This window comes from Narcine bancroftii, chromosome 2 (assembly GCF_036971445.1).
Source record: "Narcine bancroftii isolate sNarBan1 chromosome 2, sNarBan1.hap1, whole genome shotgun sequence".
Classification (NCBI taxonomy): domain Eukaryota; kingdom Metazoa; phylum Chordata; class Chondrichthyes; order Torpediniformes; family Narcinidae; genus Narcine; species Narcine bancroftii.
In genome coordinates, this window is record NC_091470.1 from 118,744,146 (window position 1) to 118,870,372 (window position 126,227).

Below are 126,227 nucleotides of genomic sequence, written 5' to 3' on the forward strand. Positions count from 1 at the left end.
GGGTTCAAATCCGGAGCTGTCTATAAGGAGTTTATACATTCTCTCCAGGCCCGTGTAGGTTTCCTCTGAGTCCTCTGGTTTCCTCCCACCCTTCAAAACATACCAGGGGTGTAGAGCTCGTCGAAAGAACCAAAGACTTGTTGATCCAAACCAAGGCTTTTATTAGCAAAAGACCGGAGCTCTTCACAGGTGGCCGACCAGTCCGGAATGATCCGACCTGGCTAGGGACACAACCCTTTAAGGCCCAAACAATAGGTGTGGCTTAGCTCTCAGCCAATCGCTGTAAGCACAGTCTAGATACAGTAACTATATACACTATGTACATTGGTGATAGATCTGTACTATCACATTCACCCCTTCTTGGAGAATTGACCCGGGAAAAAAAAAAAACAAAAACGAGGGAGAGAATGAAAAGGAAGGGGTAGGTCAAGGACTGTAGCGGTCAGGGGGTCTGACCATCCGGCGTGACCGCCGTGGTGCCGGGATTGGGGTCGCTGGAGTGGTGTCACCAGCGGGCTCATCGGGTGCGACTGCTCCGTCACTCAATTCCCCAGTCGTTTTGTCAGCAGGGTGGCCCGAGTCATTGGGGTGCTGTTGGTCCTTCTGTTGCGGCACGGGGCCTGGAGCATAAGGAGTTGGGGGGTTTGCTGGGTCTACCGCGTCCTGAGCTAGGTCCCGCACCGAAACAGTGTCCTCCCGCCCGTCTGGGAACTCCACGTATGCGTAATGTGGGTTCGCGTGGAGTAGAGTCACTCGGTCGACCAAGGGGTCGTTCTTTGAGTGCCGGACGTGGCGTCGCAAAAGGACGGGGCCAGGGACGGTGAGCCATGCCGGTACAGTGGTTCCCGATTCGGATTTCCTCGGGAAAAGGAACATCCTTTCGTGGGGGGTGGCATTTGTTGCAGTACATAGGAGGGAGCGGATGGAGTGTAAGGCACTAGTGAGAACCTCCTGCCAGTGAGAGGTGGGGAGACCTTTAGACCGGAGAGCCAGTGTAACCGCTCTCCATATGGTGGCATTCTCCCTCTCGACCTGGCCATTACCGCGTGGGTTATAGCTCGTGGTCCTGCTTGAAGCAATACCACACTCCAGAAGGTACTGTTGCAGCTCTGCACTCATGAATGAGGACCCCCTATCACTGTGGATGGAAATGGGGTACCCGAAGATGGTGAAAATACTGTGAAGGGCCTGTATCACTGAGGTGGCAGTGGTGTCTGGGCAGGCCACAGCGAATGGGAAGCGGGAGTATTCGTCGATGGCCGTAAGGATGTAGGTATTACGGTTGGTCGACGGTAGGGGTCCCTTAAAGTCTACGCTAAGACGCTCGAAGGGGCGGGTGGCTTTGATGACGTGGGAGTTATCCGGACGGAAGAAGTGGGGCTTGCATTCGGCGCACACCGAACAGGCTCGGGTCATGGAGCGGATCTCCTCAACTGTGTAGGGTAAGTTGCGCGCCTTGACAAAGTGAGCAAACCTAGTGACCCCTGGATGACAGAGCGCCTCATGGAGTTTCCGTAGTCTGTCCATCTGTATGCTGGCGCACGTCCCCCTGGAGAGCGCGTCAGGCGGGTCGTTGAGCTTACCAGGCCGGTACAGGATGTCATAGTTAAAGGTGGAGAGTTCGATTCTCCATCTGGCGATTTTGTCGTTTTTTATCTTACCACGCTGGGTGTTGCTGAACATGAAGGAGACCGCGCGTTGATCAGTCAACAGTGTAAAGCGCCTCCCAGCGAGGTAATGTCTCCAACGACGTACCGCTTCAACTATGGCCTGGGCCTCCTTCTCGATCGAGGAGTGTCTACTCTCCGGACCCTGGAGGGTTCTGGAGAAGAAGGCTACAGGCCGACCGGCCTGGTTCAAGGTGGCTGCCAGGGCGAAGTCGGATGCATCGCTCTCGACTTGAAACGGGACAGACTCATCGATCGCGTGCAGCGTCGCAGCAGCGATGTCAGATTTGATTCGATCGAAAGCCGCTGTGGCTTCGGTCGAGAGGGGAAAAGAGGTGGTCTTGATAAGAGGACGTGCCTTGTCGGCGTAGTTTGGAACCCATTGGGCGTAATAAGAGAAAAGGCCCAGGCAGCGTTTGAGAGCTTTCTGGGTATGTGGGGGGGGTAAGTCCATTAAGGGACGCATGCGGTCAGGATCTGGCATGACTATCCCGTTTTCCACCACACAACCTAGAATAGCGAGTCGTGTGGTCCGGAAAACACACTTGTCCAAATTGTAAGTCAGGTTTAGCTGACGGGCAGTTTGAAGAAATTTGTCTAGGTTGGCGTCATGGTCCTGCATGTCGTGGCCACAGATGGTGATATTGTCCAGATACGGGAAGGTAGCGGTTAGCCCGTTCTGGTCCACCATCCTGTCCATTTCCCGCTGGAAGACCGCGACACCATTTGTGACCCCGAATGGTACCCTGAGAAATTGATATAGCCGCCCATTCGCTTCAAAGGCCGTGAATGGTCGGTCCTCGCAGCGGATCGGGAGCTGGTGGTAGGCTGAACGTAGGTCAATAGTGGAGAAAATGCGGTACTGGGCGATCTGGTTCACCACATCCGTGATGCGTGGCAGGGGGTACGCATCCAGGAGTGTGAAGCGGTTAATGGTCTGGCTATAGTCGACCACCATCCGTAGTTTTTCCCCATTCTTGACAACCACCACCTGGGCTCTCCAGGGGCTTGAACTGGGTTCGATGATGCCCTCATCCAGCAATCTACGCACGTCACTCCTAATGAATTGCCTGTTTTCGTAACTATATTGCCGACTTTTGGTGGCCACAGGCTTCCAGCCAGGGGTGAGGTTTGCGAAGAGTGCTGGCGGGGCAATCCGGAGTGTGGAAAGGCCGCAGGATTGGCCCCGGGGCACGGGGGCGGGTTGCTCGGGTGCTTCGGGAGTGGGGCGATGGCAGACCGAGAGGGGGGCGTGGGGTCCCCCAAAGTGTAGGGACACCGTTTGGAACTGACACTGGAAGTCTAATCCCAGCAACACTGGGGCGCACAATTGGGGAAGGACGAATAATTTAAAGTGGGTGACCGTCACGCCCTGTACTTCCAGCGTGGCGATGCAATACCCCTTTATCCCAGTCGAGTGCGACCTCGTCGCTAATGAGATCCTCTGGGTAGTGGGGATAATGTCAAGTCCCCAACGGAGGGCCAGATCTGGCTGGATAAAACTGTCAGTTGACCCAGAGTCAAATAAGCAATTGGTGTAGTGTCCATGCACTTTAATCAGTTCCATTGCTCTGGTGAGGGGATGAGAGCATTGCTGGTTTAATGTTATTGAAGCAGTTGACAGGCGAGTTTTGCGCGATGACGTCACGCAACGGGATGACGTCACGCAACGGGATGACGTAGTCAACGCTCGAGGAGAAGGTTGGAGAACCTCCCGGAAGTGCTGTTGTGGCAGGTGAATGGTAAGTAGTGGGGTTTGTAGTTGCTCGTGATCGGTGGTCGGGCCCTGGCGGTCGTCAGCGATGGACGCTAGGGTGAGCACCTGGTTGGCCGCGGGGGTGGCTGCGGCGGCGGTAGCGTCGGCCCCGGGGGTGTCTGTGGCGGCAGCAGCAGCGGCGGTAGCGTCGGCCCCGGGGGTGTCCGTGGCGGCGGCAGCAGCGGCGGTAGCGTCGGCCCCGGGGGTGTCTGTGGCGGTGGCAGCAGCGGCGGTAGCGTCGGCCCCGGGGGTGTCCGTGGCGGCGGCAGCAGCGGCGGTAGCGTCGGCCCCGGGGGTGGCTGTGGCGGCGGCAGCAGCGGCTGTAGTGTCAAGTGTTCCGCACGGGGGCGAGAGGCAGGCCATCACCATGGTTGCGACGGTGGGCTGCCCCTTCCGGGTTCGGCGTCTCCGTGACGTCAGGCGTTGCCGTGCAGGGGAGCCCTCGCTCTCATTGGACGAGAGCTCTGGGGAAGAAGAGTTTGAATGGGAAAGCGGCGATTGGGCTTCACACGAGGCACTGTGTTTGCTGGCGGCCATTTTAGACCTACAGACTGCAGCAAAGTGGCCCTTTTTAAGGCACTTCTGGCACCTGGCTTTTCTTGCTGGGCACTGGGATCTGCTGTGCTTGTCCCTCCCGCAGAAATAACATTTCGGTTCCGCACGGGGGAGGGTAGCAGCAGCCGACAGGCCGTCAGGGGTAGGGTAGAAGGGCACTCTACTCACATCAGAACGAGGGGTCCAGTCCCAAGAGAGCTCGGTGGATTTTAAGGCTGCATCCTCCATTGTGATTGCAATCCGGGCCACGTCCTCTAGTTTTTCTACCCCTTGTTCGAGCAAGCGCAGCCTCACTTCATTCGATCTGAGCCCGGCCACATAGGCATCCAGGACGAGATCGTTTGTGATCTCGGCAGCAGTTTTGTCCACACAGTTACAGTCCTTGCCCAATGCCTTTAATACTTGTAAATATGCTCTGCTGGACTCACCGGGCTGTTGCTTCCTCGACGCAAGCACGAGCCGGGCATGAACTCTGTTCACCGGTTGATCATACAGTCCTTTCAGTACCTTTATGGCTGCGGTGTAAGTGGTCTCATCCTGGATGTTCTCGTAGACTCTCAAGGACACCATAGACAGCAATGCTGTTAGACGCTGGTTATCCTCCTCTACCTGAATGAATCTCAGGAAGTTTTCAAAGTTCAGCAGCCAGAAGTTAAAGGCTTTGAAGGCTGTAGCTGACTGTGGGTCGATATCAAGTTTTTCTGGCCGAGTTAAACGCTCCATCCCTTTCAAAAAAAATTCCTTTTGCTAATAAAATTGTAGAGCTCGTCGAAAGAACCAAAGACTTGTTGATCCAAACCAAGGCTTTTATTAGCAAAAGACCGGAGCTCTTCACAGGTGGCCGACCAGTCCGGAATGATCCGACCTGGCTAGGGACACAACCCTTTAAGGCCCAAACAATAGGTGTGGCTTAGCTCTCAGCCAATCGCTGTAAGCACAGTCTAGATACAGTAACTATATACACTATGTACATTGGTGATAGATCTGTACTATCACAAGGGGGTTGTAGGTTAATTGGAGTATTTTGGCAGCATGGGGTCAGGTAGGTAAGAAGGTGGGCTGAAGAGCTGTTTCCTTGCTGGGTTAGTGATGACTCTGCAACTCTCAGCAGAAAAAGCAATGGAAGAGATTGAATTAAATATCCAACCGTTATTGCAAACATTCTATCATGTCTAAATTATTTCTTCTTCTTATTTATTATCAAATATGTGTCAAGTTTGCATTCATGAAGCTGTTTCTTAGAAATATATTTGTTTGATTTCCTTTAGGTATACAGCTGGGGAACTGCACTCAATGCTATCGCTCATGTGCCAAATAATTGGGTGCACACTGGTGCCCAATCATCTGCCCAGCAAAGATTCATGAAATTGTGCAAAAAAAGTGGTAAAAGCAACATTTTGTGACACATATTCATGACAATAAACTTTGAGGAAATGAGAAAGGATCAGGAATGCATGGGTTGGGATGTTGTTTTCAGGCAAGGATGTGCGAGGTAAGTGGAGGACCTTCAGATGTGAAATTTTGAGAATACAGTGTACTGTCAGGACTAAAGGCAAGGTTGGCAGGCATAGGGAACCTCTGTTTTTGAGAGGTATTTAGGATCTAGTTCAGAAGAAGAGAGAGGGGTATAAAAGGTACAGGCAACATGGAGCAAATGAGATACTAGAGGAGAATAAAAAATGCAAGAAAAACCTCAATAAAGAAATCAGGAAAGCTGAAAGAAGACACGAGGTTGGTTTGGCAGATAATGTGAAGTAAAATCCTAAGGTTTTATACAGGTATATTAAGAGGAAAAAGATAGTAAGGGACAAAATTGGTCTCCTTGAAAATCAAAATGGCCGGATTAAAGAGGATGAAGTGTTTGCTGCCTTAAAGTAAATAAGGGTGGATAAATCCCCAGGGCCTAACAAGATATTCCCTCAGACCTTGAGAGAAGCTAGTGTAGAAATTACAGGGGCTCTGGCAGGAATATCTATAATGTCTTCAGCCATGGTATAGTGCCGGAGGATTGGAGGGTATCTCACGTTGTCCTGTTGTTTAAAAAATCTCCAAAAGTAACCCTGGAAATTATCCACCAGTGAGCCTGATGTCAGTAGTAGGTAAATTATTGGAAGGTGTTCCAAGAGATTGGATATGCAATTATTTGGATAACCATGGACTGATTGGGGATAGTCAACTTGGCTTTGTGTGTGGTAGGTCATGTTTAAACAATGTTACGGTTTTTCAAGGAGGTTACCAGGAAAGTTGACAAAGAAAAGGCTGTGGATGTTGTCTACATGGACTTTAGTAAGGCTTTTGTAAGGTCTTACATGGGAGGTTAGTCAGGAAAGTTCAGATGATAGGTATTCATGGTGAAGTAGTGAACTGGATTCTACAATGGCTGCACGGGAGAAGCCAGGCAGTGTTGGTGGATGGTTGCTTCTCAGACTGGAGGCCTGTGACTAGTGGTACACCTTAGGGATCAGTGCTGGGACCATTGTTGTTTGTCATATATAACAGATGTTATGTTAAAGTTGTATAAGACATTAGTGAGGCCAAATTTGGAATATTTGTGTATAGTTTTGGCCATCTAACTACTAAAGATATCAATAAGATAGAAAGAGTGCAGAGAAGATTTACTAGGATATTGCCTGAACTTCAGGAAATGAGTTACAGGGAAAGGTGGAAGAATGAGGGGAGATTTGATAGAGGTATTTAAAATTATGAGGGGGACAGACAGAGTAAATATAGAAAGGCTTTTTTCCACTGAGGGTAGGTGAGATACAAACCTGAAGACGGGTGAAGAAAGTGGTGGAGAGGTGGAACGTGCTGCCAGATGAAGTGGTGAATGTGGGCTCAATTTTAACATTTAGGAGGAATTTGGACAGGTACATGGATGGGAGAGGTTGGAGTGCTATGGGCTGGGTGTTGGTCAGTGGGACAAGACCAAATAAAATGATTCGATACTGACTAGAATGACCGAAGAGGCCTGTTTCTGTGCTGTAATGTTCTATGGTTCTACCATAAACCTGGTTATGCTGGAATAATCTGGTCTAACAGGTGGGAGGATGGAAGAGAAAGAACCTGGGAAGTTGTAGGGGAGAGAACAGAGGACTAAGAAAGGAAGCTGTCTGATAGGAGAAGGTAGGAAAGGGAGTGGGATCTGCCGGAAGGAAGACAGAAGGGTAGGGAAAGAGAGTGATGTGAGTGATGAACAGGAATTGGAGGTCAATATTGATGCCGTCTGGATGGAGACTCCTGAGAGGAATAAATGGTGCTTTTCAATGTAATACTGCATGGTAACAGGCCCTTCCAGCCACAAGCCTGCACTACTCAAGTACATCCATGTTGTTCCTCCATTTTGCAAGTGGCTTCAATTTGGTAGGACTCGAGGCCATAAACAGATATGGCCTCAGTGTGGTAATGGGGTGTGGAATTAAAGCGGTTGGCTACTGGGAGGTATGGAATGAAAGGCTCATAGCATGTAATTTTTTTAAATGTTCAATTTAGACATATGGTCCATGAGTCCATGCTGCCCACTTTACACCCAATTCACCTACCCCCACAGTACGTTTTGAATGGTGGGATGAATCTGCCCCCCCTCCAGGGACAGCCCAAGCAGACACGGGGATAATGTACAAACTCCTCACAGATAGTGTGGGAATTGAACTCCGATCCCAATCTCTGGTGCCGTAAAGGCATTGCACTCATTGTTATGCCAACCATGTTGCCCCTAATCTTGCTGTGAATTGTATGAAAAGGCTGCCAACCCAGTTAGCTTCCCACTGACACAAGTTCCGTAATTCTGACCATAGACAACATTCACTGACAAATGTGTGCAAGTCACCCATGTCAAAGTGGACATTTGTTCTCCTTTCCATTGGCAGCCCCTCATGGTTGAGGATGGTGCCAGTTCTGTGAATTCTGAGGTAGTTGCTGAGGACAATGTTGGTTGTCCAGACTGGTGGGACAGGGGTTCTTGACAGGAGAGGCAGATGGGTAATTTTGGAGATCATGTGTTCCATCTGGCATCTGCACTGGGCTCCCAACAAAGACTCGAGGTTCTCAATGCTGTCCTGGATTCCCCTTCTGCAATCCCAGCAGTGCAAGATTCCAATTATGTTACACTTATTTAAGGAGAACTTGAGAATATCCCTGAATCATTTCCTCCATGATAAAGATTAATGTGTTCCCATTCAGATTCTGGAGCTGGGCATACAATTGACCTGGCCTAGCCTGGTCTGCAGAGCTGCTTGAGTGTCATTTGGCCGGGTGAGGACTCTGTTGTTTGGTTATTCTCAGAAAGGAAATAATGAAGGCCATTGATTTGGACAGAATTGTTTTTTCCAATGCACATAATGTCAAGATTCTGACTTGACTTATTTACCCAGTGTTAACTATGGTTGTAACCATATCTTCCAATCATCTTTACCAATAAAATCCAGGAGCAAAGCAATAGTTGATTTATTCAGTGACCTTGAAGCAGAAGACCTAAAATTAATCATCTTAGTGCCGTGGTTCTCAACCTTTATCTTCCCACTCACATCCCACTTTAGGTAATCCCTGTGATTGCTCTGTGATGAGTAAGGGATTGCTTAAGGTGGGATGTGAGTGGGAAGGGAAGGTTGAGAACCACTGCTCTTGACCTAATTGTTACTGAAATATTTTGGATTAGCTTCACTGTAATTATAGAAAAGGATAGGTCTGGTCCAAAGATGGAGGTTTTTGAGTGGGGGAAAGCCAGATTTGAAGAGATGAGAAAGGATTTGTGAGGAGTGGATTGAGATCATTTGTTTTATGCGAAGGATGTAGAGGAGAATTGGAGATCTTTTAAAGGTGCAGATTCTTTATGTTCCTTTTAGGATAAAAGGCAGGGCCAAAAGTTCGAGAGAGCCGTGGTTTTCAAGGGATATTAGAAATTTGGTTCGAATAAAAAGGGAGGCCTACATTAAATCTAAGAAACAAGGTGTAAACGAGATGCTTGGAAAAGACATTGAATGTAAAAAGAATCTTAAATTAGGAAAGAGAAAAGAAGGTACGAGGTGGCTATAGCGAACAGGGTGGAAATAAATCCAAAGGGTTCTTACAAAAATGAAAATAGCAAAAAGAGAGTGAGGGGTAAAATTGGGCCCTTAGAGAAGAGAATCAGAGAGGAAAAATGTGTGTGGAGCCAAATGAGATGGGGGATATATTGAACAAGTTCTTTTCTTCAGTTTTCTCTAGGGAGAAAAATATTGAATTGTGCAGGCTAAGGGAAGCAAAAGGGGTAATTATAGAAAATGTAAGGATCAGGAATTAGGGGGTATTGGAGCTTTGAAGCATATAAATGTGGATAAGTCTCTGGGTCCCAACGGGATTTTCCCCAGGACCTTGAGGGAAGTCAGGGAAGAAATAACAGAGGCTCTGACAGTGACTTTTCAAATGTCATTAGAGAGGATTGGCGTATTGCACATGTGGTACCTTTGTTTAAAAAGGGTTCGAGAAGCAAGCCTAGCAATTATAGACCTGTAAGTTTGACGTTAGTGGTCGGTAAGCTAATGGAAAATATTCTTAGAGATGAAATATTTCAATATCTAGAGAGACACGGTCTGATCAGGAATACTCAGTTTGTGCGTGGAAGGTCATTCTTAACAAATCTTGTTGAATCTTTTGAGGAGGTGACTAGGAATGTTGATGAGGGTAGAGCAGTAGATGTTGTCTATATGGATTTCAGTAAGGCCTTCGATAAGGTTCCACTTGGATGGTTGGTAAGGAAAGTTCAGGTGTTAGGTATTAATTTTGGGATAGTCAAATGGGTTCAACAGTGGCTAGAAGGTAGATGCCAGAGAGTCATGGTGGATAACAGTCTGTCAGGATGGAGGCCGGTAACAAGTGGTGTACCTCAGGGATTGGTATTGGGTGATGGGGTGATAAACTAGATTAGTAAATATGCGGATGATACAAAGATAGGTCGAGTAGTGGTTAATGAAGAAGGTTTTCAGAGATTGCGGAGGGATTTGGATGGCTTAGAAGAGTCCGCTGAAAGATGGCAGACGGAGTTTAATGCTGAGAAGTGTGAAGTTCTTCATTTTGGAAGGAATAATCAAAATAAGACATACGTAGTAAATTGGAGGGCACTGAGAAATGCAGTGGAGCTGAAAGATCTAGGAATAACAGTTCATCATTCCCTGAAGGTAGAATCTCATGTGAATAGGGTGGTGAAGAAGGCTTTTAGTATGCTGGACTTTCTAAATCAAAGCATAGAATGCAGGAGTTGGGAAGTGATTTTGAGACTGTTCAAGGCATTGATGAGGCCAAATTTAGAGTACTGTGTACAGTTCTGGTCACTAAATTATAGGAAAGATATCAATAAGGTTGAGAGGGTGCAGAGAAGATTTACTAAAATGTTACCTGGATTGCAGTATCTCGAATACAAAGAAAAATTGAGTAGATTAGGTCTTTATTAATTGGAGTGAAGAAGGTTAAGGAGGGATTTAATAGAGGTATTTAAAATTATGAGGGGGATAGACAGAGTAGATGTGAATAGGCTCTTCCCCTTGAGGGTAGGAGAGATCCAAACAAGAGGTCAAGAGTTGAGAGTGAGGGGGAAAAAGTTTAGAAGTAACATGAGGGGGAACTTCTTCATTCAGAGAGTGAGTGGAATGACCTTCCAGAACAGGTGGTCACAGCGAAGTCAATCTTGACCTTTAAGGAAAATTTGGATAGGTATATGGATGAGAGGAGATTGGAGGGTTACGGGCGAAGTGCAGGTAGGTGAGACTAGAGGAGATCACCTAGATCGGTGCGGACTAGAGTGACTGAGATGGCCTGTTTCCGTACTGTAGTTATATGGTTATAATGGTGGCCACTTCAGTCTTTGACTCATCTGCAACTGGAACAGCCTCCCGGCCGATCCACTGGATCCCAGATCCAAACCCCTGAAACAGTCTGAAAACTGTCAGCTCCTTCCATGTGCAATGCCAAATCCAAAGTCATGCCTAATGTGAATGCTGTTTGAGTACATGCTACAGCTGAAAGGGTTTGCAATAAATTATGTTCCTGTTATGAAATTCAGTCAAATGTATGTAATTTATGGCGCAGACCATAAATTCAAGAGCATTCTCTTACTAAACCTTGGATCCTTGAACTGCTTGGAGCAGCAATAATTTCCATTAACTTTGGTATTCCCCAGGATGACCATCTTTTAGCTTGAGGTGGCTGACATCTATAACACCTGCCACAGGTTGCTGCCTTCAGCAGCACAAAGTCCTGTCCGGAGGAAGGTATGGCCTCCTCCATGAAGCCGACTCCACTTCCACCATAAGTGAGGGGGATCCCACTTAGCCCGACCCACCACTAATCTTTTAGTAATAGTCCGAATTCCCAGCACAACAGTAGCAGTTAATGGATACACTCGCCTGCATCTTTCAAGAAATAAAATGTTGAAGATCATGAGTCTGATAGTTTCGGACCTTGTCTCGTGCCATCAAGTGGGCAGTGGCTGGGACTTTTAATTTTTCCAAGGCCACAAGTGAGGCACCCAATTGACTGGAGAACAGCAAATGTAGTCTCCCTTTTCAAGAAAGGCATCAGGGAAAAGCCTTGGTAACCTTGTGGGCATCATGGTTGGAGTAGGAGTTAGCACAATGTCTTTACAATGCCAGCGAATCCTGTGCAGACTGTAAGGAGTTTGTACATTCTCCCTGTGTCAGCGTAGGTTTTCTCCGGGAGTTCCTTCCACCGTTTGAAACGTACTGGGGTTGTAGGTTAATTGGATGAAAATGGGGCACATGGGCTCCTGGGCTTAAATGGCCTGTTACCATGCTGTATGTCTACATTTTTTAATTAAAAATTAATCTAACATCAGTGGTAAATACTAGATTAATGATCAGTTGGAAGGACAGGGACGAAGCAGAAAAGGCAACATGGCTTAAGCAAAGGCCGACACTGTCTATCCAATTTGACTGAGGTAACAAAGTACCTTGATGAAGGAAGGACAGTTGCTGAGAGTTATGTGGATTTTAGCCAAGCCTTTGTCGAGGATCCACATCAGAGGCTATTTTGAGAGGTGAGGGATCCGAGGGAAGCTGGTAAACAGAATCCAAAACTGGCTTGGTAAAATTAGGGTGATGGCGAAGGTTTCATTGTGCAGTTGGATCTTGTGGCCAGTGGGGCCCTGCAAGGATAAAACCTGGGATCCTTGTTGTCTGTAGAATGAATTGAATGTGGCCCTGGGAGGCATGATCAGTTCAAAATTCAAATTTATTGTCAGAGAACATACATGACATACAGCCCTAAGATTCTTTTTCCTGTTGGCCCGGAAGATTTTCCACTTACTAACAGTGCAAACTGTACTCAAGAACTGTACTTTTACATATGCAAGATACATCTTGCATATGTAAAAGAGAAAAAAACTAAATAAATAAATAATGTTACCATTGGGGAAAAGGTACAGGGGTCTAAAGATGAGCATTCAGTGGCATAAGGGCAGCTTCTTCCCTGCTGCCATCAGATTTCTGAATGTCAATGAACCAAAGACATTGCCTTACTTTTCATGCAGTTATATTTATTTTTTATAGTAATGTTGTAAGATGGTTATAATATGAATATTTGTACTGTGATGCTGCCACAAAACACCAAATTTCATGATTTGTTCATGACAATAAATCCTGATTTTGATTTTGATTCTAAAAAACAAACCGACTGCAAATATAGAAAAAAGTAAATATTCAGTAAGTAATAATGTGTAATGTAAGAGTCCTTACAAAGGACCTCAGACCCACCTCCCTGGCGGCAACAACGGACCTTGGCCCCCCTCACCCCCAGCGGTGTCGGCAGTGGACATCGCCCCCCTCCACTGCTGGCGATAGCAGCAGTGGCGGACCTCGGGCTCCCAGGCAGGAGTAGGACTTTGGTGGGGAAGTGTCGGTGACCAGCATTTACTTTTGTTCTTTGTGTTTAAAAGGAGCACATAACTATCAGTAATTTGGAGAAGAGGCAGCGCAAACTACTCGGGCCTGAGGTTTTGGGCCTACTCCGGGCCTAGCACTGAGCCCAGCTGTTGATGTCTGTTCGCATCTCTCCCTCCTGGATTGCACCGAGTGGCTGTGCTTGCAGTCTGGGCTGCTGGAAGGAGAGCATCTCAGATCCGAGGAGCGGGACGAGGGCAGGAAGGAGTCAAACCAGGATTTGGTTACAGATGGAGCTCCCTCCTCCCAGGGATGGATCTGTGGGTTCAAACTACCTGCAGCCTTGCAGGTTTTCCCTCTTCAGGCAAAGGCTAGGAGAAGGTAAGACTTCAAATCCCTGGGCTTGGCTCACCCAGCCGAGCGTACCTGGAAAGGGCCCCAGCTATGGGCAAATATCTTCAGCCCAAAGGTAACAATGAGAAGAGGTTGTAACAACACCATCTATAAATTTTCCAACGATACCTCGGTAGTTGGTTGTATAAAGGAAAGGGATGAGGCAGCAAACAGGAGGGAGATTGAAAACTTGGCTGAATGATGTACCAACAACGACCTCACACTCAATGTCACCAGAACTCAGGAGCTGATTGTTGACTTCAGGAAGGGAAAGCCAGAGGTGTATGATCCAATGATCATTCGGGGATCAGAGGTGGAGAAGGTGAGCAAATTTAGGTTCTTGGGAGTCATTATCTCTGCATTGTGAAGAAAGCATGTCAGCGTCTCTACTTCCTCAGGAGCTTGCGGAGGTTTGGTATGACACCAGATACATCTTGCAAATTTCTACATATATGTGTGGAAAGTGTGCTGACTGGCTGCATCATGGTCTGGTATGGGAACACCAATACCCCTGAGTGAAAAGCCCTCCAGAAGGTAGTGGACACAGCCCAGGACATCAAAGGCAAAACCCTCACCACTATTGAGAACATCTACAGGGAACACTGTCGGAGAGCAGCAGCAATCATCAAGGATACACACCACATAGCACATGCTCTGTTCTTGCTGCTGCCATCAGGAAAGAGGTGTAGGTGCCACAAGGCTCACATCTCCAGGTTCAGGAACATCTGCTACCCCTCCACCATCAGACTCTTCAACAAACTCAATCAGGGGCTCATAATTGTGCACTTTATTGATTTTCTTTTGTTCTCTCTGTATTGGACAGTCAGTTTGTTCACATTTGTTATCTATTTACTGTTCTTTTCATTGTTTGCATGTTTACACTGTGTACAGTTTATTTTTTGCATTACCAATTAGTGGCAATTCTGCCTCACCCCCAGGTAAAGGAATCTTAGGGTTGTATGCAATGTCATGTATGTACTCCAACAATAAATCTGAAATCTGACCAGAGTAATGGGGTACCTTTATGATGTTGGCTGCCATCTTGAGGCAGGGCCACATATAGATGTCTGTAATGGAGGTTGGAGCCTGTGATGGATCTGGGTGTGTTTGCTACCTTCTGCATTCCTGAGCAGTTGAATTCAAAAATTAGGCTGTGATATAGTCAATACACTTTCCATAGTGCACCTGGATCCAATGACATGCCAAACCTCCTCAGGCTCTTTACAAGGTAAAGATGTTGGTGTGCCTTCTTCGTGGTTGCCTTGATGTGCTGGGTCCAGGAAAGGTCTTCTGAAATATGGACTCTGTTACAGAATGGATTAATAAAATTATGATAAAATATATCTTAAAAGGGGTAAGATTCTAAGGTTTAGATGGTAGATCACAAGCAAACATCTCAAGTGCCATACAGGGTAGACTTCATGTCTCCAATTGGCTTTGCTAAAACAATGGAAGTGAACTTGTGAGAATTTTTCAAGTAGGTGTTAATGGATCAGCATGTTTGTACAGTGCCCAGGCTCCAGAACTGAAAATCATTTGCTATTTAGATGGGTGCTAGAAGTTTAAATTGCTGGTTGAAGGTTTCTATTCCAAGAGGGGTCATGTGGTTTTGTAAACAGAGAGAAAACATTTTATGGGAGAGAGAGAGAGGCTGAGAGATTCAGCAGCAGTTGGTGTTGAAGACTGCAGGTTTGCAGACCCCATTTCAACATGGGTTTTGAGTGCCAAGTTCAGCCTATTATAAATCTCTGAAGTCAATTGCAGAGGCTGCGGCTGGTTATTGTGTTTCTCCTGAACTAGGGAAAAAAGAAGAAATCCTCGTCGTAACCTGGAAGAAGAGGTTATCTTTCAGAAAAACTCAAGAGGGGGCAAGTTTCTTTGTGAGACATTTCAGTGGCTGATTGAAGGAGATCAGTTTGTGTGGGTCCAACGAAGAATGAATATCTTTCTCTGAAACCACCAAAGGTCTTCCTCAGCAGTAATAATTTAAAGCACCAGAGTCTGGTGAAGATCATAAATGTTAAATTCTGTGGACAGTGTGGAAGATTGCATGATGCCAGTGAACTTGATGAAGACAAAGCGAATGATTGGACCTTGAAACAAAGAACTTTCCTGAACACATACTCATTACATACACGTGTGCTTAGAATTAGAAAGAGGTTAAGTTAAGTAAATAGTAACAAGTCAAATATTGATCTTATTATTCTGTATTAAGAAAATAAAATCAATGTTGTTTAAGTAGCCATTGTCTTGGTGAATTTATTTTGCTGCTGGTTTTTGAGTCCTTTGGGCTCATAATAACCTGCATGAACCTGGAGGCTCTAACTCTATCCCCCTCTTTCCCATTAATACAGATTAGATAAACATGGTGGAACCTGATATAAACAGCTAAGCAACATCAACATTCCTACAGGCTCCAAGAGGACATTTAAGGTGAACGGAGGAATATTTTGGAAAGATGTCAAGGGTTGGCAGGTGTTAGATTGACTGTGGAGTAGATGTTTGATAGGATAGCATGGCATTTTGGGCAGAAAGGCCTCTAATCTATTGTACCATTCTATATTCTATGTCTACTTCTCGTGAGAACAAGAGGAGGGAGAGAGAGAGAGAGAGAGAGAGAGAGGCAAGAGAGAGAAAGGGGTCTGGTGGTGGAAGATTAGTCATAAAGGCGGTGCAGGAAAGGTGTGGCGACAAAGGCGACCTGTGCTAGATGATAATGGTGGCTATTAAGGAGGGAGGCAAACTTTGCAGATGTAATGTGAGTAGAGGAGGATGGAACTAGAAGGGGAGGGCATAAGAATGGGGGCAACAGTGCTGACTGGGGTGTCGGGAAAGAGGATAAAAATGGTATTGCTCCTCTAGTTTATGTTGGGCTTCACTCTGGAAAATAATATCTAAAATTCAATGCACTTATAGTATTACTGATGTGAGTAGTGAAAGAAGACATTAGGCCATTGTTATCCATTCTCTTCTGTTCATGCTTGGCTGGCTTGTATGATGAGCATTGTCCGAAGTGCCTGGTCATATCTTTAGTACAAAATACTTGACAGGTCACAGCAGCCCAGGTCTGAATAGCAATGATCCTTGTGTATAAAGCATAAATACATTCAATTCAAAGCTAAGAGAATAATGAAAACGGATTCCTGTGACAGTTATACAGATTTCTTAAAGATAAAATCTCCAGTGTTTTAATACTGGCTTGTTGGATATTTGTATAATAGATCAAAATGATTGGATCAGCGCCCATTTTTATAAAATGTCAGATGAAAGTGAAGATATGAATCCCAAGGAAAATATTGATGGAAAGTGAGCAAAGAGATTGTTTTTGTTGGTAAATAAGCCATCGAGTGAGCCATCAAAATCCAGACCTTTCAAGATGGTAATGTGTATGACGTTGAAAAGGACACATTCCAGAGACACACAGATGCTGGAGGAACTCAGTGGAGCAAGTCGCATCAGTGAGAGCAAAAGAATTGTCGGTATTTCAGGTTCAAACCCTTCCTCAAGGCTGATGAAGAGCCTTGTAAAAGGGAGACAGGGTGGGAGGGATGAGAGAGGAACCAACAAAAGAGGGGTGAACTAGGGAGGGGTGGACCATGGCAGACAGATGGAGAGGCAGAGACAACTGTCACACAAGAGGAGAGGGAGAGAGGCAAGAGAGAGAAGGGGGTATGGTGGTGGAAGATTAGTCATAAAGGCGGGGCAGGAGTGTAGCACGGATAAAAGCTCTCATGACTGGATGGAGAACAAACTCTTTTATTAGCTTATAACTGAGGGTTGGGTTTCACAATAGCCTTCAGAAGGGTTCTGGGTTTAGGCGGGAAACCAGGGTTAAATGCGAGCAGATGGGGGCAGAGCCGGGAGGAGGGGCCAGCCATCAGCACCACACACTACCAGTGAATCTCAGTTCACTGCATTCACCCCTTCCTGTAGAATTTAGGATCTGTGAATGAAGACAGTGAACATGGGTTCAGAGAAGACAAAAGGTTAAAAATGTAGTTATTTACACATTTACAGATTTAAGTGGTCTGGGTGTCTTGGATCTCCTGGTCCCCTTGTGAGGGAGGAGATGCGGGCTGGGTCTCCGGCTCTACAGTGGATGGGGATGCACTTTTCTCCTGAACCGGATCCCCCAAGACCCTGACTGGGAGTGGCAAGAATGACCTCCATGGCTCGCAGGGCACTTGAAGCAATAGACCCTCTGTTCCGGTGGGTGCCAGGTTCCTGATGGAGTCTGTGTCCTCTCTACCATCTAGGTATTCCACATAGGCATTTGTGAGATTGGCATGGAGCAGTTTCATCTTTTCCACCAGGGCGTGGGTCTTGCTTCTCCTCATGTGCTTCCTGAGAAGGACTGGACCAGGAGCGGTGAGCCAGGTTGGGAGTGTAGACCCCGATGCCAACCTTACTGAAATATTTGGCTTGAGAAAAATTTGTCATTGCCCCATTTCCTTTGGAGTTATGAAACCGTGCACATAATGAGTCAATTAGGTACAATTTTCAAACTTTTTCTTTGCACCTTAAGTGATCCCTTCCTAATCATAGAGCACCTATGGCATAGGGATTACTTAAGGTGGGATGTGAGTGGAAAGAAAAAGTTTGAAAACCACTGTTTTAATCGTACCTCATTGACTCTTTATGTGCACAGTTTCAGAACTCCAAAGGAAATGGGCCAATGACAATTTTTCTCAAGCCAAATATTTCAGACACAGTTGGGTCTAGAGCAGTGGTTCTCAACCTTCCCTTCCCAATCACATCCCACCTTAAGCAATCCCTTACTCATCACAGAGCACCGATGAGATAGGGATTACTTAAAGTGGGATGTGAGTGGAAAGTAAAAGGTTGAGAACCATTGATTAGTGCTTGACATTACAAGACACCCATTTTGTGTCTCTGCTCATTTCATATACAGAGTAACCTCCTTGGCCCATTCATGTAATGAGGAGGGACACAAATTGGGTGTGACATATATAGAGACAGAGAGACGATATAGGAAATGGCAGGCATTTTGTCGGCTCCAGCACCCGAAAAATTAGCATTGCACCCAAGGTTAGCGCAGCGCTATTAAAGAACCAGCAGTTCGGGTTCAAATCTGATGCTGTCTGTAAGGAATTGCTCATTCTCCCCAGGACCATGTGTGTTTCCTTTGGGTTGTCCAGTTCCTCCCACATTCCAAACATTTATGGGGTCAGTAGATTAATTGGTCACATACTGTAGATGTAATTGCATGGTGATGGAATGTAAATGTAGACAGGCCATTTTGGCCCAAGATTCCACACTGATTAACCTAGACCCTCAGTACATTTTGAATGGTGGGAGGAAACCAGAGCTTCTGGGGGAAACCCATACAGACACGGGGAGAACATACAAACTCCTTACAGTGGGACAGATTATGTTATATTGTTTATAGATATGTTTTAAAGGAGGTAGATAGTGGCAGGTTTTTTAGTGTAGGTCACAAAAAGATACAAACACTTAAATACAGATCTCATTTAAAATGCCAGGGCTCTGCTCAAGCCAGACAGTCCAGGCTCCAAGTGCCTTTGCAAAAACTTTGAAGGATGCCTTTAAGGACTTGACAAGTAGGTGTTAATTGGACATGCAGTGGAGTAATGGATTATCATTTTGGAAATTTACAGATGAACAAACTCAGAAGATTGGGTCCGGAGCCGCAGTCTGACTGAGTGAAGTTTGCTGTTCTAGGAAGGTCATGCAAGCAGAGAGAGTCAAACAGGCTTTTCTCTGAGAGAGAGAGAGAGAGAGAGAGAGAGAGAGAGAGAGAGAGAGAGAGAGAGAGAATTCAGTTCTACAGTTCAGCAGCAGGAGCTGGGACTGGAACAGGACAAGCTGGAAAGCTTGTGGAAAAACCCTATTTTGAAGATGGGTTGTGAGTTCTTAGTTCAGCCTGGTCAAAGCCCTTGTGGTCCATACAAGAGGAGATGCGTGGCTGTATAATGTTTCACTTAAAATAAGGGAAGCAGAAAAGGAACTCTGTGATGACCTGAAATAAAGAGGTTATCATCTGGAAAACCCTGATGGGGAAAGTTTCTTCAGCAAGACAATGATGTGGCTGATCAGAAGGAATCTGTTTGTGTCCACTGAGCAACACATATCTCTCTGAAAACTGACAAGAACCTTCCTGAGCAGTAAGCATTTACCTTTCAAGCACCAAACCCAGGAGAAGATTCATAAATGTTAAATTCTGTGCACAGTGTAAGAATTGCCTGAAACCAGTGAACTTGGAGGAGTGAGAAGTGAGATTGGTCTGTGAATCAAAGAACTTTTCTGAACTTACACACACATTACATACCCGTGTGCTTAGAACTAGAAGGGGGTTAAGTTAATAGTTATAAGTTAGAGTTTGATCCTGTTTTCATGTTTAAATATAATTAAAATCAACTTTTGCTTAAATAACCATTTGTCTTGGTGAATTTCTATTGCTGCTGGGTTTTGGGGTCCTCTGGACTCATAACAACAGACAGCGCAGGATTCAAACCCCGGTCCCAATCGCTGGTGCTGTAACAGCGTTGTACTAACCACTACACGAACTGTGCTGCCCATAGATTGGGATAGTGTGTAACTTGGAGAGGAAAATGTCGTGCCCATGTACCTACTGCATGCCTTGGGTTAAGGAAGTACTGACAGGGTAGCTTGGTGAGCAACCCTAGTTTATTTTGTGCTCAGTAATCTCTGGAGATGCTGTGCTTCAGCCATGTCAGACCTGCCTACTCGGGATGATGAATGGGGTATCAGTAAAGCATGCTGCTTCACCCAGCACTGTGTCAAGCTTCTGGAGAATGGATGAAGCCTCGCTCATCCAGTGGAGATGGAGTAATCTGAATGAGGCTTTGCAGAAGGATGGAAGGCTATGGCATGTTAGGAGGTGAGGCACACAACTACAGGATGCCCAATCTCTCATCTGCAGCCATACATGATTGGACCATTTTAGCTTCTGATGAGGTCTGCAGCAACAGTAATGCCACTGAACGTTGGTGATTTGGCACTCTCATCTTGGGTATGGTCAAGTGACCGGCACTTTTGTGACACCCCTCATTTCTCTGTCCATGCCAAGAGTGATGCCTGGTTCTTACTGCCACCTGCACTGCCTGCTTCATTGGATGAGGAGCTGTGAATGGAATTGAACAACCAGCCGTCATTCCCACCTCTGGCCTCGTGATGGGAGGATGGGTGGAGGAACTCCTGCAGTAATGTCCTGCTCTCCCAGCCACCATCACCTTGCTTTGTTTGAGCTGCAAGTCTAACCACTGGAATATTTTCCATTTGATACACATTGAACATCGAACATAGAAAACCCACAGCACAGTATAGTCCCTTTACCCCACATAGTTATGCCAACCTAATAATCTACTTTAACACCTGCCTAGAATGTCCCTATTTCATAACCTTTCATGTGTCAATCTAATCGTCTCTTAAAAGATTTTATTGTTCCAGCCTCCACCACTATTGCCAACACTCTCCACTCTGCGTGAAAAACTTAGCTCCATATTTACTCCCAAGCACCTTAAAAGTATGCCGCCTGATGTTAACCATTTCAGCCCTTGGAAAAAGGATCTGGCCATCCACACAATCAATGTCTCTCATCACCTTACACACCTTTATCAGGTCACCCCTCATCACCTTACACACCTTTATCAGGTCACCCCTCATCATTTCGTATCTCCAAGGAGAAAAGACCAAGTTCACTCAACCTATCCTCAGAAAGCCTACTCTCCAATCCTTGTAAATCTCCTCTGCACCCTCTCTATCGCATCCACATCTTTTCTGTAATGAGGGGTGAACAGAATAGAACCCAACATTCCAGGTGGGATCTAACCAAGGCCTTTTTAGCTGCAACTTCACCTCACGACTCTTGAACTTGATCCCATGGTCGTGAAAGGCCAACAGTCACCTTCTAAGCAACACTATCAATCAGTGCACCTGTTGAATTCATTTTCATCCGGGATCTGTGATTGCATGAAGAGCCATCCCTCCCGCCTCTCGTCCAGAATTCAGTCCTTTGTGCCCATTTTGGACCAAAGCTCTGATGAGGTCAATGGTTTCAATGCTGCCATCAAATATTTATGTTGGTTTTAAAACCAGTGCTCATTCCACAAATTATCATGTAGTTGGTAAATAATCAAAAATATTGGAGAATAAATTGCATAGCCTTGAAAGCATACATGGGAATCAAGACTAACAATTAGTTCCTGACTCTTCAGCGTAAATCAGGCATGACGGTAACTTATTGGTGCCTGTTTTTTTATCATGATTTCTACTTGCAGTTAACTCTGTATAATGAGTTTGGCCCTCAATGTTGTGCCGACCCATATATTCCTTCCTAAAAAAAGTACTAAACCCTCCCTACCCCATAACACCCTATCTTTCTTTTATCCATGTGTCTCTTTTAAATCCCCCAACGTTTCAGCCTTAATCACCATCCCTGGCAAGTCATTCTTGGCACCCACAACCCTCTGTTTTTAAAAAAAACTAACCCCTGATGTCTCCCCTAAACTTCCCTCCTTTCACCTTGTAGATATGTCCTCTGGTGTTTGCTGATCCTGCCCTGGGAAACAGGTGCTGGCTGTCCACCCTATCTCTGTCCCCTTTCGCACTTGCCAGTGATCCCAGGAATCAAATGCTTTAAAGGGGTAAGCATGAAAGCAAAATCTGCTCAATGCCAGTGTCAGATGACATCACCTCATGTCGGGGATTGATTGCCTCGACCCCTAGTACAATCTTTGCCGTCTGTAGATGCAGGCATTGAGATTAGGCAGGTGCAAAACAGGCAATCACTTCTTTATTTTGCATGTCGTGTCATGCAATCACTTCCGATTAAAGGTAGAACAGACCAAATGCTGGGGATAGACCCTTGTAAGTGTGACACCACTCAGTGTCCCGGTTAGGAGTGGTCTAGTGCGAAAGGCCAAACCCCCCCATTCCTATGGCCAATTTAGTGAGATGCAAGTGTGAAAGGGACATAATCTTGTATACCTCTATCAAATCTCCTCTCATCCCTCTAAGCTCCAAACATGGGAAACAAGTCTTATGAAGCAAGATCTGTTGACCATGCCTCATAAGACTTATTGTCCAAGTTTGAGGTCTCGGAGGAGGAGATGAGAAGGGGACTTTGTCAATGCCTGCTGTGCCTGTTCAAATGGACCTTTCAAAGACTAAAACAACTGCAGCAACAGTTAGAAACAAACTGACTATTAAGCATCTCTCTAAGACTTTTTTGGAAGGTCTGGTCAAGTTTAAGGTGGAACTTGACCCGATGTTATTTGTACTTGGATCTAGTACAACATTGATTTTGGGTTTAAAATTGGAGAAGTCCAAACTTGCATTGATTCACCTGGCTTTAGCGGTGGTTAGGAAGTGTATTGCAATTACTTGGAAAAACGAAATTAAGTTGAATATTCAGAGATGGCGTGCTAAGTTGCGATCGTATATTCCATTTTTTCTCTTTCTTTTATTAAGGTATGGGATCCATATATGAAACATATGGGCTTAGTAATGTAATAAGGTTTTGTTTCTTCCTGGAAAGAGAGGGCACCCACCACAGCAATAAATAAATGTGTTAAATAAATAAATATGTTAACTCCATTATATTTTATTTGGGGTACTTTTTAGGGGGGGAATGGTATTAGGGATGTTTTGTATATCTGTACTTCTTTACATGCCTGTATACTTTATCTTTAATAAATAGAATATACAAAAAAAAGACTGCCTTATCTTTACGTGTGATCAGAAGAATGGGAGATGATCTCATTGCAATGTCTGAGGGCATAGCCATTTCCTCTCGCTCAGTGGTTCCCAACCTTTTACTTTCCACTCACATACCACTTTAAGTATTCCCTAGGCCATAAGTGCTCTGTGATTAATAAGGGATTGCTTAAGGTGGGATGTGGGTGGAAAGAAAAAGTTTGAAAACCACTGTTTTAATCATTCCAAATTGATTTGTTATGTGCACGGTTTCAGAACTCCAAAGGAAATGGGTCAATGACAATTTTTCTCAAGCAAAATATTTCAGTAATAATTGGGTCTAGAGCAGTGATTCTCAACCTTCCCTTCCTACTCACATCCCACCTTAAGCAGTCCCTTACTAATTACAGAGCACTTATGGCATAGGGAATACTTAAAGTGGGATGTGAGTGGAAAGTAAAAGGTTGGGAATCACTGCTCAAGCTGGATATCCTAAAAGAAGGGGCTGAAATGGGATAATGATTGACCATGTAAGACTGAAGTACTTCTTGAAATGTGACTTCACTGAATATATGAAATATTTATCAACTATTTCCCTACTTAAAAAGGACACCTGTAATTACTTTACCAGTAATATTGTAGTTCCATTCACCTTAGTATGATAAATCCAGTACAGTTAGGTAGCACAAAGTAAAAAAATGAAAAATCTCTCTACCTAATACCATCATGATAAGGATAGTCTATGGTCCCTGTCGGATTCCAAACATGACACTCAGTTGCCACAGCAACTCCTCACGTTCCCACATCTTTTTGTTGATTTATTTCTAAGATCCGCTTGCAGCTGATCTTCTGAATTATGTTCTGCTGCCATTAACCTTTGTGGGCAACAACCTTTCTTGACCAAGTGGAAGCCTCATTGTAGTCGGTGATGGAAGCCCCTCGATAAAATTGAGAATTGGAAGAATCTTCCCTTTTGGATGTCCTGTTAACAGCATTTTCTGTGCATGTCCCTTGGTCTCTGGGGGTGGGAGCGGGGAAGTGGAAATGGCTCGTCTTCTTGAACCCGGCCCACATAACTGATCGGTGGTGTGTACTGGGTTCTTAACCCAGTGATGATGAAGGGGGAGCAGGCATATTTGCACAAGGAAGAATGATGAAAAAACCTGGGAGATGCCGACAGAGAAAATCTAGGCACTTAAGGTAAAATATGTAAAAAAGTAACCATTTATCTCATTATGATCATGCAGGATCTCAAGAAGTATGGTTTTATGAATTCTTTTTTCTCTACCTAATCTCCAAAGAACACATTTTGCACGAACACTGTCTGATTTCCACACTTCATTACTAATAAAATTTAAAGAGCATTTGTCCATCTTTGTATCTCCACAATACAATCCTGGCTTCCTTTCTCTTGCTGCTATTAACCTCAGCAAAGACACAATCAAGAAATTCCTAACGGCATTTAATTCCTCAAGGGTCAGGGCAGTGGTTTTCCAAATGTCCCCCCTGAACTTACATCCCACCTTAAGCAAATCCTTTGCCATGAGATTAGTAAGGGATTGCTTAAGGTGGGATGTGAGTGGGGGAAAAAAGGTTGAGAATCATTGCTCTAGACCCAATGTCACTGAAATATTTTGCTTGAGAAAAATTGTCATTGGTCCATTTCCTTTGGAGATATGAGACCGTGCACATAACGAGGGACGATTAAGACAGTGGTTTTCAAACTTTTTCTTTTCGCCCACATCCCACCTTAAGCAATCCCTCACTAATCACAGAGCACCGATGGCATAGGGAATACTTAAAGTGGGATGTGAGTTTAGGGGGCAGTTTGAAAACAATTGTGTTAGAGTATGAAAAAAATTAAAAGACAATTTATGATTCATGGGTATGGCTTTTCCACATCATATTGTGAGTTATCTTTCATACTGTGTACAGTATTGAATGCACTGAATGTTATATTCTGATGTCCTTTGTCTGACTCAGGGTTGTTGAACCAATCAAAACTTCTCTGCCAATACTCAGAATCAGAATCAGGTTTATTGTCATAAAATGTGTTGCTTTGCAGTACCATTCTGGTAATACAACCACTACACTGACCTTACTCTTACTGGCCTACTGCAGGGGGGAACCTCTGTACCTGCAGGTAGGCGACGTGACCCGCTGTCAATTATTGGCCTGCATAAAGACTCGAGCCGGGCCCCTCTTTGGGAGTCAGTCGGGCATGTGGAACCAGGAAGGTACAGAGACCTGGTGTGTACAAGTTTAAGCTGATTAAAGCCTCTTGTACAGTCGATGAACTTTGTGTCTGAATTCTTCGCACAGCAAGGCTCACAAGCATTATTGGGCATTGCAGATGCAAAAATTGCTATGAATTAAATGCCTGTAAATACATTGTTTAAAAATAAATTAGTGCAAAAAAAAAGAGAAAAAAAAACATGAGGTATTGCCTGTGGTTCACTGTCCGTTTAGAAATCTGATGGCAGATGAGAACAAACTGTATTTGTAACGTCTTCAGGTTCCTGTATGTCCTTCCTGATGGCAGCAGTAAGCAGACAAGACTTGGGTGGTGAGGATCCTGGAGGATAGAGGCTACATTCTTGAGACACTCAAGGTAAGACTAAATAACCAAGAATGTTTTTTTACATAGAACTTGCATGACATTCCTTTCTGAAGTGTCTCCCGACCGTTAACACAGGAACGACCAAAACTCCAACTATCCGGGTCACGCCGTGCGTTTAGTCAGAACACAAGATGTGCAGTATTTAAGGAGGCTGGACGCCCTTTTCATTAGCCTGTTGTTCACGGATTGCCTGCGGTTCACTTTAGACTGCAGGCAATCGGTGAACATAACTAGGGGGTCAAGGAGGTAAAATGTCAGAACAGGAATGAGTCCCTTGATGCTCCTTCCGATCTTATTACACTAACTGAGTTTTGGGAAATTGGGAATAATTTTCTGGATATCAGCAGCTGTGTAAAATCCATAATTGACACACCAAAGGCAAAATATGGGATCTACCTAACAAAACGGGTCATCAGTCCTATTAATACCCACAAATGAATGCAGGAGCAATTAATTTGCAGATAATCATTCAGCAGGTAAGTTAAAACCTATGTTTGGCACGCAGGTCCCTTAAATGAATTAATTCTCATTGCAAAGTGACCAATGTAATTCCAACTCAAATGCTGTACAACACTTAAACCTTTTAAAAGCAGAGTAGGCAAATGGAAGAGGTTAAGTTAACTTCATGCTGTGAAGCCCTTTCAAACCTCACCTGGCTGGGGGAAGGATTTAGAGAGAAAACAGGCAAATCTCAGAATTCGAATGGATTGTGCTTTGAGTCTTGGTTTAGACTTACATTCTCTGGATTCAGGCACTTTCCATCTTCGTACTCCCACCTCCAAAGACATTTATAAATCTGGGCCTAATTTAACCAGCAAGGAATCAGGAGGTGGGCTATGAGGTCTCTGTTCGACTGGTTACTGCTGATTTAGTTTGATAGCTTCACTGACAGTGGAGCCAATTTACTCAAGAGCAGGATCCTTGGGGCACGCAAGGGAAGTATAAAGAAATCTATCACTACTGCCTGTGGCTGCTGTCCAATGACTCTCCCACTGGCATCAACTAGTGGGGCAGCCACTTGGATGCCATTCTTCAGGAGTGCAGTATTTGTCCACTGTCAGAGATTCTCTGAAGCAGGGCAACAAAATGCCTCACTCACCCACTTTAATTGACGTAACCCATCAGGAACAAAAATAACCCAAAGGACATTTTCAAACCTGCTACTGAGTTAAAGCTACTGTCACTGGTACATCTAATTAGAATTAGCACGCTAAATTCAGTTCACGTGGAGACAGTCAGACGAAGTATTCATCATTAGCGAATTTTGTGTCAATCGGATGTTCAAAACATTTCCTGTCAGTCCTTGAAATGAAGTCAAAGATCCAGTGATAATTCAGTTGCACAATATTACAGAATTCACCTTCCACCCTTACCACCGTCACATTGGAAGTTCAGCCAAAAAGTCAAGATGAGGGCAAAATAGGCATACGGGTACCTTGCCTTGGGAGCTGGGCACTGCAAACACACAAAGGAATTAACGGTTCAATAGCTTTTGTGCTTCTTTTGTAGTCCAACATGAGGTCTGCTGTATAACAGCCGTGACAGTGGATCCTAACTCCTGTTTCAAACAGGCATGAATCGTACCTATGCCTAGGATGAGTGAGTGACCTGCCTTAATGACCATCGACCAGGAGCACTTACATCAACGGTGATGAAGTGTTTTGAAAGGTTGGTATTGAAACATATCAGGCCCTGTGTGAGCGGCATCGTGGATATAGACAACACTTTCCAAGTTCTAGTATTTCCAAATTTCATTCAGCTTTAGACCATTTTTGACTTTCTTATAATAAAGAAGGATATTCTGTAACCTCCTCTATTTCAAAATAAATCCGCAATAAACTGCACTTGTTTCCATCTGCATCTTGCATGAATAGCTTCTTTCTGAAATTGACCTGGAAGCATTAAAGGTTTAGATTTAAGAAGTAAGAGATGATTCAGTGTAAGTGCCTCGATGTCATTTGAATCGACAGAAATTTTCATTATTGAACGACTATTTAAATAGCTTCGATTTCACACAATACTGTCTGAAGATTGTCATCATTCAGTATTTGATTATTCAAAGTAGAATTAAGAATTTTCTTGATTGATCTAATCATTCTTTCTCAATCACCCTCCATAATGTGATCCTGTGGGTGGGTTAAATATCTAATTAATATCTTTCTGAAGAAATGCATCATGAATTTATGTTGATTCCAATTTTGAATTGCTTTTTGTAATTCTAGTTGAGCTCCTGTAAAATTAGATCCATTATCAGAACATAATTTTTTTACTTGACCACGTCTGGCGATAAAATGTCAAAGAGCGTTAATAAAAGGGTTTGTATTAAGCAATGACTCTACTTCAATATGAATTGCTCTTATAGTCAAACAAGTAAAACTAGCTCCATATCATTTTTCCACACTTCTTCCTTGTTTTACTTGTAAAGGACCAAAATAATGAACTCCCACGTATGTAAATGGGGCTTCATCAGGTGAAACTCTGTCTTGTGGCAAATCTGTCATTTATTGTTGTCCAGGTTTAGCATTTATATGTTGAAAATTAACACATTTTGATATAATTCTTTTAATCAATGTTGAAGCACCAATTATCCAATATTTCTGGCGTAATTCTGACAACACATGATTACAACCTGTTTCCTCATGTTTATGTCAAACAATCAATTCAGAAATATGAAATTCCTTAGCTAACATAATAGGATGTTTCACTTCTGGTATTATTTCTTTTTCCAATCTTCCTCCCACTCTCAATACATCATTTACAAGAATAGGCTTCAGCTTGTAAACACAACTTGCTTTTGTAACATTCAGATTCTTCTTCAATTTTGATATCTCGTTATTAAATGCCTTTTTCTGACAAAAACAAATTATATCTAATTCGGCATTCATCAATTCATCAACTGTTTGGTAACAGCTCTTTCGTGACTTCAGATTCTCTTTTTTGATACAGAGTCCATTTTTGTCACCAGACTAGCGCAGTCATTTTCATGCATGGTATGGGACTGGCTTTAATGGAGCCACTCTGGCTTTTCCCATTACAAATCCACAATATACTCACTCTTGGTTATTTCACAGAACTAAATAACTGTAAGTACCAAAATCACCTTCGCTTGCATTAGCAAAGCGGTGCAACTGAGCAAATGAGGCAATTCTAAAGTCTGTAGGTTTAAACATCTGTTGACTTCAAAACTTTCTAACATTTCAAGACTTTCAATCCAATCGCTCCAATCTTGTGCGATGAAATCTGGTATAGTTTCATCCCAACGAAATTTTCTTCTGCACAATTCTTGCAGAATTTTTTGGCTATTAATACTATTAGTGCCAATTTCACAAAGGATCGTATATTGAGGATACGATCAGAAGAATACTTTGTCTCATCAATGGCCATTCTTTCAAAACAAATTTGAATTTGAAAACATCAGATTGTACACACCACTGCACCCCTAGAGTTCTTTCAACAGGTAGAACGTCACAATCCAAGTCAAGATGTTTCATCTCCTTTGCTCTTTCTACCTCAAGAATAACAGCCAACACATCTCGACTGTTGCTAATCCATTTCATAAGGAAGAAACCTCCTTTATTACAGATCTCTTTTTAACTTATGATAAAGATTTATTGCTTCTTTTTCTGAAACCACTGAAGTAAGACAATCATCAACATAGAAATTATTTCTAACGATGCCTATAGCTTGAGAACTAAATGTGTCTTCAGCACATTTCCTGAGAGCAAAATTTGCACAACTCGGTGACGAAGTTGCTCCAAATAAATGAACTGTCAATTCTGCAAGAATTGTGCAGAAGAAAATTTCGTTGGGATGAAACTATACCAGATTTCATCGCACAAGATTGGAGCGATTGGATTGAAAGTCTTGAAATGTTAGAAAGTTTTGAAGTCAACAGATGTTTTAAACCTACAGACTTTAGAATTGCCTCATTTGCTCAGTTGCACTGCTTTGCTAATGCAAACTGATTCTGTATTCAATCATATCTTTACTGTAATCGCCATTAGGCCACCATAACAATCGTAGAAAATCACGATCTTCTGATGGTACTTTCACTTGTTGAAACATTGCTTCAATATCTGCTGCAAACACAATAGGCTCTTTACAAAATATTATCAGAACACTTATTAAAGTACTGGTTCAGTCTGAAACCTGTAGAAGTTGAGAACTTCTTGAAATGATACCCCACAGTTAAATACTACATGCAGTTTCTGCTTTTGTGGATGTATAACTCCATGATGAGGTAAATACCATTTTCTACCATCTTTACGTTCCAAGGTATCTTCTGATAACTTTTCCACATAACCCTTGGTATCATGTCCAACATAATATTGGCATATTTCAAATGAAAGGAAGAATTTCTTTTTCATTCAAATTTGTGATTTTCTACAGTTGTTAATGGTGGCAGCACTGCATCCTGAAGGAATCACAGCTCACTAGGCAAGTGGAATCTTCAAGTACATAGCATATTTTGTTTAAATGCAGAAGCACAAAGTAGCATTAGGGGCTCGCGCTCATTATGATGACAGCCAAGCTCAAACACTTTATCCAAGTCATTTGACTCTGGGAGTGACTTGTCACTTTATGCACTCTCCAAACTCTGCCACCCTTTTTTAAAAAACATTTTCTATTGCTGATAGATTTATCTGACTTGCAATGCTTTAGTGGGGTAAACAGGAATAGGCAGTTATCAAGTTGGCATTGATAAGGACACATGCATTGTATAAGCCAGTGGTTAGCAACCTTTTTCTTCCCACTCACATCCCACTTTAAGTAACCCCTCTGCCATTAGTGCTCTGTGATGAGTAAGGGATTGCTTAAGGTGGGGTGTGGGTGGGGAGGGAAGGGTGAGAATCACTGCTCTAGGCCCAATTGTCCCTGAAATATTTGGCTTGGGGAAAATGGTCATTGGCCCATTTCCTTTGGAGTTCTGAAACCGTGCACACCACGAGTCGATGAAGGATGATTAAAGCAGGGGTCTTCAACTTTTTTCTTTCCACCCACGTCCCACCTTGAGCAATCCCCTACTCATCAAAGAGCATCAATGGCAGAGGGATCACTTGAAGTGGGAAGCGAGTGGGAAGCAAAAGGTTGAGAACCACTGGTCTAGGCAATCCCAGCTCAAGGACAAATCCACTAATTGAATTTTTGTTAACTAAATAAAGCAGGAGCGAAAAGCTGGTCATGTTGGTGGTGACCATGTGGTTACCAGGGCTGCGCTGGTTCACTATTTCCCTCAGGAAATGTAATCCACATCCTTTGAAAGTCAGACCTAAATTTGAATGCCAAAGCCCACAGGAATTCGATCGCCTTTAATTGCTCTTAATAATCTTCCAGAATGCCCACTTACTTTGAGGGAAATTGGAAATGAGTGATCAGCATGTTCATTGCCTGTGAGCCTTACAATCTGTGACAAAGCTGAAATAACAAAGGATTTGATGTCAATGCACATGGCATGTACTGCATTAATATCATGGTATAGGCTTGGGTGTAGTGATCTGTGTGATTATAACATCGCACTGTTATCCTTTGAGCAAGAATTATAAACCTACACTGCCCTCCGTAATGACCATAATGACAATCACCGTATGGAAACAGGCCATCTCGGCCATCTAGTCCGCACCGATTTAAGTGATCTCCTCTAGTCCCACTTACCTGCCCCCTGCCCATAATCCATCTCCACTTACCCAACCCTTTTTTTAAATGACAAAATTGACCTTGCTGCAATATTTGGAACAAGGACACTTTTTTTTCCTTTATTGACTCCTGTGCTCCACAGTTTTAAATTTGTTGTCAGACAATTCACATGTAATCAAAATGCCCATTCCAGATTTTATTCAAGGTTATTTGTGGACATTTTGGTTTGACCATGTAGAAATTACATTCTCCTTATGTCAGGGCATCATAATGTTTGGGACATTTGGCTTCACAAGTATTTGAGATGTCAAGGGTTGGCAGGTGTTAGGACTACTAAGGGGGCTTTAAGCTAGTCTGGTTGGGGGACGGAGTCCATATCAGGGAGGACAGCAAGGAGAAGGTTTGTCGGCAAAGAAAGAAGACTTGAAGACAAAATTTGAGGATGAAAGGGCAGTTGTTTGAGGGGTAAAGGGGGTGGTGCTATGATGGACAGGGGATAATTGTGATAAATAATAGAGTTGACCGTAAAGACAGGGATAAACAAAAAGTAGGTTGTGGGAAATGGATGTACATTAATGCTAGGAGTATTTTAAGTAAGGTGGACGAGCTGAGGGTGTGGACAGACACTTCGCAGTATGGTGTGGTGGTGATTAGTGAGACTTGGTGGCAGGAGGGATGTGACTGGCAGTTAAATATTTGGACATTTCGCTGCTTTAGGAATTGGAGGGGTAAGGGGAGGGGTTGTGACACTGCTTGTCAGGGAAAATATTACAGCTATGCTGCTGTGTGATAGATAGAAGGGCTCGTCAAGGGAGGTGGTGTGGGTGGAATTAAAAAATAGAAAATGTGAGGTGACAATTATAAGGATGTATTATAGACCACCTACTGGGGAGCGAGAACTAGAGGAGCAAATGAGCAAGGAAATAGCTGAGATGTGCAATAAGCACAGGGTTGTGTTAGTTGGGGATTTTAATTTTCCTAATATAGATTAGGAGACGCAGTCAGTGAAAGGGCTGGATGGTTTAGACTTTGTAAAATGTGTGCAGGATTGCTTTTTGTGGCAATATATTGAGGTGCCTACTAGAGAAGGGGTAGTGTTGGGTCTACTGCTGGGGAATGATATAGGGCAGGTGACGGAGGTGTGTGTTGGGGAGCACTTTGGATCCAGTGATCATTGTTACATTAGTTTCATCATAATTATGTAAAGGGATAGGTCTGGTCCGATGATGAAGGTTTTTGAGAGGGAAAAGCCAAACTTGATGAAGTGAGAAGGGATTTGCAGGGAGTGATGTGGGCTGATTTGTTATTTGGGAAAGAGGTAGAGGAGAATTGGAGGGCATTTAAAGGTAAGATTTTGAGGGTGCAGAATCTTTATGTTCCTGTTAGGATAAAAGGCAGGGCCAAATGTTCAAGAGAACCATAGTTTTCAAGGGAGATTAGGAAGTTGGTTCAGGGGAAAAAAGGAGGCCTACATTGAATACATGAAGCAAGGTTTGAACAAGATGCTAGGAAATTACATGGATTGTAGAAAGAAGCTTCAGAAGGAAATTAGGATAGCAAAAAGAAAGTGGCTATAGCGGACAGGGTGAAAGTAAATCCGAAGAGTTTTTACAAATATGTGAAGAGCAAGAGGAAGCTGAAGGATAGAATTGGTCCACTAGAGAATTGGAGTGGACAAATGTGTGAGGGGCCAAATGAGATGGGGGAGATATTTAATGAGTTCTTCTCATTGGTATTCACTAGGGAGAAGGATATGGAATTGTGTAGGATTAATGAGGCAAAGGGTAATTATGGAAAACATAGGGATTAGGAAAGAGGGGGTGTTGGAACTTCTGAGGTATATAAAGGTGGATAAGTCTCCAGGTTCTGATGGGATTTTCTATAGCACCTTGAGGGAAGTCAGGGATGAAATAGGAGGGACTCTGACAGTGATTTTCAACAGTCACTGGAGGAAGGTGTGGTTCTGTGGGGTTGGCGTGTTGCAAATGTTTAAAAAGGCCTCCAAGTGTAGGCCCAGCAATTATCGGCCAGTAAGTTTGACATCAGTGGTGGGTAAACTAATGGAAAGTATTCTTAGGGATAATATGTATAAGTACCTAGAGGGGCAGGGGTTGATCAGGGACACCCAATATGGGTTTGTGAGGGGAAGGTCATGCTTGATGAATCTTGTTGAATTTTTTGAGAAGGTGACTAGAAAGGTTAATGAAGGTAGAACAGTAGATGTGGTCTATCAGGATTTCAGTAAAGCTTTTGATAAGGTTCCACATGGAAGGTTGGTGAGGAAGGTTCAGGCACTAGGGATTAATGTTGAGATAGTCAGATGGGTTTAACGGTGTCTAGAAGATAGGCGACAGAGCGTTATGGTGGATACCCATCTATCAGGATGGAGGTCAGTGATGAGCAGTGTGCCTCAGGGATCAGTGTTAGGTCCCTTGTTATTAGTCATTTATATTAATGATTTGGATGATGGGGTGGTAAATTGGCTGAGTAAATATGCAGACGATACAAAGATAGGGGGAGTTGTGGATAGTGAGGATGGTTTTCAGGGACTGCAGAAAGATTTGGACTGCTTCAAAAAGAGTGGGCTGAAAGATGGCAGATGGAGTTTAATATCTATAAGTGTGAGGTGCTTCACTTTGGGAGGAATAATCAAAACAAGACATATACAGTGAAGGGAAGGGTATTGAGGAATGAAGAGGAACAGAGGGATCTTGGAATAACGGTTCATCGTTCTTTGAAAGTGGAATCTCATGTAGATAGGGTGGTGAAGAAGGGTTTTGGTATGCTGGCCTTTATAAATCAAAGCATAGAATATAGGAGCTAGGAGATGATGTAGCAACTGTTCAAGGCATTGATGAGGCCAAGTTTGGAATATTGTGTGCAGTTCTGGTCCCCAAATTATAGGAAGGATATGAATAAGGTAGAGAGGGTGCAGGGAAGATTTACTAAAATGCTTCTTGAATTGCAGTATTTAGAATACAAAGAAAGATTGAGTAGTCTGGGCCTTTATTCATTGGAGTGTAGAAGGTTGAAGGTGGGGGGGGGGGTTGATAGAGGTTTATAAAATTATGAGGGGGAGTAGATGTGAAAAGGCTCTTTCCCTTAAGGGTAGGTGAGATTGGAATGAGGGGTCATAAGTTAAGGGTTAAGGAGCAGAACTTTTGAAGTAACATAAGAGGAAGCTTCAGAGAGTGGTGGCTGAGTGGAATGACCTTCCAGAAGAGGTGGTTGTCAATTTTGTCATTTAAGAGAGGGTTGGATGAGTACATGGATGTGAGGGGATTGGTGGGTTATGGGCAGGGAGCAGGTAGGTGACACTAGTGGAGTTCACTTAAATCGGTGCCGACTAGGGGCTGAGATGGCCTGTTCCGTACTGTAATTGTTATATAGTTATACGGTTAAGTATGTTCAATTGCTTCATTGGTGGAGGTATAAGAGAGCTAGGCTTGCTTCAAAGCTTTTCATCATCTTTAGAGTCTGTAGTTGTCATTTTTCAACGTGAGGACCAGAGTTGTGCCAATGAAAGTCAAAGAAGCCATTATGAGGCTGAAAAACAAGAATAAAAGAGTAAGAGACATCGCCCAATCCCTAGGATTCCAAAATCAAAAGTTTGGAACATCATTAAGAAGTAAGAGCGTACTGGTGAGCTCAGTAATTGCAAGGGGACTGCAATTGCAAGGAAGACCTCCACCGCCGATGGCAGAAGAATTCTCATCATAATGAAGAAAAATCCCCCAATGCCTGTCAGACAGATCAGAAACACTCTTCAGGAAGCAGGTGTGGATGAGTCAATGACCACTGTCCACAGAAGACTTCATGAACAGAAATACAGAGGCTACACTGCAAGATGGAAACTACCAGTTGGCCACAGAAACAGGATGGCCAGATTACAGTTTGCCAACTATTTAAAAGAGCCTGCAGAATTCTGGAAAAAGGTCTTGTGTGCAGATGAGACCAAGATTAACCTGTATCAGAGTGATGGCAAGAGCAAAGTGAGAAGGCGTGAAGGAACTGCCCAAGATCCAAAATATATCACCTTTGCTGTGGTTTGCATGTATTTTAACACGTCCATAATGTCTGTAACAGACTATTTCTATGTTCCTTGCTGGATTATTCATATTCTACTTTCCTTTACCTTTCAAATTTTCAGTTCTTCTTTGCTGAATTTATGTAAGTTGCCGCAATCCTCAGGCGCACTGATATTTTTGCAACATGTTAAGGTCTTTTCTTTGATATTAATTTCACATTTTTTTCTCGACCACAGCTGGGCCACTTTTCCTGTAGGGCGTAAATTAAAGGTGAGCTTGGATGTTAAGGATGAGGATAAACTTGATCAGTACAGTGAGCAATGCAGGCATCCAGATGAGTGTGCACTTGACATTTTATGAAGTCACCAATATAACTTTCTTTCTCTGTACAGTTCTCTCTTTATTTCTCCCTTTCTCTTATTTTCTTTCTCTCTTTCTCTCTCTCTCATTTGCAAAATATAATATGGATCTCTTACAGATTGAGAATGGAGAGATTACATTGGGACTCAAGAATGGTAGAGAAAATAAAATTACTGCAGGTGTCCTCACAGAAGAAGGCACCAAAAACTTCTCAGAAATGGTGAAGAATGAGAGTGGTAAAGAAAATGAGAAGCTGAGAAAGCAACATTAGTTAAATGAGACGAATCAATGGGACTGAAAGCCTCTAAACCCAGAAAGTTTTATGATCTGCATCACAAGCCCTATGGAGAAGCTCATCTTCCAAAATTCCAGTTTCTAGATGGATTTTGACAGATGCATGGTAGGAAAAGGAACCCTGACATTTGAGAAAGGATGAAGAGAGAAAACAGGGAACAAAAAAAAGTGGATGAGCTCATATTTTTCCACATTGTCTGCTAGTTGTCATATCTTTTTTCATTTTGAATATTTTATTTAAAATATTCAAATAAACAAATATTGATTGAATTTAAAATGACAATGAGCACCTGCTGGTTTTACCCCTCCCTTGCCCTCCCCTCCCTCCCTTCTTCTACCCCTGCCCACTCAGAAATAATACAAAGAGAAAAAAATATGTGATATATAATTATATGAAATTAGAAAAGAGAGAAAAATAGTTTCCTGAATTGCACGAAGTGTTCGTTCACTCATTGGGATCCTGCCGTGTTTCTACAACCATTTTAGAGAAGAAGATCATAACAGATATCAAGTGGCTGGATGTACATTTTACATATTTACCCCTAAACCTTGCCTATATGAGCTCCAAATCTGTAAAAAGGCAGCACATTTATTTTTTAAATTATATGTAATTATCTCCAACGGAATACAACTGAATTTCTGCAAGCCATCTCTCCATACCTAAATATTACATCTGACTTCCAAGTCACTGCAATACACCTCCTTGCCACCGCTAATGGTATTTTAATAAATATATCTGACAGCACCGGAGATTTCTTTACATCTAAATCTGGAAGAATATGGTGAGATTTCAGGTTATAAAAGAAATTGGTACAAAAGTGAAATTATACCCCTTACACAAGGAGATTATAGGCTTTGAAGAAGAAATACTCGATTTAACTGGCCAAAGGAGGTGACCCGGATAGATAATAATTTAAACAATTTATATCAACTAAATCACTTACCATTACTTTAAAAAGTTGAAGAGGATTTTAAAAAATGAACGACAAGTTGCCACATCTTCAAATCATTAATGTGGCCTGGTTGATCACCATGAAACCCTGCTGAATTCTCCTGACAATCTGCACCGCAACCAATTTGTCTCCAGCACTCTTCTGGGGACTCTGGACCCCAGTACAATCCCTGCAACAGCTAATAATCACAGGCCTCTCAACCTGAAAATAACCTATTAATCTGTGCTTTATTTTCATGATATCAAACTAACTTTTTTTCCTGACAGAGAGAGGCAACAAAAGGGGATTTGCTGTACCAGGGGAAACTAGGCAGATTAGGACAATACTCCCTTGAGTTTCAAAGAACGAGTGCTGAGCTCACTGAAACATACAAAATTCTTATAAGATCTTGACCTGAGTGCAGTGCCTGGAATTTGGGGTTTCAGTAAGCTTTCTACACATTTGACAAGGTGTGTCATCTCTCAGATATCAAGGACGAAGTCCACAAAGAGGGCAAAAGTGGCAGATTTTATGGTGTTATTTAATTTCTAAAGCAGAATAACCGACAATGTTGTTTTGAAAAGTGTAACCAAGGAAAGTATTGGCTGTAACTTCAACTGATTGGAATGCTGGTTATTTCCCAGAAAATTCCTGAAGCATCTTCTTTCATTTCAGATAAATTCTTTATGGGTTGAAAGCCCTGTTTCGATTAACCATATAACCATATAACAATTACAGTACAGAAACAGGCCATCTCGGCCCCTCTAGTCCACACCAATCTATGTGAACTCCACTAGTCCCACCTACCTGCTCCCTGCCCATAACCCACCAATCCCTTCACCTCCATGCACTCATCCAACCTTCTCTTAAATGACAAATTGACCCTGCTGCAACCACCTCTTCCAGAAAGTCATTCCATTCAGCCACCACTCTCTGAATGAAGAAGCTTCCTCTCATGTCACTTCTAAAGTTTTGCCCCCTAACCCTTAACTTATGACCCCTCGTTCCAATCTCACCTACCCTCAATTACACCATATATAACCATATAAAAATTACAGCAAAGAAACAGACCGGTTTGGCCCTTCTAGTCCATGCTGAACACCTTCTTCCACCTAGTCCCATTGACCCGCATCCAGTTCATAACCTTCCAACTCGTCCATGCATCTATCCAACTTTTCCTTAAATATTAAAATCAAGCCCATAACTACCACTTCGGCCAGAAGCTTATTCCACATTCCCACCATCATCTGAGTGAAGAAATTCCCTTTCCTGTTTCCCCTAAACTTTTCCCCCTTCAATCTCACTCCATGTCCTCTTGTTTGAATCTCCCCAACTCTCAATGGAAAAAGCCTGTTCACATTGAATCTAACTGTCCCCCTCATAATTTTAAATACCTCTATCAAATCACCCCTCAATCTTATACGCTCCAGGGAATAAAGTCCCAGCCTGATTAACCTTTGCCTGGAACTCAAACCCTGAAACCCAGATAACATTCTTGCAAATCTTCTCTGCAATCTCTCTATTTTGTTGATATCCTTCCTATAATTTGGCGACTAAAACTGCACACAATATTCCAAATTTGGCCTCACCAATCCCTTATACAACTTCAACATGACATCCCAACTCCTGCACTCAATACTCTGATTTATGAAGGTCAACATACCAAAAGTTTTCTTCACCACGTGTGACTCCTCTTTCAGGGAATTACGTACCAGAATTCCTAAATCCCTTTGTTCTACTGCACTCCTCAATTGTCCACCATTTAACGTATGACCTTTGCTGATTAGTCCGACCAAAATGTAGCACCTCACACTTATCAGTATTAAACTCCATCTGCAATCTTTCAGTCTATATCCCATTGCAAGCTTTAAAAATCTTCCTCGAGGTCCACAACACCACCAATCTTCATATCATCTGCATACTTACTAATCCAATTTACCACCCTATCATTTAGATCATTAATATATATGACAAACAACAATGGACCCAGTACCTGAGGTGCTCCACTAGTTACCGGCCCCCAATTTGACAAAACAATTTCCACCACTACTCTCTGACATCTCCCATCCAACCATTGTTGAATCCATTTCACTACTTCAACATTAATACCTAATGCTTGACCCTTCCTAACTAACCTCTTATGCGGAACCTTGTCAAAGGCCATACTAAAGTCCATATAGACAACATCCACAGCTTCCAATCGTCAACTTTCTTCGTATTCTCTTTGAAAAACTCTATAAGATTTTTTAAGCATGACCTACCATGTCCAAAACCATGTTGACTACTCCTAATCAGTCCCTGTCTATCCAAACAATTTAATACCTTATTATTGTACCCCTAATCTATTTCTCTCAACAACAAAATTCAAGATTCCTTTATTATCATGAAATGGTACAGAACCAGTAATATTACACAAAATTACCTCTGCCTGCTGTAAGGCAGACAAAGAGTCCCATTAGTGTCACCCGGTGCCCCTAAGAGTACGAGAGAAAGAGAAGTAAAAGAGAGTCCCTCCAAAGTGGCTGAGTTTCCATGGATTCTCCTCCAGTGCTCCTGCAGCCTCTGTGAAAGAAGGGCTCGGGCCTGGAACATGCTGCGTGACCTGTTCAGTTCCACAGCACTTTATAGAGCATTACAGCACAGTACAAGCCCTTCGGCTCACTATATTGTACTGACCTATGGAAGTCTACTCCACAACAAACTACTCCTCCCCTACCCATAACCTTTACTTTTCTTACATCCATGTGCCTACCTAAGAGTTTTTTTTTTAATGTCCCTACTGTACCAGACTCCATCAGCACCCCAGGCAATGCATTCCAGGTACCCACCACTCTCTGTGTTAAATCTTACACCTGACATCTCCCCTCCACTCACCTTAAACAGATATCCTCTGGTATTTGCTATTATCACGCTAGTAAACTGTTGTTGGCTTTCCACTCTACCTAAGCCTTTTACAATCCTGTACAGTGGAACCCCAATTTAACACGAATCCATATATAACACGATGAGTCATTGAACAGCATCAGGCTGTTGCCAGGAGTTGGGCTGCCACCAGGGGCGAGCACAGGGAATTTGGGCTGCCACCAGGAGTGGGGACGGTCAGTTTACTAAAAATTAATTTGTGTTTTAATTTCAACTGTAGCTGCAACAATTTATTGAAGCCTTGATTTAGCACAACCCACTTTTTCACGATGCTTTTTTTGGACCCAAAGTACCGCGTTATGAGGGGGTTCCACTCTATATTTATAAATACTGTGGACAATATTCATCTACTGTTCCAGTTGTCAACCATCTGTAGATTCCTTTTTACCTCGAATCCAACAATTTAATTAGGATTTAATTTTATGAATAATTTTATGTCAATTACAAAACCAATCTACAATTGAAAATAATCAAATATCTTCCACCTAGAAATATAGTTGCCCTTCTCAAGGAGATGACCGATGCACAAGTGTGCTGGAGAATTTCTCCAGCAGAACTTGTAATTTGCATGTAACAGCAATGACACGCAGTAAATAACTCGAGAGTCTGAATTGGAGTCACTGATCTACAGGCTTTCATTTACAATGGACAGGGACCTGGGCTTTCTGGGGAAGGGTCAGGGTGATGGAGGCTTTCTACAAGGTCAAAAGAGGGAGGGGCCACAGGTACACTCACAGGATGGAGAGGAGCTAGGTCATCAGGAAATCTACAATACAGTTCAGCAGTTTTCCACAAGCAGCATCTACAAATGTTCTTGTTTAACTCCAACAAGATGATTCTGGTGAATATAAAAAAATGAAGGCTCCTTTACAGAAAATGTTTGCATTTCTCAACAAAGATGTACATTTCTAGTCCAGTGGTTCTCAACCTTTTTATTTCCATTCACATCCCACTTTAAGTAATCCCTAGGCCATCAGTGCTCTGTGATGAGTAAGGGATTGCTTAAGGTGGGATGTGGGTGGGAAGAAAAAGTTTGAAAACCACTGTTTTAATTGTCCCCGCATTGACTTGTTATGTGCACAGTTTCATAATTCCAAAGGAAATGGGCTAATGACCATTTTTCTCAAGCAAAATATTTCAGGAACAATTGGGTCTCGAGCAGTGATTCTCAACCTTCCCTTCCCACTCACATCCCACCTTAAGCAACTCCTTACTCATCACAGAGCACCGATGGCCTAGGGATTACTTAAAGTGGGGTGTGAGTGGAAAAAAAAAGGTTGAGAACCACTGATCAAGACAGTTTAACTCACTTCATGTCATTTGTACTTTGAATCAAGTTGTGTATGAATGTCACTGAGTTATTATATCAAATAAAGCGACAGCTGTTTGGCAGATTATGAGATTGAAGAAATGATTCCCAACAGGAGGTAGAACACCCCAAACAAATGTAATGCAAAAAAATACATAATCTGGGCATGACTTTATTCTTTTGAAATTGCACTAATGTTAACGTTAGTCAAAGAACACTGAGGCTTTTACTTTTAGTGATAAAAAGGCTGGCGCCACATGAATTAGATATGGGGATAGTGCCGGAGGATTGACGCATTGCGCATGTGGTTCCGTTATTTAAAAAGGGTTCAAGGAGGAAGCCTGGCAACTATCGGCCTGTAAGTTTGACGTCTGTGGTAGGTAAATTAATGGAGAAAATTCTTAGAGATAGTACTTATAAACATCTGGATAGACAGGGTCTGATCAGGAGCACTCAACATGGATTTGTGGGAGGAAGGTCATGTTTGACCAATTTGATTGAATATTTTGAAGAGGTGACTAGGAATGTGGATGAGGGTAGCGCAGTGGATGTTGTCTATATGGACTTCAGTAAGGCCTTCGATAAGGTACCACATGGAAGGTTAGTTAGGAAGGTGCAGTCTTTAGGTATAAATTTTGAGATAGTCAAATGGATTGAACATTGGCTGAAAGGGAGAGGCCAGAGAGTGGTAGTGGATAATTGTCTGTCAGGTTGGAGGCCGGTGACCAGTGGTGTGCCTCAAGGATCTGTATTGGGCCCATTGTTGTTCGTTATATACATTAATGATCTAGATGATGGGGTGGTGAATTGGATTAGTAAATATGCAGACGATACTAAGATAGGTGGAATAGTGGATAATGAAGAAGGTTTTCAAGGATTGCAGAGGGATTTGGGCTGCTTAGAAAAGTGGGCTGAAAAATGGCAGATGGAATTTAATGCTGATAAGTGTGAGGTGCTTCATTTTGGTAAGAAGAATCAGAATAGGACATATGTGGTAAATGGGAGAGCATTGAGGAATACAGAAGAGCAGAAAGATTTAGGAGTGACGGTACATCGTTCCCTGAAGGTAGAAACTCACGTGAATAGGGTGGTGAAGAAGGCTTTTAGTATGCTGGCCTTTATCAATCATTGCATGGAATATAGGAATTGGGAGGTGATGTTGAGATTGTATAAGACGTTGGTGCGGCCTAATTTGGAGTTCTGTGTGCAGTTCTGGTCGCCTAATTATAGGAAGGATATAAACAGAGTGGAGAGAGTGCAGAGAAGGTTTACCAGAATGTTGCCTGGGTTTAAGCATCTGGAGTATGGGGAGAGATTGGACAGATTGGGTCTTTATTCTTTGGAGCGTAGAAGGTTGAGAGGGGATTTGATAGAAGTATTTAAGATTATGAAAGGGATAGACAGAATGGATGTGGATAGACTATTTCCGTTAAGAGGAGGAAAGTTTAAAACAAGAGGACATGAGTTAAGAATTAAGGGGCAGAGGTTTAGAGGTAACATGAGGGGGAACTTCTTTACTCAGAGAGTGGTAGCTGTGTGGAATGATCTTTCGGGAGAAATAGTGGCGGCGGAGTCAATTGTATTATTTAGGAAAAGGTTGGACAGGTATATGGATGAGAAGAAGATGGAGGGTTATGGGCATTGTGCAGGGAGGTGGGATTAGAAAGGGGTGTTTGGTTTGGTGCGGACTAGAAGGGCCTAATGGCCTGTTTCCGTGCTGTAATTGTTATGTTATGTTATATGTTATGAAGAATATACAGTGAACTTGTTGATGACATGATAGCATCATGTTAAAAATGTTCAATTAAGCTGGACAAGCACAAGATAAGCTTAGAACATTTCACAACCCTCATTTAATTCAAGATGTTATTAGTTTTCACTTCGCTGCCACTTTTTATAAATTATACACTATTGATTTACCCTTGCTGACAAGAACTAATATGAGACTGAATGCTCCAACACCTACTAATAATGGACAAGAAAATTATAGCACATTACAGCCAGATTGAAGTTCAAAGTTCAGATTTAATGCCAGAGAGCGTACATGACATCACATTCAACCCTAAGATCTTTTTCCTGTGGGCCAGGCACAATTTCTACCTTTTGGTAATGATAAACCAGTGGTTCTCAACCTTTTGCCTTCCACTCACATCCCACTTTAAGTAATCCCTATGGCATCAGTACTCTGTGATTAGTAAGGGATTGCTTAAGGTAGGATGTGAGTGGGAAGGAAAGGTGAGAACCATTGCTCTAGACCCAATTGTTACTGAAATATTTTGCTTGAGAAAAATGGTCATTGGCCCATTTCCTTTGGAGTTCTGAAACCCTGCACATAACAAGTCAATTAGGAACTATTAAAACAGTGGTTTTCAAACTTTTTCTTCCCAAAGAGAGAAATGTGAACAGAGAAAGAAATGTAAAGAAACTGACTGTACAAACACAGGAAAAAAAAAATCAGTAATAGATAACGTGCAAAGTAAGAGTCCTTAAACAAGTCCCTGATTGAGTCTGTTGTTTAGGAGTTTGATGGTGGAGGGGTAGCTGGGACCTCTGGTACAGCACTCTTGATCATTGAATATAAACAAAGTAACATTTAACTGAGAGCAAATCAATCAGTTCAACCCAAAAGCAATGATTTGGAATGAGCAATTAAAAATCCACGATGTAATCTTGTCAGAGTACAACTACCTTACAACTAAAAAATGCAAGATCTCTACATCAAATTCTACAGGAAACTCACTAAAATCTCATTGCATAATTGGAAATGCCTCAGGAGGCATCCAGCAACCCCAACTCTATCCCATTCCTGTTACACGGAAAAGATGGAATTGTTTCCCACATCAGTATATATGTCTTTGTCAATTACAAAACCAATCTCAATTGATAGGAAAAAAATGATTTTCACAAATGAAAACATTTCAATTGAATTTTAAAATGGAAGCCAGATAATTTTGGAGGAAGATAATAGAGGAAGCACAATTGCTTAATTTCAGCCACCTTTCCTCCTCAGTGGCCAATAATTTTGTGACAATTCGGTCTGATGTGCACTTCCATTGAATAGCTGTACTGTGGCTCATGTATCCTTGATGCCACCCCCTGTCAGGGCCTCAGGGAATTCGGTTCAGGAGGAAAGTGTGTCCACTATTGAGCTGGAGACCCAGCCCGTCTCTTCTCCCTCACAAGGGGACCAGGAGACCCAAGGAGCCCAAGGCACTCCAGCAGGATCTCCAGACTGCTTAAATTTGTAAATAACTGTATAATTTTCAAATTTTTTTCTGAATCAATGTTCTCTGTCTTCATTCACAGACCCTAAATTCTGCAGGTTCACTGGTGATGTGTTATACTGATAGCTGGCCCCGCCTCCCTGCTCCACCCCATCTACCCATATTTAACAATGGTTTCCTGCTTAAACCCTGAGCTCTTCTGAAGACCACTGTAAGACCCTATCCTCAATTATAAGCTAATAAAAGTATGTGTTTTCCCTCTAGTCATAAGAGATTTTATTCATGCTACACCACCCCACCAGTCTCTACATTTAACACATCCTTCTCCACCATTTATACCACCTACTTCGTGATCCCATCACTAGACACATATTCTCCTCTCCACCTTCTGCAGAGACTATTCCTTCCATGACTCCCTTGTCAACTCCATCAATCATCCCCTTGGGACTTACCTCTGTGACTGCAGGAGATGCTCCACTTGCATCCACACCTCCTCCCTCACCACCATTCGAGGCCACAAACAGTTCTTTCAAGTGAAGGAACATTTTACTTGTGAATCTGCAGAGGTCATCTACTGCATCTGGTGCTCCCATTGTGATCTCTTCTACATCGGAGAGGCTGGACGCAGACTGGATGTTTGCTTAGTTGAGCACTTTGGCTCTGTTTGCTGCCCCAGTGGCCACCCATTTCAATTCTCTATCCCATTCTATTGCTGGCATCTTTGTCCATAGTCTCATCCACTGCCAGACTGAGACTTACTAAGCTTTCCTGCCTCTGGCTCATTCTGGCTTAATCCTTGAAGAAGAGCTCAGACCAAAATATCTATGTCTCCTATAGACGCTGAAAAGACCGGCTGAGTTCCTGCAGCATTTTGGTGTGTTTTTACTACAATCACAGTGTCTTCAGGCTTTCATTTCGTTCAGCACTATACTGTTATAACGCAAGCTATCGGAATCAGGGTTCAAATCCTGTGCTGTCTGTAAAGAGTTTGTACATTCTTCCCATGTCTGCATGGGCTTTCCCTGCGGGGGGGCTTAGATTTCCTCCCACCATTCAAAATGTACCAGGGGTTGTAGGTCAATTGGGTGTACTTGGGTGGCATGGGCTTGTGAGCCGAAAGAGCCTGTTACCGTGCTGCAAGTCTACATTAACCCAGAGACTTGGGTCCAGAATGTACGTAAGGCTTATTATTATTGTTTTTGTTATGTTCGTCCTTCGTAGTCGAAGATGACCATGGGTTCAAAGTCAAATGGGAGATTGAAGACTGTGGGTCCGGAGATGACTGGTGAGGCCAATCCGGGCCCTGAAGGCTCCCCCACATGTGGGACACAAATGGGTGGGTGCTGTTGTGGCAGTCGATGCTGCTCGGGCCTTGTGCTCAGCGCGTTTTCATTTCGCCTCAATGATGCACCTGACTTCAGCTGCACGGGCTCCTGTGGTGATCTTGCTGTGCCAAGCTGGACAGTCGAGGGCAAGCGTCTCCCACGTGTTGATGTCGACACCCAGGCCTTTGAGGGATGCTTTGAGGCAGTGTTTGTAACATTTCTTCTGCCCCCTGACTGAGCGCTTGCCCTGACGCAGTTCTCCATACAGCAGCTGCTTAGGCAATCGGCTGTCTGGCATTCTGACCACCTGGCTTGGGCTTTCAGCAGGAGGGTGTAGATGCTGAAGAGCCCAGCTCATTCTAGGATTTCTGTGTCTGGGACTTTGTCCTGCCACCTGATGTGGAGGAGTCTGCGGAGACAGCTCAGGTGAAAGTGCTTGAGCTCTTTGGTGTGTCTGCTGTAGACAGTCCAGGTCTTGCTAGTGTAAAGGAGGGTGGTGAGGACCACTGCACAGTAGACCTTCAGCTTGGTGGTAAGGCTGAGTCCTCTCCGCTCCCAGACGTTCTCACAGAGTCTCCCAAAGGCGGCACTGGCTTTGGCAATCCTGTTGTTGACCTGAGCATCTATGTTCACTGCGCAAGAGTGTATGCTGCCCAGGTAGGTGAAGTTGTCGACTGCCTGGAGGTTCTGGGCCTTCACCGTGATGCGCAGCTCCTGGTATGGCTTTCCTGGGGCAGGCTGGTATATAACTTTGGTCTTTTTGGTGCTGATAGTGAGACCGAAGTTGGCGTAGGCTCGTGAGACGCTGTCCATTTCACGCTTGCATCTTCTGCTCTGGGCTGGCATTGAGTTATCAGCAAACAGGAAGTCCTGATGACCGTCTCTTGCACCTTTGTAACTGTCTGCAAGTGCCTGAGGTTGAACAACATGGGATCAGTCCTGTACCTGACATAGATTCCTTCTTCGTAGTTATGGACGGCATCTGTCAGCATGGTAGAGAATACTATACTGAATAGAGTCGGGGCAAGAACGCAGCCTTGTTTGACATGATTTGTCACTGAGAAGGCCTCCGACTCATCACCGTCATCCAGAACTTTCACCATCATACCGTCGTGTAACTGCTGGATGATTGTGATGAACTTGCTGGGGCAGCCAAACTTCTCCATGATCTTCCACAAGTCTTCTCTGCTGACTGTATCGAAAGCTTTGGTTAGATCGACAAAGGTCACAAGAAGGTTGCTGTGTTGCTCCTGGCAATTTTCCTGGAGTTGGCACGCAGCAAAAATCATGTCCGTGGTAACACATTCAGCATGGAAGCCGCACTGGCTTTCTGGGAACTGACCTTGTTCAAGACGTTGGAGAAGGCGGTTGAGCAGGACACAGGGGAGAACCTTCCCCACAATGGACAAGAGAGAGATGCCTCGGTGGTTATCGTAAGACTGGTGGTTGCCTTTCCTCTTGTAGACGTAAGGGTATCTATGATGTGAATTGGTATGAATTGGCTTGAATAGACTAGCAAGGTATAGTTGAGAGGTTGATGATGGTAGATAGACCATGGCAGGTATTCAATCAGTCTCAAATAGCTCCTCCCCTAATACTTAGACTGTGGCCTCTTGTTCTGAACCTCCCCAGTATTGGGAACATCATTCTTCCTGTACCTAACCTGCCCAGTCCTGTCAGAATTTTATCTCCCTGAATGACATCAATGAGATCCTCACTCATTCTAAATTCCGCAAACCAGCAGATGCTGGAAGCATTCTTCAGGCCAGGCCATAATTTCTGCAGTGTTAAACAGTGATCAAGAGCATGACTAAAAAATATCAAGCTCTGTGTTTCTGCTTTCAAGTTGACACTAGTTTGGGTTGGATCCAGGGGGGCTGACACCTGTGAAAGGCAACCAAGCGTGGTTTCTTTATCCCCCAAGTTACAGTGTTGTCAATATAGTTGGGCTGTTCCAAATCAGCTTCTGCTTGAAACCCAGAAATGGGAGCAGGAGAAGGCCCTTCAGCCCTTCAGGCCTGCTCCTACATTCATTCTGATCACGATCGATCATGTGACCCTATTCCTGCTCTCTCTCCATCCTCTTGATCCCTTTAGCCACATCCAACTCCCTTTTCGATATTTTTAATGACCTCTCTGAGTTCAGCCATTTCCCTTCATCTCCACCTTAATCTTAGATGTGACTGCACCTCCCAACATCTGGAACATTCCTTCTGCATCTAACCTGCCCTGTCAGAATTTCATTCACTTCAATAAGATCCCCTCTCATTCTTCCCAATTCCGACAAGCAAACCCGAGTTTATCTGGTCTTTCCTCATCCTTTAGTCCTGCCATCTCAGGGATCAGTCTGGTGAAACTTCGCTGCACTCCCTCAATAGCAAGAAAGTCCTTCCTCAAAACTATACACCATACCACTAACCACGGATTGCCAACCAGAAAAATGCCTATTTATCCCAACTTCTCTGCTCTCAGTTGGTGAACCAGTCCTCTATCCATAGTCATACATCACCCCCAACAGTTAAACACCATGGGTAACCACATAGCAATGGTCAGCTGAGATATCCCATGCCTTCTACCAGTTGAATAATCTGCCAACTCCCTCAACCTCACACAAGAACAACCACATGACTGAGAGCCATGATCAACATTCACCCATCCTGGTATCTCATTGGGTTTGCCCATAGGCAATGAGAGCGAAAAGCCATTGTGGAGAGGAGTGGAGGGGAAACTAAAAAAATGTTTTTATTTTTATTAGATAAAGGAAGGACAAAACTATCATTGGTACTGATAATCTAGGTATGTTCATAGAGACATAGCACTGGCAGGCCAATGGCCTGGGCTATCAACCAACTGGACTTACACATTCTCTCATCCTACCCTGCTCCCTTTTATTCTCCTCATATTCCCATCAACTCTCCTATAGATTCTACCACATCAACACATCATGGAAAATGAGCATTGGCCAATTAACCTCACAACCTGCATGTCTTTTGCACATGGGGAACCAACCCAATGGCTAAGTCCACACACGCAGCGCTAGAGGTCAGGATTGAACCCGGGCTGCTGGGGCTGGAGCCGTGAAGCAGAAGGTCGACTGCACTGGCACTGGGCTACCACTCATATCCTCCTCTGGACAGAGGGAACGAAATGTCTCCCATGCTGTCAGTCGAGCTGCTTCGTGGATTTTGGCTGAGTTTGGGATCTAAAACAATAGAGCATTACTGTGGTGTGATTTGAAAGTGAAACAGCGCCACTGTTGTCCATCATTGTGAAGCGCCTCTGAACAACTGTGGTGCACATTTTTAAAAAAAGCTTTTCCTTCCTCCTTGAAGCTAAACAATGCAGGCTCTGAGGCAATGGATTATATTTCCCCCAATTCAACAATAATGAAAAAAAAATGACATGAATTGTCTGGAGAAACAGAGATGATGGAACCAATTAATCACATAATTACAGAGTGCAGGAACTGTTGAAAAAAACCCAACCTCAGCTGCTGTAAACTTCCAACCTAAAATATTCTTTATCATCCAAATGTTGTCACCTTTCAAGAGGCAGAATTACTAACTTAAGATGTGCTTTGACAAATAGAGATAGCAAGATGCAGAAGGTTGGTGGGAGATTGCACAGCTCCACTCCATGAACCAATAATATCAAGGCTGATTTTGGCCTCCACTTCACTTCCCTCCATAATCTTCATAACTCTTGATATCCCTGCAGTATAACAGGGGTGACATGGTTAGCGTAGCAGTTAGCGCTAGTGATCGAGACCAGGGTTCGAATTCCGTGCTGTCTATAAGGAGCTTTTATGTTCTCCCCATACCTGCATGGGCTTTCCACCTTAATCAAGCCCATCGGTGCTCTAAGATTTCATTATCGACCAGCAGCTATCTGATGAACATGGAGGTGGAGAGACTCTGTGTGAAATGGACAATTCAGCTGATTCTCCCTGTCAGGGGATTTATTGAACCGCTGTGACCAAAGGAAAAGTCACTTTGATTGATCCATATCTGGGTAAAGGAAGCAGGAGAATTGCTGCATCGAATCATGGCCAAGGTGATGGTCATTTCGACTGGCCTGTGCCTGGGTTTGGAAGCATCTTTGAAGCCATTCGTTTTGTTTCCCCTACACAATGAAAAGCGGAGTTGTGGCAACCATTCGTCCAAAGGGATATTTCTCAGCAAGAAACTCGGCAAGGATTCGTGAGTTTTCAGCAGCCCAGTCACTCAGTCTCTCCCACATCCTTCAACACAGGATTTCTAAGACTGAACTTTGGGAGTAGAATTGTGCTTACGGTGTGTAATAGTTTGGGTGTCTCTCTCTCTCTCACACACACACACACACACACACACACACACACACACACACACACACACACACACACACACACACACACACATATATATTCATTCATAATTGGGGTAAATTTAATTAAGATGTTATATTATTAGTAGTTATAAATAAATATATAGTTTTAAAAGAAAAACAATAACAGTCTCTTGGTGAATTTCTATTGCTGTTGGTCTGCGATGTAACACAACCAATTTCACATAGCTGGAATGACCTAATAACAATAATCTCCAGGGCATGCCAGTAGCTTCAAAGCAAGGGTGTCTACTTAATTGCAGACTAATGCCTTGTACTAACATTACATGTAATGATCCCATTGCATTATGCACTTAAATTACTTCTGTATTATGATATTAATGGTAATGAGTTTATTGTCATATACATTGTAAAATATGCATATGGACCAAAATTCTTACTTGCTGCAGCTGTTCAGATAGTTTGTAAACAAAAGTATCATCACAAATTCCCCTGGGCAGAAAGCATCTTACAGGCTGGTTTTCCCTTTTGCTCAATACTCCGAAACTTGGACTGTCTGTTTCTCTTTCCCCAAATGCCATCTGGCTGGTTGAGTGCTTCCATCATTTCCTGTTTTTGTAGGTACTCCCTGACATTAGTTGTCCTCCGTTCTGGATGACCAGTCATATCTCGGAATGGACACATGCCGGAATTGTGTCCTTACTTTGTTCATCAGACTCCGTAGGCTGGGTGCTGCCATCTTGGTTCCTGTGTGCATGCACGGCAGGTTCGTGTATTGGAGTTTAGCATCCTAATGATATTGAATTTACACCCTTAACTCTCGTGCATGTGCCAACCGAAGACTCGCGCATGTGCACAGAAATCAAGATGGCTGCACCCAGCCTGTGGACCCCAGGACGCCAACTAACAAGGTAAGTATGTATATTTTGGCTCTAACACATGCCCCATATCCTTGTTATAGTTTGTCAAATAAACCGTGTACATTTTATATTTTTTTATTTTTAAAACATCGGCCGGATGGACTTTAGTTGCATAGGTCACAAATAGGGGAGTTTCTGTATTTCCATTTTCCAGCATCTGCAGTTTTTTTTGTTTTACTTAATCATTTGTGTTTGTGTTTCTTGCTTTGAGTCACTCCTTGATATGAAGACTGGGAAACTTCCTGGCTCACTGCGGATATGCATCTCCTATTCTGCAGCCTGTTCTACATCCCCTTCTGAAATAACTTCATCATTTCTCCCTACGCTTTGCAGCAATCATGTAGTCGAACTTCCGACCTTTTCTCTGATTCAAACCAAATATTGTTCCAGGTTGCAGACTTTGTTCATTTGACTTAATGCTCTCACTTCCTCTTGCAGCCGTTAATGTACTGTTGCAATGAATCATGATTTTAACAGCACCTAATAGCTTGAATATGCCTGGGATTGCCTGACCTCCGAAGCTAAGCCAGGCTCAGGACTGGTCAGTACTTCGAGGGGAGACCGACCGCCTAGGAACACCAGGTTTCTGTGAGGGGCGCTGGACAAAGTGGCGACTTTCTGTCTGCCTTACGGTCGACCCAAGTTAAAGAATTTCATGTATGTTATATTCTAAATGTAGTATTACATGACAATAATGGAACTCCACCACTACCATCTCCCTCACTCCACCATCTTTTACCTTTCCTTTCAGCTGCTGCCTTCACATTCTTTTTTCCAAAGCAAGACTCCACCAAGCTTAAGACGTGGCTGCTACTGGCCATTGTGAAAACAGAGTTGGTCAAGAAATCAGAGGAGGAACAAGTCAATTCAGTAAGCTTTGAAGGACTAGAATATCAAATTCTTTCATGTATTTTATTAAGAGAATACTTGAGGCATTTAGTAAATGGGATCGAGCAAGCAATCCTTCCATCTAAGCTTTCACAATTTTGTGCAATATGGCACTGTTCTTACTACATGACAATAAATTGAATCAAAATAGACTCTATTCCCAATGCACCAACACTTTTAGCTACAACAGATATACATCCATCTGTATTTTTTGGTTATAAAGATAAGGCCAGAGCTTTTGACTTTCCCATTTAGATACCAAATAGCTTCTCCCGGCCTTTTAGATTAGTACTTGGGTGCCACGGTTGGCATGGCAGATAGCTCAATGCCCCTTTACAGCACTAGAGATTGGGATCGGAGTCTGAATCCCACGCTGTCTGTAAGGAGCTTGTATATTCTCCCTGAGTCTGCGTGAGTTTTCCCCAGGATGTCCCATTTCCTCCCACCGTTTGAAACGTACTGAGGTGGGGGGGGGGGGGGGGTGTAGGTTAATTGGGTGTCATGGATTCATGGCCCAAAATGGCCTGTTACCATACTGTATGTCTAAATTTAAAAATTAAACAGGCGTCCTTTGAGTTGATCGATTCTTTAACTAGGTTGGAGGGTCAAGAGAAAATAGGATTGTTCTTTGACAGGCAAGGATGATTAAGCAATAATCAGCATTAATCAGCCGTCAAAATGGAAGTGCCCAATATATTCAAATCTCACTTTATGTGAAATCTGCTCTAAACTGAAGCTCTCCAATCTCTTTGACAAGGAACAATACAGAGAACACCCACAGAAAGAGCCCACCTTGAGCCACCTCTCTTAAATGCACATTTTCTTCTCTTAAACTGGGGATAGTTTACTCATGGATAAGCAACGCAGCCCCCAATACCTCCTCCATCACTCCACCACCTCCATCACTCCACCACTCCACCACCACCACCTCCATCACTCCACCACCACCACCTCTATCACTCCACCATCTCCATCACTCCACCACCACTCCTCCCTCACTCCACCACCTCCATCACTCCACCACTACCATCTCCCTCACTCCACCACTACCACCTCCATCACTCCACCATTACCATCTCTCTAATTCCACCACCACCATCTCCTTCACTCCACCACCATCACTCCACCACTACCATCTCCCTCACTCCACCACCTCCACCACTCCACCTCCACACCTCCCTCACTCCACCACCTCTATCATTCCACCACTACCATCTCCCTCACTCCACCACCTCCATCATTCCATCACTACCATCTCTCTCACTCCACCACCACCCCCTCCCTCACTCCACCACCTCCCTCACTCCACCACCATCTCCCTCACTCCTCCACCTCCCTCACTCCACCTAGGCTACATTTGTCATTATTATATGCAGGGGTACAGTGCTAATTTTTAGGTGCTGCAGCTCACCAAAAACTGCAATAAGGAGGGCCCGGTGCCAACCCATGAGGTGCCCGGAGCTGCCTGGAGCTGCCTGGAGCTGTCCCTTGAGGTGCCCGGAGCAGTGCTCCGGTGATCTCCAGCAGCACTACGCCCCTGGTTATTTGCTGTTAACAACTCCTATCACCTACTCCATCCTTCTCAGTGCCCTTTGCAAAGTAATCCCCAGGGCCATCAAGGCTAAGGATTTCACGTCAGGATTTTGAGGGGAAATACTTTAATTCCCACCTGGGGAAAATTCAGTTTATGGGCCAGGACATTTCTCAGGATTGGAATCCTTACAAAACCTTGGGAGCCCCTGTGAAGCTTGGTGAAAGGATTGACCCATTTGTTGAAGCTCTTTGAAGAAGTAACATGCATTCTGAATGAAGACAAATTGATGGATGTGTGATATTGTAGATTTCCAGAGGAGATGCATTTATCACGTAGCTTGGAACATGTGACCATAAACATTTCAATGTGCTGCATCGTAGGGTTTAGCGCAATGCCTTTATAGTGCCAACAATTTAGACTGGGGTTCGAAACCCACACTGTCCATGAGGAGTTTGTTCATTCTCTGTGTGTCTGTGTGGGTTTTTCCCAGGGGCGCCAATTTCCTCGCAGCATTTGAAATGTACCGGGGGTCCAAGGTTAATTGGGTGGCGTGGACTCGTGGGCCGAAAGGGTATGTTACCATGATGTATGTCCTTAAAATATTTTTTACAATAGAAAAGTTGAACAATATAATTATGAAATGTGCTACAAGATCAAGAAGCGAAAAAGAAGTTTCAAAAATGATCATAAGTAAAAGTTCCAAAGCTCAGTCATATAATAAAATCGAACATAACTAAGGAATTAAATTTCAAAACCCCTTCGCCTAAACAAGGTTCAAGATTAACGTTCATAAATCAAAATGGCACAATCCTAGAGAGGGACAGCACAATGCCAAAATTCCACATTAACACTACATTTTAAGGTTATGGTAGTCATCCATTAACGGGCCCCATGTCATTTGGAATTTAATATCGGAATCATTTATGGTTCTCACACAGCCACTGCCGGGTGGGAAATTTTTGAAAATTTCCAACAATGCAGGCTGTGTAAAAAAAAGTTGGGAACAGAAATGAGAGATTCATACCGGTTCCAAATTTATTTTCATGCGGCACCCCTAGACATTTTAGTGGACTGCCTGCAGCCTAAACTGAACTGCAGGTGGTCTGCAACATAATTGTGACACAATTCACTGACTTCAAAATTCATTGAAATACTCACCTGTCGCCTGGCCAGCTCTGCCTGTCCGACCCCCAGCAGCAGAGCTCTCTCTTGGGGTGGATGGTGGGGGAGGGAGGGTATAGGAGGAGGGGGATCGTTGCAGGCGCTGAAACACTGCCTGAACCCCCTGTGCTGCAGAAACCTCCTCTCCCAGAAAACTGCTCCCCGAGCAAACAAGGGCTTTTCGTTGCTTATTGCAATATATTCAGATTTTTAAAAACAGTCAGGGAGCCATCAAACTCAAAGGCTTTTGGTAAATTATCATAATATATTTATTATATTTATTGAAGGTTATTCTAAGTTGAATTACATATAATGGAATTACAATCACAGCAATTGCAGACTTTCCTGTAACCCCATTACAGTTTGTTGTTTTTAAAGTGAGGTAGATGGAGCGGTTTCTGGAGCATCCAGCATTGTGGGTAATGTGGATGCCATCGCCCTCTTGTGGAACAGCAAAGCCAGTCAACATCACCCATGTCCAGGCTATTAAATTACCACAACTCAGGCATTTTCTCAGGGTTGGTCCCAGAGCACATGTTAGAGGGGGCATTAGAGAGTTACAGTGGGGGTGTGCTCATTCAGTGGTGGGGGGAACAGGGGACGTGGAGAGGACCTACCCATCATTAATGTCATCCGCCCCTCTGACCTGGGACACGAGGGCGGTCTTTTTATTGCGTCAAGCATCACTAGACCCTACTGATGCACGATGCATGCTAGTGACTTGGCCTGGGCGGATGGAGAGTTGCTAGCATGTATCAAGCTAGATCCTACTGACACGAGAGGGGTTGGGGAGGGTCTGTCGGCCAGGGATGGCCATGACCGTATGGGGATGGACAGCACCTCGATTGGGTGGGGGGGGGGTGCAAAGCCAGAGGATGCCCCCTTGACGCTGACCCCATATTTAGTGTAAACGTCCTTCCTGTGTGAAAATTGTTGCGGGGAAATTATCACAGTGGCTTGTATAAAAACCATAATGGATTGTATATCTAATTTTTTTTCCAAATTTAAATATAATATTGCTTAGCCATTGTGCATGTGTACTTGGGGTATTATCTTTCCATTTAATCCAAATTGCATGTCTGGCCATCAACAAAAATAAAAGACAAGGTGAGGAATTTAATTGAAGTTAGTAACACATCATCTTCTCAGAATGTTCCAAAAAGAGCAATTAAAGGGTTAGGTTCTGTACTATTACACTGACTGTCTTTCACACAGATGTACCTGTGGATTGGCTACTGCTGTAGGAGTGTCTGCCCAGCTGGTATAACAGATGGTGCTCAGTGTCCCACTGGCCAGAATAAGGTACCATTGAGTCTGTTAATAAAAGCCAAGTATGATTCTCTTCATCTGTCTGAACTCTTATTGAAACATTTGATTAACATTGGAATAAAGTAAATGACAAAATTGGAAGGAGGAGGGCTAAAACGTCTTTGATGCAAAACCGACTTATTCCATTTTCAATGGATAATCGATTTTTTAAAATTTGGTTTCATAAAGGAATTAGATATACATAGAAGATTGTTACATGGGAAGAAATTTAATGTCATTTGATCAATTAAAAAATAAATATGGGATACAAGATAATACCCTTTTTTGTTACTATCAACTAACGCAGTGGTTCTCAACTTTATTCTTTCCACTCACATCCCACTTTAAGTAATCCCTATGCCAACGGTGCTCTTTGATTAGTAAAGGATGCTTAAGGTGGTGTGTGAGTGGAAAAAAAAGGTTTGAAAACCACTGTTTTAATCGTTCCTAATTGACTCGTTATGTGCAGGGTTTCAGAACTCCAAAGGAAATGGGCCAATGACCATTTTTCTCAAGCAAAATATTTCAGTAACAATTGGGTCTTGAGCAGTGGTTCTCACCGTTCCTTCCCACTCACATCCCACCTTAAACAATCCCTTACTAATCACAGAGCACCGATGCCATAGGGATTACTTAAAGTGGGATGTGAGTGGAAGGCAAAAGGTTGAGAACCACTGGCCTAGATGATTCCAAAGAGTTCAAGGGAGGGAATGATTAAAAAATACAAAATCCTGAGGGGATTAGCCTAATGACTGAAAGCCTACCATAGATGGATGGGAATGTGGAGTTGACGTTATGATCCGATCAGGAATGCTCTTATTAAATGGCAAGGCATACTTGAGGAGTAGCCCCTTCCCCTAATTCGAATATTTGAATCCATGAAATGTTTTGATGGAGATGAAATGAAGGTTGAAGGTGTTGTGGATCGTACTGAAGGAGGATACAGCAGGATATGGACAGGATGCAAGGTTGGTGCAGGAGTGGCAGATGGAGTTCAATAAAGGAACTGGGAGTATGGATAAAGGAGAAGTGATACAATTCAGAAGGTCAAATTTAAAGGCAGGGTATGTGATTAATGGCTAGGATTCTTAATATGTGCAGGAACAGAGAGATCTTGAGGTCCAGGTCCATAGATCACACAAAGTTGGCATGCAAGTTGATAGGGAGGTTAACGTGTGCTGGCCTTCATAATTTGGGAGGATTGATTTTCAGAGCCATGAAGTAATATTGCAGCTCTATAAAGCTCTGATTAGACCACATTTGGTGTATTACATTCATTTCTGGTCACCACTTTACAGGAAGGATGGAAAAGCTTCGGAGAGGGTGCAGAGAAGATTTACTGGGATGTTGCCTGGATTGGAGAACATGTCAGATGAAGCAAGATTGAAAGAGCCAAGATTTTTCTCTTTGGAGAGATTAAGGATCAGAGGTGACTTATTACAGGGAGTGGTGTATAAGAATCTGAGAAGCATAGATAGGGTGAACAGCCAACACCTTTTATCCATGGCGACAATCGCAAATACCAGAGGACATCTGTTTAAGATGAGTGGAGGAAAGTGTGAGATATCAGGGGTAAGTTTATTTTTACACAGAGAGTAGTGGGTGTCTGGAATGCATTGCCGGGATGATTACGAAGGCTGGTACCATGGGCACATCCAAAAGACACTTGGATGGACACAATGTTAAAAAAAATAGAGGGTTATGGGTGCGACATAGGAAGGGATTAGACTGTTGTGGAGTAGATTTTCATAGGTCAGCACACCATCGTGGACTGAAGCTGTGTCATGCTGTGAAGTCCTATGTTCTAAACCAGCCACTCTCAACCTTTTTTGGCTATGGCTTCCTTATGACTCAGGTCAAAGTTTATGGGCCAGGTTCCCTGTGAAGCAGTCAAGTTTAATTGGTTTCTTCTGTACTTCTCACCTACCAAATACATAAAAAACATAGAACCATATAACACTGTAGCACAGAAAGCAGGCTATTCTGCCCTTTCAGTCTGTGCCAAAACATTACTCCACTAGTCCCATTGACCTGCACCCTTTCCATAACCCTCCAGACTCTCATCCATGTATCCATCCAATTTATTCTGAACACTCAAGAGTGAGCCTGCATTTTTCCACATTCCACACTCCTACCACTCTCTAAGTGAAGATGTTGCCCCTAAACCTTTCACCTTTCAGCCTAAAGCCATGTCCTCTCATATTTATCTCTCCTAATCTATGTGGAAAGAGCCAACTCACATTTACTCTGTCTATACCCCTCATAATTTTGTAAACCTCTATCAAATCCGCCCTCATTCTTCTACACTCCAAGGAATAAAGTCCTAACCTGTTTAATCTTTCCCTGTAACTCAGTTCCTGAAGACCTGGGAACATCCTAGTAAATCTTCTCTGCACTCTTTCAATCTTATTGATATCTATCTGTAGTTTGGCAACCAGAACCACATACAACACTCGAAATCTGGCCCCACTAATCTCAAATAAACCTCGCCATAATATCCTAACACCTGTTCTCACTATTTTGATTTATGAAGGCCAAGATACCAAAAGCTCTCTTTACAACCCTATCCAGCTGTGATGCCACTTTCAGAGAATTATCTATCTGTATTCCCAATCCCTCTGTTCCACTGCACTCCTCAGTGCCCTTCCATTTACCTTGTGCATCTTTTCTTGGTTTGTCCTTCCAAATTTCATCACCTTACACTTGTCTGCATTAAATTTTTATCAAGCAAAATATTTCAGTGACAATTGAGTCTAGAGCAGTGATTCTCAACCTTCCCTTCCCACTCACATCCCATCTTAAGCAATCCCTTACCAATCACAGACCACTGATGGCATAGGGATTACTTAAGGTGGGATGTGAGTGGAAAGAAAAAGGTTGAGAACCACTTACCCAGTTCATTGATATAGACAACAAACAACAGTGGTTCCAGCAGCGATCCCTGAGACACATCACTAATCTCCAGTCTGAGAAGCAACTGTCCACCACCACTCTCTGTCTTCTCCCATTCAGCCAATTTCAAATCCAATTTACAACCTCTCTATGGATACCTAGTTACTGAACCTTCTGAATTAACTTTCCATGTGCAACCTTGTCAAAGTCCTTACTAAAGTCCATGTAGACAACATCCACAGCTTTTCCTTCATCTATTTTCTTGGTAACCTCCTCAAAAAACTCTAAGATTAGTTAAACATGATCTACCACATACAAAGCCTTGCTGACTGTCCTTAATCAACCCTTGGCTGCCCAAATACTTGTATATCTCTCAGAACACCTTCCAACAACTTACCTGCTACTGATGTCAGGCTTGTAATTTCTTGGTTTACCTTTGGAGCCTTTCTTTAAATAATGGAACAACATGACTCCAATTCTCCAACACCTCAACTGTGGCTTAAGGACATTTTAAATATTTCTGCCAGGACCCCTGCAATTTCTACACTAGTCTCCCTCAAGGTCCAAGGGAATATCATGTCAGGCCCGGGGCGGATTTATCTGCCTTTATTCACTGAAAGCCAGCAAGCACCTCCCCCTCTTTGATCTCTATATGTTCCATAACATTACTGCTTGTTTCCCTTCCTTCCTTACACAGGTAGTCCCCGACTTATGACCGTAATTGGGAACGAAGGATGTGGTTGTCACTTGGATTGGTCTTAGGATGGATTTGTCCCACCGTGCATGGCTTTAGGAGGTCTTAAAGCAATTTTTAAGAAAGATTTTCAACAAATGAACCTTTAATGAACAATGTCAGTATATGTACAGTACAGTACCTTGAATAAAGATACTCAACATATGAAATTCTAGGAAATAATAAGGTTATTGGACTCAGGCATTGGGCTGCTGCGGGGAGCATGGACCTCAGGCTACTGCTGGAGGCAGGGACTTTGGGCTGCCGCGGAGAGTGGGGACCTCGGGCTACTGCCGGGAGTGGGGACCTCAGGCTATCACCAGGAGAGGGGACTGCTCTATACAGTACTTATAATACAAAATATGTACTTATACAGTAGTTTTGATAAAGATTTTTTAAAAATTTTGGTTGTATGTGTGGGTGGACATAACCCGTGTAGCTCGGAAGTCAAGGACTATCCCAGTTTCCTGAGTAAGGACTGTTGCAAAAAAACTCATGAGGGTCTATACATAGCCGACCACTTTGATCTTCTAGGGGACCAATTTTGTCTCTTACTAACCTTCTACTCTTAATATACTTTTAGAAACTCTCCAGGTTTATCTTCACATTATCTGCCAAGGCAGCCTTCCTGATTTCCTTCTTAAGTATTTTCTGTCAAAATCAAATGGTTTGTGGTGATGAAGAGATCACCTGAAATCTCCCACTCCCACGTGCCACCCACCCTGGACAGTTTGCATTTTGCGAGTTGAATTGCCTCACTGTTAACCGGTGCAATCATCTGAAACCTATCAGGCTGTCGACCAGAAACCTGACCAGGATGCCTGCCAACTTCAAGAGTTGCTATCATGTTACCTCGACACAACCCAACTCAACCCCTCCTGCCTTGATCTCTCTTCTTCAAAGGGCAGAATCCTTGGATAACTCTTTTCTCCCTCTGGATGCTGCAAATTTGTGTATAGCACTCGACCGTGGCATCTTGTTTAACAACATAAATCAAATACTACTTCTTTAAATACACAAAACTGATTTTTCTTTTTTTTTCTTCTTTGGCTTGGCTTCGCGGACGAAGATTTATGGAGGGGGTAAAAGTCCACGTCAGCTGCAGGCTCGTTTGTGGCTGACAAGTCCGATGCAGGACAGGCAGACACGGTTGCAGCAGCTGCAGGGGAAAATTGGTTGGTTGGGGTTGGGTGTTGGGTTTTTCCTCCTTTGCCTTTTGTCAGTGAGGTGGGCTCTGCGGTCTTCTTCAAAGGAGGTTGCTGCCTGCCAAACTGTGAGGCGCCAAGATGCACGGTTTGAGGCGATATCAGCCCACTGGCGGTGGTCAATGTGGCAGGCACCAAGAGATTTCTTTAGGCAGTCCTTGTACCTTTTCTTTGGTGCACCTCTGTCACGGTGGCCAGTGGAGAGCTCGCCATATAACACGATCTTGGGAAGGCGATGGTCCTCCATTCTGGAGACGTGACCCATCCAGCGCAGCTGGATCTTCAGCAGCGTGGACTCGATGCTGTCGACCTCTCACATGTATCCTTGGCTGAGATTTGAGGGATTCTTTCACTATTGAATGCTCTGTGCATCCCAGACAGATTGGTAAAGATGCTCTACTTATTGATACATCCATAAAAAAGGGTATAGGGTTGGTAGATAACTTGGGTCCAATTAGGCAGCTGGAGTCAGTTTCTATTCAGGGGTGGCCAACCTTTTAATTTTTAATTTAGACATAGCATGGTAACAGGCTATTTCAGCCCATGAGTCTGTGCTACCCAATTAACATACACTCCCAGTATGTACTTGTGGGCCAAAATGGTCTGTTACTGTGCTGCATGTCTAAATTAAAATAAAAAATTTAAAGATTGGCCACTCTGAATCTATTGTTTTGTAAACAAACAAGATCGTGTCAAGATGGATCAATGCTTAAGTGTTCACGGTGAAAGGAGCATTTTGTTAAGTTTATGTAAGGTTGACACAACATTGCATTGTGATGTTCTACGTTCAAGTAGTCAAACATACCAGAAATTTGGAAGGAGTGTTAAATTCCTGTTAGGTGGGGATTGATGGTGGACTAAATGATGCCCTTTAAATTTTTTATTTAAATTAATTTTTTAAAATTTAAATTTAGACATGCAGCAAGGTAACAGGCCATTTCGGCCCAATTGGCCTACAGGCCCCGTTACAAGATCACAAGATAAAGGAACAGAAGCAGGCCACTATCCCCTTAGTGACTCTACACAAAGCTGAACTATGCTCACACCTAGTTCCAATTTCCAGCCTTTCCCCAGATCCCTTGATACCCTGACTAATGAGATACTTCTCCATTTCCTGTTTAAGTACTCCCAGTGACCTGGCCCCCACTGCTTCAAGCGGCAGTGAGTTCCACAGATCCACGACCCTCTGACTAAACAAGTGCTTCCTCATCTCTGTTTTAAATGGATAATTTCTAATTTTAAGACTGTGACCCCTTGTCCTTGATTCACCCACCAAGGGAAGCATCTTATCTACATCCACTGTCAAAACCTTTCAAAATTTTATTTGTCTCTATAGAAGAATGTCTCATTCTCCTATACAATTAATACAACCCAAGAGCTGCCAAACACTTCCCATACACCAGCCCCTGCATTCCAGAAATCATCCTCGTAAATCTCCTCTGCACCCTGTCCAACAACATCACATCCTTTCTAAGATATGGGGCCCAAAACTGTACACAGTTCTCCAAATGGTGTCTCATAGAGTCTCATTAACACCCCTCTACTTTTATACACTATACCTCTTGAAATGAATGCTAGCATAGCATTCGCCTTCTTCACTACCATTCCCACCTGGTGTTGGATTCCTTCAGGAAATAGAAAAAAAAACTGTAAAGTGAATGACAACTTCAGGTGAATTTCACAATGGCATATGCTATTAGAGTCCAGAAAGAGAAACATAGAACAGCTAAATCAGGGGTGTCAAACTCAAATTAAATATTTATTGAAAATTTTCAACAACATCTGCATGTTTTCTCTTCTTTCAACATATGTAATGTTAAACTTTTTCTTATTAAAATAAATGTTTAATAATAGTTTTGGATAAACTCTTTCCAGAAGCATTCACAAATGAAAAATAAAATATTCAATAAATAATATTTCTTTATAGAGGATTTGTCAAATGTTGCTAGTGTGCTGTCGAATAGTAAAATCTGAGGGCTATTGAGAATGTGGGAGAATAACATGATTCCTGAAACAATCAAATGGTTGACCGATTGTGGGCATGAACTTTAGCAGGGTTATTTGCCATGCCCTTTTTCCATTGGTACAGATATCCTTTGATTTACACACTTTTCAAGTTTTATGCCTAATGAGCTTGTATCCAGGTGCAGGACCATTTTTAACCAGGAATATATTTATCACTGTGACATGAAACTATTGGAAGATCATTTTATCCTGAGATTAAAGTTCATAATCCTTACTCAGGCCTGTGTGCGGGAGGGCGGGGGTTTGCGGGCGATCGGGTTGGACAACGACAGTGCGGGGGCATCGGCTCTCGCTGCAGGGCGGCAACTCGGCGGATCAGCAGCCCCGTCACCGTGAGTCGCGGGTCGGCCTGCGGCAGGGAGGGGGAGTGGGCAACGGTCCTGGCGAGGTCAGGCCCGAGGCCTCCGGTTCCGGGCGCTGGGAAGCGGCCTTGGCTTCCCCTGACACCGGCCAGGCCCCAAAACCAGAGTCCACGGTGAGACCCTGCAACGTAAACAGAGGAGGTGGGGGCGATTAGCGGGCTGACGTCAATGCATTCTGGAATTTGTTGTATTACTGTGCATGCGCTATACTGGCGCGGCGGCCAGCGGGCCACCTCTAATACATTTTTGAAATGATCTTGCGGGCCAAATATAATTATATCGCGGGCCAAATTTGGCCCGTGGGCCAGAGTTTGACATATGTGAGCTAAATGAAAACATTAATCCAATACAGAAATCCACACACAGGGCATGATGGGTGTAGTGGTTACCGCAACACCTTTCCAGTGCCAGCAATTTCCCTGCAGGAGGACGCCAAGGTCTCTTTGCAGCTTCGAGAATTGAATTTTCCCCCCTTCCAAATAGTTCTCTGCCTGTTTATTTCCCCCTGCCAAAATGTAGAACCAAACACTTCTCAACATTGTATCTCACCTGCCATATTTTTGCCCAGTCTCCCAACCTGTCTATATCCTTCTGCACCTTTATGGTTTCTTCATCACTTCCTGCTCCGCCACCTATCGAGGTGGGAGGAAACCGGAGCCCCTGTGGAAAACCCACACAGACATGGGGAGAATGTGCAAACTCCTGACAGACAGCGTGGGATTCGAACCCCAGTCCTGATCGCTGGTGCTGGAAAGGTGTCACGGTAACCACTATACCCATCATGCCCTGTGTGTGGATTTCTGTATTGCTTTAATGTTTTAATTTAGTTGTTCTATGTTTCTCTTTCTGGACTCTAATAGCATATGCCATTGTGAAATTCATCTGAAGTTGTCATTCACTTCCCAGTTTTTTTTCTATTTCCTGAAGGAATCCAACACTGTTTTTTTTTAATCCCATGTAATTGGTTCCACCACTGGACTGCGCCTTCTGATGTAACACAATCCCTTGGTGAGGACAGGATTTGGTTCTCTTCAGTGTTTAGGAGTCTATTGATGCTTACAGTCCAGCATATGCAGGATGAGTTACCAATTGAGTGAGGCCTTGGGATCTGCGACCTCCTCCCCATATGATCATCAAGGTGCATGTCAAGACCCCTGAAAAAGATTAATCACATCTTGGGGGTCCAACTTTCAGCAAAAGCTGACCTCAATGACAAAATCTCCTAGCTCCCTTGAAGGACTTTGAAGGTTGCTTCAATACCCAAAAGTGCTGGAGAAATTCAACAAAATGCAAATTATCTTTAGAAGGTAAAGGATAATTGATGTTTCGGGCCTGAGCCCCAGATGGCATTAACATTGACTTCTCCAGCATCTGTTAAATCCTTTTACCGAGTCCTAGGCTCCAGCTGCCCACCTACTGGAACTCCCAACACCTCGGAAGCCAACTCCTGCCTAGGCCCTGGTCACCCACCTACCGGTGCTCCCAATAACTTGGCTGCCAACAGTTGCCTATCCCTGGCCACCGACTTTTGGGAGCTCCCAATGCCTTGACCATAAACTTTCATATGGGCTCAGGCCAGAGTTTCCAACACCAACTCTCACCACGTGGCTCCCAATGATGCAGACACTCACCGCAATCTTAACCTCATTGCTGGATCGCACAGGATCATCAACTCCCTTTGACCACTCCTTTATCCCCCATTTCCCCTATTTCTTCCCACCTCCCAACCCTTAGACCCTCTCATCTCCCCCCATTGATCCCCCAACCTTCCATGACCCTCTCTGAGCCCCTGAACCCTCCACTCCCATCCTCTGACCTCCCCAATCATCCATCTCCTTCATGACTTCCACTACACTTACCCTCCCCCTGACCTTTCCTAACCCCCACTATTCCCCCTGATGCCTGCTACCCTCCACACCCTTTCTGACCTCCCCAACCCTCTTCCTCCACTTTCTGACCTCCCCCTACCTTCCATCTCCACCCTTTGACTTCCCTAACCCTCCACCTCCCCCCAACACCCTCCACCACACTGATCCCAACTCTGACTCCTGCTTGGCTTTTACTATCCCCTCTGACCTTCCCGTCTCTGAGATGGAGGCTTTATCTTCATCGCCCCTCTGCTCACTCCTTGATGAGTTCTGTGCATGCCACCACACTAAACTCTTCTTTTGTCACCTCCAGGCCAACTTCCACAACCATGATGCTCCACCCCTACGCCCCTTCTCCCACCTTAAGTCTTCTTCCTCTTTTTGGACACCTCCTCCTGCCCAGCTGCCCACCCTGGATCTTTTCAAGCCTGCAGACAAGGGTGGTACTGTTGTGGTCTGGTGCACTGACCTCTATGTTGCTGAGTCCAGATGACAGCTCTCAGACACCTCCTCCTGGTTACAACTTCCACTGGATCCCACCACAGCACTTCAAGCCACCGTCTCCAACCTCATCACAATGGGTCATCTCCCTCCCATGGCCTCCAACCTCATTGTCTCCCATCCCCATACTTCTTGTTTCTACATTCTAGCCAAGATACACAAGCCCAATTATCCAGGTAGACCCATTGTTTCCACTTGCTCTGGCCCCACCTGAACTAGTATTGTCTTTCCTCAACTCCATCTTTTCTCCCCTGGTCCAATCCCTCCCCACCTACATCTGTGATTCCTCACATGCCATCCAGCTCTTCAATGTCTTTCAATTCCCTGAACAGGACTGATTCATTTTCACTATGGACATCCAATCCCTTTACATCTCCATCCCTCATACAGAAAGTCTCAAAGCCCTTTGTTTCTTTCTTGACAAGAGACCTAACCAGTTCCCCTCCTCTGCCTGGAAGAACTTGTTCTCACTCTTAATAATTTCTCCTTTGCTTCATTCTACTTTCTCCAAATCAAAAGAGTAGCCATGAGTCCCAGCTACATCTGTCTATTTATGGGCTTTGTGGAGTAATCCATGCTACAAGCCTCACATACAATGCCCCTCAGCTCTTCCTCCAGTATATTGATGACTACATTGGTCCTGCCTCATGCACCCACAGTTAGGTTGTCAACTTAATTCACTTTGCAGCCAACTTCCACCCAATCTCAAACTCACCTGACCCCTTTCTGACAACACTCTCCCCTTCCTGGATCTCTGTCTCCATCTTGGGAGACAAGCTTTCCACTGACATATTTTACAAACCTACTAACTCCCACAACTACCTCGACTACACGTCTTCACACACTGTTCCCTGCAAGGATTCTATTTCCTTCTTGTTCTTTCTCCATTTCCGCTGCATTTGTTCCCAAGATGAGGTCTTCCAGTCCAGACATTCTGAAATGTCTGCCTTCTTCCACAAACGTGGCTTCCCCTCCACCACCATCAGCTCAGCCCTCACCCGCATCACCTCCATTTCCCGATCACCTGCCCTGGCCCCATCTGCCCCCAGATGTAACAAACACAGGATTCCCCTTGTTCTCATCTACCACCCCACTAGACACCGTGTCCAACACATATTCCTCTGGAATTTCTGCCATCTGCAAAATTATCCCACTACTAGACATATTTTCACCTCTTCTTCTGTAGAGACCAGTCCTTCCATGACTTCCTCATCTACTCATCCCTCCCCATCAATTCCCCCCCAGTACCTTCCCCTGTGGTCACTGGAAGTGCCACACAACCCCACACCTACTCCCTCACCACCATTTTGGGTCCCAAACAGGCCTTTCACGTGAAGCAACAGTTCACTTATATTCGCAGGAGTGATGTACTGCATCCAGTGCTCCCTTTGTGGCCATCTCTAAATCGGAGAGACTGGGTGCAGACTGGGAGATCTCTTTGCTCTGTTCACATCAGTGACAGGGACCTCCCAGTGGCAAACTCTGTGACCCACTCCCACACTCACATGTCTGCCCATGGCCTTGTACTATCCCACCAAGACCACCTGTAAACTGGAGGAACAACACTTAATTTTCCGTCTGGGCAATATCCAGCCGGATGGGATTAACATCGACTTCTCTGGTTTCTGCTAACCTGTCCCTGTTCTCCCTCCCCTCCCCATCCCTCTGTCTTCTTTCCTCCAGCTCTCAACCCCCCCCTTCCCTCTCCATTCACAGAGCCATCCCCCTACCCCTGCTTGCAGGTGTGACCGCCCTCCTTTATCCACCTGTTACCTCTTGTCTGTGGGACCGTGCTCCACTCCCCCCTGCCTCTCCCACCCCGCCATTTTGTTCGGACACCTGCCAATATTTTTCTATATCTTGACGAAGGGCTCAAGCCTGAAACGTCAGGTCTGTATCTTTATCTTTGGTTCATAAAATAAACTGTTTGACCCGCTGAGTTTTTCCAGCATTGTGTTTTTACCTCAACCACAGTGTCTGCAGTCTTTTGTGCTTCCTCCTTCTTTTCCTCCAGCTGCCAGTCCCTTCCCTGTCCATTCGGACAGCTATCCTCTCCCCCACACCTTCTCAGCATCTTTCCTCTTCTACCCTCTCACCTATGACCTCTTATCTGCTGGCCTGCACTCCTCTCACTGCTCCTTCCTTCCTCCGCTCCTCCCCCCACCTCATTACTCAGGCACCTGCCTGTTCCTCGCTCGCTGCTTGTTGAAGGACTCAGGCCCGATACGTTGGCTACTCTTTCATTCCTCTGGATGCTGCAAGACCTGCTGAGTTTTGGGTATTGCAACTGCATTGGTTTCCATCTTGTTTGACTGACAGAAATTCATTTGCTCCAATGACCGTCACTCTGTCAGAATCAGAGCTGATAGCCTGTAAGACAGATGCTTTCAATTGGTGCTGACACTCATTGCGGAAGCAACTAAAATATTGCAATATTAATATTATTTTTTCAATATGGAGAGCAAATATAGACACCATTTCTTCCTCCTTGAACCCACCTCCAGCCCAAGCTTCAATGTAAAATAGCAGACAGGTAAAAATAGTGTGCCAGCCTGTTGTAACCGTTGGCAGGTGAGTGACAGGCTAGCAATTGTGGCTGGTTCCACTTTTGTCCTTGCGGCTCACCCTTTTGACTGATCAATGATCCCAGTCATAGCCTACAGGCGACAGGCTCCCACAGTAATCACCTGCATGCCCAACCTGGCCTTATCGCAGGCAAGCAGCTGGGAAGTGGTGACATTTTCCTTTGAAGATGTTGGACTGATGCGATATGGATCACCAGTAGCTGCCTTCTTTTCACCTCTTGCTTGTAATTTGCATTCTGAAGACGCTGTGACTGTGCTTCTCCGTATTGCTCCTTATCTCTCTGCCGTACCAACGCATGCTTTACCTGACTTGATCGGTGTGAAAGGCACCCAGCTGCCCATCATTCTGCTGCCTCTTGCCCCATCACTGATGCCTACCCCCAACACCACAAAGCTCACCCCCTTCCCAGCAAATGATGCCAAGTGCATGGCAGAGATTGTAAACAGGTCGCTGTCATTGCAGGGCTCGAACATCAAAATAAAGCTTCCCCTTGAGGAATGTGATCCTCTGATCTGCACTCAACCCCAACTATGGGGAGAGAGCCTTGCAAAAGCACCATTACTATGGTGCCTGAACACCCACCACATCTCTCTTGAAGGCAGAAAGTGTAGATAACACATAAATGCATCATCCTGCAAGCTTCCATCATAAAGGCCAACAAGAATACATTTCCAGAACTCCTGAAAAAGGGTTCAAGCTCAAGATGCCAACTGCTTTTCTCTTTCCATGCATGCTGTGTGGCCTGCTGAGTTTCTCCAGCACATTTAAAGTTCAAGTTCATTATCATCCAACTGTACAAGGATAACCTGACTAAACAATGTTCCCAGACCTCAGGGCAAAAACACACATCCAGACATAACCCATATCCAGACAAATTATACATATGCAGTACGTACATACTCTATATGAAATAAATTAATATTGTTAAATAAATAGTAGAGTCTCGGGGGGGTTTGTATGAGCAGTTCATTCAGTTGTTCAGCAGTCTCACTGGCCATGGGAAGAAGCTGTTTCTGAGACTGGTGGTTCTGGCTCTAATACTCCTGTATCTTTTCCTGTTGGGAGCAGGCTGAAAGATGCTGCGTGTGGGGCGAATGGGGCCTCCTCAATGGTTTTGTGCTCTTTCTTCAAATAACAACTGCAGCAGATCACGTCAACGTGGGGGAGGGGGGGTAGAAAACACTCCAGTGATCCTCTCTGCCATTCATGGTCCTGTGGGTTGACCTCTGATCCAATGCTCTACAGCGACCATACCCATACAGTGACGCAGCCGGCCAGGATGCTCTCGATAGAGCTCCTGTTGAAAGTTGACAGGAGAGCGGCTGGTAGCCTTGCCCGCCTCAGTCTTCACAGGAAGTGACACCTTCCTGACAAGTGAGGAGATGTTGAGTGTCCATCTTCTTAAGTGGACTCCGAGGAACTTTTGTGTACTGCTCCAGAACCACTTGTTTGGGAATTCTAAGACAAGGGGACTATTATCTTAATATTGTGGCTCAGTTGGAGTGAAAATGGGAAGCATTCCTTCACGTAAATTACTGCCACAAAACCAGTGGCCCTCAACCTTTTCTTCCCACTCACATCCCACTTTAACTGATCCCTGTGCCATCGGTGCTCTGTGATTAGTGAGGGATTGCTTAAAATAGGATGTGGGTAGAAAGAAAAAGTTGGAAACCCACTGTTTTAATCATCCCTCATGGACTCATTATGTGCATGGTTTTGGAACTCCAAAGGAAGTGGGCCAATGGCCATTTTTCTCAAGCAAATTATTCCAGTCACAATTGGGTCTAGACCAGTGATTCTCACTCTTTCCTTTCTACTAACATCCCACCTTAGGCAATCCCTCACTAATCACAGAGTACCGATGACATTGGGATTACTTAAAGTGGGATGTGAGTGGAAAGAAAAAAGTTGAGAAGCACTGGTTTGGGCAAATGGAATTTTCAAGATCAAGGAAGCATTGAGGAGGCCAGAGAGTCTGACCCTGTCTAAAATGGATGTAGAACTAGGTAAATATATAAAGTTCAAGTTCAAGTTTATTTGTCATCTAATTATACCAGTACAACCCAGGGATGGCACGATTGGCATAGCAGTTAGTGCATCACCTTTACAGCGCCAGCAATCAGGACTGGACTGGAGTTCAAATCTTGCACTGCTTGTACGTTCTCCTCGTGTTTTTCCCGGGGGCTCCATTTCCCTCCCACCCTTCAAAATGTACTGGAGATGCAGGTCAATAGGGGTGTTATTGGGTGGCACAGGGTTGTGGGCTGAAATGACCTGTTACCATGCTGCATGTCTAAATTTCAAATGTAACCCGATGATAGTGTTCTTCAGTCCACGGTGCAGAACTCTGCATAACACGCATACAGACATGACACACATACACTATACATCTGTTCATATATTGAAATAAATATTATTAATCACAGCATCACGGAGAGTTTTTAGCAGTCATTCAGTATTCTCACTACCTGTGATAAGAAGCTGTTCCTCAGCCTGGTGATGCTGGCGCTGATACTCCTGTTTTTTTTTTTCCCGACGGGAAGATACTGAGTGCCAGGTGGTTAAGTTCTTCATGATTTTGCGTGCTCTCATCAGACAACGATCCCAGTAAATCACATCTACTGGAAGAGGAGGGAGTGATCCTTTCTGCTGCTTTTATGGTCCTGTGGATTGTCCTCCGATCCATTTCTCTGCAGCAACTGTACCTCACGGTGATGCAGCCGGTCAGGACATTCTCAATAGAGTTCTGGCGAAAAGTTGGCAGAATGGTGGCCGGTAGCCTTGCCCGCTTTGCTCTTCTCAGGAAGTTCAGTCGCTGTTGCACCTTCCTGACAAGTGAGATGATGTTCCATGACACTAGGTAAGTGAACTCCGAGGAACATGGTGCCCTCCACTCTCTCTATTACAGAGTTGTTGATGTGTAGTAGAGAGTGGTGGTTCCTGGTCCTCCTGAAGTCCATGATCATCTCCTTCGTCTTGCCCACATTGAGTCTCAGGTTATTATTCTCACACCATTTCACGCGATTTTCCACCTCTTCTCTGTCGTGCGACTCTTCATTGTTTCTGATGAGACCAAGAACTGTTGTGTCATCTGCAAACTTGATTATGGAGCTGGATCTGGCTATGTAGTCATGGGTCAGTTCTGGTAACAGGAGCGGCTGAGGCCACAACTATGAAACGCGCCTGTGCTCAGTGTGACGGTGCTCGATATTCTGCTACTGACCCGGAGAGACTGTGGCCTTTCTGTTAGGAAGTCCAGGATCCACTTACAGATGGGATGTTCTGTTCCAGCAAGGACAGCTCCTCCACCAACCTCTGGGGAATGATTGTATTAAATGCCGAGCTGGTCAATGAGCCTGGCATAACAGCTATCATTTTCTAGGTGGGTCAGGACAGAGTGGAGGGACAATACAATTGCATCAGCAGTGAAAATATTCTATCTGTGGGCAAATTAAAATGGGTCCAGTGTCTCTGGGAGGTGCGCTTTGATCCATTCCATCACTAGACACTCGAAGCATTTCATAATGGTGGATGTCAGAGCCACGGGGTGCTAGTTAATGAGGCTTGATACTGTTGCTCTCTTCTATACCGGGATAATGATGACTGCCTTGAAATCTATAGGGATGATGGACTTCTGCAATGTTGTGCTGAAGATCTCCTTAAAGTCCTCGATCAGTTAGCTTGTGCAGTACCCGACCAGGTTATGTTGTCTGGTGCCACTGTCTTGTGTGGGTTCAGCCTGGATAGGATTCTCCTCACCTCAGCCTTGGCAATGGAAGGACTTGTTCTTCAGGGAGAGATGGAGCTTTCTTTGGCATCAGCCTGTCCTTCTTGTCAAACCGCACATAGAAGATGTTCCGTCTGTCTGGTAGGGAGGCGTCATTGCCGTTGACTTGTAAGGTTCTCGTGATCTGTTATTGATTTGATACTTTTCCACATGCTCCTTGTGTCGCACAGCTGACTATGGATCCTCTTTGCGTCCCCATGCTCTGGCTTCTGGATAACACAGGAGAGTTCAACCCTGGCTAATATTAGTGCCAACTTATCTCCTGTCCAGGAAGCTGCATCTTAAGCTCTGAGAAGTGCACAGATCTCTGCATCCAGTCTGGTTGTGTTGCATCTGATTTCCGGGACATTCTCGATGCACTTGCTAATGTGGAGGTACAGATCATCCATCATCTCATTGTAACAAGAAACATTGGACAGCTGTTTTCGATGTGAAATGGAGGAAGGTACATTTCTTCATTCAGTGTGATCATGTACCAAGGTCAATTCCTCTGGCAAAAAGTATCGGAAACCTTAACAGAGATTATTGGAGTCAATTTTCCTGATAACCCCGAATTATATTTATTGGAGAATTTTATAGATATTAGTAATCATCTTACAGAGTATCAAGATTGACTGGCAATAGCCAACAAATGTGTGGCAGTCACATGGAGGTCAAATACGCCGACCTCTTTGGCAAGATGGATATCAGAAATGGACAGTTGTATCCCTATAATTTGCAAAACAAACATGATACATTCCTCAAGACCTAGCAACCAGGTTTGAATTATATTGGTGCACAAGTATAATATTGCTGTTGTAAATTTATGATCTTCCCTCGATTTTATACTATTTTAATTTTTTTAGTAAAATGGACTATAAGCTCCGGCGGAGGACTGAAAGATCCTGTATCCATTTATCCTGTTTAAGTTAAGGGGAGGGGGGTAATGGGAGTCGGGGGGGGCATGAATGTTTATTGCTTGGAAATTTTATTTGGTTGATTTTTGTTATGAAAATTTTTATTTTTTAAGAAGGACTTTTATTTTGTACATAAGCAGCATATAGACTATTTTACTATATTTATGTAAAAGATGTATATTTGATATATATTTGAAAACCAAAATAAAATGTTCCAACAATAAATTCCTTGGAGTGAACTTGGCGGAGAATCTCACCTGGTCCCTTAACACCAGCTCCATGGTCCAAGAAAGCCCAGCAGTGCCTTTACTTCCTGTGAAGGCTGAGGAAAGTCCATCTCCCACCCTCCATCCTCACTACATTCTACAGAGTATGTATCGAGAGCATCCTATACAACTGCATCACCATCTGGTTTGGAAGCTGTACCACCTCAGACCACAAGAACCTGCAGAGGTCAGCGGAAAAGATCATTGGGGGATCTCTTCCTACCATGAAGGATGTCTACAACACTTGATGCAGGTGAAAGGCAATGAACATTATGCAGGACTCCACACCCCCCCTCTCTAAACTGTTCTCCCTCCTGCCATCTGGTAGGAGGTACTGTAGTATTTGGGCCCTTATGACTTGATTGGGCAACAGTTTTATCCCCCAAGCCTTCAAACTCCTGAATTCTCAGAACATTTGGAGATAGGGAACAGTGGACTGTTAATGTATAAGTCTTAATATTTTAATGTGATTAACTTCTATTCTAACTTATATTTATGTAAATATGTTCTGTGATCCTGTAGAAACACCATCTCATCTTTACCGTGCAAGCATGGTATGAACGATAAATAAAAGTGACTTGACTTGACTTGATTAGCAATGCGATTCTTCGACCTCTTTTACCTCCCCCTCTAACCTGTCCAAAACATCAAAATCCTGGAAGGCTGGGCAGCCAATCCTATCCTACTTGCAGCCAAGTCTACATAACGGCCACAACACTCTAATTCCCAGTACTGATCCAGGCTTTAAGCTCATCTGCCTGACTCACATGATTCCTTGCAGTAACATAAACACACTCCAGCCTCGCTGTGGCCATTCACCTGCCCCTTCCTTTTAGGCTTGCTTGCCCTAGTATCTGCTATCCCTTCAACTCCCCCACTCGTTACTCTGCTGCTCGGGTTCCCAACCCTTACCACCCTGGGTTAAACCCTCCTGAGCAGCAGTAGCGAACCTCCCACGAAGATATTGGTCCCTCTCCAGTTCAAGCATAACCCGTCCCTCTTGTGTAAGGTTTCATCTGCCCTGGAAGAGAGCCCAATGACCCAAATACCTGAACACCTCCTTCCTGCATCAGTTCCTCAGCTGCCCATTAAACTGCATGATCTTCCTTGCCTATCTCACATATAGTAATCCTGAGATTACAAACATGGACATGCTGCTTTTTTTTTAATATTTTATTTAATCCATGTAATAACTAACAATGCTAAGTAACTATAATACAATGTTCACAAATATATTCTGAAAATATATGTAAAAATAATGAAAAACTAAAACTAAACACTAAAAAAAATCCTCCAAACACTTCCTCCCCACTTAAACCTAATCTAATCCCATAACTAAATTACGTGATATCATTACTGCGTAATAATTAATTCAGATTGCATCAGATGACACTCAAGGATCTCAACTAACAGGGGTGTGACATGATGGCGTAGTGAGAAGATGTGGGAAAATACCTCTCCCTGGCAGAGCTATTCAAAATCTGCTTTAAAGTTTTAAAATTCTTTTTAGAAAGTTTTGAATATTTTGTTGAAGCAGCTATGAAGAAAACAAAAGCTCAACCAGCAAAGAAAACGACTACTCAGCAGTTAACAAGTACTGAAGAATTTAGGCCGACCTTACAAGTGGAGCCTCCAGACTCGATTCCTCCTCACCCTTGTCCACAGCGCCAGTCCTCCAGTACGATCCAGTCAACACCAGCACTGACTTCACGCAGTGGTGGGGACCAAGAATTTTGCGCATGCGCGTAATGTCAGGCATGTCCCAGGCTGCAGGGGGACCCGACCTCTCTCGGTCCAGCGATCCTGGAATGACAGGAGGGGGGGTTCCCCACTCATAGTTTGGCTGAAGCAACTTCAGTATCAATGGAGGAAGAGGAAGCAGGAGGACTGGAAGAAGAAGAAGAAGAAGAAGAAGAAGAAGAAGAAGAAGAAGAAGAAGAAGAAGACCAAGGTATGGAAGATGAGGAAACTGTTGCATACGAGGGTAGGCCTATGGTTAAACAGGTTTTAAAGTTTAAGTCTGATTCTCATCATTCAGATTCAACTTTACATATTGACTTATCTAAGCAGATGGAGAATTTGGCAATACAGATGGGTCAAGAGTTTTCAACTGTGAAGGAACAGCTTGCTGATATGAAAGGGGAATTATCTTCTATTAAATTAGATGTGGCAAAATGCCTGGAAGTGGTGGATAAGGTTCAAGATAAATTTAAGATTGAAGAAGAATTTATTGACTGTAAAGATGTCATTGAACAATGTAAATAAAAGATGGGACAGATGGAGGATTCGTTTACTGGCTGAGATATTCAGAAAAGTGATTTGTTGAAAACAATTTATGCTCTGGAGAATCCAAATTGAAGAAATAATATTAAAATTATTGGTCACCTGGAAGACTTTGAAAGTTTGGAACCAGTTCATTTTTGGGAACCGAGGTTTTGGGAACAGAAAATTTTCCGAATGGTCTGGAACTGGACAGAGCTCATAGAGTGATAAGAAGGAAGCCTCTTCCTGGTCAAGCTCCACGATCCATTTTGATTAGATGTCTAGGTTATCAAGGTAGAGAATTGATTTTAAGATTTGCTGTTCAAAATGCGAGAAGTAATCAGGGCCCTTTAGTAGTAATAGTCTTTTTTTTAAATGCTGATTTCAGTCAAGGAGTTATTAAATATCGTAAAGAATTTAATTGGGCTAAGTCTGCCTTGTGGATGAAAAGATATAAATTTGCTTTTCAGTATCCTGCTGTACTTAAAATTTTTTATGGAGATTATCAATCTCATTTCTTTAGTTATGATTGCTGAAGCTTTTACATTTACCAATTCTTTACCCAATAGGCAGGTGCAAAGTCAACAACCTGTTCTAGTTCGGAAGAGAAAGAATGGAAAAGCAAGAGATGGAATCTCAACAGTTGATTGATATTGATATTGATGATGATCAGGTTAATATAGATTTGGAGGAAGCCCATCATACTTGAAATGATTTTTTTATACATTATTTTTTGTTGTTCTGTTCGGGGGAGGTGGTTTGGCTAACATGCTTCCGAAGTTGTCGGCCATTTTGTGGCATTGGTCACTCCCATATAATTGTGGGGGGGGGTAATACTACTTACAGTAATTTTTTTTGCTTGGGTTTTTTATGGGGTTTCTTTCCTTTCTTTCATTTTTGAAGACATCCTTTGGCCTTTTTTGTGTTGTTGCCATGGGGAGGTACTTTGCCATATGTCGTGAGGTGACTATTGTTATGTCTCAATGGCTAATTTGAATTTTGCTACTTTTAATGTTAATGGGCTGAATAATCTGATTAAGAGAAAAAGTATGTTGGCATACATTAAAAAATTGAAGGTTGATGTTTCCTTTTTGCAAGAGACACATTTGACTGAAAAGGAACATCAGAAATTAAAAGGGGATTGGTTTGGGAAAGTTATAGATTCTTCTTTTAATTCAAAAGCAAGAGGAGTGGCTATTTTGATTAATATAAAAGTAGTCTTACATTGGAGACGGTTATTGAATCAATTGGTAGGGTTTTGATTGTTAATGGTAACTTTTTTCTGAGTGTTGGACTTTAATGATACTGTTACCATTTTATCTTTCCATAAAAATGCCCTCACCAAATTTTATTTTGGATTATTTTCTTAATCTAAATCAGAAATATGATAGAATTATCATAGGAAGTTATTTTAATTGGTGTTTGGATCCATTATTAGATAAATCTCCAAAATCGGTAAATAGGACCAAAATGGTCAAGTAGTTAATGGCGTTAATGAAAGATGTGAATTTAGTAGATATATAGAGAAGGTTAAAACCCAAAGAGAAAGATTTTGTGTTTTATTAATTTTGACATGATTCTTATCCTAGAATAGATTTATTTTTAGTATCGGCACAATTACAAGACCAGGTATTGAAGGCGGAATATAAGAGTAGGATTTTGTCTGATCATTCTTTGTCATTAACGTGTACTGGTTTGGAGAGAATTGAGAATGTTTATTGTTGGAGATTTAATTTTTTGCTGTTGAAAATGCTGAATTTTGTAAATTTATAAGGGATCAAATACAGCTTTTTTTGAAAATATAGGTTCAGTTGATAGCAAATTTGTTTTATGGGATGTTTTAAAAGGTCATTTAAGGGGACAAATCATTAGTTTATACTGTTAAAATTAAGAAACAACATATATCTGAAGTAAGTAGATTAGAGGAGGAGATAGAGATTCTGTAAAAAGATTTACAACAAAATTCTATGGAAGCTAAGAAAGTATGTTTAGTTAGTATGAAATTCTGAATAAATTCATTACAAACATAAATTTGAGAAATTATTACAGACATATTATGAAGTGGGTGAGAGAGCTCATAAAGTATTAGCTTGGCAGTTAAAAATGGAACAAGCTTTGAGAACAATAAATACTATTAGATATGAGTGAATGATTATGTATAATCCTCAGGAAATCAATGATGTGTTTCGTAAAGTTTATGAAAAATTGTATTCTTCTGAAGTATTGGAAGATGAAGCGAAAAGTTGGATGTACCTTTTTTGAATGATAAGAATGTTAAGGATTTGGATGCTTCCTTTACTGCTAAAGAAGTAATAGATGCACTTTGATCTATGCCTAGTGGAAAGTCTCCAGGGGATGATGGTTTTACTTCTGAATTTTATAAAGAATTTCAGGACTTTTAATTCCTTTATTGATGGATGTATTGAAACAGGTGACAGAGGTTCATTCTTTTCTAATACAATTATTATTTATTCTTAACAAAGATAGGGACCCATTAAATGCAGGGTCTTATAGACCTATTTATTTATTGAATGTTGATTATAAAATTGTGGCAAAGGTTCTAGCTAACAGATTAGCTAAATATTTACCAGATTTAATTCATGTCGATCAAGCAGGTTTTATTAAAAATTGATATTCAACAGATAATATTGTGTAATTGATTTCTTTAATTAATGCTTCTCTGGAGCAATCTAACCAACCAATAGTTATTTCACTTGATGCAGAGAAGGCCTTTGATAGAGTGGAGTTTTTTTTATTTAAAATTTTGGAGTAATTTAACTTTGTCCCTTTTTTATTGGTTGGATTAAGGCCTTATATAGAAGTCCTACTGCTAGAGTTGTGACAAATGGACAGTTATCTTCACCTTTTATGTTAACTAGATTGACTAGTTAAGGCTGTCCTTTGTCACCAGCTCTATTTGTATTGATTATTGAAACCTTTGGCTCAGATGATTAGACAAGATAGTAATATTGAAGGTATTAAGGTGAAATCTGAAGAATTTAAAATAAATTTGTTTGCAGATGATGTATTGATATATTTAACACAACCTTTGAGTTCTTTGAGTAATTTGCATGATAGACTAGAGCAGTATGGTGAAATGTTGGGTTATAAAATTAATCTGAAATGGATTATTCTTTGTGTAGGTATATTGTGAAATGTAAATGGTCAGATAAGATTAAGTATTTAGGTGTTAAGATAGATAGTAATTCTAATCATTTATACAAATTTAATTACCTTTCTTTATTGTCTAAAATTAAATATGATTTGAATTGGTGGAAAGATTTACTTATTACATTAATAGGACATGCTAATTGTATTAAAATGAATATTTTTCCTTGAATTCCATATCTCTTTCAGTCTATTCCTTGTTAGATTCCTCAAAAATTTGGTGAGGACATTTTTATGGAAAGATAAAATGGTAAAAGTATCATTACAGAAATTAACTTGCAAATATGCATGAGGAGGTTTGCAACTTCCTAATTTTCAAAATTATTCTGAATCTGCACAGTTGAAATTAATTAATAGGATGTTTGAAGTGGATAAACCTTAGATATGGGCTAATATTGAATTTTCTCAGATTGGTGAGAAGAAGATGGATCACTTTATTTATAAATTGAATCTTCAATTATTGAGTAACTATAATTTACCTGTGTTGAAACACTTAATGGATTTATGGCATAAAAATGAAGCTATAGCTACTCAAGGTAATTTTTTTAGTAAAACCACTTTGTATCAAAATAAGCTTTTCCTTTTACACTTATTAATCAACCTTTTAAGTTGTGAGACCAAAGGGGCGTTAAATTGGTTGAAGATTGTTATGAAGCAGGATATTTTATTTCAAAAATCTTTATTTTGTTATTTTCAGTTGAAATCTTATTTATGAGAGAAATTAGGATCAGAAATGGTTTTAAAAGATATTTCAAATTTGGAGCAAATTATAGTTGATGGAATGACTAAAAAATTTATTTCAATTGCATATATTTTGTTACAAGAGCAAACACCTAAAGTAGGTTTGTTTAATTCAAAAGAAAGGTGGGAACAAGATTTAGCTTAGATAATAGATAACTTTTTTAAATATATGGCACAATAAAGAAATTTCAAAACTGGGAGATTGCTATGATCATAGTAGATTGATAGCTTTTGACCAATTAATAATTAAATATGATATTCCTCATAATCAACATTCAATAAAGATATAGGTTTATATGAAGCTGGTTTAAATGGAAATCTGTCTTTTTTAGATATGACTAATTATTGCCATAGAAAAGATTTCTGGAAGACAATGTTGTTCAAAAGCTTGTTCTACTACTTTCATACATAATCAATCAATAAATCTTTAAATTCTTTATAAAATTCAACTGGGAATCCATCCTCTCCTAGAGATTTATTAGTTGGTAAACTACTAAGTGCATCATAATCCTCTTATTCAAATAAAAGGACTATCCAAATCATCTTTACCTTCAAGTTAAATTTGGTAATAACAATTGTGATTAATATTCATCATTAGCTTCCTCATTGTGTAAAGATTCAGATGTATATAATTTTTTATAAAATTCCTTAAATACCATTAATTTTTTGTAGTTTATATGTCACTTCATTATTATTCTGTTGTATTGCATTAATTATTCTGGAAGATTGTTCTGCTTTTAGTTGCTAAGCTAAAACTTTATGTGATAATTCCCCTAATTCATAGTATTTCTGCTTCAACAGTAATATCGCTTTCTCCGTTCTATATGTTAACATTGTAGTTTTTGATTGACTAAACTTCTATATATATCTTCAGAAGATGAATTTTGAATTTCTTTTTCTGATTATGTAATTTCATTTTCCAATTTATCTATATCCTTCATATATTCATTCCTTTTAAAGTTTTGAAGAATAGCTTATAATTTGTCCTCTTAAATAAGATTTCAACACATCCCAAATTATAAACATATCTTCTGCTGAATGTAAATTGGTATCACAAAACAATTCTATATGTTGCCTCATAAAAGAACAAAAATCTACTCTTTTCAATAATAAAGAATTTAATCTCCATCCATATACTGAATGATGTTTTTCAGAAAATTCCAATTCAATCAACAGTGGAGAATGATCAGATAATACTCTTGTTTTATAATCAACATTCAGAACTCGAGATCGATTTTGAGCAGAAAGCCAAAAAAAACATCAATTCTAGGATATGTGTCAAATCTACTAAAATAAAAAGAATAATCCCTATCTTTGCAATGGATCCTTCTCCATCTATAAATTAGATTAAACTTTTACATAAAGGATAATAATGTTTTAGCTGCCTTTGATTTAAATATAATTCTCAATAATCTATCTAGTATAGGGTCCAAACAAAAATTAATATCACCACCTACTAAAACACTTTCATATACATCTACTAAATTTAGAAAAGTATCTTGTATGAATTTTTGATCATCTGTATTAGGGGAATAAATATTTAATTAAGTCAATTTCTCAGAAAATATCAATTTACCATCACATACCTTCCTGCTAGATCTGTAATCACACTTTGAATTTTAACTGTTAAGGTTTTCTTTAAATAAAATTGCCACTCCTCTAGCTTTAGAATTGAACATAGAGAAAACTTTCTGACCTACCCAATCTCTTGTCAATTTTAAATGTTCATTCTCAGTTAAATGAATCTCTTATAGAAAGGCAAGGTCTACTCCTAATTTCTAAACATTAGATTAAATCTTTCTTTTTATGGACCTATTAATCCCATTAATATTAAAGATTAATATCTTAATTGCTTTACTCATTGTTTTTATCTATACACTTTTTAAAAAATCCCTATCCATCACTCCTATCCAGGAAAAATTTCCAAAAATTAATTTGGTCACAGGGGTCATCATCTGTAATCTAAAAGCATTAAATATATTCAAAGTAAAAACATTATAAAAGATTAACATACAAAAAAAGAGAAATAATAATAAACACCCCCCAAAACAATACTAGCATTATCAACCGCCATTTTATGGGTCGTGGTCAACCCGTGAAAACACATGTAGTCGTTTCAATAAACACAACCCCAGACCCTCAGGAGGGATGATTTTCCATTAGAACAAAAACATTTCCCCACACAAAGTCTCTTCTTCCAAAGAAGGAAAGAAAAAAAGGGGGAGAATACATCCCCTTATATGTCAGAAATTCATTTCAGCAAGTCCTCTTGTACAGATGCTTGCACCTTGGTAAATCACATTAGCATATTCTTCAGCCTGAACAGAAATGGTAATCTGGCAGGAATATTTTCATCATAGTTGGATATTGGAGAACAAATCTGTCACCTTTCTCGTATAAAACCTTCTTAACCGAGTTGAACTTTTTTCTTTAAAAGAGCTGGACTCAAATCAGGATAGAAAAAAAATTTCTCCTTCATAATTTGAAGGACCACATTCTTTAGCTTTTTTCATCACGAAACTAAATATCTTCTTTCTATCTTTCTCATTTAAAAACCTGATCAAAATGGAACGAGGTCTCTGATTCAGACCCAGTTTTAGTCTAAGAGCTCTATGGACTCTCTCAATCAAGATCTTAGCTTCAAAATTATTCTGTCCAAATATTTCTGATATCTATCCTTGAAAAAAAAACGAATTACATCTTGACCCTCTTTACCTTCAGACTTCCCGACAATTTTAAGATTATTCCTTCTACTGTAATTTTCCAAAATATCAACTTTCTCAAGCAATTTTTCATTCATGGAAACTAAAGTAGTAACTGAATCTTCATTAACATTTGACCTTTCTGCAATACATTGCACTTATTCATGGTCATCTTAAATTTTTTCTTTCAACTTATCAAGCCTTTGTGAAACATTATTTATCAATTTAGTCATATCAATTCTAACTTGTTTTAATTTCTACAATTAAAAATTATTTTCCAGTGCATCTGAAATGTTATCCATTTTCTTGTTACAAGTCTTTTCCTTGCCTGTAAATATCTCTTCTTCTATTCTTGTCTCTTCTTCTTCACTTGCAGAGTCCTCCTCCATGTTAAAAACTTCTCCCTCTTGCTCAGTAGCTGGGGCACAGGAGTGGCCATTTAAGGACTGTGGAGATTCTTTTTCTAACATTTTTTCTTCTGCAGCGTGCATGCACGAGGAGTTTTCCCAACGGCACCATCTTTGCAGAGAGCCACAAGGATAGCTCCAGAGGATGGTCACTCACCAGGGCTGTCCCAGCAGCTCCAGAATTAACTTCAATGGCCTGCTTTGAGGATAAGGTAAGCCTGAATTCTCTCTCCTTTCTGTTTTTCTTTTGGCATGGCTTTTAAAGCTTTTAATTTCTTCAGAGACATATATTTTCTCAATGATGAAATGATCATAAGAAGAGTTTTTATGATTTTAACTTTCCTTAATATGTCTTTTTTTAAATAAATCCCTCAGAAGTCGGCAGGGTACATGGTGATCCTTCACAACAACACATGATGCCTCCGACTTCCTGCTTTTTAACAATACCCACTCCCTGAACCTATTCTGCAGGACCACATCTTCCTTCCTACCAATGAAACTGGCAGCAATGTAGATCACAATTTCTGACTACTTGTCCTCCCGTCTCAGAACATCCTGTATCCTGGACACATCACAAACCCAGGCCAGGGTGGCCACACATAATCCCGGAACCTCCCTTGCACCCACGGAAATGCACATCTGTCCCCGACCACGTTCGCCCTTTCCCACTGCACCTCAGAGCCAATGACCTGGCCACAGCTGCTACCCCCTGATAGGTCAAACCCCCCCCCCCCCTCACTCCAGCAGTATCCCAAATAGCATACATTATTGAATTGTTTTGGTTTGCCCACCTGGTAATCTTGATAGAGTGCAGGACCTGCTGTGGCTTTTCACTGCAGCAGTCTTGGAGGAGCTTGCATTGATGGGACCTCTCCAGTGATTTGAGCAGTCTGTTCCTCCAAGGCGCGCGTGTCTGCGTGACAGGCGTAAGCTTTAGGTGGGGTATGAGACCTTGATTTTCCAGCACTCTTTGGGAAGCCAAAGGCCATGTGATGAATTTCATCGTGAATAAAGATTTAAAGTGAAGGAATTCTTTTTCTAATGACCTCCTGTATAAAACATTTCCATGACATATAAACCTATACTGGCATTGTTCTTCCCATTTTACATGTTTAACTATGAAAAAATCTTGTGGTGAGGAATGGAATCACAATCAAACAAGCTCTCTCATTTCATCACCTAATTCTCCCTTGAGTCAATTCCCTGAGTCATAATGCACACCCCATTGCAGGGAAATCCCTTGCACTTCTGAGCTGTGGCAACGGCCTGCTTTATACAGTCATCAATGCACGCAGAAACGAGGGGAATTTTAAAATGGATCTGTTCCCTCCTGTTTCACATCATTCCAGCAATCAAACACAGCCACAAGAAGTCAAGATGTGCAAGTCAACAAAAATTGAAATAGCATATTATTACCAGAAATGTTTTTAAAAACCCTAGTGTGGAAATGCACATGGATTCACATGAGGGATTCACAAGTTGAGTTGTTTTCCATCTTTCAAACATTGTTTTTTGGCAAGGAAGCATTGAATAAAAAGATGTCTAGATTTGTTAAACTAAGAACTTCTTCTTCTTTCTTCTTTGGCTTGGCTTCGCGGACGAAGATTTATGGAGGGGGTAAAAGTCCACGTCAGCTGCAGGCTCGTTCGTGGCTGACAAGTCCGATGCGGGACAGGCAGACACGGTTGCAGCGGCTGCAGGGGAAAATTGGTTGGTTGGGGTTGGGTGTTGGGTTTTTCCTCCTTTGCCTTTTATCAGTGAGGTGGGCTCTACGGTCTTCTTCAAAGGAGGTTGCTGCCCGCCAAACTGTGAGGCGCCAAGATGCACGGTTTGAGGCGATATCAGCCCACTGGCGGTGGTCAATGTGGCAGGCACCAAGAGATTTCTTTAGGCAGTCCTTGTACCTTTTCTTTGGTGCACCTCTGTCACGGTGGCCAGTGGAGAGCTCGCCATATAACACGATCTTGGGAAGGCGATGGTCCTCCATTCTGGAGACGTGACCCATCTAAGAACTAAATTAGGTGAAAAATAGCTAATTTATCATTATTACTGGTGACTGTGCAAGTCTCTTTATCCTTGGGTGAATTACTCTCCTATTGAAGTTCCTTGGGACCATTGCAGTAAAATACACCTGGGTCTTTCTTTTTGTTCAATCACATCCAGTCCAACACCCCAGAAAGGCTCAAGCCTGAATGCCTTTCTGAGATGACAATTTATCACGTGTCGCAGACAACTGCTTTGGATCTGTTACAAGCTGGCTTAAAAAGAGTATGAGAATTTTTCTTTGTCTGCAGGCAGCATGAGAATGACTCCATTTAGCACTGAATCAGCGCAGAATGCAGAACTTGAAGGAACCAAGAGAAAAAGTCACCTCAAATAAACTAGTCCAGATAAATAAATAAGATATCCCAGTTTCAAACATTACATTAAAAAATATAATAAAAGGAAACACAAATAAAGGTATGATATAATGGGATCTTGACAGAAATCTTCTAACATTATTTTACTTAGCATTTATACTGTTTGAATTCATTGATTTCTTATATCTTCATCTGTCGTCTTTTTCTGATTTCCAATTTATTGTCAGAGTACATACATGACACCACGTACAATCCTGAGATTCCTTTTTCCTGTGGACGAGGCAGAATTACCACTTACTGGTCATGCAAAAAAAAACTGTACACAGTGTAACATGTAAATAAATAAAGAACTGTAAACAGATAATGAATGTAATCAAACTGACTATGCAATACAGAGAGAATTTTAAAAATCAATAAAGGGCACAAGTAAAAGTCCCCTGATTGAGTTTGTCGTTGAGAAGTTCGATGGTGGAGGGGTAGCAGCTGTTCCTAAATCTGGTGGTGTGAGTCTTGTGGCACCTAGATATCTTTCCTGATGGCAGCAATGAGAACAGAGCGTGTGCTGGGCGGTGTGGGTCCTTGATAATTGCTGCTGCTCTCCGACAACAGCGTTCCCTGTAGATGTTCTCGATGGTGGGGAGGGTTTTGCCTGTGATGTCCCGGACTGTGCCAACTACCTTTTGGAGGGCTTTATGCTCAGGGGTATTGGTGTTACCATACCAGACCGTGATGCAGCTGGTCAGCACACTAACATTTACAGTTAGTCTTTGAGTAAATTTGAAGTCTACTAATAATGCACAAGTCAGATAAGAGTTCACAGATTCAAACTCCATTTCAGCCTACATTACAGATGGAAACCATGCCATTATTACGCATGCCACCTTTTAGATCAGAATTCAATGGAGACCATTCCTTCAGTGAGGCCCAACTTAACCCAGACTTCTGAAGAATGGATTTGAATGCACATTCCTTCATCAACCAATTCCATCAAACAAAATTCTGTCCAACCAAGCATTTCTAGCCCATTGCTGGTAATGGTGTTAAATTAACTAATATAAATCTGTTGCTTCAGAAATAATAGGTTGCATGAACTTGAAACTATTCTCAAGAACTAGTGATGAGCCTCAAAATTGCACAAATTAAATAGGAAATCCTGAGTCTGAATCTAAAGGTCATTATACCTATGAGAGTGTGGCTCAGTACAACAGTAATGCCATCTACAAATTTGCTGACAATACCATGGTAGTGGTAGTATAAGGGAAGGGGATGAGTCAGCATACAGGAGGGAGATTGAAAACTTGGCTGAATGGTGCACCAACAACAACCTCGCACTCAAGGTCACCAAAACTAAGGAGCTGATTGTTGACCAGGAAATGAAAACCAGAGGTGTACAATCCAGTGATCACTAGGGGATCAGAGGAGGAGAGAGTGAGCAAATTTAGGTTCTTTGGAGTCACTATTTTGGAGGATCTTTCCTGGACCCAACACACCAATAATATTGTGAAGAAACCACATCAGCACCTCTACTTCCTCAGGAGTTTGTGGAGATTTGGTGTGATGCCAGAAACGCTGGCAGATTTCTACAGAGGTGTGGTGGAAAGTGTGCTGGCGGGCTGCATCATGGTCTGGTATGAAAATATCAATACCCCTAAGCCTAGGATGAAGTCCAGGACATAACAGGGAAAACCTTCCCCGCTATTGAGAACATCTACAGGGAACACTGCAGTTCATCATCAAAGACCCTCACTACCCAGCACACGCTCTATTTTTGCTGCTACCCTCAAGAAAGAGGTATCGGTGCCACAAGACTCGCACCACCAGGTCAGGAACAGCTGCTACCCTTCCACCATCAGACTCCTCAACAGCAAACTCAATCAGGGACTCATTTAAGGACTCTTACTTGTACACTTTATTGATTTTCTTTTGTTCTCTCTGTATTGCACAGTCAGTTTGTTTATATTTGTTATGTGTTTACAGTTCTTTATTTGTTTACATGTTCATGTGTGCACAGTTTATTTTTGCACTACCAATTAGTGGGGATTCTGCCATGCCCACAGGGTAAAAGAATCTCAGGTTTGTATCTGATGTCATGTTTGTACTCCAACAATAAATCTGAAATCTAACAGTCAAGTTACTAACTTACATTCACACAGGAATTGTTGTCCTGTTTGATAAAAGTCATCTTGTACCAGTTGTTGCCTCTCAAATGTCATCTGCTCCTTCCCAAAAATCTGGCTAGTTATAGAAACACAAACACAGTAGGTGCTGGAATCTTGAGCAAAGAAATAACTTCTGGAAGAACTCAGCAGGTCAGAAATGATCAGCCAATATTTCAGGTCTGAACCCTTTACCAAGATTAACATAAGATCAGTGAATTTTTAAATGTTATGAAATTTTAACAATATATACGGTCCTTCCAGCGCATTCAACCCATTCCACCCAAATGTGTCCGATTAACCTACCAACCCTGTATATTTTGGAGGGTAGAAGAAACCGGAGTACCCAGAGAAAACCCACACAGGCCATGGGCAGAACATACAAACTCCTGACAGCGCTGGATTCAAATCCATGTTACCGTCGCTGTAATACCGTTGTGTGAACTGCAATATATTAGACCAGGGCTTCTCAACCTTTTTCTTTCCACTCACATCTCACTTTAAGTATTCCCTATGCCATTAGTGCTCTGTGATTTGTAAGGGATTGCTTAAGGTGGGATGTGGGTGCAAAAAAAAGTTTGAAAACCACTGTTTTAATCGTCCCTCATTGGCTCGTTATGTGCACGGTTTCAGAACTCCAAAGGAAATGGGCCAATGACAATTTTTCTCAAGCAAAATATTTCAGTCACAATTGGGTCTAGAGCAGTGATTCCCTTCCCACTCACATCCCACCTTAAGCAATCCCTTACTAACCACAGAGCACCGATGGCATAGGGATTACTTAAAGTGGGATGTGAGTGGAAAGAAAAGGTTGAGAGCCACTGTATTAAACTGTAAGACCATAAGACCACAAAATATAGGAGCAGAAGGAGGCCACTCCATAATGAGCTGATCCATTCCCCCACTCAGCCCTGCATCCCTGCCTAATATGCCAAATTTGGAGTATTGTGTGCAGTTTTGATCACATAACTACAGGAAAGATATCAATAAGATAGAAAGAGTGCAGAGAAAATTTACTAGGATGTTGTCCAGGCATAAAGAACTGAGTTGCAGGGAGCATAGAGGAATGAGTGGAGATTTGATAGAGGTGCCCAAAATTATGAGTGAAATAGATGGAGCAAGTAGGCTTTTTCCACTGAGGTTAGGTGAGATTTAAAAAACTGAGGACATGGGTGAAAAGGGGAACATAAGGGGGACAGCTTCAAACAGTGTGTGGATCGAGCTGCCAGCTAAGGTGGTGAATGTGGGCTCAATTTTAACATTTAAGAAGAATTTGGACAGATTTGTGGATGGGTGGGGTATGGAGGCCTATGGACTGGGTACAGGTCAGTGGAACTAGGCAGAATAATTGTTCAGCACAGAGGAGAAGGGCCGAAGTGTCTGTTTTTTTTGTGCTTTAATAGTTTATGGTTCTATGGTTCTCCCATAACCTTTGATAACTATCAACCTTTGCCCTGTGTCCTGGCCTCCACAGCCGCCCTTGGCAGCACATTCCAGAGATTCATTACTCTCTGGCCAAAGAAATTCCTCCGCATCTCTGTTTTAAATAGGTGCCTTCATTCTGGAAGTTGTGCCCTCATCTCCTTGACTCATCTACCATGGGCAAACAACATTGCCACATCTACTCTGTCCAGGCCTTTTAACATTCAAAATGTTTCTCTGAGGTCCCCCCTCATTCTTTTGAACTCCAAGGAGTGCAGTCCAAGAGCCGCATGATTCCAGGAATAATTCTTGTGAATCCTCTCTGAACGCTCTCTAATGCCAGCACATCCTTTCTGAAATAATGAGCTCAAAACTGAACCCTGTACTCCATGTGAGGTCTCATGTCAGTGCTTTCTAGAGACTGAACATCACATCCCTGATCTTTTTCCCCCTTCTTCACCCCCAACCTGGGTATCCGAACAAGGACTACCACGTAACTTTGCACCTCCGAATTTTGAATGTTATTATCTGCTTTTTTATTCCTTCCACCCAAGTGCATGAACGTACACTTCCCAACATTGTATTTCATTTGCCACTTCTCCTCATCTAAGTCTCACTGTAGCCTCTCCATTTCCCCCTCACTACTTGCCCCTTCACCTATCATTGCATCATCTGCAAATTTAGCCATGGACCCATTTATTTTGCAATCCAAATCATTAACATACAACGTAAAAAGAAGCAGCCCCTCCGGACACCACTGGTAACTGGTAACCAATCAGATTAGGATCCCTTCATTCCTACTCTCTGTTTCCTGCCCATCAGCCAATGCTCTCCCCATGTTGGTATCTTTCCTGTAATTCCACAAGCTCTCATTTATTTTTGAAGCAGCCTCATGTGCATCACCTTGGAAAGTCCAAATAAATTACATCCACTGCATATACTTGTGGTCTACTCAAAAAATTGCAGTAGGTTTATCAGGCAGGATTTTCCTTAAGGAAACCATGCTGATTTTGGCCTATCTTGTCATGCATCTTTAGGTACTTCATAACCTCATCCTTGACTCCAACACCTTCCCAACCACCGATGTTAGGTTAACATTTCCTTTCTGTTGCCTCCCTCCCTTTTTAAATAGTGGAGTGACCTTTGCAATTTTCCATCCCCTTTATTCCACTGATTTACTGACACATCGGATTTTAGTTTCTCCCTCCCAAACTGGAGGGTGAATTCTATCATTTGATGGTCACCGCCTCCTAAGGGTTCCCTTACCTTCAGCTCCCTTATTAAGTCTGGTTGATTACACAATACCTAATCCAGAATTGCCATTTCCCTGGTCGGTTCAGCCACAAACTGTTCTAAGAAGCCATCTCATAGCCATTCTACAAATTCTCTCTCTTGAGATCCAGTCCCAACCTGGTTTCCCCAATATACTTGCATATTAAAATCCCACCAGACTATCATGATATTGCCCTTCTGACATGCCTTTTCTATATGCTGTTGTAATTTGTTGTCTACATCCCAGCTACTGTTTGGAGGTCTGCATATAACAACCAACAGTGTCTTTTTACCCTTTCCATTTCTTAACTCAATCCACAGTGATTCTATATCCCTGATCCTATGTATCCCTGCTGGCCACAACATCCTACCTGCCAATGTGTAGCTGCACTACAGGGTCATCCACTTTGTTTCTTATGCATTTAAATACAAATCGTTACCCCTCTATTTAGTCCTCTGTGTCCCTGTTGCATTACATCTTATCCCCATGGCTGCAACTTTGCCCTCTCTGCCTGCCCTTCCACACAAACTCCCTCCCAGCTGTACTCGACTTGGCGCCATTCACCTCTTCCTCTGACTCTTCACTTTGATTCCAACCCGCCCCCCCCCACCCCCACAAATCTAGTTTAACCCCCCCCCCCCCCCTTTCCAACAAGATGACCCTGTAGTGCAGCTACACATTCCAGGATATTTGTTCCCCAGGTTCAACACATCCCTCGTGTACAGATTCCCCAGAAAAGGTTCCAACGAACCAAGAACTTGAAACCCTACCCCCTGCTCCATCTCCTCAGCCACACGTTTGTTGGCCCTATCTTCCTGTTCTGACCGTCCCAAGGTCGTGGCACTGGGAATAATCCAGAGATGACCACCTTGGTGTCCCACTCTTCAGCCTCTTTCCCTACTCCCTAAACCTACTTTGCAGGACCTCTACCCCACATCTCTGTCAATATGCACCACCACCTCTGGCTGATCACCATCCCATTTAAAAGTATTCTGCACCCACTCAGAGACGTCCTGAACCCGTGCATGCAGGAGGCCACACGCTCTCCTGGAGACTCTTTTACAGCTGCAGAATCATCTATCTATTCCCCTATCTAGTTCCCTGTGACTATTGGTCTGACTGCTGCCTGACCCAGATAGGTCATCCCACTCAGCAGTATCCAAAGGGGCCTACTTGTTGCTGAGGGGAACGGCCACGCCAGTTTCCTGCACTGATTGTCTAGTCCCCTTCCCTCTCCCAGCTACCTTCCTCTTGCCTCTTAGGTGTGACGGCCTCCTTCTAGCTTCTGTCTATCACCCCCACCCTCCCCACCTCCTGAATGATCCAGAGTTCATCTAACTCCAGCACCCTAACATGGTCTGTAAGGAGCTGCAGCTAGATGCAACTTTTGCAGGTGCAGTCATCAGGGACAATTGTGCAGCCCCAGGTTTCTCACATCCTGCATTTGGAGCAATCCACTGGCCTCGCTGACATCATTACCTTTTCTGTGTTATTATGAACAAATTTTACCTGGCCTTCCTTGTAGCACATCCTCAGCCTCTTCTCGCTGACAACTCTCAAGCCAAAGCCTCTAATTCCCCATTCCTGCATTGGGCCACTCGCACCCTGGGATGCTCGACGCTGGGACACTCCACGCTGGGTTTTTGTGATTTTTAATAATGACCTGGACACAGAAGTAGAGAGATGGGTCAGTAATTCTGCAGATGATTTCATTTTCATTTCTTTCACTTGGTGTGAAATCCACCTTTGTTTTGGTAATTAACTCTTCTGACCCCACACAATTTGCTTACCACCTTGAACATAGTCAGTATGTGACTCAAATACTAATGCAAGCAAAGCATCCACAGGACACCACTCTGTCCCTGTCTGTGAAGTGCTTGAGAATTGAAATCTCTGCAGGGAGTTCAGAGCAGTGACAGGCAATTAATTTGCAGTAACAACATGAATTTGGGAATCGTGCAACTTCAAGGGCAACATACCAGTTAAGTAAAACACAAACCCGATAAGATGAATGTACAGAAAGCTGCAGATTGTAAATCAAACGAGAGAATCTCAAGGCGGGCCGCTTCCTTAGAACCAAAATAACCCTGCTTCAGAGAAACATCGTGGACAATCATTCTGTTCTTGAAACAGCCAAGGAAGAAATGGAGAAATCATCTAGTGTTACTGCTCTAGGTCACCAGCCAATGGTCCGCGAACAAGGCGGCCTGGTTAGCGAAATGCCTTTACAGCACCAGAGATTGGGACTGGGGTTCAAATCCCAGCAAATTGTTTCCTTTCTAAGATCACAGGGGATTATTAAGGAGAAGCCATTTAAAGCAGGCTTATCCTTTATAGGTTCAATTCATGATTTGATTAATTGCTGGGTGCAATCTTGGCCTCTTGTTTAAATTTTATTTTATAAATTCAGACATACAACACAGTAACAGGCCATTTTGTCCCATGAGTCCATGCCACCCATTTTACACCAATTGACCCCTGGTACGTTTTGAACAGTGGAAGGAAACTGGAGCCCCCGGAGGAAAACCCACATAGACATGGGAAGAGCGTGCAAACTCTTCACAGACAGCATGGGATTTGAACCCCAGTCCCAATCTCTGGTGCTGTAAAGGCATTTCGCTAACCAGGCCGCCTTGTTCTGCTCCTTGGCCTTGCGTGTCAGCTGGAAGTTGCTTGATCAATCTGTGGCAGCATTTTGTGAACCCACTCTGTGTCCCAACGCTTCAAATGAAAAGGAACCCTGATAGAGGAGGTAAAGAAGAGAAGGGTTTATGTTTATCCTGAAGGCATACACCGGGAAAAAACAGTGCTTCAGTTCAATGCTTGAGAGAAGGACTTCAAGAGCACGGTACATGCAAGATGTTCATTAAGCAATTTGAACCTTCCCTTGGGGGTATACCTTACTGCATTCTTCCACCATCCACTGATTAACAAACCATCCATCGCGATCAATCAGAATTCATCAGACCCAACAGGACTGTCAGTCTTTCAGCATTACCAAAGCCTAATAGATTATAGTAAAAAAAATCACAGCTTCTGCACATGGACCTGACATAATGTTCTGCAGCATCCACAGGTGTGGATGGCCTGGTGGGGTGGGGGGATGGTACCACCCAGTGGGGTGGGGAGCGGCGGGGAAGTGGGGGCTACTGGGGGTATGCCAGATGGGTGGGGAGCCCAATTGGGGTGTGGTAGCATGGACCGGGGGGGGGGGGGGTAGAGCTGAAGGGAGGGATATTGGAATCAGTCTAGTCGAATTGTGACTCAGTCTAGATGCCCTTAATGAGCCACTTCTTGTCATCGGGGGAGGTGCAGGGAACCACCAGGGGAAGAAAATGCTCAGTGGCGCCCCCTTCACATGGCACTCAGGGTACATGCCATAGCTGCCATACCCTAGATACGCCCAAGCCTCCACTTACGTCGCACATCCTTGCCCAAAAAACAACTTACCCCATTCTGCGCATTCTAGATCCTTTTTCATTTCCTCAGAATTTACCTTTCTCCAGTTTAGAATCTCAACCCAAGGCCCAGACATATCCTTCTCCATAATTAACTTGAAACTAATGGTATTATGATCACTGGACCCAAAATGTTCCCCTACACATATTTCTGTCAACTGTCCTGTCTCGTTCCCTAATAGGAGATCCAGTATTGCACTCTCTCTAGTTGGTGCCTCTATAGATTTATTTAGAAAGCTTTCCTGAACACATTTGACGAACTCCATGCCATCCAGCCCTTTTACAGAATGGGAGTCCCAGTCAATATGTGGAAAATTAAAATTCCCTACTAACATAACCTTATATTTCCTGCAGCTGTCCGCTATCTCTCTCCAGATTTGTTCCTCCAATTCTTTCTGACCATTGGGTGGTCAATAATACAACCCTATGAGTGTGGTCATACCTTTCCCGTTCCTCAGCTCCAGCCATATAGCCTCAGTAGACGAGTCCTCTGGCCTGTTCTGTCTAAACACAGCTCTGATATTTACCATGACAAGCAATGCCACTCCCCCCTCCTTTCATCTCTTCCATTCTATTGTGTCTAAAGCAACAGAAGCCCAGAACATTGAGCTGCCAGTCCTGCCCCTCCTGCAACCACGTTTCACTAATGGCCACAATGTCATAATTCCATGTCAATCCACACTCTAAGCACGTCTGCCTTTCCTACAATACTCCTTGCATTGAAATAGAGGCATCTGAGAACATTTCCACCTCATACAACCCCTTGACTTCTAACAGTCCATGCAATTTTAACATCTTTTCCCTCTTCCTCGCCTCTATCTTCTCTGGCACTTTGGATCCCATCCCCCTGCAAATCTAGTTTAAATCCACCGAAGCAGTACAAGCAAACCTTTCCACAAGGATATTAGTCCCTCTCTAATTCAGATGCAAACCATCCCACCAGAAAAGGTCCCACCTTCCCTGGAAGAGAGTCCAATGATCCAGAAACCTGAAGCCCTCCCTCCTGTACCATGTCTTTAGCCACATTATCTTCCTATTTCTAACCTCACTAGCACGTGGCACAGGTACCAATCCTGAGATCACAACCCTGAAGGTCCCGTCCTTCAACCTTGCACCTAACTCCCTGAACACTCCTTATAGGGCCTCCTCAACCTTCCGTATATAGACCATGACATCTGGCTGCTCACCCTCCCTCCTGAGAATGCTGTGAACTCGATCTGAGATATCTCAGACCCTGGCACCAGGGAGTCATCATACTATTTGGGATACTCGATCACTTACCCGTCCCCTAACTATGGAATCCCCTATCACCAGAGCTCACCCCTTCTCCTCCCTTCCCTTGGAAGATTTACCATTGAAGGTGTCTAATGTTGGCATTTGTGGCTATGATTATGTTGCCCCATACAATAGTACCTTAGAACCTCGAGATAGTGTAACTTGTGCATTTATTTAACTTTCACCATTCAACTTGAAAACAACTGGATCCTCCAACTTGCACCTTCAATCAGCCTGATTTTTTTTCCATTCACTGGGCTCTAAGTTCAATGCATTGAGAGGAGCCCAATGTCAGTGTCAAGTTCTCTGTTGGAAGAAATCAGAGAATCATTTGCTAAATAAATGTTGCCTTCATTCTACCCCAACTGTACATCTCCATCCGAAGAAACCCAATTGTTACACACGGCAATTTGTGGTCTTCCTGTCCTTGTCAGAACTTCCTCACTTCAAGCATTACAGCAGAGCATGAGTAGACAATTTAACTTCAAAGTCTGGTGTGGGACTTAGTCAGGACTCTGATTGGTCATTTCTGGACATGAGAGCATGAGGGGATGTGGGGAATAAGCTGGTAAATGATGCTGAGGTCAATGGTCATCCGCAATTTGTCCATATCTGAGGATGACATGCATGCTGGGGTCAGGAGAGTGAGTCCGAGGAAAGCATCCAGCTCAGATGGAGAACCTGGCCGGGTATTCAAAATCTGTGCTGACCAACTTACCAAGGTATTCAATATCTCACTCCAGCAGAAAATGGTACTCACCTGATTCAAACAGGCATCAATCAAACTCACCCAAGAAGAGTGTAGTGACCTGCCTGAGCCACTATTGAACTGTAGCACTTACATCAACAGTGATGAAGTGCTTTGAAGGACTGGCGATGAAGCAGATCAGTTCTGTCTGAGCGGTGACATGGATCCATTCCAGTTTGCCTACTTCAGTAACAGCTATACAGCGAATGCCATCTCCCTGGCCCTACACAAAGCCCTAGAGCACCTGGACAGCAATGATACATACATCAGGATGCTCTCTATCAACTACATTTTGGCATTTAACACCATAATTTCCTCAAAACTGATCAACAAACTCCAAGACCTGGGACTCAACACCCCACTGTGTAATTGGATCCTGGATTTCCTCACCTCCAGACCACAATCAGTGAGGATACACAAGAACATCTCCTCCACAATCTCCATCAGTATCGGAGCATCACAGGGCTGTGTTCTTAGCCCCCTGCTCCACTCACTTTATACCTATGGTTGTGTGGCTCGGTGCGCCAATAACGCCAACTACACATTTGCCTTTGGTTGTGGGTTGTATAAATAGGGGAGATGAGTCAGCATATGGAATGAAGATTGAAAACATGGCCGAATGGTGCACCAACAACAACCTCGCACTCAATGTCACCAAAACTAAGAAGCTGATTATTGACTTCAGGAAGGGAAAGCCAGAGGTGTACGATCCAGTGATCATTGGGGGATCAGAGGTGGAGGGCAAATTGAAGTTCTTAGGAGTCACTATCTTGGAGGATTTTTCCTGGACCCAACACACCAATGGCATCGTGAAGAAAGCTCGTCAGTGCCTCTACTTCCTCGGGAGTGTGCGGAGGTTCGGTATGACATCAGAAACCATAGCAAATTTCTAATGAGGTGCGGTGGAAAGTGTGCTGACTGGCTGCATCACGGTCTGGTATGGGGACACCAATACCCCTAGCATAAAGCCCTCCAAAGGTAGTGGACATAGCCCAGGACATCACAGGCAAAAACCTCCCCACTATTGACTAGATCTACCAGGAACACTGCTGTTAGAGAGCAGCAGCAATCATCAAGGATCCACACCACCCAGCATACGCTCCATTCTTGCTGCTGCCATCAAGAAAGAGGTGTAGGTGCCACAAGACTCGCAACCACCAGGTTCAGGGACAGCTGCTACCCCTCCACCATCAGACTCCACAAAGACAAACTCATTCAGAGTCTCATTTAAGGACTGGTACTTGTGCACTTTATTGATTTTCCTTTGTTATATTTGTAGTCAGTTTGTTTACGGTTCTTTTCTTTGTTTGTATGTTTACTCTGTGTACAGATTATTTTTTTGCACTACCAATTGGTGGTAATTCTGCCTCGCCTGCAGGTAGAGGAATCTCAGGGTTATATGTGATGCCACATATTTATTCTGACAATAAATCTGAAATCTGATCTCATTGATTGGAGAAGAAGGCTCAAAAGACATATGGATCTCGTCTTCCATTTCCAAAACCCATGCTTTTGCCTTGATCTTTTCATAAGTCTACTGTATGTTTAGCATACCCCATGAGCATAAAGCCCTCCAAAGGTAGTGGTCATAGCCCAGGACATCACAGGCAAAACCCTCCCCACTATTGACTACATCTACTAGGAACACTACTGTTAGAGAGCAGCAGCAAAGGGCATAATATCTTCTGAATGCCTTGGTTAACAATTCATCCTTCAATCTGCATTACTTAAATGCATGTTCATTCTTCTGCTATTTTCAGTGTCTTGGCAGGTGCATTTTGTTATTGCCACTAGAATGATTTGGAATTTTAAGTTGCCAAGACTGCCTGGTTTCTTGCATTTGCCTATCCATTGGGAGATCGTTTTGTTTCCTTCAAGAAGCATCCTGCAGACATACAGAATTTCATTTCTAATTTCAAGTTATTTTTTTTCTGAGCAAATACTGAGCCAGGAATGAAGTCTCCAAATTCATTTTGCCCAGGATACTTGCCGACACCAGTTAGAAGAGATGTCACATCATCAGTTTGACTGGATGAGTATCTGATGCCCAAAGCAAAATGGCAGAAATAACTCTCTCAATTACTTGCTCCGTGAGTTGCAATTCTTTTTATGGTATCTTGCTACGACAACTTCCACTTGACTCAGTATAATATAACATTATTCAAAGAGCACTCTTTGGCCTTATGGATTCCTAACTACACCTGACTTTCCAGATATCCGTGACCATAAAATGAACAAATTTTTTTTCAGTAACAAACTATTCCTTGGCACTTTCTTCAGTTTGCCTTGGATGTTATGTGGTTTGTCCTTTGAGCTCTGAATTTCCTAAGCTTTTAATTATTATGAACGTTCTTAAATTGTTTCTTACTCTTTTTTTTGAAAACTTTATTTATGATTTTAAAATACATAAATATATATATATAAAAAAACAGACTAAAATAAAATAAAATTGACAGAACCACCCTCTCCCCCCACAAAAAAACCCCACAAGAGGAGCAAAAAAAAACATATATCAGTTGATTATTTACATACGCTGTGTGATATTTCAAACTTACAATTAAAAAAATTAAGATACTTCTGAACCCATAAATTCCAAATAAGGCGACCACATCTGAACAAAAAAAGAGTAATTATCATGCAAATTATATGTTTTTTTCTCCATATAAATACTTCAACTCAATGTGCCAGCGGGCTATATTTAATTCCACATTATCTTTCCAAGTAATCGCAATATATTTCCGCGCTACCACTTATGCTAAACAACAAACGCCAACTGAAACTTGCCCAACTCTAAACCAATTAAAGAAACATTATAATCCAACAGAAAAATTAATGGATCCAATGGTAGTTTATTCTTAAATAATTTTTCCAAAAAAACTTTAATTTTTTTCCAAAATGGTTGAACTTTATCACAAAACTAAACTGCATGTACAAATGTTCCAGTATGAAGTCCACACCTAAAACATAAAGCTGAACTACTAAAGCCATATCTTTTTAACTTCTCAGGAGTCAAATACAACTGATGTAAAAAGTTATAATTAACAAAACTATACCTTACATTAAGTAATTTAGTAACACCATCTTGACACACAACTTCCCATTCCTCCTGAGATATATCAAAAGATAAATCTTCTTCCCATTTAATTCTAGATTTGCTTAAATCTGGTTTATTCATCTTATCTTGTAACAAGGCATACATATCTGAAATAAATCCCTTTTTTAATGTATCTAAAATGAAAAGCTCAAACTTTGTTAATTTAGGTAGCATAATTTCTCTTCTAAAATTATCTATCACAAAAGCTTGCACTTGATAATATACAAATAAAGAATTAAGTGGCATCCCAATTTTTTCCCTAAGTCCTAGTAAAGGAAAGAAACTGTCCATCTTCAAAACAATTACACCTTTAGAATCCCAAATCTTTAAATACAAATTATTCATTGATAAAGGAATAACTCTATTCCAGCTAAAGAGATGTGGTGGAGAAAAGGATATAAGTTTACTTTTTGGTACCCTGCTGTGTTGAAAGTTTTCTCTGAGAATTATCAATCTCAATTTTTTGAGAGTGGTCATGATGCATTAATTTTTGCAAATACTTTGCTAGATGTGTGAGTTCAATCCGATCGATGCAATCACCTAAGAGTATCTGAAAAGAGAAATGGGAATGGGAATGGGAAGAAAGGGGAAATGACGCAAAGTCTGCTTGACATTGAAGATCCAGAACAATCCTTGGGACTAGAATCAGTGGGATGAATTTGAATAAGATGATTAATTTTTATGAAATTCAGCTGGGGGTGGGGGAGGGTGGGGGGGTGGGGGAGGGTGGGGGGGTGGGGGAGGGTGGGGGGGTGGGGGAGGGTGGGGGGGTGGGGGGGGGCTGGATGACTCTGATACTTTGCAAAGTCATCTGCCACTAGTGGCATTGTTCACACCCAGTTAATTGGGGATTTACTACAGTTGTAGTTTTAGGGAGGGTTTTTTTATTTTTTTTTTGAGGGGATTTTTTGGTAGTTTTAGAAAAGAGGGTTTTTTTTATTTATGCAAGGAAAGCCTTTTTTATATTGTAATTGCTGTGTGAGTTGTTTTATAGTAAAAGATGGCTAATTTGAATTTTGCGACTTTTAATGTTCAGGGTCTTAATAATCCAATTAAGCGTAAAGGTGTATTAGCATATATTAAAAAGATGAAGGTTGATATTGCCTTTTTACAAGAAACACATTTAACTGAAAAAGAGCACATGAAGTTGTAAAGAGATTGGGTTGGACATGTTGTTGCTTCCTCTTTTAATTCTAAGGCACGAGGCGAAGCGATTCTGGTTCATAAGAAGATACCATTTGAACTGGAGTCATTTTCTGAAACAGCAGGTAGAGTGTTGATGGTGAATTATAAAATTTTCGCAGAGTCATGGAAGTTATTGAGTGTGTACGCACCTAATGTGGATGATGAACGATTTATATCTGAAACTTTTTTGACTTTGAATCAGGCTAATGAAAATATTTTAACTGGAGGAGATTTTAATTGTGTTTTGAACCGGTTGATGGATAAATCTCCAAAAACTATAAAGAAATCTAAGATGGCTGTACAGATGGTATCCTTAATGAAAGACTTGAATTTGGTTGAAATTTGGAGAAGGTTAAAGCCAACAGAAAAATAATTTTCTTTTTCTTCCTCATGGCATGATTCTTTTTCTAGAATAGATTTGTTTTTAGTATTGGCACATCTTCAGGCTCGGATTACTCAAGCTGAATATAAGAGTAGGATTGTGTCCGATCATTCTATGTTATTTATATCTTGTGTTGGTTCTGAAGTTATGGAGATGACTTATCAGTGGAGATTTAATGCAATGTTGTTGAAACAGTCTGCTTTCATTAGCTGCATCAAAGAGCATATTATCTTTTTACAGATAAACACTAATTCAGTACAGAGTAATTTTGTTTTATGGGATGCTTTGAAAGCATACGTAGGAGGTCAAATCATTAATTATTCAGCAAGAGATCACAGGTGACCATGGGTGAAGGCTAAGACAAATGGTCCTAAAAGACATCAGGGTGGTTGAAAACAGGCATCATTGAAGAAAAGCAGAGTGACGGTGGAAGATTGTTTTTCGGACTGGAGGCCCCTGTGATTAGTGGTGTGATTCAGGATTCAGTGCTGGGCCCATTGCTGTTTGTCATCTATAGCAATGATGAAAGTGTACATGATTAGCAGGCTCGCAATGACACTGAAGTGTCTGCTACTGTAGATCATGAAGATGGTTGCCAAAGATTGCAACACAATCTTTATCAGTTGGACAAGTGGGCTGGGCTGAGAAGTAATGATGGAATTTAATGCAGAGGTGCTGCATTTGGGAAATTTTACTTGGGTAGGACCTACACAGTAAATAGTTGGGATGTGGGGAGTGGTCATAAAGGAGAGAGATCTCACATCATACCTTGAAAGTGGTCACATGGAAGGCTGGCTCATGATGGATAAAAGGGCAGCACATTGCCCCAAACTGTACGGCTGTGCCTCTCAGCTGCAGTGACCCAGGTTCTCAGGGTGACTTGCGCGAGCTTCTTCTGGGATCTCTGGTTTCCTCCCAATCCCAAAGACTTGCTGGATTAATTAACCACGATAAATTGGTGCTGGTGGTCTCGGCGAGTGTGGGGAGGGTGGCTGGGAATGGACAGGGAACTTAAGGAGCAACAAGATGAACAGTGAGATTGGGTGGTTGATGTTTGGAGAGGGCTCGGTGGGTCAAGGAGCCTGTTTCCATGCTGTGTCTCAGTGACGGTGTTTGTATAAAGTCAGGATTTATATTTGCAGTGGAGAGGAGACTAAAATAATTATTGAGGACCCTTTCCCTCCATCACATAGTATCACTGACCCACTACCATCAGGAAGGAGGTACAGGAGAATCAAAATCAGGACTGCCAACTGGGAATCTTTCTTCCCGCAGGCTGTGAGATCCTGTAACTGAAAAAATTATTCCAAAATATTTATATTTATCTTATATCACATCTTAATGTATATATGTGATTATTATGTGTTACATATATGTGTGTATATGTGCACCTTGGTCCAGAAAAATGGTTGTATAGGTATGATAACAAACTTGAACTTGAATGCACTGGTAGACTTGGACAGGGTTGGGTTGAGTATTAATCATAATGGGCACTAGAGAGTCGGTTAGGGAGTGGAGGAAGTAAATGAGAGGATCAGTATTTGTAGGAAGATAGATTTAAAACAAATATGTTAACATAGAATAGCACAGTACAGTACAGGCCCCCGAATATGGGTTGTGTTGACCCAAATATTCCTTCCTATTTTTCTTTCATTCATGTACTTGACTAAGAGTCTCCTACATGCCCCTAATTCAATGGTTCTCAACCTTTTTCTTTCCACACACATCCCACTTTAAGTAATCCCTATCCAATCAGAGCTCTGTAATCAGTAAGGGATTGCTTAAAGTGGGATGTGTATGGGAAGGGAAGGTTGAGAATCACTGCTCTAGGCACAATTGGTACTGAAATATTTTGCTTGAGAAAAATGGTCATTGGCCCATGTCCTTTAGAGTTCTGAAACTGAGCACATATCAAGTCAATTAGGGATGATTAAAACAGTGGTTTTCAAACTTTTTCTTCCCACCCACAGACCACCTTAAGTAATCCCTTATTAATCACAGAGCACCTGTGGCATAGGGAATACTTAAAGTGGTATGTGAGTGGAAAGAAAAAGGTTGAGAACCACTGCCCTAATGTTTCAGCCTCCACTGTCATTCCCAGAAAGACATTCCAGGCACCCACAACTCTCTGTGTAAAACAAATTACCCCTGATGTCTCCCCTATACTGGCCTCCCTTCACTTTGTACACATGTCCTCTGGTGTTTGCTGGGAAACAGGTGCTAGTTGTCCACCCTATCTATGCCTCTCATAATCTTGTAGCCCTCTATCAAGTCTCCTCTCCAAAGAGAAAAGCCCCAACTCTACTAACCTTGCCTCATGAAACTTGTTTCCCAATCCAGGCAACATCCTGGTAAATCTCCTCTCTACCCTCTCCATAGCTTCCATATCCTTCCTGTAATGAGGTGACCAGAACTGAACACAATACTCTGTGTGGTCTTACCAAAGATTTGTAGAGTTGTAACATGACCTCTCTATGCTTGAACTCAATCCCCTATTAATGAAGCCCAACATCCCATAGGCCTTCTTAACGACCCTATCAACCTGTGCAGAGGCCTCTGTTCATCCACACTCTTAAGTAACTGACCATTAACCCTGTACTCAGTCTTCTGATTTGCCCTTCCAAAATGCATCACCTTACACTAACCATATTGAAATCCATCTGCCACTTTTCTGCCCAACTCTGCATCCCATCTATATCCTCTTGTAACCTTCGACAACCTTCAGCTCCAAAGATCTCTGAAGTTTGAATGCAAATGGATCAAGGGAGAGAAGTTTGCAGGAATTGGGCAGAGAATTTTAGGTGTCAGAGGAGTGAGGGGAATGTTGCTGGAGACGAGTTATAAAGGCGTGCCTCGTGTAATTGGGATAAAGGAAATAATGAGGCCATGTGGATTCAAGGTATTGTGGTGAATAAAGGAGGGGGGTTGTTGTGGAAGGGAGACAACTCAATACAAAGGATATTCAGCGCTTTAATGAACTTGCTTTGTAAGGAGGATGGTGGAAGGAAACAATGAAGATACCTCAATCAAATGTTGATTGTGGCGCTTGGGTGGAGAACGAAGGCTTTTGGTGAAAACTAAGAAAGAAGGAAGGAGGTGGTCTATGAGTGAGCAGAATAATGTAAGGGAACAGGCCAAAGTGTGGGCTTGGTAATAAAGATGCACATCCACCGTCAAGTCTGACAGGGACAAAATGGTGGAAAGTATGTCGGGGGGAGACTAACTTTTTTGGAAGAACCCTTCCCTCTTCGGACTCAGAATCAGAATTTATTGTCATGAACAAATGTCACAAATTATTTTGTTTTGTGGCAGCAGTATTGTGCATTATAAGTGCAAAAATTGCTAATAAATTACATTTAAAAAATAAACAAATAAGTACCAATGAAGAGAAAAAGTGTGTGTGTATTAATTGTCCATTCAGAAACCTGATGGTGAAGGGGAAGAAACTGTTCATGTACCACTTCAGGCTCCTGTAGTTATTTCCTGATGGTAGCAGGGTGAAGAGGGCACGGCCTGGCTGGTGAGGGTCCTTGAAGATCGAGGCTGCTTTCTTGAGACACTTCCTCATGTAGATGTCCTTCATGGAGTGAAGACTGCTGCCCTTGTTGGCACTGGCCGAGTTCACAGTGATGCGACCAGTCAGAATGTTCTCCATGTACCAAATCTCCTCAAGCTGCTGGTGAGCTTTATCATGATCACATCAACACAATGGGGGCCCCAGGATAGATCTTCAGAGATGTTGACCTCCCAGGAATTTGAAGTTCTTTACCCTCTTCACTCCTAAACCCTCGATGAGCACTGGCTTGTGTTCTCCTAGTCTCCCCTTCCTGAGGTCCACAATCTGTTCTTTAAATTTTACAAATGTTGAGTGCAAGTTGGTCATTGTGACACCACTCAGCGAGCTGATCTGTACGCTTCCTCATTGACGTCTGTTATTCTGCCGAAGACCATGGCAAATTTTTAGATGGCATTTGAATTGAGCCTAACCAGACAGTCATGGGTGTAAAGAGAGTAGAGCAGTGGGCCAAGCACGCATCATTGGGTGCGCTTTTGTTGATTATCAGTGAGAAGGAGATGTTGTTACTGATTGTGGTCTTCCAATGGGGAAATTAAGGATCCCAAGAGTCTGTCAAATATCTGTCAAATTCCCACGGGCAGTGAGAATGCTGAACAATCAAAGGAACTGCTCACACTAACCATTCGAGATTCTCATATGCACAAAACAGTATTTATTTAGTTTTATAGATAAAATACTTGTCCTGCATATGTATTGTTTGTCTGTATGTGTGTTACATCTGGCTGTGTGTCTGCGTGTTTTTGCATCAAGGACTGTTTTGTCGGGTTGACTTAAAATCCACAATATTGTGCAACCACTTAAAAAGAAACTACAGCCAAGAACCTAAGTGTTTACTATATGAAAAATGGGTTGCAGATGCATCTTCAGATTTCCTGCAGGAAATGTGATAAGCAAATTTGAATATTTCTGGATGTGATAATGATATTGTCTGGTCAGATTTCTCCTCAGCTATTATTTCCCGAACACCTGTGAAATCATCATCCAGCACTACAGTTTGCTATGAAACAGATGCTTCCCACACGTTCCGACCATTCCATGCTGGCTGTGAGAATGCCACACAGTGAAAAGACCTTTATGCTACCAGCCTGTCCTTTCTCATGGGCCAACGGTTCCTAGGTAACGATTCCTCAGCTCTATGTTGTGTTATGGCAATTTAGTTCTAGGACAGGATAGAAATGTTCTTCAGCAGGAACTAAAGCTGTACCCATGGGGACAACAGCAAATGGCCAATTTCAAGTCATGTGTCTCTCCTCTTTCCTCTTCTGAGCCACTTCTGGATCCCTCCTCCCCCCTCCTCCTCCCCCACTATTTTTGTCCCCCATCCCATGGACACCCCCCAACCCCACACCCATCCTCCTCCCTGTTCCATCCTCCTCCACCCACATCCTACAAGCCTCAGCCCAACCCCTTCCATCCTGACCTCATAATACTCATTATTTTCCCTCCACACTCACCACCTTGATGAAGGGTTCTGGCCCGTAATGCTGACCATTCATTTTCTCCCACAGATGCTGCTTGACCTGCTGAGTTCTGCTGGCAGATTGCTTTATGTACCTCATTCTTGCACCTGCAATCTCTTGTATATCACACAGCTCTGAGGACTATCACCTTGCAGCTCCAGTGACCAATGTTCACTCCTGGCTTCCAGGGCCATCTTTATAGTGTTACAAGCCCAGATGCCTCCAAAACCCAGCAGCAATAGATATTCGCTAAGACAAATGGTTACTTAAACAAAAGTTGCTTTTAATTATCTTTAAACATGAAAACAGAATCACACTTCTAATACTAAGCGCACGTGTATGTAATGTGTGTGTAAGTTCAGAAAAGTTCATTGATTCACAGTCCATTCTCACTTCTCATTCCTCCAAGTTCACTGGTTGCAGGCAATTCTTATACTGTGCACAGAATTTAACATTTATAAAGTTCACCAGGCTTTGGTGCTTGAAAGGTAAATGGTTACCACTCAGGAAGGTTCTTCTCAGTTTTCAGAGAGAGATTTGTTGTTTGCTGGACCCCACAACTAATTCCTTTTTAATCAGCCACTTCAGTGTCTTGCCAAAGAAAATTGCCCCCTCAGGGTTCTCCAGATGATAACCTCTTTCTTTCAGGTCACCACAGAGTTCCTTTTTGTTTTCCTTATTTCAAGTGAAACATTAGACAGCCAGTCCTCTCCTCTTGCATGAACCACAAGGGCTTTGACCAGTGGAACTAAGCACTCACAATCTGTCTTCCAAATGGGGTTTTCCATAAGCTTGCCAGCTTGTCCTGTTCCAGTCCCAGCTGCTGTTGCTGTCTGTAACACTGTAGAAATGATCTGTCTGTGTGTGTGTGTGTGTGTGTGTGTGTGTGTGTGTGTGTCTCTCTCTCTCTCTCTCTCTCTCTCTCTCTCAGAAAGAAAGCCTGTTTGAACCTCTCTGCTTGCAAAAACCACATGACTCACTTAGAACAGCGAGTTCCCTTCCAGACAGGCTGCGGCTCTAACATGTTATTTCATCTGTTGCCTTTTAGTAAACAACAATTCATTAGTGAAGTCTCTTGGGCATTCTTCAAAGCTTCTGCAAAGGCTATTGTCCCCGACATGTCTAGCATGAGCAGAGGTCCAGTATTTTAAATAAGATCTGTTTTACACTAAAACATGCCCCAATTTATCTCCCAAAAAACATATCTATATTCTGTCCAGTAGAGTTTGCATGTTTTCCTTGTGACCATATGCATTTCCCCAGGGTACTGTGGTTTTCCCTTGCATCTCATAGGCATGCAGGTTGGATGGATTAATGGACGGCTGTAATTGGGCATGCAGGTACAATCTTGATGGGAACGTGAGAGAGTGAAAGGGGATTTGTGTGGGTTCAGTGTACTTAGGCAGCTGATATTCGGTAGAGACAGTGGGTTGCAGGCTTGCTTCTGTGGCGTATGACGTATATCCCCTTTTACACCTGTGTCCCAGTAAATTGGCCATTCAGTGTCCCAGTTAGGAACGGCGTTTTTGCTGTTCACACTTGGCCACTCTTAACCGGGACACTGCATGCTTTCACACTTACAAGATGCCATCCCCAGGGATAGGATTGTTCTATATTCAATCAGAAGTGTCTGAATGCAATTCTCAGTTTCACACCTGGTTGATTGCAATGCCAGTATCAACTCTCGCCGGGGATTGCAGTAGGGGTTGAGGCAGTCTATCCCCGGCAAGTGATTATATCATTTCACGATTTTGCTTTCACACTTGACTCTTTTTCATCTGATTGGCTGTTAATTGGTTGGACCCACATGCAAGTGTGAAAGGAGCTGGATGACTCTCTTTATACTGACTGCATTTTCAATGTTACTGCTGAAATTTGGCTACATTCAAGCCAATGGCTACTAAACTAGGCAGTTTATGCAACACCTTTACAGCACCAGCAATTGGGACTGGGGTTCGAATCCCGTGCTTTCCGTAAAGAGTTTGTATGTTCTCCTCATGTCTGCGTGGGTTTTCTCTGGGGGCACTGGTTTCCTACCCCATTCACGGGGGGGGGGGGGTAGGTTAATTGGGTGTAAATTGGACGGCACGGACTCGTGGACCAAAATGGCCTGCTACCGTGCCGTGTGCCAAATATGAAGAAAGGATGTCAGTGCTTCTACATCCTCAGGATCTTGCAGAGGTTCAGCACGTCATCAGAAACCTTGGTAAACTTCTCAACATGTATGATGGAAAGTGTGCTGACTGGCTGCATCATGGCTTGGTATGGAGGCATCAATACCTCTGAACGGAAAGCCCTGCAAAAGGTAGTAGGCACAGCCCAGAACATCATAGGCAAAACTCTCCCCATCATCGAGAGCATCTACAGGGAACGCTTCCGTTGGAGGGCAGCAGCGATCATCACCACCCAGCACACATGTTGTTTTCGCTGCTGCCATCAGGAAGGACATGTAGGCACCACAAGACACATACCTATAGGCTCAAAAAAAGTTGCTACCCCTGAACCATCAAGCTCCTGGACAACAAAGTAATTCAGAGACTCATTTGAGGACTAATTATTTATTACTGAATATTTATATTTCTGTATTTGCACAGTTTACATTTCCTTCTTCTTGAGTGGTTTATAGTTACCAGTAATTAGTAATTCTGCCTCGCCGACTGGTAGAGGAATCTCAGAGGGGTATGTGATTCATGTACGTACTCCGACAATAAATTTGAACATTGAACTTAAACACCAGAGGACATGTGTGCAAAGTGAAGGGAAGGAAGTTTTTGGGAGACATCAGGGGTAAGTTTTTTTTTTACACAGAGAATATGGGTGCCTGGAATGCGTTGCCGGGGATGGTGCTGGAGGCTAAAACATTAGGGGCCTTTAAGAGACTCATGGATGAAACAAAAATACAGGGTTATGGGGTAGGAAGGGTTTTGGCCTTTTTTTAAGGAATATATGGGTCAGCACAACATCGAGGGCTGAAAGGCCTGTACTGTGCTGTAGTGTTCCATGTTAAACATTAAATCAAATTCACACCTTGGTCTGGAACTCGCAGTGTCTGGATAACTAAGAGTACCAGAAGGGATGAACGGTGTCAGTGGTACGGCGAGGATAGCTGCTATCCCACAGCTCTTGTGGCCCATCTTTCACCCTGACCTCCAGTGTTGACTGCTGTGAAGTCCACATGTTTTCCACGTAACCACCTTCGGTTTCTCCAATTTTTTTAAAAATTATTTATTTTTCACACTATGAACCATACTGACCAAAATACATACAGACATTTTCCTCTTGAATATATACAGTGTCATTTTCTCCCCTTTTTCCCCCCTCCCTTCCCTCCCTTGATGCTACTGGATCTTCCCACATCCCAAATGTAAGTGGGTTGGCAAATTAACTTGAAAGTGTTGGTGGAGGGGTGGAATCTGGCAGGAATTGATAGGAACATGGGGAGAATAAGAGGGAATGTCCAGGACTGGCGTAAACTCAGTGGGCCTTGTTTCTATGTTGCACAACTCTGTTGAAAGTAGGGACAAAGATCTGTCCAACAATCATAGAACTAAAGAATCATAGAACACTACAGTATAGAAATAGGCCCTTTGGCCCATCTAGTCTGTGCCAAACTATTCGATTGAATAGAAATGTTAAGTGTACAGTTGTGATCCCTGACTTTCTCATTGGAAGACCACAGTCTTGGAAACAACATCTCCTCTTCATGGATCATCAACACAGGCACATCCCAAGGATGCATGCTTAGCCCACTGCTCTACTCGTTACACACCCATGACTGTGTGGCCAGGGCACAATTCCAATGCCATCTAAAAGTTTGCTGATGACACCACAGTTGTTGGCAGAATCACCAACGGCAATGAGGAAGTGTACAGGAGGGAGATAGATCAGCTCAGTGAGGGCTCAGTAGTGGAGAGAGTCAAGAACTTCAAATTACTGGGTGTCAACATCTCCAAGGCATCTGAGGAGATTTTGTATGGTTCGTCACCGAAAACTTTCAAAAACCTACAGGTGTATTGTAGAGTTCTGGCATTCTGGTCAGTTGCATCATTTCCTGATACGGAGGCGCCAACTCTCAGGACAAGAATAAACTCCAGAGGGTTATTAACTCAGCCTGTGACATCACAGACCCCAGACTTCACTCCATCGAGGACATCTATTGTCAAAGACCCCCACCACCCAGGCCATGCCCTCTTCACTCTGCTACCATCAGATACAGGTCCTTCAAAGGGAAAATATCACAGTTGTGCTCAGGCAGGACAGGCCACAGGGCTCTATGGGTGGAACTGAGGAAAGGTAAAGGGATGACCACACTCATACCTTTCGTTGACTGCCCAATAGTCAATGAGAATTGGAGGAGGAAATCTGTAGAGATATAGCAGAGAGTTGTAGGAAATATAAGGTTGTGATAGAAGGAGAATTTAACTTTCCTCATATTGACCGGGACTTCCCATACTGTAAAAGTGTTGGATCGCTTGGAGTTTGTCAAACGTTTTCAGGAATGTTTCCTAAATCAATGTATAGAGGTATCAACTAGAGTGAGTGCAATACTGGATCTCCTGTTAGGGAACGAGACAGGACAGGTGACAGAAGTATGTGTAGGGGAACATTTTGGGTCCAGTGATCATAATGCCATTAGTTTCAAGTTAATTATGGAGAAGGATAGGTCTGGGCCTTGGGTTGAGATTCTAAATTGGAGAAAGGCTAATTTTGAGGAAATGAACAAGGATTGAGACTGCGTGGATTGGGATAAGTTGTTTTCAGGCAAGGATGTGCGAGGTCCGAGGAGGACCTTCAAAGGTGAAATTTTGAGAGCTTGCATTTTCCCATCAGGATTAAAGGCAAGGTTAGCACAGGTACAGGGAAGCTTGGTTTTTGAGGGATATTGGGGACCTGGTTCGGAAGAAGAGAGAGGGGTATAACAGGTACAGGCAACGTGGAGCAAATGAGGTTCTTGAGGAGTATAAAAATGCAAAAAAAACCTCAAGAAAGAAAACCTCAGGAGCCTGGAATGCATTTGCCAGGGGTGGTGATCGAGGTTGGTACAATACATGGGTGTAAGAAAAATACATCGGGTTATGGGTGTGAAGTAGGAAAGAGTTAAATGGATGCTGAAATATGTTTATATAGGTTGGCACATCATTGTGAGCTGAAAGTCCTGTTATGTTCTCTATTTTATAAGTCAACTCAGCGAAGGATTTGCTTCATTGTATGTGACAGAACTTGGATGTTACAAAATGAATTTATTTCTGTCAAGCCTTCCCCTCTGTGAAGCAGATCATCTATTTGCATATCATTCAGTCTAGCTTTGCTTCTCATTCACAATTAAATCCAAGAGTTCCGGAAGAAATCGCTATGTGCCTACTGATTAGGTAAATTAATGCTGAACTACATTAAGCGATTCAAAGCACAGTTGTGTTTGTACACTGAGCTGAGAACATTTACTGTGAGGACCAATGAAGAGCCTGCCAGATCGATCACTTCTCTCAGTGGCGGCTGGGCTGTGAGGAGTCTTGGAACAGCCACAGAATACTGAGCCCCGAAAATAGCAGAACCCTTCAAGGTGAAGCTGTCATTGGAGAAGCACTCACCCAGGCCGTCAGCACGACTTCACCAAAAATACAGAGTGTCATCCCTCACACAGCCAATAACTCATTTGGCTGTTGCCAGCTCCTCCTTCGAGTGGAATATTGAAGAGAAGTTGTACCTTTGCACCTGTGTCATTGTCAAAGGCAAAAACCATTGACATTTATTTTGCTAGTGTCGCGACTAACTGCAAATGTTCTGAATCCAAAGAATAGGTTTGACATCAACTCACAAAATAAGCATCCAAGTGAATTTTCATTACAGTCAGGCACACTCTGAGGGTCACAATGTCCAGTGTGAGTTTTAAATGACTACTTGAATGTGGATGCAAATGCATTTGGAATTAGGATGCACTGAAACAATGCTTGCTGCATGCACAGTGTTGGGACTGGAGCTGCTTGGCTCAGGATCGAAGGATAAAGCTCAGAACATCACACAAACTCACCTATGTCACTTGTATGGTTGGAGCGAAGGTGCTCAGTGAAGCGATCTCCCAGTCTCTCCGATGTAGAGAAAGCCACAAAGGGAGCACCAGACGCAGTAAATCAGTCCTGCAGATACACAAGTGAAGTGTTGCTTCACTTCAAAGGCCTGTTTGGGACTCCGGACTGTGGTGAGGGAGGAGGTGTGGGCACAAGTGTGGCACCACCTGTGGCCACAGAGGAAGGTGCTGGGGGGGATGGAAATTGGTGATTGGTGGGCAGGGATGATGCACAAGGGAGTCACAGAGGGAGCAGTCACTAAGACTGCTAGAGAGGGGAGGAGAGGGGAAGATGTCTGGTGGTGGGATCCTGTTGTAAGTGCCGGAAGTTCCAGAGGCTGTGGGGGTGGTAAGTGAGGATAAGCGGAATCCTGTGTTTGTTCCCTCTGGGGGCAGAGGAGGCCAGGGCAGAGGAGCGGGAAATGGTGGTGGAGGGGAAGCCACGTTTATGGAAGAAGGCGGACATTTCAGATGCAGCAGAGACTGAGAAATCGCGAGAAGGGAATACAATCCTTGCAGGGGACAGGGTGTGAGGATGTGTAGTCGAGGTGGTTGTGGGAGTTAGTGGGTTTGTAAAATATGTAGGTGGAAAGCTTGTCTCCTGAGATAGAGACAGAGGAAGATCCAGAAAGGGGAAAGTCTTGTCGGAGATGGACGAGGTGAGTTGAGATCGGGGTGGAAATTGGCCTCGAAATGAATGATGTTGACAACCTCATCGCGGATGAATGATGCAGCTCCGATGTAGTCATCTATATGGTGGAGTAAGAGTTGAGGGGCCTTGCCTGTGTCGGCTTGCTGCGTGGATGGGGGTAGAGTGTGACGGATGATTGAAAATGGGCGAAGAGCACGTGGGATGAAAAGATCAGGGTACAACATGGGGGAAGATGATAAGATGGGTGTAGAAGTTGGGGGATGATAAATGGGGATAGAATGTGGGAGGTAAGATGGGGGAACAATATGGCGGATAAGGTGTGGGTAGAAAGGGGGATGATGAGATTTGGGTAGAATGTGGGGGAAATAAGATGTGGGTGAAATAAGATGTGGGTGGAATGGGGGGGAGGGAGATGAACATGGGGATGGAATGTAGGTGGGGGACTATAAAGGGGGAAAATTAAAATGGAATGGGCATACAATTTGTGTAACTGGCAAGCGTAGACTGGCAAGGCCAATATCTCTGTGTCCATTCTGTATGACACTGATGCACAATAAATTTGCACTTGCTGCCTTGTCTACTGATCAGTTGTTCCAACAACACCAAAGGATAAGCCCGGGCTTCATCTGAATTTGTTTAATTTCTCTTCAAGTCGCATGACATATCCAATTGAATACCTTCAAAGACTTTGTTCCAATCTGCAATTTTTACTCTTTAGGAACAGAAAATAAACCTAACAACTGCTTGGAAGCTTGGTAGCAATTTGGAGCTGCTAATCTTCACCTTCATCAGGGAGATCATCAGCTGTGCCCCAGAAACCAGTGAACAATCAGCTCGTCAAGAGAGAGGGAATTGGAATCAAGTGCTAAAAATCGATTCCTGTTCACTTTATAGGTTTTGTTCTTCACAAGGATGCAGCCGAGAATCAGATGCTTTAAAAGGCGTACAGAAAGCAGCAGAGTGATTCAGTAATGCCAACTCCATGTTATTACAGATAATATGCAGTGTCAATAATTTCTAAGTTGATGCATTTTGTACTCAGTGGGTAAGATGATGGGTAGCAGGTGGCAATGGGTAGACAGATTTCCTTCCTGCGCATTTCATGAATTTGTGTTGAATATTCCGATTTTCTAACCAAACACTCAATCATGTTGTCGAAGGTGGAGCAGCTGCTTTTTGAAATTATTCTCCTCTGTCATTTCAGAAGATGGTCTGTACGTTTTCAGCGTGCTTTCCCCCATCCCACACTGTGGGCAGCTGACACAAACAACCTGTGAATGTAGATCAAGAAACCTGCTGCCCACTTTTCAGCCTTGCACCAGACGCATTTAGTTCAAGCCCATCTTCTAACATTTTAACACTTAATTACCACGTCTGAAATTTAACATTTTGACCTTTCTACTTAGTTAACGCCGAAATAGCATCATCTGCAAGTTATTAAAAACCGTAAAAGCATTTAATGGTGAGCAGAGAAATTCCAGCAGTGAAGGAGTTGGAAAATATCTTGATCTGCACCCTGAGGTCCATTGCCTAAAAGTTGAGTTCATAGATTTAAAAAAAAATTCTGCTAAACCTTTGTTCTGTTGGGCAAATTGAATTCCCTTAATTAAAACAAACAAAATGACGGAAAGGGAATTTGAAACCCTGCAGAGGATGGTTTGCAAACGGGACCCATGCTAATTAGCCACACTAATTAGGGGTGGCTCCAGCCATGGGCTGTGTATCAACCAGGGAAGGTGCACTCCCCTGCTGGTGGGCAGCAGTCGTGTACATTGTGGCTGCTGGAGGTCCTCTGTCCCAGAGGCTGCGAAAGAGATGGAGGGATTGCCCAGGCTTATTGGAAAGGATATTAATCATCATGGATTTACTGTCACATGCATCGTGCAGATCTTTCTTGCTGCAGGCGCAGATACTTCATGAATACAATAGTATACACTAAATCAAAAATGGAAAAAAAATCAGACTTATCACAGCGCAAGAGAAATAAAAGTGGCATTACAACACTATTACAGCGCCAGCGTCACAGGCTCAAATCAGCCACGATCTAGAAGGAGTTTATATGTTTCCCCTCCCCAGATCCATGTGGGTTTCCTCCGGTTAATTTACCACATGTGTGCAATTGGGCAAAAAGGCCTATTTACCGTGCTGGGTCTCAAAATTAAAAATAATAATAATTGCAGAATTGGAGTGATCCCTAATTAGCGTAACAAGGGGAGTTTCAAGAGACTGATCGCTGGGAGCCCATTCAAGAAGGTTTGGAATTGGCACATACAATACTCATTTTCATTTTGGAGTATTATTGAAATCATTTTGGGGTTTTTTTCACTGATGAGCCAACATTTCCTCTCTTCCAGTTCTCTGCAAGAAACCATGTGTTGCTGGAGCATTGACCAAGCAGAAGTGAATTTCATTGGTACAAAATAATGAGAGGAAGAGATCGGATGAACGCAGCCTTTTTCCCAGAGTAGGGGAAATCAGTAACCAGAGGACAGAGGTTTAAGGTAAGGGTGGGGGTGGGGGAGATTTAACAGGAACCTGATGGGTAACTTTATTTTTACACAAAAGATGGTGGGTATATGGTTCCAGAAAACAGGGAGACTACCCTTTGTTTGAGAAGTAGAAGAGATGACCCACGGGACGGTGACCGTGCCAGCAGACCAGTGAGGCATTCTGAGGCTGAAGAGCACACAGGCGACAGGGCTGTTGGTGACTTGAGGTGAGTCACCCTCACAGACTGCTGGCGACTCCAGGCAAGGGACTCACACCAGGCTGCGGAACGCTGGAGACTGGCTGAAGGGGTACCAAGTATTGGAGCCGAGATGCAAGAGGGTACCGAGGGCTTCCTCATCACATCCAAGGTTTGGATCTGGAGCTCAGATCGTCAGTGCTTTGGATGGAAGGCTGTGTGAGCTCTGTAGGCAAATCCATTGACACTCAGTTACTCTGGGAGGACTCTATTTGGCTTCTCTTTCTCTAACTCACCTCTGGATCATCTCAAAAACAACAATTCATACATACAACTGCTTTTCATAGACTACAGATCAGCCTTCAACATCATTATTTCCTCAGTGCTGGTCAAGAAGCTCCAAACCTTGGGCCTCTGCACCCCACTCTGCATCTGGATCCTTGACTTCCTCATCAGAAGACCACAGTCAGTATGAATTGGTAAGAACGTCTAATCCTCACTGATCATCAGGCACATGTCAAGGATGTGTGCTTAGCCCACTGCTCTACTGGTTATACACCCATGACTGTGTGGCCAGGCACAATTCCAATGCTGTCTACAAATTTGCCAATGACACCACAGTTGTCTGCAGAATCACAAACGGCAATGAGGAAGCCTACAGGAGGGCGATAGATCACCAACAACCTTGCACTCAACATTAGCAAATCCAAGGAGATTGTGGACTTCAAGAGGAAGTCAGGAGAGCATGACCCAGTCCTCATCGAGGGCTCAGTAGTGGAGAGGATTAAGAACTTCATATTCCTGGGTGTCAACATTTCCCAAGATCTGTCCTGGAGCCTCCTTGTCAAGAAGGCTCACCAGACTTTATACTTTGTCAGGTGTTTGAGGAGATTCGGTACGTCACCAAAGACTCTTGTAAACTTTTACGGGTGTACCATGGAGAGCATTCTGGCTGGTTGCATCATCGCCAAGTACGGAGGTGCCAACTCTTGGGACAAGAAAAAAGACTCCAGAGGGTTGTAAACTCGGCCTGCGACATCACAGGCACAAACCTTCACTCTATTGAGGACATCTACAGGAAATGGTATCTTAAAATAGCAGCCTCTATCCTCAAAGACCCCCCCACCACCCAGGCCAGGTCCTCTTCACTCTGCTACTATTGGGGAAAAGGTACAGGGGCTTAAAGATGGCACAAGGACAGCTTCTTCCCCGCTGTCGTCAGATTCCTGGATGATCGATGAACCTCAGACTCTGCCTTATTTTGACTTTCTGTGCACCATCTCCTTATTTATTTTTTGTAAGATGGTTTATTTAAATGTTTACGCTGCTGCAAAACAAGAAATTTTGTGATTTGTTCATGACAATAAATTCTGATTCTGAACCGTACGGGCGCCAGGCAATTTGTGCTGCTGGGAAATCAACGTCTGCCTTACGGTAGACTAAAGGAACTTTTGTGCAATATAACATTTTCTGTTTTTGTTACAGATCAGTAAAAGTATATTGACTCATGAAAGGGTGATTGAGGCAGGTACTATAGCAATGTTTAAGAAAAAAAATGGATAGTTATTGGCCCAAATGCAGGCAGGTGGGACTCATGGGGGTGGAGCATTTTCATCTGCATTGGAAAGTTGGGCCAAAGGGCCTGCTTCCACGCTCTATGACTCTGTAGTAGATGGTCAGGAAGAAACTACTCCTCTTTGAAAATAGAGAAGTGTGAGCATTTAGCCAAAGAAAATCAAGAAGATGCTCCAAACAACACACTCCCCTCCCCACCCCCCATCTTAAACCCCCTTACTGGAAGTAAAATTACCAATGACCCAGCCAGACACAGGGAAGTAAGAGAGGAGAGTCCAGAGGTCTGATCACCTTTTTCCTTTGAGCTAACAATATTAACTCCTGCCCCACCCCAATAAATCAAAATATCTCCATGTATTCGCGGAAGGTGGTAAATCCCTGGAATCCTCAGCCCTTGCAGGGCTGTGGAGACTCAGTCACTGAACAAGGACACCACATGGAACTGGCTCAGAAGAGGAGGCGAGGCCTGGGCCCAATCAGCCCTGGTGTTTTTGTATTTGGGAACAGAATGATCAATATGGGTGACCTCTTCAAAAACTCTTGAAGAAATTATGAGCTTGATGATTAAGTAGATGAAATGCTCTTAAAACTGAACACACGCAGCAGTAGCGTTAATCATACAGGAAACTTTATTTTCTATTTATTTACGGATGTGATGAGGGCTGAACTCCTGAATAACTTGTCGACTTGATGAATGAACCAAGCCTGCTTGGCTACTCAGGTTTGTTTTATTAAAAATAAAACTACCAACACCCGGAAGAAAGACACACAGAACTTACAAACTCCTCACTGAATAATGTGGGATTCGAACCCCGGTCCCGATTGCTGGCGCTGTAACAACATTGCGCTAACCACTACTATGCCAACCGTGTTAACTGGTGCACATACCTGGCAGAGCTGGTGTGGCTCCCACAGCTCCAGTAGTTTAAGCTTCACTGGCCACTCTGCCCTCCAATGTCATAATTTCACCTTCCGATCTGTGAGGAACTGACCTCTGGAGTGAGGCCCATCCAGGGAAAATGGCCTCCTTCCTACTTCTGATGACTTTAGTCTAAATGCAGGAGATAAAAAGGAAATAAGTGGGTTTATAGTTCTTTGGTAGGCCTGGGTGGGCGAGGTCGTGTGTATTTCTCGGAGAGAGCCACACCATTTTTTAACATGGCTCGACAACTACCCTTCACAGGCCTGGATCATCCGGACTTTTCTTTCAAACATTGCTCCATCGTTCAAGGATTCTCGCTAGGGACAAACCTCAGCCTGTCACTGCTTCCGAGCTCCACGAGTGATTGATCTGCCCATTGGGAGTGTAGTGCACCTCGAAAGAACCAAAGACTTGTTGATCCAAACCAAGGCTTTTATTAACTAAAAGACTGGAGCATATCACAAGTAGGTCGACCAGTCCAGAATGACATGGTCTGGCTAGGAGCAATCCTTTAAGACCTGCCAGTAGGTGTGGCTACACTCTCAGCCAATCACAGTCTGTAAGTATGTTTGACATCCACCCCTTCTTTGAGAACTGACCCCAGGGTGGATGGAGGTTAGGGGCTGTACCAGTCAGGGGTCTGACTATCCGGCGTGACCACTGTGGCACTGGGATTGGGTTTGCCTGAATTGTGTCGCCGGCAGGCCCATAGGGTGTGGCCACTGCTTTGTTCAATTCCCCAAAGGCATTGTCGACAGCCTGGCCTGAGCTGGTGGGGTGGGGCTGGTCCCTCTGTTCAAGCACATGACCTGGGGGAGAAGGAATAGGGGGCGGTTGGGTTAATGCTCTGGCTGAAACGCCTCGACATCGACCCACAGTCAGCTATAGCCTTGAATGACTTTAAGCACTGGGTGAGATGCTTTGAAACATACTTACAGCTCTCTGATCCTGCCATGATAGAGGACAACCGTCGACTACTAATATTGATGACTATGGGGTCCCCAAGAGTCTACCAGAGTGTCCAGGATGCGACCACTTACGCTGCAGCCATGAAGATGCTGAAAGGGCTCTACGAGCGACCGGTGAACAGGGTCTATGCTCGATACAAACTTGTTACAAGGAGGCAACAGCCCGGTGAGTCCTGTAAAGCTTATATTCAGGCACTAAGGGCAATGGGCAGGGACTGTGCCTGCACAGACAGAACTGCTGCAGAGACCACAGACAATCTCATTCGGGATGCCTATATGGCCAGGGTTCGATCGAATGAGGTGAGGCAGCGCCTGCTAGAGCACAGGGGAGAAAACCTAGAGGACGTGATCCGATCGCAGAGATGATGGAAGCTGCGGTCTTAAGTATGGACATGTACTCTCGGGGCTGGACCCCACACTCTGATGTGAGTAGGATGCCCTCCTTCTACCCTACTACTGCCGCTATGCTGCCCGATGCAACCCCAAAGTGTTACTTCTGTGGGAGGAACAAGCACAGCAGGTCCCAGTGCCCGGCGAGAAAAGCCAGGTGCCCCAAAAGTGCCTTAAAAACGGCCACTTTGCTGTAGTCTGTCACTCCAAAATGGCTACCGTCAAACAGGGCCTCGTGTGAAGCCAAATTGCCATTCTCCATTTCAAACACTTCTTCCTCAGAACTCTCGTCAAATGGGAACGAGGACTCCACCGCGCGGCAGCGTCTGACGTCACGGAGCAGACACCGAGCGCAGAAGGTACAACCCACCCTCGTCACAATGACGTTCACCCTAGCTCACGAAGCAACGTTCAACCAGGCCCCAGCCCCGACCTCAACACCCGCCGCTGCCGCCGACCAGGGACACGCCTCTACCGCCCCCGACCAGGGACCTGGCGCCACCGCTGCCGACAAGGGTCCCGCTGCTGCCGACCAGGGACCCGCCGCTGATGCCGACCAGGGACACTCCAACACTGCCAACGCACACTGCAACATCAAAAGAACCAAAGACTTGTGGATCCAAACCAAGGCTTTTATTAACTAAAAGACTGGAGCATATCACAAGTAGGTCGACCAGTCCAGAATGACCTGGTCTGGCTAGGAGAAATCCTTTAAGACCTGCCAGTAGGTAGAGTGCGAAGAAAGAACCAAAGAATTGTTGATCCAAAACAAGGCTTTTATTAACTAAAAGACTGGAGCATATCACAAGTAGGTCGACCAGTCCAGAATGACCTGGTCTGGCTAGGAGAAATCCTTTAAGACCTGCCAGTAGGTAGAGTGCGAAGAAAGAACCAAAGAATTGTTGATCCAAAACAAGGCTTTTATTAACTAAAAGACTGGAGCATATCACAAGTAGGTCGACCAGTCCAGAATGACCAGGTCTGGCTAGGACCAATCCTTGAAGACCTGCCAGTAGGCGTGGCTACACTCTCAGCCAATCACAGTCATCCTACACCACCATCTGTACATATGTACATATACACATTGGTGATAGGATCTGTACTATCACAGGGAGTACTGCACCTCCCTGATTGGAAGCTCGGGATCCTACCTGCTGAACCTAGGTGCTCCGTCCATCTTCCCTGAAAGTTGCCTTCCCTTCCTGACAGCCACAAACCGAGATTCAATTTATTGTCATGTAATAAATAGTGTCATATTGCTCTTGTCTGCTGTAAGGTGAACAGATTCACCATTAGCAGAAGTTGCCTGAAGTGCCTCTTACAGTCAAAGAGGTCCCCAGAGTCAATGAGTGTCCGTGGATTTGCCTCACACCCACACACAGTCCAAACCAACTCCAGATCCGAACCTCATATACAATTAAGAACCCTTCAGCACCCTTTCATATCCCAGTTCCGGTACCTATGTGGCTTGGCATAAACCAAATGCCATCTACAAATTTGGCGATGATGCTGTGGTCGTCAGCAGAATCACAGATAGTAATGAGGAAGTATACAGCTGGAGATATATCAGCTAGTTGAGTGGTGTCACAACAACCTGGCACTCATCGTTCATAAAATTAAAGCGGAAATCACGAACCAGTCCTCATCAAGGGATCCGCCATGGAAAAGGGTCAAGAACTTCAAATTCCTGGGTGTCAACATCTCTGAAGATCTGTCCTGGGGCCTCCACATCGATGCAATTGAGAAGAAGGCTCACTCGAGGCTATACTTTGTGAAGAGCTTGAGGAGGTTTCGTACGTCACCAAAGCCTTGCGAATTTCTACAGGTGTACTGTGGTGGGCATTTGGACTGGTTGCATCACTGCCTGGTACCGAGGTGCCAATGCACAGGGCAGGAGAAAGCTGCAGAGAGCTGTGAACTAGGCCAGCAGCCTCAAGGGCATCAGTCTTCACTCTCTATTGAGAACATCTACAAGAGGTGATGTGTTAAGAAAGCAGCCTCTTTCCTCAAGGACCCTCACCGCTCAGTCCATATACTGCAACCACCGGGAAGGAGGTGGAAGAGCCTGAAGATGAACACTCAGCGGCACAAAGACAGTTTCTTCCCCTCTGCCACCAGATTTCTGAATGGACAATGACACAACCTCACTTTTTCACTAATTTATTTTTTAACGTAATTTAGAGCAATATTTGCACTACAATGTTGCCACAAAACAACAAAATTTCATGCCATGTTCTGGCTTCTTGGTCTAGGTGGTCAAAAAGGCCGCTTGTGAAGGAATCATCAGTAAGGATGCAGACCTCTGTGTCGGCAGCATTCGTGGGGCAGACACCTGCCTCTGGTCCATCTCTACAAGTGAAACCTGACACGCAACCGAGATAGGGAGGAAGATGCCAAGAGTGTGAGTGGCTCATCGCTAAACATTGTTGGTGTGGAGTGTGTCCGCAAGTTATAATCGTGAACCCAGTTCGCATCTTCCCCACACCTCTGTTCTTTCAACCAGCAACCTTAAGTTAACTTGCAGGCAATCCAAAAGGTTCATATTTCTAAAATCAAAGAACTCCAGGAAAGTATTAGCCGAGGGTGATTGTTGCAACAGAGAGCTGTAACAAACTCCCGCAGCATTAAAATGAGAGGTTTCTGGCAGATTTCCTCATCGACACAACCAACTGCACCTTTAAAGCAAAGTGAAACATCTTGGTTGTGACTCTTCAATGTTGCTTCCACGTTTGTGTTATACAATGGTGTCAAAAAGTGGCTCTTCAAATATCCACTTTATTTTAAACCAGAGAATGCTGTCCTTTAAGCCAAACCTTTTAGCTCGTGGGACCTTTTGGTGAGCCCTTGGATATCGCGGAAGCCTCAAGTTACAAACTGGAAGTAGAATGGCATCAACTTCTGGTTCAAGGGTGGTTTAGTCTAATTTAAATGATTTTTCTTGAACAGTGAACAATCTGAGGCAGTGCTTGCAAAATCCCATTCCTTCAGAATTTGATTATTTGGTTTCAACTGAATATTAACAAATATCACCGACCTCCCAGACTCCAAATGGCCACCATCACCGACCTCCCAGTCCCCAAATGGTCTCCATCACCGACCTTCCAGAAGTGGAGTTCCCAACCCATCCCCAGCCGCCCACAGGCCAGATCTCCAAATGCCTCTGATGCAGGTAAACACCTTGGCTGTGGCTGCCCAGAGGTGGAGCTTCTGATGTCTCTGACATGGGTTTGCATCCCAGCTCCTGCTGCCCACAGGCCCAAGCTTCCAACACCTCCATTGACAACCGCTGTCCCCACTGACCAGGTACTGGAGCCTTCGCCGGTGACCCTGACTGCAAACATACTATAGCCCCCCGATGCCTCTATTGACACAGGTCCCGGTCCTGACCAACACCATTCCGGCGCCCATCACCAGTTCCCGCACCAACCTCGGGGAAGGGGAGTGGGAGTGGGAGCAAGTGAGCGAGATGGAGGGAAGAGGAACACAAAAACCACAGAGACAGCAAAAGCCATTCCCATTGTTCTGCGGGAATTTAATCTTTCAGTTTAAATTTTAAAACTGCGGCCAGCCTCGCACCAAAAGAAATCCAAGTCTCATTGGTTGAAAATGGCCTCTTGAGGCCTGACATCTGTGCCGACTCCTGCGCTGCTGACGTCAGGCCTCAAGAGGCCATTTTGTTTCGTTAGGGTCGAGGCAACTGCTTGCTGCCATCGCAGAAACAGAGATTGAAAGACACAGGTTGTGGTAAACCACTATCTGCATATTTACCTGTCGGGGCACACCCATTGGCTGGCTGTACCTGTGGCTCCACCCACAGACTCCTGAATAAAGGTGACTGTTCCACAGTCCCCTCCGAGGCTCAGGACAGTCGACCAGCAGGGCAACTATTCTATTGTCAGTTCTGCATAACTTCTAGTCTTTTGGAGTTATTGATGGTGTATCACAGGTAAAAGTAATTTAAAGAAAAACAGTTATTACTACCCATTTCTTCTGCGAAATCTGGTTTGGGAAATGCTGCTTTAAGCCCAATTCAAAGCAGTAAACGAAGGAGAGGGAGGGAGAGAAGGATAGGATTCTTATTTGGATTTTAAAATGTCACAGTTAGAAATGGCTACATTTGGTACTCATGGAGAAAATTGTCCCAACCATTATTTACAAAACTATTAGTGTTACATTTAGCATATTTTTTCACGACTTTTAGTTTCACTTGAGTCCCGGGTATTTGCAATCACTTTCTGATTGTATTGCTAAGCAATGTTATGGAACAGCTTTTAACATTAGGACTGTTGACACTGCCGAGTCTAAACATTACTTTTACTAAGTTACCTAATTCAGTTCCAAAATGACAACTGAGCAGAAAGCAACTCAATGAAGCAACCTGATCATCTGAACGAAAGGTAAGTGACTGAACAGGAGTGGGCTTTGGGAAGTCAACCGATCACAGTGAACAAACATGCCATTGAACAAATGAATCTGCCTAACTAGTGCCGGAGTGTGCTTTATTAACCAGATAGAAAAGTATCTGCCTGCTTCTTTCAGGATTTAATCTCTCTGTGGAAGGTACACAAAGATCCTAGTGCTTTTGTTGCATTTTTCATTGATTGGATTTCGGCAATGAGTCAAAAATGATTATGTTCCCAAATCAAGCATGTGTGTGATGTCGAGAGAAATCTACAGGTGGAAGTTCCCTGACCTTACCTTTCTTAATGGTAGATGACGGCAGCCCTAAATGCTGCTGGAGGTGTTGACTAGCTGGAATTCTAGAACACTTCTCACTGTAACAGGTAGAACGTGACAATAAAATTGAAACCTGGTAGAAATAAAGCATCAGTGTGTTTTTTTTAATCTGTAAGATACATTCACAACATTGTCAACTCCAAAGGTGGAAAACATAGGCATTATAGATTTAAATGATGACAATTATATACCTGAGGTATGTTTATCTGGACCTGTAGAGTTTTAATGCAATCTCCAACTAGATGGCATTAACTGCTCTGGTTTCTATTAGGCCCCTCCCCTGTCATTTACTCTTTCCCCATCCCCATCTCCTTTCCTCTTCGCCACCCTCTTCCCTCACCATTCAGAGAGCTACTCCCTCCCCGCTGTCACCCCTGCTTTTTTTTCTCTTCCGCCCTCCCACCCATAGCCACCCACAACCTCTTGCCTATGGGCCTATGCTCTCTCCCCCCTCCCCCCAGCATTTTATTCGGGCGCCTACCTGATTTTTGCTTATACCTGGACGAAGGGCTCAAGCCCAAAACCTTGGTTATGTATCTTTGCTCCAGAAAAAAAGGATACATGGACCTGCTGAGTTTCTCCAGCCCCTTTGTGTATTAAACCCTCTGCTGCTGGGTTGTCAGAGTGCACACTTTGCTCAATCACTGGGCTCTCTCTCAACAAGCAGTGGGTTGTAATGCCTTCTAGCTCTCCAGTTTCCCAATGATCTCCAGCAAGCTCATGGATTTCCTGGACCTTCAGGTCATTGGCTGGGCTGGGGCAAGATGCTGCTCCATAATACAGCAACATAGTGGTGAAAATCTGAAGTGGAATGGAAAATCCTAAAAAAAAGACTCTGGTAGCTGGCCAAAAGGTTATTGATCCAAAATGCAGGTCCAAATCATCGGAGCCAGGCCACTGCTTGGTCCTGGTGCCCGTCGTGCCTGTGGTCTCAGCTGTACCTGATACAGAACAGCACTTAAACTGACGGCCTGCACTAAATGATAGATCAAGTTCTGAGAGTCAATCCTCTGAACAACATGATAGCCTTTGGCAGCCCACTATTGGTCACGAGTCTGTAAATAGTCAGCCATAATCAAAAGCAATTCAAACAGACTTTAATACATTTTTTAAAAATAAAATCTATTCAAGTAAAAAAAAATAAGAACACTTAAAGTGAATGAATACTTAAAAATATTAAAGTAAGTTCTTTCCCCACAAGGTCAGTGGCCACATTCAAATGAATAGAACGGGCTATGGCATAAAACTTTGGGGGGGGGGGAGGGCTGATGTAAAGTGCACCTAGACCCTCTCCTCAACTTATCAGTGCTCCTGTGCAGGGATCAATGAAGGTGCAGTGGAGAAGCAGGAGATCAGGTACACCAACATCCGACTTCCAGCTCATCTTGGACTTCTGCATTCAGTACGCACGCGTCAACTGTGGGTAGGCTGTGATTCTGAGCCATGTAGCTGGGTGCCAGGCAGTTTGATTTGGACCATTAACTGTCTCAGACCAGCTGGCTCCATCCAGCATTCTATTTTACCAAAAGTACAGCTACTTCCCTTTCTCGCTCAGTGGCAAGGAAAAGCAATCGAGGTGATCACACGACTCATGTTACACAAAACATCAACTGAATCAACAATTTAACAAATAGCTGTCCCACTCGCATGCAAACCATATCCCATTGGCCGCGGCTTGTTGGAAAAATATCCCAAGCAAGTAGCTCTGGTTTCTAATTAAAAGGCATATACAAAACATCTTATTTATTATACTGGCCATTTCCATATCATGTAAAGACCCTGTACTCCAGCACAAAAAAAGGGGGCTCAACCCCCCCTCTCAAAAATAATTGTACATTCCTTTACAATGTCCTATTATTCTCATACAGTGGTTTGTGACATTCAAAGTTCAGTGCAATATATAGCATTAAATACTGGTGGTCACCTGTACAGGGGCTTGAGGAGAACTCCAGAATGTTAGATCCCTGACAGGTTTAGTAAGTCCAATTGTACATGGTAAATAAGTGACCTGCTGCAGTTTATTGCTAAACCTCAGACTATTGGCAATGGTTTTCTTAAAACACTGGTGTTCTCCAACAAAAATTTAGATTCAAGATTCCTTTATTGTCATGTAATGAAACAAATGTAATATTACATGACATTTGCTTTTGTTTGCCGTAAGGCAGGCAGATTCGCCAACAGCAGAAATTGCCTGAAGTGCCTCTTACAGTCAGAGGAAGGGAAGCAAAAGAGAGTTGCCCCCAAAGTCTGTGGATTTTCCTTCAGGGCTCCCGCAGCCTTCAGTCCAAGTCAGCGGCAACCCACCCTTCAGGTCCAAGTCTCCGACGTGACCACGGAGCCTTCAGTACCATGGGCACCCACTCACATCCCTCTTCTGGTGCCCTTTCAGCAGCCTGGTGTGAGTCCCTTGACAGCAGTCTCCAGTAGCCTACAGCCTGGTGTGAGTCCCTTGACAGCAGTCTCCAGTAGCCTACAGCCTGGTGTGAGTCCCTTGACAGCAGTCTCCAGTAGCCTACAGCCTGGTGTGAGTCCCTTGACAGCAGTCTCCAGTAGCCTACAGCCTGGTGTGAGTCCCTTGACAGCAGTCTCCAGTAGCCTACAGCCTGGTGTGAGTCCCTTGACAGCAGTCTCCAGTAGCCTACAGCCTGGTGTGAGTCCCTTGACAGCAGTCTCCAGTAGCCTACAGCCTGGTGTGAGTCCCTTGACAGCAGTCTCCAGTAGCCTACAGCCTGGTGTGAGTCCCTTGACAGCAGTCTCCAGTAGCCTACAGCCTGGTGTGAGTCCCTTGACAGCAGTCTCCAGTAGCCTACAGCCTGGTGTGAGTCCCTTGACAGCAGTCTCCAGTAGCCTACAGCCTGGTGTGAGTCCCTTGACAGCAGTCTCCAGTAGCCTACAGCCTGGTGTGAGTCCCTTGACAGCAGTCTTCAGTAGCCTACAGCCTGGTGTGAGTCCCTTGACAGCAGTCTCCAGTAGCCTACAGCCTGGTGTGAGTCCCTTGACAGCAGTCTCCAGTAGCCTACAGCCTGGTGTAAGTCCTTTGATCACAGTTGCCATCAGCTTGCAGCCTGTGTAGGTTCCTCGCCTTGAATTGCCAACAGTCCACCACCTGTGTGGGTCCTTCAGCCTCAGAGCTCCTCACTAGTCCGCTGCCGTGGTCACTGTCTCATAGGGTCATCTACTCTGCTTTTCCTTCTCATACTGGGGGGAGGGGTGTTTTCTAGTGCCCTGCACCAGTCCTCTGCTTCCCCGGAGTCTGCAACCCCTTGTAGCTGCTGCCGAACACAGCCACTGCCATCTTGGGACATGATTTTAAAATAAACCATCAACTCCTTTAACAGGCCATTTAAACCAGTGATTCTCAACCTTTCTCTTTCCACTCACATCCCACTTGAAGTAATCCCTATGACATTGGTTCTCTGTGATTAGTAAGGGATTGCTTAAGGTGGGATGTGGTGGAAAGAAAAAGTTTGAAAACCACTGTTTTAATCGTACCTAATTGACTCATTACGTGCACGGTTTCATAACTCCAAATGGGCCAAAAGATTTCAATAACAATGGGGTCTAGAGCAGTGATTCTCAACCTTCCCTTCCCACTCACATCCCACCTTAAGTAATCCCTTACAGAGCATTGATGCCATTGGGATTACTTAAAGTGGGATGTGAATGGAAAGGAAAAACTGGTTTAAAGCGTGTACTAGGCTATTGGTAGTTGGACCCAGCAGA

The 126,227-nt window shown here is 43.3% G+C and overlaps 2 long non-coding RNA genes across 2 annotated transcripts; one reads left to right on the forward strand and one right to left on the reverse strand.

Moving 5' to 3' along the window:
• Nucleotides 1–35,350: 35,350 nt before the first annotated feature.
• Nucleotides 35,351–110,687, reverse strand: LOC138752452 (uncharacterized). Its single transcript, XR_011350654.1, has 3 exons — nt 110,539–110,687; nt 90,841–90,994; nt 35,351–35,469 (listed from the first exon to the last, which is right to left on the reverse strand). It is a non-coding gene; the product is annotated as an uncharacterized lncRNA (long non-coding RNA).
• A 159-nt stretch (nt 110,688–110,846) lies between these two features.
• On the forward strand, nt 110,847–120,392 carry LOC138752453 (uncharacterized). The gene is made up of 3 exons (XR_011350655.1): nt 110,847–110,923; nt 113,581–113,727; nt 120,020–120,392. It is a non-coding gene; the product is annotated as an uncharacterized lncRNA (long non-coding RNA).
• Nucleotides 120,393–126,227: the final 5,835 nt, after the last annotated feature.